We start from the raw sequence: 144,179 nt of genomic DNA, 5'->3' as shown, positions 1-144,179 counted from the left end.
TCAGTAGAAAGTAAAAGGAAATCAGTATTTTCTTTTTTGTTACCAGTCAGTGAAGCAGGTCTGCCTGACCCTGTTCCACACTGAACAAAGATTTTTTTCTGTGCAGCAGAAGAAAGTACCAGCTCCTGCTGCTAGATCAGATCAATTCCTTCATGCCTCAGGTAATTGCCTGTTTGGTAGGCAAAGAGGAAAATGTTATACCCTAGCAGCCTTCCTGCTCCAAGAACAGAGCCTGAAGTGTTGTCTCCGTTGTGCCTGTGGAGCTCAGGTCAGTCTGGCATGCAGGGTGCTGGATGCTGCACGATGCAGAACTCCTACACAGCAGAAGAGTCTTCACCAGAACCCTTAATTGCCATTACTCCCATATGCCCCAGCAATGTAAATACTGTATTTGATCCAGAGTTGCTCCCTTTTGCAGGCTCAGCACTCAGAAGCACACTGGGATGCCCCCAACTCTCAGGAAGTAACACTGGCATCCCCCATCTTGGGGGAAGTGATGCTCCTGGGGTCTCCCTGCCCTCGCACTGCAGCCAGGAGGGGCTCTCAGCCCTGCTCCCACCAGCTCTCCAAAGAGATAGGCCCAGCTCAGCACTTGGAGCTGCTGCACCACCTCCTCCCACATCTCGTCCTTCCCCTGTGCTAAGGGCTCCTGGCTCAAGGCGATACCCAGGGACACTGCCTGCAGCACCTTCCACCTCAGCCTGCCACACATCCTGAAAACAAGCCGCTGCCCGCTGCAGGACAGCCGAGCGCTGCCCTCCGGGTCGCTCCCAGCCGCAGATGTTGCTTGTCCAAAGGCAGCAGCTCGGCACTGCATCCCCTGCCCGATGCACTGCTCAAGAAGTGAAAGGTAAGGTCTGAAGGCAATGCTCACAAAGAACAGGATCCAGACTGGTTTCCTCCACACTGGCACACTGTGGAAGAGCCACGGCAGTTTTCTGTGTTATTTCCAACCTCATTTCTCTTCTTGTTTGGCAGCTAGGTCACAGCTTGCTGTTACGCTTCCAGTGTTGCTAACCTTTACTGAAAGCTTGAAGCTGTGAACACGACCGCACTGCTGTGTGGCTCCTACTGCTGGTAACGTGGACTATATTTTCCTGGAGATGAACACAGGACATGCAGATTTGAGAAAGCAAATAATTTAACAATTTTTTCTCCCTCAAATTTGTTTCTAAAGGAACTGAAGTTATTACATCCAAAGAAAGCTGTCTTCCTCGATATTACCACGAGAAAGAAAAAAAATCTTAATTTTAATTTAACATTGTTTAAAAATGCTAAGGTTTTTAGAGAGACAATACAAAATATAGTTCATTTAACTAAAAGCAGCAAGAAAGTGTCCAAGTGTTTATGTGAGTTACAGTCCCAACTTTACCTTTTTCACTTACCAGCAAACACATTCTCATTAGTTTTCAGTTGTTTTCTTTTGCTCTGTTGGTTCAGATTTTTTGTGCCTTTTTTTTTTTTTTTTTAAGTTTATACCCTATGGATAAAACACTCCCCAAATTCGAGATCAGTTATTGAGAATATAAGAAATAGTTTCCAAACATTTGCAAGGGGAACAAGCAACCTTTCACTCCTTATGGACTTAAGTAACAATCTTTAGTTTCCATTCAGTGTCTCTGTGAAAGCCAGTAAAGCTTTAAAGCATAAAAGTAGCTTCTCTGAGAAACCTAAGGCATTATATTACATCCAAGTAACACCACAGGCTTTGATTGCTGCTTAGGAATCATCACAATATGTAGCTATAAATTGTTTGACATAGTTGTTTACTCAGTAATTTCAGGTGCCAGCACTAGGTAAAGACAGATGTGTATGACTTAAACCATCTTAAAATATCACAGCTACTGGAAGCTGTTTACAATAGTGCTTTCATAAGAAAGATGCATGGTCTGGAGTTGGAGTACTTCTCAAGGAGGTCAGAAACAACATGGATTGTGCTGGATTAAGTCTCCTTCATATCTCCTTACTGTCTTACTACAGTGTTGTATCTGATCTGTCAGTTGGCTTTGATTAAATTTGTGGCTGGCTCTAGTTGATGCCAACTTCATGGAAATTTCCCAATTCCACCACATTGCTGAAATTACCCAGCTGGAAAAAACTTACCAAGAATATACTGGGAACATTAAAGAATCAGAACTTTAATGCTTCTCCTCCCTGCAAACGGTATGAAGCAAATCAACTGTGAACTAAACTAAGAGCAGAAATTGGCATGAATTATGCAAGCTATCTCAACTGAAGAATTTTTTCCCCCTCATCATAGCCCTGCTTTACCTAGCACAGGAAAATTCTTTCAGACAGCTGTTATTTTTTTTGGCTTCTTCCATACATCACCAGGAACACCTCCCACTGTTTTTTCAGGAGACTGCTAAAATAACATAAGTAATACAACGCAAGTATTCTATCATTAGTCATTGGGATGAAGATCATTCTGGCTTTGTCTGCTTCTCTCCTTGATTTCTTTTCGGTGCATGAGCACACTCCTTTGTTAGTTGTCTGTAAACACACTTGTCATTCTTCAATCTTTGTAGTACCTATGTGACAAGTTATTACACTCAAAGCCTCATTATGGGCAAAAGGGGTAACGCTTCATTTAGGAAGCCAAGAATTTATTGCTAGGCTAATTAAAATCTTAACAGCTTAACTAAAATACAATAAACTGTTATTACAGTGCAGTTACAATGATACTAACCTTCGGAGTCCTAATTATCTAAACAATACAATGCACAGCTCAGTAATACAGTCAAAGATTGCTATACAAAAGCATTGTCTGGTGTTATGCTCTCCCTTACCCTGCACCTCTGGCTCTCAAGTGTGACGGTAAGTCAGCCTAAAGAGTCAGCTGCTGGGGAAGGACTGGGGACCATGCTTGCAATGAGTTCTTAGCATCCCCCATCCTTTGCTAGAAGAAGCATTATGTTCATGAAGGGGTTTCTTCTTCTCCTCTACTGAGGAGTATGCTGTCAATGGTTTCTTCCTTCTTCCTCCAGGGCCCACCTTTGAATATTTTTAGACATTTTCTAGGACAATTTTACACTTAAATCTTTCTTCACTGATGTGCAACAATATTGCATCCAGATTTGCTATAGGTAAGAAACTCTCTCCCTAAGTTGGACAACTGTTCCTTTTCTCTTTGTTACCACTAAAACTGGTTTTGTCCAGCTCTGCAGTTCTTTAACTGAGTATGGCTGAGTTGTCAATAGCTGTAAGGCCTCCAGTATTAGCATCACCCTTTGTCCCTTCCATTATCACCCTGTGCCTCTACTCCTTTACACCACATCCTGTGACTTTTGGTGGCCTCTGCTGTCGTACCATGCCTACATTACCCCATGTTAAATTATGCCATGGCCATAAATGTTTTATTCTAATAACTACTTGTTATAATTGCCTGTGCAAAATTATGGTAATTCCATATGCTTATACAAAATTAAGCAAGAGCAAAACAAATTAGGCAATAGAGTCCTTGTCATTAAAAAAAAAAAAAAGTTGTTGCAGCTAAACACACAAAACTAAAGCTCTAGTCTGGTTAAGATAAAATCAAGCAAAGCCTAATAAGCATCAGTCCTTAATCACAAAGTGATTAAGCTTACAAAGTAAGCAGGTTACAGGGCTGTAATGACCAAGAGACTCAACTCTTCCCAAAGCTTCAGAACTCACACCTCAATGCCCTCAAGCTTTGTGCACAGTTGCAGCCACTGAAAAAGTACAGCGCGCTTCTGTGTTTTTTCCAGTCCCACAAGGCAAATTACATCCCTTCACAGGCAAAGCAAATGCTTGGGAGGTAATTAAAAGATGATTTAGGAAAAAAAACCACAACCACCCCAGATCCAGCTATAAACGGATGCGAGTGCACTAGGTTCTTTCATTAGCAACCTTTGCTCCAGAGAATCATTTGATTTGTTTTTGTTTCTACAAACATAGATCGAATTGAAAGTGATGGGAATTGTGAGTTGAGCAGCTGGAAATGGGGAAATCGTGCAACTCCTCAAAAGTAGGTGTTCTTGAAACACCAAGTCAGTCAGATGTATGCTATTCCTGGCTGTGCACCTATTACACTTGTTAGTCAGCCAATTAACACAGGGTGGGTTTTTTTTTTTCTGCTGATGTCTGGATTCAAGATCTTGAAAGTGTATCAATGTATTTATCATTTGCGCTAATTATGACAAGGTTTCATCTACATCAGTTTTATCACCTTGTTGCAGCCTCACTTTACACACATTTGCAGACAAATTTCAGTCAAAATTGTAATTGGTTCTGCTGAAATAAGCTAAGAAAAACTGAACTACAACTTTAGCAGAGCACTAAAGAGGCTATGCCACTTTTCAAGCATCGTCTCAATGTCCATCTCCAAGTAGGAGTGCGAAGGGAAGCTGCTGGTCCACTTTCCTCTCCTGAATACAATGCTTCATGGACAATATCTGAAGTCTGAAAAGTACTTGTGGATTTTTCTCTTTTTTTGCTTAGACTAACTGGCTTTCACAGAGACTAAATATAGTAGATCTTTATCTACTAGACTGTGAAAAAGTCAGTCAAGTCCTGACAGCATAAAACAAATGAAATAGGCTTTTTTTTTTTTCAAGTATAATGTAGTTTAGAGAAGCAGATGTTACCACCTTCTGGCAGAGAAGAAAAGCCACATTTTCAGGCAAAACAGCCTCTTAATACATTTTGAAGAGCCTGCACAGTGGAATATTTGGTGAAATCCAGAAAAGTCCATTTTGTGGAAGCAAGTAATTGCCTATAGCTGCTTTTTGAGACCTCCAAGGAAAGAAGAAAACCATTGAAGAACCTAATCTTCTATGCTCAGCAGGGTCTGCAGTGCTACATCCTCATTACGCCAAGCACCACACGGAGTGCAGCTTGTAGAAGACTGAAGATTGTAAGATCTTCTACTGTTACATGTATTCACAAAACCATACAGTTGCTCTGTTTTGAGCTAAACCTATTCACCTTAATCCAAATTCTACTTGAATTAAGTTGTCCTCATTCAAACTTCCATGTCAGACAGAACCCAACTCTGTTTTCACAGAACTGTTGAGGTGGGAAGGAGACCAGAGATCATCTAGTCCAACCCCTGGTCAAGCAGGGTCAGCTAGAGCAGGTTGCGAAGGACTGTGTCCAGTCAGGCTTTGAATATATCCAAGAACGGTGACTCCACAACCTCTCTGGGGCTACCTATGCCAGTGTTCAGTCACTCACACAGTGGAAAAGTGTTTTCTCATGGAATTGGATGGATTTTTCTGTTTCAGTTTGTGCCCACTGCCTGCCAATAGGCACCACTGAGACGAGTTTGGCTCTGTCTTCTTTACTCCCCTGATCAGATATTTATACACATTGATTAAACCCCCCAGAGCTTTCTCTTCTTTTGGCTGAAGAGTCAAATCCCTCTCAGCCTTTCCTTGTATGAAAAATGTTCCCATCTCTTAGTCATCTCTGTGGCCCTTTGCTGGACTCTGTCTAGTACGTCCATGTCTGTCTTCTGCTGGGAAGCCTCATCACTCCAGAGACAGCCTGGCCAGCACTGAGCAGAGGAGATCACCTCCCTCAGCCTGCTGGCAACACTCCTAATGCAGCCCAGGATGCTGCTGGCTGCCTTTGACAATGAGGGTGCATTGCTGGCTCACGGTCATCTTCCTCTCCACCAGGATGTCCAGCTCCTTGTCTACAAAACTGCTTTCCAGCATGATCTGTGATATGAACGCACAGGAAAGTGAGTCCTTGTTTCTGTGAGCACTTGCAGTGATCCTCTACGTCCAGAAGATGTGCAAATGTCACATCGTGGCAATGGCACAAGATAGGTGGATTAGCAAGTATGTTGTACTACAACTGACACTGATTGATTGTCCTTCAGATATTTTGTATAATTTACTTTCCTCCAAAGTATGGCAGGGAGCAGTTGGAAAGCTTTTAAACAGAACTAACTGGCTAAGCCTCCTTTACATCTGACATGCTATTCCCATAGTCTTCTGTATAAACTACTGTTTTCACTGAGCCTGAGAACACCTGCCTGACTGCATGCTTGCTTTATGTGCAATAACGTAACTTCTTGATCTAGAAGCAGATAACGTGTCTTGAAATTTCGAACAGCAATTGAAACCACCTTGAACTTTGACCTGGGAACCCTCAAGGGGCTGTATTTCATCTAAAACCTTCCCTGGCTGGTATGGCCTTATGCCTACACTATGCTAATTTCCCATGCTTCAGACTCAGATGCAACACCAGACTGACAACTTCCATGCTGACAAAGGACAAAAAGCAGGACTACTCACATCTAAACATACGCTCCCATCGTTTCTTCAACCTTAAGAGCCTTTGTGTACTTGACAGGTTAATTCTTTTTTTCATTTTTATACAAGTCTTTGCTGATTCACAGAGGTGGAACAGGAAAGTAATGAGGGAAACACACATGTTGCAACACTAGAGAAGAGATCTAAGTGTAAACAGCCCAGCTGGAAAAAGCAAACAACAGAAACCTTATAAAATAGTTTCATCTTAAGTTTCCAGTCGAGCTCTGTGGATCCTCCCACACACAGACAATATCCTCCAGGACTGCTTGCAGCCAAGCTGCAATCCACCACATGCCACGAGGTTATGACTCCACGCTTCACGACCCACGTGCACAAAACTCAACAGCAATCCTTTTTTCAGTATATCTGAGAGAAAAATCTGTGCTTTCTTTGCATACTGGTTGTGCTGAGCCAGAGGCAAGCAAGGTGGAGCATTTTAGAGTGGCTTCCTGCTAATGAGCTAACATTTCCAAAGTGGGCGCAGGCAGATGCAGCTATAAAAGTACTGTAATTCCAATTCATTGGCCCCTAGTGGAAATGAAGCAATGAATAAGACAGCTGCTTAACAGTGATCCAAGAAAGAAAATTATGATTAACATTTGTCTTATTGCCTTAGCATTTTCCTTTTTTCTTTATACAAGGTGACATGTATGCTGAATGTAACATTCAAAGAAAATATTTTAGTACTAATTTTTCTTCCTTCTACCTACAAAGCTAAACATCATCTGCATTAAAGAAATAAGTTTGTGACCTACTGAGACATGTGGCTATCCAACAAGCATGTTACTCTCCCTTCAGTGGAGCTCTCCTGTTGAAATAATTTTCCACCCACAAGTCCTTTGAACATTTAACTTCATATGACATCCAAAGTAATTCCTCCGTGGTGTAAAACAATTTGGTAAAAGTTGTCATCGTTTCTCATCTCTCTCATATAACCCAGTAATTTGAACAACATGCCATGAAATAGCTACAATAAACCATCTACCCACTTGGCATGTAACCAGTGGGCTGAGAAAGGAAACTTCCCATTGCTTTAGTGCCTAGAGCCCTGCTTCATCTGCTGTTTACAGTAAAATGTAGCATTTTTTCAGTACATCAGTCATTATCACCTGTACTGGGGCCACACTTTCTTCAGAGAATCTGCTCTGTCTTTCAGGAGCAGCAACCTCTGAGCACCACTCAGCTAATTGTACTCCATGATGGCCCCCAGAGCAACCACCTTCATGTAACTGAATCAGGCTCCTAGCAGCAGTCAGTGCACAGAGACACACTCTTTCCAGAGACTGGCTCAGTTCAGACTTCCTATTCATCTGGGATCCTCCCCAAATACTTCAGCTGCTATAGCTAAGGGAAGAAAAGCATGGAAATATCACTCTCAGCAGTAAAAATGGAGGCTCAAATTCAGGCAAGTCCCATTCTCTAAATTAAGCTTAGAAGGATGCAACTCTTTCTTCTTGAGCTAAAAGAATAATTTTTCTGTCAAACACTTATTTTGGCATATCTTCCTAAAGCAGAGGGGTTTCTTTGAACCCTCACTGAGACAAGCTGAACAAACCCTGGGCCCATGCTAGATAACCTGAGCTAAGACATACAGCAAAGTCTTTCCACAGCCATGTATTTCTCTTGCAGCCATAAAAACAGAAGTGTGAAGCTACTGTTTGGCGATATTTTTGCTTGCCAAGACAGTTTCAGATATAGACTCTTAAAAGAAACATCATCGTGTTACGCAAAGTTTTTAATACTTTCTCTGCTGCACTTCTCATGTGCTTCTTAAAGCTCTAAATTTATGTGGAAACTAACCTTCTGCATTACTTTATTGTCCTTTATAAAGCTGTTAGATACAGGCACCTCCTTCAAGAACTTGAAATGGAAGTATTTATATGGCTGTGTGCTTTGCAGAATTCATTACAGCTGCAGGGCACTCAGGTATACCTGATTCTTCCCCCCTCCCATTATAAACACTTAAACAACTATCAGCAGAGTCGTTTGCACAAGGAATCAAGGAGGCAACTTGGGAGCTGAAGGCATGACTCCAGAACAGAGCTGTAAACCACTAGACATCTATTGTAGATAAGGATCTAAAGAAGACTCCTAATGCCTCAAAACAACATGACAGAATAATCTGTAGAAGGTGCTAACTCAGATGAATCCAATAAAGAATACCTTATGATTTGAGCAGTTGTGATTTTTAAATTATTATTTTAAGAAGTGGTGTACAAAAAGCCCAGGAAAACACTCACACATTGAAGGCTGGTAAATCACCAAACAAATCAGAAGCAGATCTTCTCTTGAAAAGAAATAAGGATTCCTGCAAATTAGCTTTCTCTTCACTATTCATATACCACCTTGAATGTTGTCTCCATTGCAATGATGCTAAGGGTTGACAGACAATAACAACATCCAAAGAAAATGTGCAATTAACTTTAAGACCCATTTATTCACTCCGAGTTTCAAGAAAAAAGGTTCCATACAAAGCCCTTAGCTTTTCTGTAAAACATAAAATAACAGCACCAAAGGCATCATCTGGATCCACACAACCCCCTCACTTAAAGTATCAGTAGATAAAGCAAAGTGAATAGATAAAGAACTTTTGCATATATTGATTCCCCTAAGGTTTGATCAGGCTGGCAAATAATGGTTTTGTTGGAGGAAACTGTGTATTTCCCTGTTCCAGCCTCCTGCACCCCAAGTACGCCACTAATAACAGCTACAGTCCTTCCAGACCACCCCCCACTCCCCTTCCAGCAGCTCAGCTACTCCTCCTCTCTTTTTACATTTGTAGTTTGTTTCTTTGAGACTTCTTGCTTGAATTTTTGCAGCTGGCACTTCTTTCTTCCTCTATAGCTAGAGGCTATCAGGTGGTGTGTGACAGATCCATCAGCAGTCTCCATCACCTGACTGTGACCTACAACAGCCAAGACATCTGTACACCTGGGCTTTGTGAGAGCTGCTGTTCAGATGCAGTACCCCTTTTGAACATCTAAACCACGCCAAAGCCAAGGAGTCCTACAAATTGCTGATGGCTCGATAGCAGATACCATGATACATGGTCTGAGGTTGAAAAGTCTCAGGAAGGAGCCTTTGTGCCCCCTTCTGCTAATGGAAAAGTGAAATAGAAAAGGGGAAGACGACAACAGATTTTTAAGAATCCAATCTGACCTTGCACAGCAAAAATAAAACTTTGAGTGCAATAAGCACCCAGGCACTTGCATGCATAGCAGAGGAAAAAGCATGCTTGAACAAGAAGTTTCCAAGTTATTTGTCAGATCAATCACTGCAAGAGGCAACAACAGGGTTTTACCGACATTTTCATATTGCAAACAATTTTTATTATATTCCCCCATGTACTGCAACAGCTGTGCTAGCAATGCCCTTGGTAACAGACTTCAGATTCTCCCATTTCTTTCTATCTGCCTATTTACATTTGTTGTTCAGACGTCCTGATCTGACTATTGGCGTGACTCATTGATTGTCAGCAGCGTATTATTATAACTGATCAGCATCTTACAATTAGAGACAATGGCTTCTGAATAAAATTAGATGACTGGAATCCTTTTTGAGCCAGTCAGCAGTAGCCATTAGAGAAAAAGCTTCACCATTTCTAATTTTGTGTTATTGATCAAAAAATGCTAGTGATAAAACACTGCTGGAAAACTTCCTGGAGATTATGTCAATATACGTTGAGTATTAATACAATAATTTTAAAGAAGACAGATACAATGATTCATCCCTTTTAATATGTGCCTGGACTTTGGAATTACTTGTTGTGATTTCTGTATCATTATTTACACTCACTGAAAAGCTTACCTTTCTCCCAGAAAAATAATCCTAAATTTTAACAGGAAAATCCATCCCAGCCTGAGCAACAGTCCTCTGAATAGTTTCTTTTAGTGTACAGATCTGTTTGACTTTGCAACCATACAGGCCAACTACTAGTATGAGCTCCAAGATCTGCATTTTTTGGAAAGTCCCCCTACGCTGCAATTTATTTTTGCTATAGCTTCACAACAGAGATCAGTCAAAGCAATCTCTGGACTTTGCTGGCTCTGGTACATCTGCCCAACATAGCCTGTGAGAAGACTGGACTGAGACACTACATCAGTGGCAGGTGTGGCATTTGGGGAGAGGCAGCAGCCTCCAGCTTTGGGCATGCTCTGAATTCAGGTTAGCTAGGAGCTCTGCTTTCTGTTACAGGTAATGCGCTGCTTGTCGGCTGCTGAGTGGCATTTTGCCTCCAACAGGTAATCTTCCAGCTTTCAGTGTTGTTCACAGGCTTGCTTCACCTATAATTTGGCAAGGCAAATTGTTATACCTGGCACACCAAAAAGGTTGCTAACTCCAGGCAGAAGCTATTTTAAGATACTTTTATGCTAGTATAATTTTCCCTCATTTCCCTTTCTACCAGGGGATAACTTTCAGCTCAATAAAAAGAAAAATATATTGCCCTACTATCTTTCCAGAATAAGATTATTAAAATGGGAGTTAAACCAGTATCTTTACAAAGAAATCTTTGTTTGCAGGCCCAGCATACCAAGCAGTAACTTCAGAGTGCCAGTGGAGTTTAATTGATGGCATCACCTTTCCCATCAAGGCAGGAAACCTTCAAAAAAGCTGTAGGAAGTCTGAAATATCTCATCTTTCAACGGTTCACATTCGACAGTGTTGATTATTAATGCCCTCTTTTTAACTCCTACTCACGCAGCAGAATTTGCTGTTCACTACCTCACATGGCATTAATTTAATCTACAAGCATCCCTGGCACCCTCTAGTACCACAACAACCCAGGGCTATCTATGGTCTCCACATCAACGTGGGTTGTCAGTCTGCAGATCAGCTTCCCCAGGCCAGTGTGAACCCACATGAGTTTTAAATGCCTGCGATGATCAGTCACGCTCAAAGGACAGCACAGAAGCAACAAGAACACAGAGCCCGTTGCTTTTTTTTTTTTTTCCTCCCCCCCCCCCCTTCAAACTACATCATTTAAGCTCCTTTTTTACTCTGGTTTTTGATGGTACTACAGAACTCAGCAGCAGGGTGATGAAAAAAGGTACAGCTCAATCCCCGATGTACCTTGCTGCAAAACACAGGAGTCTGCCATGCTACTCATTAGATCATCAGGACATCTTCCCGAGGGTCTCACACTGCAGTGTCACTCCTGGGGGAGGCTGAACATCTTCCTGTTTTGCAAGACTCACTATCTACTAGACACTATAGAAAATTTGTCCCTCCTTCCCACGTGCTGATTCAGGGAAAGAAAACAGAATGGACATGGCTGACGTGCAGGGAAAATACATCATATCAGTATTCACAAATGGCAGATTCGGGAACAGGCACTTCGGCTGTTAAGATAATGTTTAAATGAACAAGGAAAAATACAGCCACAATGGCAGTTAATAGACCTATATCAACTCATAAACAAGCAGAAAACTAAAAAGTGGGTTCAGGCTTTAATCCAAAAGTTTTTGGGATGACCTCACAGTAATACAGCACTGGACAGCAGGATTCACAACAGCATCAATTTTATCCCGAGAGGCTTTCCTGTTACTCATCTATCATTAGTGTCAGCCAAATCCCAAGCCATGATTTCAAGTGTGACATCAGCATGACTTTTCATGTGTCGGGCCTGATCTTTCATAGATATTACTTCTTTAGCATTTCTAAGTAACCATCATAACCACTTTACGAGAATACTGACGCACTTGGATTTACCAGCGCCTCAGCCTTTTGCAGGATCTAACACTTGTACAGTTGTTTCCACACCATACTTTCCTCTTGCTTTATTAATCAATTCCAAAACTAACTAAGAAGCCAAAGGAAGTGGGAGGGAAGAAGACCATCTCTTCCGAAATATCCTCTTTCCAAGGAAGAGTAGGCTGCTTGGATATGGACAGTCTGAGCAGTGGCTCAGACTAAACAAAGATGACTTCCTTGTTGAATACATGACAGCACAGGATTTCAAATGAGCAAGTAAGTGCTGGAAGTGAATAAATAATTCAGTAGGAGAGATGGCAAGTGTGCCATTCAGCTAAGATTTATTTCATTATGAAAGAAAAAGGCTCCCTTAAGATTATGGGAGGACTTTCTGGTGGACAGGTTTTCTACTGGCCAATGATTTGTGCAAGGACTGCATTGGTTAACTTGTATTTCAGTGCCGTTGACAAGAAGCGGCTTTCCACATGCACAGAGGCATGTTCACATTTCTAAAATGCTGCACTGTTGCCATGAGCAGCACCCGAGGGGTCCACTGTGTCCTGTACAACAGCAATCACATACTGGGTTCCATTGAATTCGGACATCATTCTGCTAAGCTTCGGGAGAGATAATAACTGTTACAGTTTCAAGCCTAAACAAATCAAGTTAATATATTTGTTTCCTTGGTAGGAAAGAAGATCTTAAATCTAACTTATACAGGTAGCAGGCTTATGTTCAAAAGCAACTTCTGTGCAGCAGAGTACATCACCTAGTGACACTATTGTCCTCTAAATAGCTTTTCTGTAATTTCCAGTGAGCTTTTAACATCTTCATGGGGAATAAATCTCAGCCACCGACACATGCTTAGCTTTTCTGCCACTGACCCCCTGTGAGGAAATGAACCAAAACTTGTGAAAGGGTTCAGAATTGCCCATGGAAACTTCTCCTCATTTCATAGCCTTGTTTCCACCTGCCTGTGTACTGCACTGTCTCTTCTGATTGTACTTAGTACAAGGCATTGTGTTTCCTGGCCAGATTCTCACCTTGGGTACAGCAACACAAATCCAAACAAACTACTATATCTATGAAGTTTGTTTATTTCGAGAAGCAGCTTCACTTTCAGTCCTCTAAAGAATTGCCAAATTAAGGAGTATTTTCAACTTCTAGCAGAGACAATCAGATTAATTCCCAAAACTTTACCTAGATTAACACTGTAGACTTTTATTGCTCAAGTCCATACTCTTTCTTTCAGTGATTACTGGTCTCCCTAGAAGAAAGATTTTGAGGGCCAGTGATTCCAATGAAGTTAATTAGTTTGTGTCTTGTCTTTGTCGAGAAGCAGCAATTAAGTCTTTACATGTATCTTATTAAAATGATTTTACTAATAATATCTTTTAATTTTCAGGTGAATATATGGCATTAAGTTTCAGTGGTTAGAGCTTTCAGACTTGAACCTGCCTAATCCAGCCAAACAGGAGGCTATTGCCAAGAGGGTGGTCTGGCTGCCCCAATATGGCCATTCCTTCCTAAATACTCCCACTGTTTCTCATTGACTGGATTGAGCAGTCAGTTGGCTGCAGTGCAAATCTTTGATTCAGCCAAAAAATAACACCTCCCTAAACTAACCATGATTAGATTGGAGTTGACTCATCTGCCAGTTTCCTGACAGGGAGACAAGATGAACTGTTGGATTTGATGCACGGTGGAAGCAAGCAGCTGGGAGACTTGTACAGCCTCTTTCAAAATCAGCTGCTATCCAGTTGAGTTAAAACTGTGGTTTCATATTGTGCTAAGTCACCGAATAAGAGAGGAAAGGGAAGATGTTTCCATCTTGTTGTGGCAAGGCTTTGAGGCCTGGCAGTAGGATTGGTAAAACTATAACTTGATGAAGAAATTTGCTTGGTTTTCTGTTGCAACAGGGAAAGTGGTAGGGAGGAGGTAGAGCAGGAGGATGAAAGAATCTGTAACGAGTGGGTTAGCTACAGGGAGAGAGGAACCTGTTAGCTTTAATTTTGGTCTAAGCCTCTTACATGAAATAAAAACATTGGAGAATACAATTAAGTCCTGAGTATTCCCATGGAGTTGATCACAATTGCACTTGACATATGAGAAATTCTATATTAGAAAAAAAAAACATCCTTTTTTGAAATGAAAAAATAGCAACTTCTGTATCCCACAGTCAAGTGAGATGAGGGTATCTAGTCATAAATATGCAGAATTTGGAAACAGGATAGATGTATTAATGGGTGAACGTCAGAACTCAGAAACCCCCACTTCATCACAGAGAACAAAGGCCTCAGTGCTTCAGATTCAAGTTTATTCACACACCACCTGAGTATCTTTCTCCTCTCAATTGAAGAAGCTTTTCTGGCTTTTTATGAAAAGGTGTGAGCAGTCAATTATACTTGAATTAATGACGCTACTTGAGTATGAAAATTATGCCAAGAAACAAACGAATTCATCCGGTAACAGGGGGGGGGGGGAAAAATCTATACCTTAACATATTTATGTCTCCACCTGTTCCTGTGAAGAATTTTTTTTTGCTAATACAAACTATCCCAGGACTCTCTTCAGGTTTTCCTGCCTGCTGGTACAAAACTACTCTGTGCAGAGAACGATCTTTGAAGAACATACGTTATGCAAGGCCAGATCTAAAGCATACTGGAGGACTTTCAGTTCCTGTGAAAGATTTCTGTGAGATTACTAGCTGCCTGGACTGCTATGGTGTGCAGCGAGACAGTGATGAGCTCGCTTTAGCCTCTGGAAGTCACATCGTGCAAGACAACAGCAGCAACTGCTCCCTCCTCTTGTTACCATGTGGCACTGTGACTTTTGTGTTCAGCACTTTTATCGCTGTTATCTATAAAGAGTTCACCTAGGGCAGCTAATTCCTAGCCTTGAATCCAACAGAGCCATGCTGGCAGCACAAAGGCTGTATTAGCCTCTAGGTATGTGCTTTCCAACAGCACCTTAGCTAGAACTCTGATTTACTTATTTCACAGTCAACAGAAACACTCAACTCTACCAATTCAGTTTACCACAGTTGCAACTTTAGTTTCTTCATTTCCTTGGAACTATTCTTTTTCATTTCTATGCTAATTTGACTTTTCACTGTTCTTTAACCACAATCAGGAGCCTCCTGCAGACTTCTTGTCCTGTTATTTACTCATTTCCATTCAAATGTTGCCTGCGATCAAAATAGCCCCAAAGTGTTTCAGTGATTCCATTAGTTCCCAAGTATCATTCTTCTCAGTGTTGTACCAGAAATGGATATTCTAATATCTGAGCTCATTGCTACAGAAGATAAGGAACAGGAATCCTGTGTAAATGAACTCCTACTGGCACTGTTCCCTTTAGCACTACTGCAACAACTGGGGGAAAAAAAAAAAAAAAAAAGCAGACAACTACGAGAAAGAAGCATCTGCTGCTCTTTTTTTCAATGTCAAAGCAATTTCTCAGAAATAAGATGATCTCCAAAGTGGAAGGTCTGCTGCTCTGCAAATGCCAGCTCTCCTCATGTGCCCTCCTCTTCTCTACAAACCCACTAGGTTTTCAAGCACTGGTATGACAAACAGTCTTGAGAAAGCATCATTTGCCTCACCAGTTCAAAGCACTGGTTAATCCAGCCCAGTAACTTCACTGCAATGACAGCCAGGTCTTCCCACTTCAGTTACACATGCAGAAGCACAACAGGTTTGCCACCTGAAGCCAGTCAGTCTGCGTGCACTCACTCCATCCTGGGCTCACAGCTGCAGCCTAGCAGCGTCCACACATTGCAGACTTGCCCTCCCTGCTGAACATACTTACCCCAAATCAATAGTTTAATCAGAGCACCTGCTAGAGATGGTAGTCAGGAGCCAACCTCCTCCCTAAGATCCGAGTTCTGCCCACAGCACCCGTCTCTGCTCACAGCAACCACCACCCCCAGCACCCCCAGCTCGCCTTCCTGCACCCCTGCTCGCCCAGCCGAGCAGCCCCCCAGCTCGCAGAATGGAGACGGGAAACACAGCCAAGCCCCTCATTAGCACACTGTTTTCCTCCTCACAGCCATAAGAGAGCTGAGACAGGTCAGCACTGCTTGTAACAGCACACACAGCTGGGGACCAGACAGATCTCATTAGGCATTTACAAATCCGCCTTTAGAATTGAAAATGAAGCTCAAACACTGAAGCAGCTGCAGAAACGCATCTCTGACCAGTCTGGGTAAATTCTCAGTTTACCCAGCGCCTAGAAGAGCCTTACAAGCATCCTGCTCAACATGCCATGGCACTATGAATTTTTGCTTTCAGGCCTTCTGATGAGTTGAAATTTTTATTATTAGGTAATGGGTCTAGATGCTTGTTTTCCAGGTTCTTCCATGCTGCCAGTCCAGGCTCCACTGTAACCACAGATTGACATTTGTTACTGAGGTGAGGGGAATATAACCAGGCCTGGATAAGCACAAAATGTGCCACTTCAGATTTATATCCAGAAAGGACACATCCCTGCATCCTTCTCAAAAAGCCCAGGTCTTTGCTTCAAAGGCATTTCTGAACATCTGGTAAAGAAATACTCTCTGCCCTTTTCTGCACTGACGAGCTCACATGTTCTGAGCTGCACAGAGTACACTGAACAGGCATCCCAGCTCCCCTTCTGGCATACTAGCCCATACGCTGTTTGCGGCATCTCCCTTCTTCCTCTTCCCTCAGCCATCACAGAGTAAGGCTAGCTGCCTCCCATGCCTAACTGCTTTCCGTAATTAAAATTCCTTTTCAGATTGCAGGCAACTTGTTCTTTTACCTTTCTCCAGCCTTTTGAGATTGTTGATGTGTCCTTGGTATGAGACTGATCAGTGTCTTCATGCTAGCAAGACTTAAAATCCTTAGAATTCACACTTTATATCCAGTTTGCCAAACTAATTTTTAAATTTCATTTCTTTATACATTTTGTGAACTATTTATTTTTCAGCACTTCTAGTCAAGTAACACTTTTATTTAAACATGTTACATGCTGATCCTTAATAATGCTCTTCAGCAAGCAGCTTAGGACAGGAAGACAGGACTAAGGATTTTCCTAGCCAAAACTGAATAGGGTAAACAAGGAAAAAAACCCCAATAGTTACATAGAAATTTCATGGCAATCAGCAAGTTCCTTTCAGAAGAGAAGCATGTTTAGACCAATTATAAAATGGCAAACAACAACAAAAAAGTTTTTACATATCTTCAGTTGACAAGTTTGTGACCCAAGTATGTGCATGGTTTTGTGCATGAAAGTACCTTTTCTCCACCTTTCTATGCCCACTTATATACAAAAGAAGGCAGAAACTGGATGTGTCTGTTCACTCATAACTAGATGAGCATCCACATCCTTGGTTACGCATCCATCACTGCCTAAACTTTCATCTGTCATAGTTGATCAGCCAGCAGAACATTATATTGAAGGAAACACCGCTTCCCTGAAAATGGCTATTTAAATTTAATGGTAACTGTTTGCTATGCCAGGGGTATTATCACTATTGCAGTCAGATTTCTACAGTTAATTAGTTCATCTTCTGCCCTTGATGATGGCACTTCTCCATGGCAACACTGATTTGTAGAGTTTAGTTTCAGAAAGAGAAGCAGCCCACAAACCCTTAGATTTCAACATAGCTAGAAACACCAGCAGCAAGAGCGCTCAGGCTGCAAATCCTACGAGACAGTAGCTGTTTGTCTTGCTTCTGTTGTGCTTCAGCGATTGGCAAGTTTAACGTTGCCCAGTGCTTAGCTGGCCCTCTGCTATGAGGCTTGCAGCTCATTAGTCATGTTGACTCATTTCAGACATATTAGAAAATCAGCCAGAAGGAAGCATGGGCTTTTTAGCATTTCAGGTTCCACGCTCATCTAAAGAGGGCTGGGCTACTTGGGAGGTGCCATTTATTTCTTGCCACGTTACAGGAGGACTTGTTTTAAATTTTGCCCATTGCCTGGCTTGATCATGCCTCTGACACTACTTTGTAGTAATAGTAAGAAATACTATCTAGGCTTTAGACTGTTTTCTATGTTGAAAGATCCTAAGACAGTCTGTACCTGTGGTGAAGCACATTCAAGACATCTAATAATTTGCCCAGCAGTGAAATACTGGCATCTCTGAGTTGCAGAGTGATACATGCTTAGCAGCAGACATCAAGGCCACCACAAAGCATTAAACTGACATAGCAAAATTGGACAGAATTACCATGACTATACCTGGGCTGGAAAGGATTATCGATCTTGATAAAAGTTGTAAGTTACTAGTATTTCCTCATTCTTCTGTGAAACAGGGACCTATTGCTATTTTGTGTGAAGACACAAAACCTCAGGAGAATTAATAAAATGAGAATACGACTGTAGAGTCAAAAAAAGCAAACCCCAAATCTTCACATCCAAGGAACGTTTTCTACATCTGTGTGAGGGTGCTTCAGCATGGGGATTAATAATGGCTACTCTGTTCTAGTCTGGCTCTCAACATCCCCTACTGAAGCTTTTCTATTCTGAAAAATTAACCAGAGGGACAGAAACCTTGATTTCTGCCTACCATATAGTTTAAGAAGTGTTTTGGATTCTCTCCCATCTATCAAACACCTTGTTATTTGCGTAAGACAACACATGTGCACCAGTGGAAACTGTCCCATTTCAGAGAGGTTCTTGGCCTTATGGCTTCTCTCCTGTCCCTGGCAGGGGGGGCCACAGAACCCCTGTTACAGACCCTGGAAGCCCAGGTGTTAACTGGCTCTTCACTGGATATACCTCTAATGTGCAAAATGCTGGGGCTGGGGGCGGAGCTCATCTGGTCCCTCCGTGCACTGTTAACAGTAGAACTGTCTAAATGAGTTACAGTAAAACAACAGGGTTTCAGTTTCTGCCACATGCTGTTGAAGTAGTCTCATCCAAAGACATCATTGCTGTTACAACTACCAGCTTCCTCTCCCTGTTGTTGGTGAACACCAGCTATCTGTTTCAGATGCAAAAGTCATCAGGCTTTAAAAGCAGCACAAATCATTAACTAACCCCCACGTTGCAGGTCCCTTGAACAGGCAGCAGAAGAATGTCAGGTGGGAGCAAACAGGCAATTACAGTTCCAGCAAATCCTGACTTATTTAAGGTGCTCTGTTCAACTAGCAGTTTACCAGCCAGCGACACTAGCAGGGCCCAGAGAGTTCACGGTACTAATTGGTAGGATTTCAAGTGCCCTAGAAGTCTGCTCCACAGGACTTCCTGGCCACTCTGATGGAATTAATTTCATCCTAATGCCTCAACATTCATCTTATGTATTCTCCTCCTACAAAAATAGCATTTCCACTAATTAAAGCCAGGTTAATTACTCTGCCAGCCACTGGGAACACTTACAATGCCACCACATGTGGCAAAGGAACCACATGCAGCTAAGGAACCCCATGCTGTTTCCCATGTGTCTGGATGGGAAAAACCACCCCTCTTGAACATTTTAATAAGTAACACCTCTTAACTAAAACATGGATGCGCGAGACTCAATGGCATATTTGTTCTGTTATTTGAGAACCTAAATAACAAGTGTTCATGACAAAGCAGGACAGAGGAAGGGTCAGGAACTGTTTGTCTCTTAGGCAGTTACATCCAATTATATGGCATTACTGACAGAGAGCTCAACTTCAACCCGGCCCAGTGAAGGGCAAGGGACAAATAATACAGCTGTTGTGTGCTGATGCACTAAGAGGCAATAACCATGACACAAGAAAGGAAAAATTCAAACTGAAGACAATTCATTTTAAGAGTAAATAGTATGGATTTACCAAATATGTAAGCTGGAAATCAGGAGGTCCCTAGTCAGCAGAGCTATCAGGTGTTTAAATAGTCTTTCACAAAGCAACAGCTTTTCAGATGAAGCAATGCCAGTCTGTGAAAGTGAATATAAGAGCAACTGAATGCGACAGTGGGGAAGCTTACTTTCACAGCCTGACATACCCTTCTAGTCTTACATTTAAGTTCTTAAGCACTCCATATGTCCCAGCAGATTTCACCAAAACATTTTTCACATACCCACCTCCCCCAGCCACAAATGTCTTGGAGGTCAAGCATTTGTAAAAACAGGGAAATGTTTCACCTTCTAGGCTTTTGATCCACCCATCGACTAAATTGGGAAGATGAAAGCGTTTCAGCTCTCTGGGAAGCGTGGCCACTACTTAGGTTTGCTATAGATAAAATGTGGGACTACACAAAAAAATTTAGAGTTGCAGTTGGCACTTTGTAAGACTTGAGAGAGATACATAGTGTGAGATCGGTTTCACCTAAAGCAACAAGTAGCCTGTGTTCTCTCTGATTTCATTTATAGCTTGGGTATTTCAGCAGCCATGCTTTAATCCGTTGCTGTCAATTCAGACAGCATTTCTCCCCAGGTTCATAAATGTTATCTAAGTGAGTTTCCAACAGAAGTCTGCTTGGATATTAGGATGTTTAACTAGCAATATAAACCTAATCCTTGTCCCCCTTTCACTGATCATCACACCATTTACAAGTTTGTTTGCATTGTCAGGTTCAGGCAGTAGAGCCTGGGAACAGCAATCCTTCACTGCTAGCTTTACAGATGGGATGAAAGTGTTTACTTCAGACTGAGCCACTAACCAAAAATAACAAACAGCACTTTTGAACTTTTTTTTCCTTGCTGGTCAGGACAGAAGAAGATAGAATCTTGTGTTGTCAGAAACTGCCAAGTGGATCAACAGCTAAGAAAATGAAAAGCACAATTTAAAACTACACAGTTCTGAAGTGGACCATGCCTCCCCCTTGACTTAATTACTTCTGAAGCCAAATAATTTACTATTTGTTACCAAAACCCACCATGCTGCTTTTTGGGGTTGTTTTTAAGAAGTGGAACATGAGGATGCGTGTGTACATAGCACATTGCTTTTTTTTTTTTTTAAATCTAGACTTGGCAAAGAGGTATATCAGTCTTTATTCTGACAAATAGCGAGTTATGTCCTTTTATACTCATAACCTTTGACCTTCAACATGACTTCCTTCTCCATGACCCCTGAATCTGGGTGCTCCAGTGACTCAGAGCAAAACCCACCTGTGTGTTAATCTAAACCAGACTGCATTCAAGTTCTGCCAACAGGGAAGGATGCCTGCAGGACAGAGTTCACTGTGTCAGGTTGCTTTGCCTTTCAAGTATCTCCCCCTTCCAGATCTGAACATAACAATAATCGAGCAGATTCCAAGATAGCAGTGTGAAATTTGATTTTATTGTACAAGGAGTTTACCATGCCTACCAAGTTAGAGACAGCTTCCTGAAAACTGGGAAGAGTTCCATAAAAAGTCTTAGTTACATATTAATTACCCAAATTCTGGATTAAGGTAAAAGACCAGTTAGATTCATAAATAGATATATTTACTAGAAGTTACCATGTTATGAAGCTGCATGTTACAATAAGCCACACTATGTGATCACTTGCTAAAGTGATTCTGTCCTTATAAGAGCATTTATGAAGAAAAAGGCAATAAACTGTAACTGCATCATTGCTCCTTTTCCAATCCACAAATAAATAGATGATTTTTTTTAAAAAATGAAATATTTTAGCTGGAGCAGGACTCTGGAGGTGATTAAGTAGTATTAAAGGCACTATTAAGAGACTGAGCTTGTCTCAAGCTGCACCTACCATAACTGTCTGGTTTTCAGATAACCTTTGATTCATTACCATGGCAGCAGAGTGAACCATGCCCCTGCAGTGCAACAAGTAAACCACAAACCCACAGTATGACCTAACACACAAAGCAAATTTTCACTTAGTAAGAGTCAACATTTTTATCAAGGGCAACATTTAGTGATCACTGCTTCTCATAACAATATGCACAGTACACATATGTATTAAACCAAGTACATAGCAGGATTCAGTCCCTCAGTTACAGAAGCTTAACTTGATCTGTATGTTAAAAGACCCAGGAAATGAGAAAGCGGAGACTGTGTCGGCCTCTACAGAAAAGTATCTGGGGGCCCTGGTGAGTAACAGCTCAGGCATGGGTCATCAGCTTGCCCTTGCAGCAACAAAGGCCAACTGCCTACTGGGATGTATTACCAAGAGTGTAGGCAGCAGGTCAAGTGAAATTATTACTTCCCTCTGTCTGAACTCGTGAAGCCCCATGTGGAGTACTCTGTGTAATCTTGGCCCCCCAGCTGGCCTTACAAGACAGCATGTGCCAAGTTTCTTGCTGTGACTAGGGGTGAAAAAAAAAAAAATCCCAGACTTCCAAAATGAAGAAAGCATACAGTTGAAACTGAAGTAGGACATTTTTCAGAAAACTTGCCATCTGTAAAATCAGTCCATCAGTTCAGTCTCCAGAGGCTATTCTGGCACCATATATAACTGAGAAGAGCATCCTATCAGATTTTCGTGTGTTCACTAAGATGATTTTCATTCTTTTTTAAGCATTCAGGGCATTTTTAGTCACTGCAGGCAGCTGCAAAAGAAGTAGTCCTTTAATTACATTCACACCCCATATGGTTAGCTTCAAAAGCACAAGAGTAGATTCAGGACTGACAGTTCCTCTCAGTGTTTAGATGGGACTTGTGGGATGCACAATATGCATTCAGTACAGCACACGCAGGTGACATACTAACCAAACACACCTGCTATCCTATCAACTTTGTACAGAGACACTCGCTGGGCTGACTCACAGCTACTATACCTGTGACAGACTACACCACACGGATGAGCATGTTTCAATGCACAAAGATCTGTTGCAATACCATTTTAGGCTGCTGACGGTGTCCCATCCTGATGCAAAAGGCTTGTTTTCATTCCCTGGTTCACCCCTCCATCCTAAGATGCACTCACACAAAAATGGAGAGCAGCAGAACTATCATCAGATGTATGATTAAAGGGGGATCTATTCTCTGGCTAAACTACTACTTTATCAGAAAAAAAAAAATCATCACAGAAACAAATTCAGAAAAAATTCTGACTTAATAAGAAATGTCACAGCTAAATACATTTCTAAGACACAGCTATTACAGGCAAAAAAATGAGGATACTGAGGAAGAACACAAACTTGAAGCAGTACAGAAATAAAACCAAAGCTTATTACCCTTCCAGGACAATTTTTTCCCCTGTAATCTGATATGTGGAATTTGCACAAGACCCTGAGATGCTCCAATGTTTCCCTTCACAATAAAACTGTGCATCTTCAGATTTCACAAAGGCTAAAAAGAAGCCTAGGTTCTCTTGAAAAAATTTTATCAGCTCAAGTTAAAATTTCACCTGCATCTGTGCTTTTTCAAAGGTTTGCCATTTGGGAAACTAAAGGGTGTTTCACTTTGGTCTAAGCAACTTCAAGGTATATGCAGTGTTCTCTCAAATAGGAAAAAGTAAGGAAAAGCTATGCTCAAAGAGGCAAAATTCACTTGAAAGGGTGCAGCAGCATTGCATCATGATGACCATTTTACATTCCTCTATATAACTGACCACACAAATGGAAAACTCCTCCATAGTTATGACAGGCAGTCACAGACCTAATGATGGCAGCGATATTGACCACATACCTGGCAGTAAGCATCAGCTTTCTTCTCTAACTACCTGTACAGGCCTGCTGGGAAAGATAACATAACTTTGTCCTGATATTCATCATTTTAATTGAAGATAAATAAAGCATATTATAGGTAGTTATAGCAATTAGCCCCATGTGTTCACTTAACATTTTCTGAAAAAAAGCATTTCAATAACAGCAAAGCAATTCACAGTGGGAAACAAAAAGCTACTTTTTAATATTTTTGTATGAATAAAAGACTTAAGTTTGGGCACTAGGTAGGGGAAATCCAAACAGGATAGCAAACAGCTCACCTGTATTAATGTACCAACTACTCAGTGTTAAATACTTTTTACAATTACGTTGAATTCCCTCTTTATCCCTTCACCAGCTGACTTCAAACAGTGACAGTCTGGAATTCAAGGCCTACAAAAGAGCTGGCCTGTGAGATTGTATAAATATCAAGAACTTTTCATTTACAAAACAAGTGTGTGCCTAGGCTGATATTAAGAGTCCAACATGCATGAAGAAAATGAGAGGCCATATTATCCTGTTACTTTATTTATGGGAACATTCAGTACTGAAGACAGTCATTTGACACCTGTTAAAGGATTCAAGAACATCCCTAATGAAGACAGCCAGATCATATTTTAATTATTTCCTGATACTAATCAGGGTGAGATACAACCTCCTTAATAAAACTAAAGCTATCCAGATGAACAGCAGCTCTCAGCAATAACTATTCACATTGGCCTCCCTTGTTTAGAGCTCCAGTAAAGCACAGTGGGACTTCAGTGAGAGCTTTTAAAATGGGCTTTTGACACTTGTGTGGAAGCACATACCAGCTTCCTACTTGGTCAGTTCTGAGTATTTTTTTTTCTTTTCAGTTTGCACCAAATATTGCAGTACCTTCAGAAAATACCACATATCTAAGTCAACTGTCATTCCAAACACACTTGTTAAATGCACAGACATACAGAAAATGCAAAGTTCAGTAAAAAGGTTTCAGACTCAAAAGCATAAAGGGAAGGGGAGAGATTATTAAAAATACCTAAATAGAGGGTCTTGTTTAGGACTTGTTTGTTATGTCAATCAAGCATGAACAACAACATCTGATCTTTCAAAATAAAATTTCCATCTTCAAGAAAACAATGCTCAGTTATATTCAGAGCAACAGAAAGCTTATCTTTGTAAGAGGAAGGAGTAAATAAGTTTTGGGGAAAATGTTAAAAATACTTAGATTTCCTAAAGGGTTCCAAAATACCAGGTATAAAAGTCATCAAATATTTTGTGTTGCAGTGTGCTATTTTTGATGCAATTAAACTTGCAAGAAATGCAAAGATGGAGTTTGTGACAGGGAACAGATGGTTTCCTGACCTACATCAACAAACATGCACAAAAGGGGCAGAGAACCTTGTCATATGCAAATTGTGGGTAAGAAGCTTAGAGTAACTTTCACTTATTTCCCTGCATATTTAAAAAAAAAGTTCTATTACTGTGTGGTATCAATGAGTGCTATGAAATATTTCTATTTGCATTAGCAGAACCTAGAGCAACTTCAAGTTACATAATTTTTAAAAAGTGCCCTCCCACTTTTTGCTAAGTTGGACATACCTATACCTGGACACATAACGGTAAGTGCCCAGTTTCCCAGAGTCCTGTCTAAAATATCCAGAGACTAACACAGTGAGCTCCCATGTAAACTGCCTTAACTAAGTATAGCACTTAATGCAGTAATTTCAGATTCAAGTTTAACTTGTGTATCACCGCTGTGTTTGTTTTTCCTCTTTACTAGAAGTATTTTCAGGAAAGGGAAGACATGAATTGACTGTATTCAAATTAAGATGCTATCTGACTATTAACATTATGCTGTGAACTGTAACAGAACATCAACAGCAGAAAAAACACTAATAATAACTTTATGACTCCATGTGGTTTTATAAGGAAGCTCTTCCTTCTAATGCAAGCCAGGACTAATTCAGGTGGTATTTGTTTAATGGTGCTAGACTAGGTCCAAAGCAGCTCTGAACACTTTTAGGGCTTCCATTAGCCTACTAGTACATAATCATACTCTGGTCTACCACAATTTCTTTAAATCAACATCTCAGAAGTGCACCAAAATTGGTTACTTTAACTCTCAAACATTAGCATTTAAAAAAAATTTCCCCAAAGTATTGCTAAAGGTGTCAGGAGGGGGATGGGGTGAGGGAAGAGGGAAGGAGACAGCCAATGAAAAGTCCTGAATTAAGTTTGGTACCAGCTACAACTGCTGATGTCAAGACAACCTGAATAGCAGCAGCAGTCCTTCTGCTGCAGTGACTAGGCAGCCTAGCAGAGGGGGGACAGACAGTTGGGTGAGAGCTGAACGTCAAAGGCACAGTGAGCGTTTACAGCATTCACTCACCTCCATCTCTGCACCTCTCACTCCCACGGCTTTGTCTTTAGAAACAAAAGGCTGATAACTTTTTCAAAGAAAGGCTTGCAAAGTGCTGAATTGTCCTCAGAGAAGATTGTCTATATCCTTGCAAGAGAAAGACTTATCTGGAACCTGAAGCTTCCATCTCAAGAGGAGCCAATGTCACTGCCTGCTATGGTTATTCAGTTGTAGTTGTTTTCTACGAGTTGCACTTTGTATTCCAGGATCCTGACAGCAGCTTCTTCCCTGCCCTACTCCCCCAGTCTTTTTAAGAGTACTTATTGTTTTAATTCTAAATTACTAGGCTATTTTTCAATACAATAACCCAGCTACTTACTGTATAATCAACGCTTTTAGACACAAGTATCCACCAGGCATTTTATTTCACATAGACATCCATGGGGTCAATTACACTTGCTGTGCAAATCATGCACTCAAGTCCCATCAGTGACACTAGAAATTCAATTATTTTTCTTTCTAGATTAATCTTTTGATGGAGTAGGGGAGAGTTATGCAGCTATTTAATCTGTATACAGATCCAATCTTAAACAGATGGTTTCATAGTAACACATTTGAAAGTGACAATTTCTTACTTTGTCTCAAAACTGTGGCTTTTGGATAGCTGACTGTTGCAGGCTACAGTAGGTTAAGTACCATCAACATCCAAACTACCCAGATTCCTCCTGCTATTGAAACTGAGAAGCTTTCTAGACAGTTGTCGTTTTGGGCTTAAAATGGTTTCAGAAAACTGAAAAGTCAATCACTGCTTTGGCAGAGAACAGTATTTTGTTGTTGACTGGTAGCACTACTTTATTATGCTAGAGGCACAGAGCTTATTTCTACCATCAAGAGATCAAGATATTTTGTCATGAAATCCCACTACTGAACATGCTACCTCACTAGCTCTCCTGCCTCAAGAAGGCAATAGGCAAGTAGTCTAAATGACAGTGTCTTCTTACACAAGCAGAGGACTGTTTTCTCCAAGCTATTACAGTCCATTACATGTTTACCTTTTTTCTTGCTTACTCTATTATCATGTATCACCTGAAAGTAAGGCGATTTAACCGTTTGCAATGCTGTATCTTCTTCATTTTTCTAGCTACAAGGACGATAGATGATGTTGACAAGTTCCCTATTTTCCACTTGGAAAATTTCTCAAACACATATGTACACTCACACATAAACCATATCCCTCATGCTGTTATAGAACAGGAAAGAGGACAAAAAATTTATGCAACATAAACTCCACTGAAATTTCTACAGAGTCAAAAATGAGTTAACACTGTTCCAAGAAGCCAGAGCAGAAGGTTAAGAGACAAGTATCATACAACATAGAACCTATTATCCATTTTAGAAACTCATCAGATATTTTCTCCTTAATAAAGCCCTAACTAGATTTATTAGTGGGAAATATTTAACTAAGAAAACCTAGGGGAAAGTCTGTTGCCTCTCCCTGGAGAGATGGAAAAAAATGAGATAGATGACTGGGTAAAGAACCATCCTACAGATATAGAAGGAGTAGGAGTGTAGGGAAGGGATAGGAGACAGAAGAACTGCAGAATTAACAGAACATGGTTTTTGAACGTGTCTGACACCTTTTCAGTCTGAACTGCTTTAGTGAATAACCCTGAATGGAACTGAATGAAACACACTGTGAATCTATAAAGCTCCCTTTTAAAGAATAGAAATGAGGCAGATCCATGTTGCGAAGGACAGGTAAAACAACTTGCAGGTTCTGGTTTATGTAAAGGCTAGTCCATCCATTGTACAAAGTCAGAGGACACCAGGAGCTCTGCTGGCTGATCAGATGAGTAATGACACAATGAGAGATTCTGGAAGTCATCTTTCTGTCCAGATACAAGCCTTGATAATGGTCACGCCAACTCTGGAAAATTAGACTGCTCAACTTTGTTGTATGTAGATACATCTGTGCCATACAGCTTAAGGCATTGAGTCCAGCAGGAAGAATTACTGAATTCCAGGGCAGGGGGAAGTGTAAAGCAGATGGCTTGGCTTTTTAGTTAAGGCTAGTGGGACTTTTAGGACACAATTTTTTAGTAGCCAGTTTTAAAAGTGCTTGAAGAGCCAACACAAAGCACATCCAAACATGTGAGATCTATTGCCTTACCCAATATTTGTTGTTTTTTACTAATCCAGGGCTTCTAGCAATATTCCCAGCCACAGGAAACAGATCCAGCTGACAGTTAAGTGACATTAAATCAAGTCACAAACATTAGTAACAAAGCACTGTACCCAGAAATGGTGCGAGTCTTCCTTGGGAAACCTTAAGCCTTTTTTCCATTTGTTTAGCCTGCCTAGATGAATCAACCTACAAATGATGCTATCCAGTCAATTTGAATTTTAAAGCTACCTGGATCAATAGAAATGCATTTGCACATAGTGATTTCTCTTTTTCCTCTCAATTCATGTCAAAGAATAAAAGAACTTTGTTAGTTGTGGGATTAAACTCTGGCAGCTTCAGTTTTTATATTTAATAGGAACAGTCACATCAGTAGCTGAAGTCTGGTCTTGAAAGTCAATTTAGTCAAACAGAAGACAGAAGTTTAATTGCTCTATGTTTTTATCTACCATACTTGACAAGACATTCAGCTTTTGTCACAAAAAGTACCTAAAAGTAATTATTCCAAAATTACTCCAGCAATTCGGAAAAGTTATGTAGATCTGTGGTCTCCTCTTTTCTTATGAGCACAATATATTCTGGTGACAGGAGAGCGCACACTTCATCTTTTAATAGGCGTCCGTCTCTCCCCTGTCAGCAAACAACCAGTAGGACTGAAGCACCTTTTGTTGGTACACTGCTGCATTGCACATGACCTAATACTGCATATAGCCGTACATCAGCAAGAAAAACTTCACTTTCTGAACTTTGTTATGAGCTGAATGGTGTAAACAAACAAATACCAGCCCAAAATATTTTGCTGTCAACTAAGAAGCTGTTCAAGCACAGACTATCTGAAATCATATAGAAAACTGTAAGAAACATCTTAAATGTCAGGAAAATGGAAACTGCAGGCACACCATCCCTACAGACAGGACCTAATGCAGCAGGATCACTAAGAGCAAGATTTCAGAAATCCAAGATAGTAATAAAGAAATAAAATTGAACATTGGGAAAAGGACAAGTGGAAAAAAGAAGACAGTTGAATTTTTTATAGCATCTCTTTATCACTTAAAGATTGTGAGCCAAGTGTTTCAAATCAGATTATTATTTTCATATAGATGCAAAAGTGAAGTTACTTTCCAGCATATAGACCAAAGTCACATGGCACTGCATTGGAACCAGAGGCAAAAGTGGTAGACAAGGATTTAGTCAAAGACATCTAAATTATGAGGTTACATTAAGAGCAGAAAGAGTATCTGATATACTGTCACAGGCATAAAAACTCAGAAACCACTAAAGGTTTTACTAGAACAGGAACAAATTCAGATGCCATACAACAGCAAATATTTAAACTTCTTCCTCTGGCAGTCAGCATTTAAAAAAGTTATTTCCTATAAGTCTGTGTTAGACAACAGTTCTAATTTATCCCAGTGGAAGAATACATTTCATATTGGAATCTAAGTCTGTGGCTAAACTCAAAGTGACTTTTTAATATATTTAACATACTCTATACATTCTGTGTGTGGCCCTGGACAGTAAATTCAAATTAATCTCTCAGCTGGTGAACAAGCTGGAGTCTTTGTTCCCATCTTGGTCTCAAAACAGTGAGCTAAACTCCAATTGTAGTCTTCATTACTAGGCACAAAGGGTAGAAGAATCACAGCTTGACTTGTAGGCTCCAAAGGAGAATACTTTCTACTGGCAACTGAAGGATCTAGATTTAGATACAGCACAAAATCAATTCAAGTAAGATCACAAAAGATTAGGAAAAGCTGCACTGAAGTGTTGTCAGTGCAGAGTAAAATGCCTCACACATCACTACTTGAGTTTCATGTTATTTGAGTAATTATTACTAAGATTCACAATCTATTTTTCATGCATTTTCATTCAGTATCAATTTCGCTAAAGGTATTAGTGACCAAGAACAATACCAGACTGTTCAATAAAAAGCAGAAAAAAAAATCTTTACTTTCTGTTAGAAAGGAACTCAGAGTTTGAATCAGTATTTTGACAGAAAGGCTCCTTTACAAGTCAAGTTTTTGGTTAAGGATCAAACCATAGGCCTCTTACTTTTCAAAGCATCTGGTGATATTAAAAGCAGAGCTGAACAGCATAACCTAAAAGTTGCCTAAACTACAAAAGCCAGAGTTCTTAGAGAAAGTACTCTCCAATTAAGTCCTTTCTTAGCAAAGTCATTCCTGTGCAGCAATTTTTCCACTGCTCATGAATATTTTCAGATCACCTCAGTTGCACAGCAAGAAAAAAAAAAAAACCAAACAAGGTTGGTAGCTTTTAATGCCACTGAATTTTCTAACCCATTTACCTCCTTAGGGGAATAAATCAAAACCTTTATTATGTGTTATCCTGTTGAGATTCAGCCACTCTTCAGCTTTTGCTTTTTACCAATTGTCACCACCTTACCATAACTTTTACATAACTTCTTAGCACTTCACTAGAACATAACTATCTACCTACCATCACACAACTGGCCAGGTCATTTATGTCCTTCTGTACAAAGCAGGTGGTTCTAAGCTTCCCCATATTCAAAGGATCTATACCACCAGCTATATAAAACCAGGCAACAGCTTTGAAACTCCACTAAAAATGCAGGCTGCTTGATTAATCTCAAACTTAATGTTTTGATGACATTGTTGTGTAACTAGAAATGTCTTCAAAAACTGTGGACACACACCACAAGTGGATAAAATACCCCAGGCCATCTCTCACTAGGTGGTAGCTGAGCAGATAAGAACTATCAAGGCCATTTTGCTGCTTCTAGCTTTAGCTCTCCCAGTCAGTAATCTCTGAAGTGACCTAAATTGTCAAAACAAATTTATCTGCTCTGTTACTACAGCACTCACATGCAGAGACTTCAAACAGCACAGTGGTTCAGATACAAAAAAGAGTAACTTCAGGTTTGTAGCATCAAAGGAGTTACTATACTGTATTTTGAGCACTTACCTATAAAACAGTACAGCATTCTGCACCCAAATCTGTATCACTCAGAAGGAAAGGGCAGTTACACTGCCAGAAAGCAACTAAAGTCAAGAACTCTGAAGGTGAAAACTGTCTCTCCGCTCTTCCATGAATTATCACACCTTTTTACTGGGCTTTCCTCAAGCTGGATACCCAATGCAGTAGGCCTTTAATAATCTCCTGTTAAGTGTTTCCCTTTCAGTTAGTACATTTTCTTAGATTCCTATTGTATTACATCCACAAATATTTTGGACATACAAATAAATTCACATTTTCTATAATCAGACTAGCTTGTAGAATTTAAATATACTTGAGCAGAGTACAAGTATATTTATCAAAGCTAGAAATGTGAATTACTACTGTCCCCTCAATTCGTACATTCCTCAAGTGATTTTGAGTGTTCAGTTTACATACATGCTGGATTTTAACAAAGTATTACATGCCCCCTCTTAAATAAAACAAGTGTTGAAAGGACATTTAATTTCATTTCAGCATCCAACACCACCGATATTCAAAAGTGGTACTGTTAGGAAAAACCACATACTTTGCATATACAACCAGAGAGGAAGAAACGTATCACCAAGGAAGTGGACGTATTTTCCATACCTTAAGCAATCTTAAATCTAAAGAACAGGTGAAGAAATTATTTTGAATGTTTTTATTTAAACCAATATACAAATACAAACATTTGAAGATGTACAAAAATAAAAAAACATTTCTACATCTTAAAAAAGCAGATCAAGCTTACTTTTACATGCATACTCCTTTCTGTAGGAAATCCTAATCACCAGACATTTCTCTGTTCTCTTCAGAGCATTCTAAGCCAAATCCCCTCCCCCAAAATCCAGCCACATGCAAGACAAGTAAAACTTCAAAAAGCTAACACTAAACATCCCTGAACAGATTACAAAAATCCCATTTCTCACTGTCAATAACTACAATAACATATTTCCCTAATGACTTTAGGGCAAACTATGTGCTGATTAATAGTTTACAATTCAAGCTTTCTATAGTTTATTGATATATAACTTGAGGAATGTAGTTAGACTACATTTTTCTTAAGCTATTTTCAGAAATTCAAAAAAGCAATTACAGCTTTGTTGATAGCATTCTTCCTTCCTCCTTCCTTGCCCCAAAGTTTAAACTCTTCAAACAAAAATGTATCTGCAAATAAGAATTAAAAAAGTAGACAAGGCCTGAACCCAAAACAATTGGTTTTTTACATCATCTGCCAACATAATAGGAACTGAAATGATCACCTGATCAACATCGCATTGTACTAATGAATGTAGAGGAAGCATTATCACAATAACACCATTTTGAACCAATCTATAATGTATACCCAAATATTTTTTGCATGAAATTTTGCTCGGTGATATTAGTCAAATTATCTCAAGCAGTGTAGTTCATCTTGATGTTCTGTCATTCTGTATTTTTTATTTAACATTCGGCCAACAGTTTTCTTTTCATGTTCTGGTAATAGATGTGTTTTGGAGCTGAAGTGATATAAAGACAGTTGAAACAAGTCTTGTGGAAAGAGATAGGTGCTTAAACTGACATTACTGGAAAATACATTTTTGGGGCACACAAACCCTTCCTTAGATCTCAAATACAGGAGAAGGTTTTAAAGTTGAAAACAGTTGCTCAACTGACATGAACATGCTCAGTCTCTAACAGAAAAGCAAGTTGATAGTAGTTCAAAGAAAGCTCCACAGGAACAGGTTATATCCAACCTTTTTCTTTGCCATCGCTTCAGCTGTCAACTTCATCCACACCATATAACAAAACTGCTTAGCAAGAGAACAATTAATGTCTACTTGTACAGTGTCCATAACATGGGCACCTAAGCCATAATCTTCTATCTGCTACCTATAACAAATCAGAAATATTTATCTAACCCTATTGTGGAAAGAAATCTCATTAACTTTACCCATGGTGGAGATGAATGCAGGTTGAATACAGGTTTTATAACAGCATCCTGCCTGCGGCACACTTTACTAGCTTTCAATTCTACTGCTTCTACAACTACAACACTTCCCTCTGAAAAATCAAATCATCTGCAGAGAAAACACTAATATTGCAGAAGTAATGTTTAATTCTGTAAAAATAGCCAGTTCAGTATGACACAGACCTCCTCCTCAACATTTTGTCTTCAGGTCATCTAACTGAAAAACACTATTCTGTACTTGGGTGTATGGAATACACTGAAGTGGTTTAAGTTCCTCCAGCAAATTTTAGTCTTATTTCCTGATGTTTTAAAATATTTTAAGATTGTCCTGTGAGCTCATTTCAGCACTAATACATTATATAGAAATTTTTTTAGTCACTAAATATTTATTTTTTTACTCCAGAGGAAAAACTTATTTTTCTAAAATATCTTGAGCAGATTTTTCAGCCATTACACACTCAAAATTTCATGAGGAATACTGTTAGGACTGCTAATATCAGAACATTCTCCAGTTACTGCACACTACTGGTTAAGATTAAACGACAGTGCTGAAAACCACCTTAAGTCTACTGAAGCTTTGCTTTTCTTGCTAAGACGTAAGAACACATCATAGGCAGTATAATTGCAAAATGAGAAGAAACCAAAGAACATGAAATGTATTTATTACCAAGCAAGAACAAACACTGCAAGATTTAACATGGGAGTCATACTTGGAAAAATAGCTCAATAGCAACTTGTAGTAAGATGCAGCTACACATAAGACACTTTCAGGAAGTTTTGACTGCCTAGTCATCTACTTCCTGCAACTAAGTTTCCCAGTTGTGAAACTACAACCACCAAGTACATCAACTGACATCCAGGATCAATATAAAACAGAAAGTTTCCAGTGTAAGGAAATTGCTTCACTTTCAACAAGGGGGGGAAGACACACAACATAGGTTATGAAACAGCAAGTCAGTATCTGAGAGGTAGTCTCGTTGCTCATTTGACTGAGAGGTAGAGCTAGTTAAGAAATCAATAGCTAAAGCCAGTCAAAGTGATATTTATCCCAAGTTGTCTAAGATGAAAAAAATTACTATCAGCCCGAGACTGTTTATGTCACCAGGGATTCAACTGTCACGCTCATACCTACTTGCTCACTTTTACATAGGGAAGGTTACTGTAAAATATCCATTCAGTAAGAATGCTCGCAGAAATAATCAGGGAAACAGCTGACATGACCTTTGGCCATGTGTCGACCAATCCATCTAATTTATACATCTTATGACTATGAAGGTTAATAAAGCTAAACTCTTTTGGCAGGTTGCCATTACTACAAGAACAAATACATACCAAAGGCTAGAAAGAAAGCAAGTAGAGCCTTAAATTCCACAGGGTTTACCTATATAAAAATCTCCATGCAATTTCTTCCAACAGGGAAAAAAAACCAAAATATTTTAGAGATGAAAGCCAATAAGACATAGGGGTCATAGAGTCAATAGGTATTAAAACCCTCATATCTTCAAGTTAAGACATGTGGGTATAGAATCATACATAATGCTCCCTTGGATTGATGTAGACTCTTCCAGGTCCTGAGTTTTGCGGGTATCTGCTGCTCCAATTTTTGTAGTATGTTTGCTGATAAACAGGATACATATCCTGAAGACCTTCTTGTTCCTGTGGCTCTTCAGCCTCACAAGCAAGTTGCCTTCCATTCACAGATTTCTAAATACATACAATTAGTAATCAGTTTCATAGTTCATGTATAGACCTGCAATTCCTATTCTTGTTAAAGCTTTAAGCAAAATAAAAGGTGCATGATTTCCAAAACAGCCCTATGAATCAAGAAACATGAACTTAAGAATTCCCATCACTGACAGACGTATGACGGAAGTGGTAGAACCTACTCAGAGTTAAGCTCATACTTTTGTTTCAAAAGAGGTTAGATTTTAAGGCTGAAGAAATCTAGTAAGCAAAACACAAAATACAAAGTCTGTCAGCACTCCTGTGCTTTGCTATTTTAGTCAACTAGAACTTCAAAGTTCTAGTCTTTATGTATATAAATTAATCCGCAAAACTATCTAGGAAATACAGGATATTAAAATGAGATTGACTCTTTCCACTTCATGGATAGCAAACTCACACATTCAATGGCTACTGACTACAATGGACAAATGCTTTGCCCTTCATGAAGAACATCCTTATAAGCTTATTTTAAGGAACAAGATGAAACCAAGGAATTCAAGCCATACTATTTACCATGTGTTGCAAGTTTCCAGCATCTCTCTCTCTGTACTGGTTTTGCAAAGCAAAATGTTCTTTCTGAAAGAAGAAAAGTTACAGTGGTAACAAGTCAAAATTCAGCACTGCAGAATAGGTTTGGTTTATACAAAAATGCTAGCCGTCACAAAACACACTCTGCCATGAGCAATGCCTGAACTGACCACCATTTAGAATACTTCTTACAAGCTAATCTCTGGCAGAAAAAAGAAGATGCTCTTGTCAATTTAGGAAGTCTTATTTACACATATTTAATTTTGACTTTTTCATTTAATCATAAGCATGTTTGAGAAAGATTAAAGCCCTTTATTATAACATGACATTGATTTTAGATAAGCCACAGGTTTAAAACAACATAAAATCCAAAATCACTTTTACAGTATAAAGTTTGCACAAGCATATGGATAAATGCCGAGTCTGATATTGAACAAAAGTATTTAACTGAAAATGAATTTAATTGTACACTACCGAGAGCAAAGGGAGTGTTTCTGTTTCTTAATTTGATAAAATTAAACAAAGTACTTACTACTGAATATTCAAAAACATCTAATGAGACTACACAAAACAAAGGAAATGCTTTTCAGTAAAATTATGCTCACCATTTATAACTTGTCTACAGAAGTTTATTTTGCTGACTAATTTTCCAACTGACAGTCCACACCGCCTAGATATTTTACCACTAACTTTTACTAAACCTGTTTCTCAAATTATAACTCTCCAAAATATTCTTTCAGAAGTCTAGTAAGGCCCGACAGCTAGATGTAAATCAGGAATTATTAGCATTCTATTCACAGGACAAGAGGTAACAGGAAGCAAAATCCCCCCAAACATGCAATGCATGAACACACTACATCTCAAAGTCAACTACAGGTCTGCTCCTGCTGTTCAATATGGCTTGCCAATAAAAACATAGCCATATACAGTAGAAAGTTTTGCAATTTGAATAGGAGACCGTTGCTTGATTCCTTAAGCCCATTAGCCCTTTAGAACATTGTCTATGCTAGAATAGGAAAAAAGCCCCAATTTACCATCCTGTGAGGTCCTGATGCCTGATTCACTCTCCTGCTTAAAAAAATAGCCTTAGAAAGTCACTTTCTTTTGCAGTTATTCACCCTTTGTTGATTCTCAAAGAACAATCTCACCAGCAAGATCCACACAGTTTTACAGACTGCTTGAGTTTCAAAACTTAATAGCACCATATCACCGCTATGGTAACAAAAAGGCCTTAGAGCTGACAGTGATCTAGTGATCAAAGCATCTGAGGTCTCTCTCACTTAACTCTTCATCAGGTCTCCCAGAAACTCTGTAATAAAACCAGAGGTTCTCAGGTAGCAGTCGTTGTTCTCTGCCCTACCTATGCCTTTCCTATACATATCCTAACAAAACTGTTCCTGTACATACAGGGGCTCTGTGACAGCTTTGTGAGCTAATGAGTTGAGCCTGAATACACATCGTGAACACCAACATTCCCACCAGTGGGACTATGCTTTGGCCTGACAGAAGCACCCTCAATTTGAAAGAACAAATGCACTATCAATTACGAGTATAAAAAATGTACATAACACAGATATTACTCCTGTCCATTAGAGTAGGTATGGGTTAAAGAGTGAAGACATACACTTCTAGACAAAAATATATTAGAAAGTTTCTTTATCTTGTCACTTCTGAGACACTTGGTTAATATTAGTACTCCCGGTGTTTTAAGGAGGCCATAGCTGTGGCTTATTTAGTATATACTTAATGGCAACTAAACCAATATTCAAGTACACAAATGTTTCACAACCAGCTAGGCTGAAATCATCTAGCTTTAAGAAATAATACCAGATGGAAGTCTTGCTCATTGTACATGCCTGAAGAAAAATGAGCTACATGCAGCTTAACAATGTATGGTTAACATGCACATATACAGGAATTACTATTGGTATGTTCTATTGTTAAAAAAACAGCACTACTGGCATATAAATAAGCACACTTACTGTGCTCTTGGAAGTGAGCTAGAAGAATATGGCAGAAAGGAACTTCTGCCAGAATTGATCCAGGCGTTTTGTTGAAGTAGAATCACCCATACTTATGTCTTGCATGAGCAGTGTTTGGAGATACTATTCAAAAGTGGCTTGGACCACAAATAATTTTCCCAGGTAGTCTATTATCTTCTCTGTTCTTCTACTAGCAAGTTTTCCTAATACCCAACAGAAAAATCTTGGTCTTAGCTGAAGGAGAGGAAGTATCTTTCTGTTCTTAATAAGAGTCCTTCACTTAGTAGGAAGAACATAATTTTTCAGAATGGCCAATTGTTTCCTTCAGTCATTATTCATGTACCAATCATGATAAACACTGTTAAAGTGCCCTGCATACCTTCTGATATTTTCAGTGCTTAAAGTGGAAATTTGGTCCGACCTCAAAAGGCAGACTATTACTAAATTCAGCAGCTGCTGGAAGAATAGATGCTTGTCTAAGTAATTTACCACACTGATCCAAAAGGCATCTAGATTTTGCTCCCTACCAGTATCTTGTGACTTTTACTGCTTGACTTACGATCCACTAGCAACATTTCTCAACTAAGCAGTTTCCCCCACCAACCTAGAGCTTACTCTGTAAAGCTCAAGACCTCCAATCCATTCTCCCTCAGTCATCTTCTTTCTTATAGAATCAACCCTCTACCAACCTCTGGGATTGTTTTGGAAAAGATAGCTCAGCTCCTAGAAAATGAGCAATTCTCCTGCTTATGCTGTGTAAAGAAGGTAAGTAAAAGTAGTTTTCTTCACAGTAACATAAAATTAAGTATATCTGCATCAAGTATAGGGTGCCTTCAATTACTAGGTATCAGATTTATTCAGAAAACAGACAACTCTGCACCTTAATACTGCTTGTTTTAGCTTCAGTCTGTCATTAGCCAATTTCACAGCTTCACCATTGCTTTGCCATCAGCAACCTCAAGGTGACCAAGTAGACAAAAAGCTGAAATAACATTACAGTAACTGAAGACAACAGGCTCAGGCATAGCCAAAGGGAACAAACATGTACCTTGAGGTTATGCAGTCACTGGTATGAGATGTCAGAGTGATGACTTGAAAGGTGAAGCTTTATGAAGAAGCAGAACAGTCTTAACAGTTATAAGATTACATGACAAAATGGAAGACAAAGAGCAGATGAACATATGGTACCTGTAATTATCTCCAAAAAGAGAGGGCAGTTGCACTGCATTAATAGCAACAGCATGAAGAAAAATCATTGAACAAGGCTAACCATCACATCAAGAGCTCACTTCTGGAACGGAGTTCATATTAGAACAGAATACAAACAGCGTACAGTTTGTAATTAACCTACTCAGACTAAGAACAGTTGGATGTGATCTTTTCTTCACTAAAGTCAAATGGGTCATAATTTTCAACACCTGCCCACATAAAGTTGCTGAATATTTCCATACAATTAGTAGTTACAGCACTGGTCAACTTATATACACATCTTGAGCACGCAAAATAAGTTAGAATCTGGACAAAGCAAAAGAACCCAGCCTTGGAGCTGTCTCACTTATCTTCCCCTAAACAAACAACCAAAGCACAAAACAAGAGCAGAACACCGTATCCTCAAGAGGACAGGCAATACAAGAACCTCCCAAACAGACCAAACAGCTAAACTAAAACTCAATTAACTTATTTGTAAAACCATTAATTAGAACGTAACTTGTCATTTTGTGTATGTTTATATACTTACCTCTAATACGGTTATATCTAGGAGACAAAGTTCTACCCATTTCAGGAAGAAGTGCTTCCTTGCCCTTTTCCTGGACTCCATCTAATAAATACACTGCACATGTTACAGAGAGCACACCTGAATACCTATTTTCAAATCCCAAGGAACTCAGTTCTCTGTTAAGTTTTAAACTGTATCAAAAGTGGTAGAAGAGTATCTAAATGTTGCATTTTATTTTTCTTCTTAACTTTAGTTTTAAAAAAGAAAATCTGTACTGCAACTATACATTTGCATCTCTGTAAAGAAAGGTATTTTTTTCCAGGGAAGATTTAGTACAACTAAACACACTTCCTCATGAGTAGAAAACCTTCCTAAAATTGAGTCAGCTTACTGTCAGAGGTGCCAGTTTTGATCCAATCACTTTCTGTTTAAACCTTTTCGGGAAGTAACACTTCACTAAAAAAGTGTAAACTCAGTATTTTTACAGTTATACTAGTGACTAATGACACTATGGGGAGAAAATGGAAGAACAACTATAACTAGCTGTCCATTCTAGACTTTCATACAAGTGAGACATTACAAACTAGGAATTTTTTCCCCTTCCTGTTCAGTAGCAAAAAAGTTTAAGTAATAATTTAAAGTCTCATTCAAGACAAATGCAAATAATATTTTCTTGAACATTAGAAACAACATCTGAAAACCCCTACTGGTTAAGTCTTCAATGTAAACAGAGGTCTGAGTGTATTGCACTAATACTGTAGTAGATGTGGTATATTTATCATATTATCAAGAGCCAATACATTAAATCATTTCAGAAATAACACTTTGATCCCTGTTTGCTTTGAGTCTAATAAGGTGTTTCTTACCTTGTCCAGTTAAAAAGCTGACATTTAACATACTCATATGTTTTATCCCTATGGATTTCCCATGTAACAAAAAATTCCTATTCACACTGAGTGGAAACATACCCTCAGAGTCCCACCACAGAATAAATCAACACATGTGTGGTGATCAATCATTTGCCAAGTTCCACCAGTGAGCTCACTTAATCCCTTCATAACCTCAAGCAACTTTCAGACCTATGGAACCATACTAGTGACACATCAATATTCCATTTCAGACATACTAGCGTAAATTTTGGGTAATAATTCTGTTTCTAAAAATCAGTTTAACTATAAACGATATTCTACATGAGCAGTAGTTTACTTATAAAAAGTTGTAACACCATAATTTTTAGATTAGACAGAACTATATTGATTATAATATCAGTTACTTCACACAGAAGCTTTGAAACCTCCCTTTTCAAAAACTTTGTCACCATTATGGTGGAGTAACTTTGTTAGTGAAATGGGCTATTTCCAAACATGCAGTTAATCACCAAATGCCTGAGTTAAAGAATGGCCAATTTTAATCACACCAAGCAATAATACTACCTGAGAATTAAGATTTAGGATACAGCTTACACTATGGTATCATCACTCAATTCTAATTAAGTTCTTCTCGCTATGCCACACTTAGCTGACAGTACGGGGAACAACAGGCTAAAGCAATAGCTTTTACACATTTGCATATTTGGGTCTGGTTTGTGATTCCTACTTTTCCCAACAGCCTCACAGGAGTAGCAGTACAGTAGCTAATTTGCTGGTCTTGCAGCAGAACCGCCACCATCCCCACCCCCAACAAGTATTCATAGAGGTAGATAACATTTGCAGTGGTCATACACTCATGTTTGTACCTTCAAAAACATTTTCATAAAGAACTCAATCTCACTAATCTTTCACTCCTTTCTCCTCCTCCCCTTAACTTTTTACATTTCCACATTTGTTTAGTTCAAGTTCTGAAGCAATTCTGAGTTTAACTTTTAACATGACCTGTACATGCATTGCAAATGAGTTAAAAAATCTTATGTCTTCTACTTTTTCCACTCCTCCAGCACTTATTTTCCATTGTCTTCACAGGCTTATTTGTTGTTCTCCCCCACCCTTAGCCATATTGCTTTTGCTTCTCAAGTCCTAGAATGAAGTCTGCAGACCAAATCTGAGAATATGTGATTTACCACTTACCATAATGAGACACTATTCTTTCATACCCGAGTTAAGAGTGTGAATTCACCACACAAGAAGGCGAAACACACGTGGGGAACAAGAACCCCCACATCATCACCAACAGCTAATGGTCCATGAGCAAAAAAAAAAAAAAAAAAAAATCTGCCTGCTCAAGATTTTTTACCAACAACAGATTTAGACATGATTTAGATGAACACTGCACACCAGAGAAGGAAGTCCCAGTGGGCTCATTTACTCAGTTAAAACCAGAGACAAGGGAACTCATCTCTCACATGGCATGAAAACACAACACCTTTACTAGAGAAAGAAGTTGTATGTTTTACTGCCATGGAACAAGTGACAGAACCAAAATCATTAGGTTCTGTCAAAGAAATTGGTGCTGAGCTACAGTGCTTCTATGCAGGAGGGCACGGTATATTATGGGGTTTTGTGCTTTGATACTTACAATAGTTTTCATTGTCTTACCTTTACATTTTGCAGTTTCATAAAAGCGTTGAGTTTTACTCTAAACATGCTCCTCCTCAAACAGGTTTTTGAAAGCCTAAACCAATTATCTCACCAACATCTTCATCTTACATTTTCTCATCATTTCCAATTTCAAAATCCCATTACAAAAGCGTCCACTAATAAACAACTTGTGCCTCATTGTAGTCCCTTTCTGGTTAATGTGTGGTTTTTTTTTTTTCTACTGTAAGATCCTTTATCAAAATAGATGAGTTTATCTGTGCACATTTTGTGCTTCCTTCCATTCAATCTTGTTTGCCTAAACAACTTTTCAGTCCAATGCAAATTATAACAATAATGCTTCTCTTTTCATCAAGGAAGAGACATTCCTACCTGTATTAAGACCATTAGGTAAAAACTAGAAGACTGCAAGAGCGCCATAATCTATAAATGAATCAATATTATGCTAGGTTCAAAAGTAATGTGGGTTATCTTTTCAAATTTGATCCAGAAATATCATCATTCAGTAAATGGTTTTACATGCTTTTAACTGTGCTAATACAATCTCACTATCTTCTTTCCTGTTTTGAACAGGAATACAAATATTATCATTACACAGCTTTAGCATCTGACAGGGTTGCCTGGCTAAGTATTTGAGGTATTCTTACAAGTCTTAAGTCAGTCTTCTCACAGACAGAATTACCTGTGGGGCTATATTTCCCTTCTCTACTTTTATTTCCGTTGCTACAAAAAAAAGCCATATTAATTTCTGAACATTTCAAAAACTGAACATTTATGTATTGCATCATACAGAACAGCATTTTTTCCTCTTTCCTTCAGAAACACTTGTGAAGCTAGACTTCATTGTTGATCTCAGTCACGTTTCTAGGCAAGTAAATAAGTTTTGCTTCTTTATGATATATTCTTTGCAATATAGTGAAACTCTAATAATTCAAAGGACTGTCTGCATTAGCGCCCCCTCTCCCACTTCTTTCATATATGCAACAGAGAAATTCCTCTAAGCTACTGGAATTCTTCTGTTGCTCAACTTCCTCTTGATGCACCCCAAAACTCAGTTGTCAAGCAGAGATCCCTCTCTTGCTAAGGACATAACCTTCAGGCTCTTTCACACTACATGCAAAAAAAGAGTTCTGAGTAACAGAATCATATTTCTGTGACAACAATTATTAAAAAGCCACCCAGACAAAAGCAGTAGCTTTGTTGCTAAAAAAATTTAAAGACGAACCTACAGTCTTCATAGTAAATAAAGCTATTTATACAGCCATTTTTCCTTCATTCCACCTAATATTCCCATGTTTTGGACTCTTGCCTCACATTTTTAGGGCCATAAGTGAACCATTTCTTCTCAATTCTCAAGTGAATGAATACATAAATTGGTATCTGCAAATACCATCACAGAGAAACTATTCTGAGTTCTCAATTATATGGTATACTTACATACATGTAGCTTATTATTTACATTACCATGTAAATGCTAATGGATACTTAAAGCTTCCACATCTGAAGGAGAAAAGACATTGGCTACCCAGTATTATCAAATATCTCCAACATCCCCCTTCATTTTAATACCAACATCCATATACTCAGAGATGGATAAAATCTAGTTAAATACTGACTGCTGGGATACAAAAAGGAGAATTTAAGCTCATACAGTTGCATTTGGAATACTTAACAAGATCCCAAAAAAGCTACAGTGCACGATTTGAACAATAACCAGAAAGATGATTGAAAAATTTGCACATTACGTATAACAACTTCCCAGAATCAGCTTAAATTGTATCAATTCACTTTCAACCCTCAGTTATTGTGAGTATGCAGAAGACACCATTTAAGTTTATTCTCCTTTAACTTTACTTTACACCTTCGTGTAGTCTACCATTTCTGCTCAGATTGAATTTGATCACCTACTGCTGTTGACAATGCAGTGACACTTCACCTGCAGTTCTTGTCAGCGTAACCAGCTGCTTACACCTGAACTATCTAGAGAGGCTCACCAGCATGCTTCTCATTTATGACTAGACAATGCAGTTCAAACAGCATTTGGAACATAAATTATGTGGCTAGTACAGACTTTTAGTTAAACGGGACAATACACAGTGACAGGCTGCTAACTTGCTTTTATCTCTTTACAGATGTTCAAGTATTGGCTTATTACGCCAAAACAGTACAACCAATCACTTCTTGGCTAAAGCTGGTATTCTGACACTTCTATTAGATAAAGCAGAAGCCCTTGTCTCAAGCATAACAAAAACTACATGTTGATTATAGGTAGTATCAGCTAGGAACAGTCAGTCTCCAGATCCAGTTCTTTTCAGTTCTGGAGTTCCACAGAAGAGAAAAGGAACAGGTACACTAACAATGTTATGCCAACATCCCTTTTTTAAAAAAAATAAAGCATAGTTAACATCTAGCCTGAAAAAGAATGAGATCTCTCTCCTCCCTTCCCAAATCAACTTAAAACTGTATTTATCCAGCTCGAGGGAAACAAGTATTTGATTCAGTCTGTTTAGGGTCTTTATTTACAAAATAAATTTAGATGAAACATTTTATTATATGTTCAGCAAAGTCTACAGTCAGCTTCAGCTTTTCTTAGTTCTTAAGCATTCACTAACAGAAGCCACAGTAAGCAATATCAAGAAAGAATTCAAAGACAGCAGAGTTCCACAGAGGAAAACAGTACGGCATACACTTTATGAGTAGCCCTATAAAGAATAAATAATTGTATTCCCTTTTGTTGTCATTTTGCCATCTAGCAGCACTAAGATGCACGAATAACACAGTAGTACGCATCTGATTCTATAAGCAAGATAATCTTTTACCATAATACTTAAAGCATAGGAATGTATTAACAAAAGTGTGATTCATCAATATCGCATTTGTTGAGCACTGTAGTAACAGAAGAGTTATTGCATAGTTAGCCCAAGATGCCCAAGCTGGGCACAGAAAAGCATTGTCTCTTTTGTATCATTTTATGTGCTATACCACCTCCAAAATCACAGGACAAAAGCCTATTATGCTTGTTGCCAACCAAATGTTTTATCCCTTCATGTTATAATCATCAGGCTGCTACTAAAGTAGCAGGGATCTCAGAAAAGTTTCTTGCTTCATTCAGCAACAGTATTAGCAAGTATTACTCAATATAATATTTCTAATACACAATTGTGTTTTAATGCATTACTTTCTTGAGAAAGAAAACTTTTATCACCAACTCATATTTGGTGAGCTTTAGTAACCAGCAATCACATTAAGAAAATCGATAAGAATTTTTCCAGTATTACTAAGAACTCCATCAAAATCCATCTTGAAGGTGAAGATTTTTTTCCTAGGGCATCCCTCTATCCAAAAAAAGGCTTCTATTGATCCTTAAACCTGCAAAGGTGCTGGAACACCAGTATTTGTTATAAACAAATGATTGTCTGAATTACCTGTCTTATAATTCAGCACATCAGCAGTTAGAATCTCATTATTTCTACAAAGTATTTAAGATGGAACAAAAATCCCATTAAGAACAATTACAATCAAATTCTCACTAATACTGATAGGTGATTAAAGTTTTCTTCAGTGTAAGCAGATATTTAAAAATCTGACTGATTTAATATATACCAAAAAATCAAAATCACAGTTTAGGGGCTATAGTTTTCATGAACAAACTAGTTTATATGGTGTAATAATCAATGCTGTTAACTGAAGCCATCTCCCACGACTAAGTTCCTTCTGTGTTGCTCCATGCAAAACAAAATTTCTGAATTCACCTGGAGTTTCATAAACACTCTGATCAGTACAAAGCCATACTGTAGCTAAGAAGGGCAGCCCTATCCTTCCTTGCTCCTCATTTCAACTGTCTCATTTGCCAGAATTAGTTTTCCAGTGTATCTCTGTGATCCTGTTGTATCAGACCACACCCACAAACGCTAAATGCTGAGAACTTTATTGCCTACTGCTGTCTTGTTTGGAGAGCATTACTTTAGATCACATGAAGCTACCCCTGAAAGCATGCTAAAAATTCAAGTACTTGTCACAGAATTAGTACAGAGTCTTTTGTTGTTGATAAATTCAAGAAAAACAATAAAATTAGAAGTTACATAATTACAAGCATTAAAAAGCGATTTAGTGATCTTCACTGGGAATCAAAACCATACTTTGGTAGATTAGCCATGGCAAAGCCCAAATTCAAATATAACCCCACCACCCAAATCTTAACAGCTTAAAAGAACAGTAGTTGTTACTAGCAAGGAAGATGCTGCTGCTGAAGTCAAAAGTTCACCACGTATAATTGTCTCCTCATATGAAGATTGTTTTAAAGCTATGTATGTTTTCTTAATCACCACAGAATTTCAAGTATAGCTTTTTCTACTTCAAGAGCAGCAGAGTCTGTCAAACACTATTAGAGATACAAAAAGGATCTATCTACCAGTTTCCTGACCTTTGAGGTCTTTATGACCTTAAGTTAAATGACTAACATCAAGGATGTAAAATTCAGATATCGTATGTAGGGAAAACCCTTGGTTGTGAGCCAACAACTGGAAGACTCCACGTATTACCAGGAAAGCAAAATCAGACTAAATTAACATAATAAAAGAAAGCTGACACTTTTCCTACCTCAATTTAAGATGTATATAATCACTTACCTGAAGCATAGCTTCTTTCTGTGGTACAGAAGATGCTCTCTCCTCACACGGGGATGGTTTGTGAGTGGGTGGAAGGTCAATGCTGTAGTAAAGAAAGAATGAAATATGACACGTCGTGTTTGTGAAGTCTATCTGAATGGTCAGCTATTATTTATTTTAGCTATCAAGTCATCCAACACTCAATACTGAGGACAAACACACCTTTCAGTCAGCAAGCACACATCCACCACTGGCAATAATTCAGCGCCCCACTTTTGTACAAAAGCACCTCCTATAATTTGTTTTTTATCCTATAAGGTGTTAAGTAGACTGAACTTCCCCATGCACACTCTAGCTAAGTAACAGTAGGGACTACTGGTATCTATCAGCATTTCTAGTTTATGAGATACAGCTTGAGCGACATTTACTACTACAGCCTTTCTTTGACAAGCCTTTGGGAAAGCCCTACGATCAATTACTACATGCAAGATTTCTCTGTTGTAACTTTCTCAGTTAAAGTAAATAGTTATAAAAAAATCAAATGTTTAAGACTATTCATATAAATATGCATCAGCTACAGAACTTAAGAGAAACTAAGAATGTTTCTAAGCATGTTAGAAATTAATTGTAGGAAAACACTTGTCTTGCTAGCTCAAAAGACTCAAATGCTGAAACTTATTTTATGCTAAACACTAAGTTGTTTTATATTACTCCTCATTAAGTACATACAGACATGACAGACATTTTCACTTCTCCTTCAGTTTAAGCGTTAACTGTATACAGCATGTGTGAAGACTTTTATTTATAAATTTTCAAAGCCATCATCACTTTTTATGCATATTCCAAACAGGGTCTAGACATCATCCACTTTGACAAGATCTTCTCAGACTTTTTTGTTTGCTTGTTTTTGTTTGACCATATTGGCTGCTTAAAAAAAGTAAATGGCATGTCTGTGCAGGGACTTCAAACAACGAACATTCCAGAAAGGACATTAAGTCATGTCATTTCTATGCACACATGGCCATGGCTGCTTGCTTCACTTTGCCTACCTATCACGATAAAGCTTAGCAGTCCTTCACTTCTGCAAAGCTCGATCAATATACTCTCATGTTAGACCTGTAGTTATGATAAACTAGTAGTCTATGGCATCAGTGAAGGTAGACATCTCCCCTGCCCTCTAACTGACGAGCAGTCTCCTTTCAAGGAAACTTCTGAAGAGAATTATACTACCTCTGAAGTAATTCTTAGCTTCCTCATTTCTTTTTCAGAAATGCAAGTGATTTTATATTTGTCTACTCTGAAAATACAGCCCTAAAATTATGACAGCTGAACAGCTGCTAAGAAAACTCAAGACATTTAAATTCCTTTATAGAACACTTTCTGCATATTGTTTTGAACTAAAAAAAAAAAATCCAACATATACTCACACTTTGTCAAGATAAGACGGCCTTTTTTTCCTCGGGGTCAGCAGCACCGTCACAAAGATGGTAATGATAAAAAGAGCAAGGACTGCTCCAATCACAGCCCCTGCTACAGCAACAGAAGATGTCTGCTTAAATGGCACATCTGCAATGTGATAGCACAGATTACACCTTTAAGAAGTTCACATACTTTCAATACTCCAATAAGCTATTTCAGCATTGCTCTGAGACATGTTTCTTCCTTCCATGGCCAAACAGAATGCCTTGCCCTGCACTAGCATTCTTGCAGTATTGGCTCCAGTCACCCAACTGAAAAACTGGTTGAATTAAGAGAGCTCATGAATCATCAATACGATTTCAAAAAATTTCATTGACTACTTTTAGTAATACTAGCTGCATGCTTTTATTTCCGATTTCAAGGCAATTTGAAGTTACAGAACACATGCTTTGCACTTACATGGGTAAATGAGGTGTTGACTCAAAAAGATAGACAGCTATGGCTTTATTGGCAATCTTTCCTTAAAGCCACTGAATTTTGCAGAAATTTTTTTCTTTTGACCTCAGTATTGTCAAATCTAATGTTTAACAGCTCATGCTGAATTAACAAACTTGTCAGTCTTCAAAGGTCACCCATTTCACTATGCTAAGAATTCAATAAGTTTTAAATCTGAAAACTCTGAAACCTGTTAGGATACTTTAATTCAGTGTCATCAATCTCAGATTCAAAATTTGCACCAACAGGCTTAACAAGAAGTTGCAAAATCTGAATAATTCACATTAGCTTCTCTAAAACTTCTGCCTGTAAAATACAGGTAGCACACAGAAATAATGCTCTGATCTACACTGATTACTGGATCACAACGGTAACAGCAAAATTAACTGTTAATGAAAATTAACACAGCTCTATGTAACATATTTCTAATGTAGTTTTCTTCAGCTATTTTCCTTCAGAAATAATATGCTGTGTTTCTCCAAAGACCACATGACCATCCTCTATTTAACCTCTTACCAGAGGAAATTTTAGGAGCCTCTTCAGCTATATATTCTATTCACAGGTCAAAACCCAAAACCTATGCAATATATTTTATCAATTACTCATAAATCTAATACTGTTTTGCCTGTATGCTGGAAAGTTGGACAAAATAATTTTTTTTTCTCATCCCTTATTTTGAAAAAGCCAACCAAAACAAACCACCTTACTGCCAATCTGATACAGGGATTCCTGTCTTCTCGATACATATGAAAGACCTGAGAGCAATACTCCCTCGGATCACTCGTGCAGGTATGTTTAAGTACCTTGACCAAAACTCAGATAAGCATTTTTTGTGACTTCCTTAAAGTTAATGGATAAAGTCATAGATTAACAACTTGCAGGAAGCTAATTCACTCCAGAAGATAAACATAACATACCACCTTCAGTGATCACTGTTCTGCTTTACAAAACAGGTTTCTTGATATAAGCTCCACTTAATCTGTTAGATACCAGTCTATATATGCAAGAACCATCAGCAGAACCTGTGAATTATGAACGGGCACATGAATCAGTGGAAGACTGCCTTCACCACTGCATTTTAATTGGCTTAATTTTAGTTTACACTGGGTGTCCTCTTGTTTAAGTGAGAACGCTGCAGGTAACTAATATATGCCGTTAGCTCCAGAATTCATGAGGACACTTTGGTCTTGTGATTACACCGGAAGAGTTTCTTGACTGCTTCATACTGTGCCAGCCTTCTTTTCCAATAAATCCTGCTGTTGAAACATCATAAAGTAGTATGCTTTCACTAAGTTCAGCCACTGAATCCCCTTTCGGGTGAGATGACGATAGCCACCCATTTACCTCTGAACACCAGGAAAAACAGCGGTATCCCAGCAAGTTGTGTAACAACACACACAAACTGAACTGTAGCACAATTACCACAGGACTCAATTTGCTTTTTTGAATTGCTTTGGCAAAAAAGTAGGCACAAAAATTCTATCAGTCTAACCCGAGCAACAATCAGAAACCCAGACTAACATTCCATGCTGAACAAGCCAGAGCGCACCAAAGATGTGTGGTGCCAGCTACACAGCATTTTAACCACCAGTTGGTCAGAAACAGATGGGAATTGATTCACTCCAAGAAATATTGTTAAAACAGAGCTACAGCAACTGAAAACAAAAAAAAAAAAAAGAATTCTTTTTAAAAGGAATGTGAATCCTAGATAGTGTATCATCTGCGCTTAGAGTGAAACTGTTTGGACAGCAGCTATCCCTATTTATCATTCTCAAGGTTCATACTTCTAAAAATAGTTTCTGAAGACACTCGTTTTACAAGCTTAGGGTCTCCAAGAGGAAATGCTAAAAAGCCCATCTTAAACAGCTTAAAAACTTTAGCTCCTTCTACCCAGCCCCTGGTTTTATTATGCTTTTTCATCTCCAATTTAAGAACATATCTGTCAGACATTTTTGAACACTATCTATGTTCCAGAATGTAACAAAAAGTTTATTCACACAACAACCATTTGTACTTACAATCAATTCTTTTTACAGCAGACATAATGTACAAAACATTGCAACACGCGTAGTCCTATCCCTATTATCAACTTCAAAACATTTCAACTTCTTAACCCATAGGAATTAAATATATATATATTTTTAAAAATCAAAACAAAAAATCCACAGAGACAAAAGCAAGATATCCCATGTGGAGAACAGGTTTATGGTTATGTTTATTTCCAAGTAACACCATCTTTTAAAGATGACATATAAAGTATTTTTTATTTGAAGAGAGGTATGATCTCTTTATTCCAGAAATAACTTGGATCAGAACCTTCTAGTAGAAACTGAACTCCTTTCCTTGTGTTTGCACTCAAACTACAGATACACACAATATCATCTGCTATTGTTCTTGAGACTTTGGTCAATCATATACGAGTACTCCATTATTCCAAACATGAACTTAAGTTATTTAGGGAAGCTTTTCCATTTGAATTTCAAATAAAGCTGTTGTCTTAATCCTTTTTAAAGACATGCAGTCATATGCAATCACAGTGTATTGTCTACAACGCTCAATACAACTATTTTTGTGAAGCTCTAAATGCTGTAAGCTACCAAAGATCATGAGGATAGAAAAGAAGTTCCAGCATAAATGCTCATGAAGCAGCTGTAATTAATGCAGTCTATTTAATTTCAAAGGTAGCAGAGACTTTTTTCCCCGTTTCAGGTTTCAAATATTAATAGCCTTATCAGCTTCATTTTCTCAAGCCAAACACTTAAAAATGGCACTTCAAAGGACCTACTACTCTGAGTTTATCATTGTTCTGTAATTCATCTAAAACTTACTTCATTCCTCCCTACATAATCAGCAGAATTAGTCTGGTGAACCTGCTCAAGACAAAGTAGAACTACTTCAGATGTCAAACGAGATGTCCTACATACAATTTTGAAGAACATGTTGTTAAATCAGTATCAATTATTTGCAAGGAAAACAAATCCACTGCGGTACAGAGACTGCACAATTTATCTTAACTCCTGTTTCACATTCTGTAGTTGCACCATCGGAAAGTGTGTTCTCACTATATGAAGTAGCAATGCAAGTGTACACTTCCCTACTAATAATCTGAAATTCTAGTTACCCTCTTCAAGGCTAGCACTGTAACTTATTCATAAGCAGCGTAAAACCGCTGTTTTAACTTCTGGCCATAAAAATTCTAGCAAATGCTTTGACACCTCTTAGCATGCTTAATATTTATTGGCACCTGGGAAAAATAAGCAAATTTGTATTGGCCTCCAGCTTCAAAATCTATTAAAGTTTTCCTCTTACTTGTGCCCAATTCTCCAGCTTCCAAATTCAATGGTAAGATTCCCACAAAACCTCAGAAACAGGTCTCTAAAATTGTATCCTGTGTACTTGCAAAGAGTCTTATAATCATTAATGAGATTTCACATCCTGCCAACTACAGGCCTAACAAAGTATCTTACTGTATTATACAGACACTAGCATAAGCTTTAGAAATCAATGGTTATAAAAAAATAATTTTTTCATCTTATTCAAAGACAAGCCTTTGACCTGTTTACACAGTTACTCCTCCAAATTTTGTTCATAACTTAGCTTCAGTGCAATGACTTCTTTTAAGTATGTAGTTACAAGAAGGCTCATTAAAATGCTAAGAGGTATTAATTTTTGTGCAGAAAAACCTAAAGCTTTGATTCTGCTGTAACTGATTTTAATTGGTAAAGTATTTGCTATACAGAAGCAGTAAGTTTACCATGGATGGTATCTAGATTGGAGTAATTCACTTAATCTGCAAAGTAAAAGCCCCAAAAGATTATATTTGATCATTGCCTTCGGTAAACTTCTTTTTAAATTAGAGAGCCAAGACAGCCACTTTTTATTCTTCAAAAATTTTGAATGGCAACTTTAATTTAGCCTTTTTTGCCTCTGACAGAGACCAATAAGCACTCTGCATTAAAACTCAAATCTTAAACAGTAGTACAGCATTGGGGAAAAAAAGCAGCTCAAATATATTTTCCCTAGTTCAATATTTCCATTGTGTCAAGTCACAATATAAAAACCTTCAAAAAAAAATCAGTTTCAAAAAGTTTATTCCTCCTCTTGTGTAAGTATAAACAATCTGAAAGTGATCAGCCAATGAAATGAACTGTAGGTACACATTTAGTTTTCAGTGGATATTACACATACCACTCCCTCCGAGATATTACCGAGCCATCTATGTGAGAAACAAAGTCTTCTTCATTGTCATCGTAACATTCACCACCCATATACTTCATTCCCAATGTTCCACCTTCATAGTAATCCATTGGTCTTTCGTAACGTTCCTGGTACCTGTTAATATTGTCTATATTGTTCCACTCTGGTTTTTCAGCATCTTCTAAGTAATCTTTAGATATTAAGATGTCCATTGGATGCTTTATTTCTTTTTTTAAACTGTCAGGGTAAGAATCCACATCATCTGACTGAAGAACATCTATTTGAGACTCTTTTTGCATGTCTGATGGTGGAATGTAGTTCTTAGCAAAGTAGTCACCACGGAACGTCCGTCTTCTCCTATAGCAGATAATTCCAACCAGAACACTGACAAGTATGAGGAAGAGAGCCCCACCCACCGCACTACAGATGACGGTACCCCAAGTGTCTTCCTGCATTGCTGGCAAGGTTGATGTTGGGAAATCTATTATTCTAGGTTCTGTTGCTAAACCTGTGATGCCATCAGTCGAAGGATGCCAGGGAACCGTGGGCAGTCGAGTGGTAGTAGTAGGAGGATCTAATGGAAAGAGCAAAGAAGTAGACAAGACACAGAAAAGGCACAGAATGTCAATGCAAGCTAAATCAGTTAAAGGTTTATAAGAAAGCAAAGTTGATGGGTATGTTCTACAGGAATAGTTTTTCATTCTCAAGTTCATGACGCTACTTACAGGCTTTGAACTAGTTTCATTACGTGTGGCTTTAAGCCATGCTGTAGCTGGATAGGAAGCATGGGGAGAAAAAAATAATCTTTAAGCAGACATCTTGCTCTCTGCAAAGCTAGGAGATGGAACTTTCTGCTCGAGTGTTCACTGTTCATAGTCCATTTTTTATCTCACCCATGGAAGAACACTATTAGGAAAAACCCAAGTAGTCCTCCATCTTTCCAGCCAGCAGTTAGGAATACTGGATCAAATTAATTGGTTATGTCACAGCTTAAATTATTCCACATTAAATCCCCACTTCAGAAATTGTTCAGGGCACCAAGTGTAAGAATGAAAAACCATGAGCACATGAACTACTGATTTTTAAGCTATTCTCTCCAAAAACATTTGTTGCATTAATACAATTTACTTGGGTTCACCTTGAGATTAGTGAAAGTATAGTTAAAAATGGCATGTATTAATCTCAAAATAACACTTAAGTTGAGCAAGGAGCTTTCAGGTTTTTAAAATTAAAAGAACTGGAACATTTGAAGTAAAAATTATTTCTATGCATTTCTCCTAAAAACAATTTGATCACTTATGCACAAAAAATTTTCCATATTCATTCTTCAATATAAAATATCAACTGATTTCATGTCAGGTTATGCAAGCAAACAAGAAATTGCTAGATACCAAGCTTCTCCAGCACTCAGCTTTTTCCTTTGTTCCTTAGGTCATACTGGAGATGTATGCATCTGTACTGATGTCAAGGTTGCAAGTGATGACACTGAGAAAGCCTCCTGAGATTATCCCAGTCAACTGCAACGTTACAAGGCAACTCCAGTATCTATTTCTGTACCACACTGAATAAAAACTGGATTTTGCCTCACCCAATGCAAGGTAATTTTAAAAATCAGTAAAGCAACAGACACTAAACATGTTATTATAGATTGAATCTTTTAGAGAGAATATTAGAAAGTAGGTCATTACGTCATAGTATTTAGTTAAACACCCATAAGCAAGATTCATGTAACTACTACTACCGTATTAGAGGCACCCTAAATTTACCACCACAAAAAGTAAAATAGATAGAACTGGAGATTTGTCAAGCTTCCAGTTATTTGACAAATTGTAACTTTAAAGATTTATAAAAATTATTTTTAATCTTACTATTCAGAGACAGCCATACAATTCTCTCATACTAGACAGAATTGCCACATTTGTCATGACCACTACAAATCATACTTAAGACTGCACCTCACTGCTGAACGCAACATTTTAAGCTTGACATAGTGAAGTTTCACACAGATTTTCAAAGCATATAGTTATAGTACTTGACCATGTAAAAGTGGTGATTTGTTAGGGAGCTATACATAAATGAAATTAATTTGACAGAAGATAGGAAACTGAACAAGGAAGATGCACTACTAAAATGAACATGAGGAATTCAGATTATGATTTTTAGTAAAAACTGATTTAAAAGTGAGTTTAATTTAACAAAGATGTAGAGATTACAGAATCCAAGTTTACCAGGGTTCCCATGTACCACAAATCCATAGGTCAAGAAGTTAAACTCAAAACCCTCTTCCTTGAAAAGGTATTTGATTTAGACACAAGATTTGTTAGCTTAAATCACAATTTCAGACAGTACCAGCAATATCTTCTTCCAGGCTATATATAGTTGGTTTTTTTTTAAAACTGGCTTTGTAATTGTTCATCTATTTCCCTCTGATACTGATGTCTAAGTCCCATCCGCCACATCCACAATATAAAATATGTATTCACACATATGTAGTATTTGCATCCTGGCAAGTATAACCATCACAGATGTGAAAAACAGTGGCAATCACACTCTATTATTAATATATTAAAATACCAGTGTTTTACAAAAAGTTTTTCCTTCAAAACCTGTTTCATCCACCAGTTGTCAGGTTGTCCAGCTACATTATCTACAAGCACTAGTTATTAATCTTAGTCATTGCAAACGTAGTACCAATTCAGTGTTTGTATGTATTTCTACAATACATAAGCATGAATACTCCTACTATCTATTTGTGTCAGTACCTTTTATTGAAGAATGAGAAAATTAAAATCACCCTCCTTTTCTATAAGACCAATTATAACTAAGAACATGGGAAGTTAACATCTGATACAACCCAAACCTTTCTAAAGGTAAAACTAGACTTATTTATTTCATGCACCAAGCAAATTTCCCAAATAGAAAACAATATTAAGACCAGGAATGCCAGAGTTCCCTACCCCCACTCCATAACATTTTGGTTGTAAATCACATCTCAAATGTTATCTCCAAATTAAGAAAAAGCCACTCCTGTCTCAACTATAGTCTTTCATACCAACAAGCTGTTTAATTATAACATTTCATGTCATCACCTGTACCTGTTTGAGTTCTTAATGCTTTCCACATGCAAAAAGCAGATCATTTCGATATTGTTTCAAATGGCACTTTATTCAAAAGCATCCATTTCCTAGTGATTTTCTTTAACATTTTGCTTATGACCCAACATTTAACAGCTGTCACCTTTCACTGATGTAGCCTTGTGTTGTTGCACAAACCATAACAATATATTGAAGCATCCACGTTGGCTAGGAAACTGAAAGTGGCAGAAGTTATGAAAAATTTTGGTTTTAGGGTAAATGCATCTCAATTTCCCTTTTTTATCTCTTACTATGTTCTGTGACCTGTTCAAATCCTTATTACATATACACTGTAGTAATGATGAGGACAAGTGAAGACTCCCACAACATGTCTTCTACTATTACATAGCTAACACCTTTATTAAAATAAGTTAGGAGCCCTAACTGAAGAAACCAATTTTCTGGTATGAAAGAGAAAACCCATCAGCTCCCTCCATACATAAAGAGAAGCCAAGTTTTCCTAGTTTGTTTCAAAAGATTTGGTACTTTTCTACTAAGTAATACTTGCTCTTTACTTCAGTTGAAACTCAATACCTTCACAAAGCACCACGACCCTCGTACAGTATGCTTAGTTTTCCCTCTATTACTTATTTTCCAGATGTTTCCCAGGAAAGTCATTACCAACTTTCAATAATTCAGTCTGGTATTTTTACTTCTCCCTTAAATGACTCTTCTTGATGCAGTTTTCCCAGCTCTTGAAATACAAACAATTTATCTTGGGCAGATGAGTTTCTACTGTTAGGTTTAGTAGAGATATCTGACTACCCAATACGTCTCATGTCCCCAAACACTACATTTCCCCATCTCACAATTTCCCTGCAGCGTATCCTCATTCAAATGTCCAGGACCCCACTTTGCTTCTGTCATAATTCAAAGCCAACAAGAAGCCAACTGTCAGAAAAAAAATAGGCAAAGAATTGCACGAATCATCCTTAGAACCAGACCATCAGCTTCAAAATGTTAGATTAAGTCCTGTCTTGGTATCAACAAGCACACATTGCAAAAATTCAACCAGAGAACACAATATTTTTAATCTACAAGACAATTTGGATTTAGCCCACTAAGAAGTATCTCAGGGGTAAGGACACCAGCTCCATAATAAGGAAGAAGACAATTCAATACTGGGACACATCTCCTTTGGATAAAACTTGTCATTTAAGTGTTATAGAAACTAAGTTTTGAAAGGGAAGGTGCCTTGGCTAGTTGTTGTATATTAAGAGAGACAAAGTCTATCATGGTTTTTGAAACTAGACAAAGTCTCATTCTCCCTATTTAGAAAACAAAGCACAAACCTCATGACTCAAGATTCACACTGACTTCCACATCCCTTTCTTTGCGTTCTGCAAGACAAGGACCTGCTATAAATTATAATCCAAAAGCGAGTTGTCTTGGCACAAATTACGTCTCTGCAGTTCTCATTTTACCAAGTGGAAAGTGTCTGCCTGTGTGTTATGTGTATGTTTGCACAGAGGCATATTTACCTCTGCTTCTTAAACTGTTATTGCTAAATTTCTCCTAGATGGTAAGTACCTAAAAATTAAAGTATTTGATAACTGTGTAGCTGAGCATTATAAAAACAGCCCTTTCTTTCAAGTGCCTGAAAGCTTACCTTGCAACTTCCATATAACAACACAGAAAGTAGCCTTTCCATCAAAGAAAGCTTTCTGAACGTCTGAGACTAAATTATTCTGAAATTTATCACTGCTTCCCCAACCATTCCCACTCTAAAGTCAAGTAGTGGGTAATGACACTGTGTAACCCTTTGACCAAAGTGTCTTGTGTACACAGGTTGTACATGAGAGTTAAACACCATCTTTAGGATTATCTTCCGTTTGTTCCCCCTCATTTTGGCAGCATGGTAGATATGAAGATTGGTATTCGCCTAAAGCAATCAACAATTTCTTTCAGAGTCACTCATCCATTTTCAAAGTTCAGTGTACTTTTGCAGTTTCTAGCCAGGGTTTCCATGCACCAAGTACAACATTTTTGCATTTCTTTGGGACACAAGAGCAAAACAATTATCATTAACATAACCTCAAGCTTGCAAGCAACACTCAGGAACAACATCGAAAGGTCAAAGCCTGCTATACCAGACAGCATGCAAATTAGCAGTTAGGATATCCTGGGACACCCTTTTCTATACAGCAGAAAAAAACAGTATGATGAGAGAACACAGAGCCAAGAAAATAAGGTTCAATTCCTTGTGTAAAAAAGCTGAGTAAATTTCTATTAAAAGATCAAATTTTTTTACATATCAAGCTGACAACTTGTTTTGGAAAACCTGTTGCTGTAGGACTAAGTCAGGAACTTCAATAATACTTGGTTGCCTCTGAACTCCATGAGGAGCATGATTTACTTTTGCCAGACAACTATAAAAACCAAGTTTAACTTTACATCACTGAACAGGTAACAAATAGTGACAGTATCTGTGCCTTAAAACCAATATTAAAAGAAGTCACCAGCATTTCCCTACCCATATAAAGATGTATTACCTGCTGTAACTAAAACCTGATGAATCTATCATTTAGTCCCTTGTCAACTACTTCAAGACTTCTTGGACTTCAAGAGTGTTAACATGAAGGTAAGGAGCACAACAGAATGTATTAAAAGTACATAACAATGCATATTATGACTAAAACCATTTTTTGCTCAGCTTACATTTCAATCTTACAACACATTTCAACTTAATAGTTATTTTTCCTAGCAGTTAAAAGCTTTACAACTACCAGCATCACAACTGTTCAGAAACTAACTTCATAAATCCTCTTTGACAGCTTCATAATTATAATTTGAAAGATGGTACAATCATACAGCTTTGTCTGCTAGCTTCAAAGTTTCACTTTATGCTTTTGCCAAGTTTTATACAGTGGAAAATAGCCAAGACAGAAAAATCAGCTAATTAAATTAATGCTCTATAGTACAGCAGTGCCATGTTCACTATCACTAAGTACCTGCTCAGTTAAGTCAAATATTAAGATGGTAATCAGTTTGACTTAAAGTTTATTACTTCAGTGTTATTTTCTTTACTCCTGACATCAGCTTCTATGTTCCCTCTATAGAGTATTTTGACTCTTTCATAGTCACTTACCCACCCTGAATCATTTTAAGGTCATTTCAGTTATCTAAAGATCCAGCCACACTGAAGAGTTATTCTTAGAGTTACAATAAAATGTGCTTAATATTAATTTCTGAAAACAGTACAGGTGCTATACTTCATGATTGCCTCACCTCTCATTTTAATCATCTCCTAAATCCTAAAAGTTAATACACAGTGCTTGTAATCAGTTTGCTTTATCTTCACTATTTTCTTAGATTTCAATCATGCTACATAATCCAGGATTAACATGAAGTTTTTAAAAACTGAAATTAGTCAGTTATTTGTTTTCATTGGTGCAAATAACTGGTAGAACCATGACCCTGTATGATCTCTAGCTAGCTGAGGTTCAGTTTTGGCACTCTCTAAAACCAGCTAAGTTTTGCTATTTGCAATATTACTGCAGCAAAACAAAGTTGCTGAACAAAGCTGAACAGCAGCACACATATAAACAGTGTCTATCAGTCCACACCAAAGAAACTACTGCAGCTTTAACTAGTTTACTGCAGATAGTTATGCTGCATTTTCTATACGCTCAGACATAAGTCATCCCCACAGCACATTTATGTCTATTCTGCTTTTTCAGAAACTTGATTCATTTTAGAAAACATCATATATGATTCCTTAGTTAGTCCTTTTAGTCTGTTACTCACAAACATAATTTGAATGATAGCCTTATGTTTTCATGCATGACAGTCATCATAAAAAGCATGAGTTCTACTTACAGCAGATCATATTCATAGAACTGACAACTTGAAAAGTGACGAACTTGAAAAAAACTCCCACCTCCTTACAGTTAATAATAGGGCTAAGAATAGAGCTATAAGCTGTACTGTTATTTTCTGAGTATGTTTGAATGTTACATTCCAAGAGAGTGTTTCATCCCATTTAATGATAATATTCTAATTTCTTTGACTTGATGATTCTTACAGTGTGACTGTCTTTGTAATTGTTTTGAGACTGTTACACAGCCATGTGTTTTTTTTCTCCAGAAAGGAAACATTAGAACCAAGCATCTGGAAGTAGCTTCTCACAGAAGTGACTTTCATATTAATTTGCAGCACTTAGTCTTAGAATAGCTAGAATTTGATGTAATTTGTTAAAGAATAAGTCCACTGTCTGAAACTATTTAGAACTTTCCAGTTAACTAGCTCATTAACTAGACAGTTAATTATAACTCACTAGTTTTCTACAATTGCCTGCAGTGTAATGTCAGCCTGAAACACCATCCTTTGTTCTACAGATGCAGATAACTATCAAGTATGAATTCTGAAGGATGTGGCTTCAAACATCCTGTACCTCCAGTTTTAGCCTCAAGTTTTCATTCCCATCTCAATCCTTAAACATTCCTATTTCGTTTTAAGTTCTTACAAAAAAGTAATCTATATTAGTATCCTGTAACTGGCCAACATTCACTCTGACAACCCATACAGTAGAATAACACATGTCAAGGACTTACTGAAGAGCAGCAACACCATACAACAGAATGTTTTAGTTTTCATGTCTATTTTCCTTAAAAAATGGTAACATATTAGCACTTAATGATCAAGCTAAGCATTAGCTAATTTTGCTAATCCATTATGGAAATCTGGAGAGCTTTTCCACACTTGTACAGCACTATTCACATATACTCTAAGTCATGCTGTTCCTTCACAAAGAAGGTGTCATACTGAAACTTTAATTACATTGTGTTAATAGATACAAGGATGTTTTTCCAACAGCCGTGGTGCTAAACAGACACTCAAATTTGCTATATAATACTAAGGTCAGCAATAGTTCTGTATGAGATACTTTATGATTACTGGGTATCTGCATTCCAAGAAAAGGAGACAGTAACTGGAGTACAACGCACACATCCAGAACATAACCTTAACTTGCTTAAAGCAGAGTGTCTTTGGCTTTTTTTAATGTAGTTGTTCCTGTCCCACTAAGATGCGTTTTCAATTCATTGCAGACAAGGTACTGTGTATTGCATTGTCAAACACAGATTAACGCTGAGAATAAAAAGTTCACCCACCAGGAGAAAGTAACAATCTCAGAAACACTATGGGAACTACTTCAACCTTAAGAATTTCCACTGTATGTTGCTATTAGTAAAGAGTCAGGTTAATCCCAAGTTTTACTGTAGCTCTCAAATTCATACTTTCAATGGGTTTTCACACAGTTAAAAGGTGGAATATTTTAGGCATCAACTGGCTCTTCAGTTTGCTATTTCAACTATTGACAAGAAAAACTGAGTTAACATAGTCTTGGCTGAGAAGTAAGACTTACCTAATATGTAGATAGTCTTCTGATCACTTCTCTGACCAAGGGAATTAGTCACCTTACAGATGTAAGTCCCAGTGTAGTTGTAAGTCAATGGGCTGCTGAACTGCAGAGTATTGTTGACAGATAGCAATCCTTCAGGCCATTGTCCATCCAATCTAAAACAAAAGTTTTATTTCAGCTATGAATTTTTATGACTGAAGTCTAAATATAACTAGTTGCAACAATCTAGAGTGAAGTTTTCACAGTGCTCTGACACTGTCAGTGGACTTTTATTGGATATTCTTAGTGTCCACCTGGAAAGTTAGTCTGTAATTTCTGTGCCAAGTCCTTTAAATAGCAAATCTGCTGGCACTGGCAAGCTGCATACAAATGAACACTACTACAACTAAGAAAACACTATCTCAAAAGATCTTGGATGAACGATCCAACTAAAGCTCTAAAAACTAGCAGTCAAATTAAGCAGCACTTACACTGCTGTCAGAATTATCTGCTCGTTCTTTCACATTCAGTTGAGCTATCACAGTAGGGATTTGTGTTAGTACACACTTATTTACAGGAGATTTTGATTAGGATTTTTGAGCAAGAGTTCAGGCAGTTTATTCCCTCTCAACCTGCCTTTTCTCCCCTCCCACCCATGTCTTTTCCATCTAAATTACAGAATTTGGTGCTTGGTGACACATTTGGGGAAACAACTGGTAAAAAGAAGTTGTTTCTAGTCCACTGGATTTTCTAAATCTATCATTTCCCTGTAGCATTCTGCATGTGATTACAGTAACAGCGGTTCACAACAGAGAAAGGAGGCAGACCAAAGGCACTGGAACTATTTAAACAGAGCTGCTAACTGCCCATTAAACACCTGTGTAATTTCATGCCCTTGTATCTTATTTTGTTTTTATTTAAGTATCTATTAACAGCTAAGCAAGACTAAGTCAATATTAAAATGTGTGATCACCAGGTCTCAGTATCTTGGAACCATTTAGCAAGTATGATTTTAGGTAGTATCGAACCAAAAAAGCCACCCGTGACACTTGAAAATAGGTACTCAAATGGAAAAAACCCACAGTTAACAGTAAACGTGATCTCCAACAAATGTAGATTGAAAAACATTCCCATTGCTCTGCTGACAGTGATTATTGCCCAGAATTGCTTCAGCCACATAAAGGTGATAAGTCATTAGGCATGTACTTGGTAATTCATAGTACTAGAAGTATTTATTTCAAAAAACATTATAAAGTAGTCAATTGATATGAAAGCTCTATTCTAATAAAGTTCTCATACATGCAACATTTAAAAGTATTATTGACCATGGAAAAGTTACTATCCTAACAAATACAGTATCACCTTTGCTACCAAGGGATAAAGATTTTTTGGTTTGGTAGTTCTAGAAGCTATTATAATTTGAAACCAGTAAGATAGCACAAAATTTCAATAGAGCTAGTTTCCACTTCCTTAAATACTTGAGCTATTGTTCTTTGGCATAGATTCCTCTGCTGCCCTTGGAGTTCCTCATTCACCAGTATTAGAGCTTCTTGGATGGGTTTCATTGTTGCTCAAAAAGGTACACACAAGTTTTATTATAGAAAATTAATTTTTACTTGTAAAAAATTGGTTCTCTTTTCACCTCAGGAAGTTTAAAAGTAACCTGTGAATCTTGAAGAACTTCACATATATTTCAACATGTATATTTCTTATGGTATTGGAAATAGAGGTTGTAAAAACTAATCAATGCATACATCTCAAATACAAACCAAACTGAGAACCTGGTTCACCTGAAGAAACAAGCAGTACTGCTACTGAGATCTTGGCAAGCTTTTTTAAACGTAAGAATTTTTATGAGTTGAAATCTCATATCACACTGATTTTGAGCTAAGCACGGGATAGGGATGGTAGCACGTAGGTTGTTTAGTCGAGAATGGCATGGCTACAGTAGAGTTAGCTGCAATACTGACTTAACATTTGAATGTCTGCTTTTAGGATTGAGTCAGTTATAGCAACGTTTTGTTTTCCCGTGAAACTGCCATCAAGCAATTCCAAACTTATCAATACAACATTTTCAAACCACATTATGTCAATTGTTCCTACATGCTAAATTATATCTACCATTGAGAAGGCAGGGAAATGGATTACAGCTTCAAATCAGTAAGTAAGTACTCCTGTGATTTTACAAATAGAAAGACTATAACATAGCTGCATATAAATTTACACTGTCCTTAGGAAAGTTATTTCCCTTGTTTCTACAGACAACAAATCAATTAATAATAGCTGGCTTAATTTTTTTTTGCTTCATAGGAAAGATTTTGATCTATGCTTGCTTTTGTCCTCCTCTGTCTCTCGCTGAGAAAACAGCTGCAAAAGCAAAGCAGTAAGTTTCAGAATAGGGCCCACCCAATCCATATATTCATGAAATGTGACTATTAATGTAATTTACTTATTTTTTCTACTAGACATACATTCAAGACCTAGCTTCCATCACTATGCAAAACACTGCATCGAACTGTCTTGGCAACTTCTTGAGCACTTCTGAAAAACATGACAAATTGTCTAATTCAGTAAGCAGTATTTGCCATCTCAACTGTAATTTCCAGATTTTAAAAATGCAGACACAGAAAAGTCTGTTTAAGTGTTTACAACCTACTTTAAAGTAAAAGCAGAACTAATGAAGTAGTTGGAGCCCTAATGGATTTATTGGGCTTTATTCTATATACTGCAATATACACAGTTTAGTCTACTTTATTAAGTAACTATAAAGATTTTAACCTGAGAGTAATGACAAACTGTTCAGCCTCATAAATTTACAAGCTATCCACTCACTCATATATTCACAGATACACACATCTTATATCCTCCTTTTAAAAGGCTGGATACTACCATTACAACCCAAGTCCTATGCTTCTTGTTTTCAGAACAGGTGTTTACAAGTAAACTAAGATTATACCACTTCAATGATGTGGCAAGTCCCTTTTTATAAATATTTACCTGGTCCACATAAATTCCATAGGTAATGGATTTGCATCAGCATTACATCTGAGCTGAACATTCTCTCTTCCAATGAACCAGTTTCCATCATAGCCAGTTACTGAAACTTCTGGAGCATCTGACAAAAGAAGATTTTAACCTATCAATCACAGTATTTTCTTTAGAACATAAGATGTCTGTAATGCTGAGCTCACTAGAGCCAAAGGTATTTTTTTTAAATTTAAAAAACAACATTTACACGGAGAACACCAAGACAGTTCCAAGCTACAGCATAATACGCAACAATGAATTAGATCAGGAACAGTTTTAATCAGTGCAACTCTCCCACTGTGTGTTTTCAGCAAACACACAGCACTTTGGGGAAGTGATAGGATTTCAGAAGAAAACAATCAGTTTAATGGTTTTTCAAGTGAGGAATGGTAATTTTTAGAGCTACTTTTCAATATCAACATACAGTAAAAGATCAGAAACAGTGTTTTGAGAAGCCAGATAATTAGGAAATCATCAAGAAGTTCACAGATGCCAGTTGAAAAGGTTAACAGCTATCTAGTGGCATCATGATGCAGAATTATGTTGTTATGGCTCTAAAAAGCAAGGAGGTCACTTCATATAAGCCAGAGACACCTAGCTGAAATATTCAGAACCGAGAGAACAGAACAACTAGTATGATTCGGTATTAGCTCCTACAGCAGAGATGGAAAAGTAGTAGCAAGTGTAAGGGAAGACTGAAGGAAGACTAGAGAACACAGACATGAAGTCTCTGCTTCTCATTTGCTGCTGTGTTGCTTACTATGCAATTTTGTTAGAAGTTCTGAAACATGCCTTAGCACTAATTGCAGATAAACCCAAGTTTAAGACCAACTTGCCCCTTCATTTCACTTTAAATACAGAACTTCATTCTCTTATTCACTATTTGACATTAATGGGAAATAAATCAATACTAATCACTATTTTATACCCAAATAAGTGATTCTTTACCAAACAGAACAGAAAAAAACCCTCAAGAAATTTTAGTCAAACCAAAACAGCAAAGTTCACTTTTTCCAGCCACTACATTTCTTCTAACTGAACTGACAGACTTCTATGATTTAGGATCTTTAAAGTAGCACACAGCTGAGACAGGATACCAAAGGAAGAACTTGAAAACAGCTTGTTTTGGTCACATATGCATTGTTTAACAAAAAAATGGATCATATGCCTAAAGTTTATTTGTCTTAGCTGGTTTTAAGCACTGCAAGACATCTCACTTCATATTTACGTGTTTTAAAGCCACAAATTTGTTATACAAGCCCGATACAGGTTTGAATTACATGAGCAACCTGAAGCTGAATAATATATACATTTGTTATGCTTTTGTTTCCTTATGCAAATTAGAGTGGAAAAAGCTTAGTGAGTAATTTGAAAATAACTGATTCCCGTAAGACCTACTTTCAACCAGTCATCTCAAACATGAATCTTCATTAGAATTCTTTTCTAATACAGCTGAAATTGTAAGGTACCATGAACCATTCACAGATCAACTGAGTTTGTTATTTTGTCTATAATCTTTTCAATGTTAAATATGAATAATAATGTTTACCCATAACAATATCCAAAACAAACAGTAGAAACATAATGGTATTCTAGCTTTGTGACTAGGGGTGGGTTTTTTATTATTTTAATACAGAGACACTAGGTTTCTACTCCTGCCCAACCTATCTTTTATCACGTTTTTCTATAAAGTTTTAATTTCTCTTTTTCCTGAAGCAGTAAGTGCTCATCTCCTTCCTGTGGAAGGCACACAGCAATAAAAAGGGTGGTTTTAAGATATATACCAAGCAGTAACTACTTTACAGAATACTTACACTGTATATCCAACACATAAGGGAATCTCATCTCCTTTTCCAAAGCAGGATGCCGCACAATACAAGTTATAAGTCTTCCTCTTGCAAATCGTGTAGGGACAATCATATACTGACTTACAACTGTTACCGTTTCATTTGGAAACACATTGGAGCTGGATTCCATTTCACCAAGACCTCCTTCCCAGTCAATCTCCGCAGCAGGTTTCCCAGTGGCTGCTATACAAGTGGCTGCTATTGTCCTATTTGCACCATCTATTAGAGGGTTTGGTCCTTTCATTAAGGTCACAACAGGTTCAACTAGGGAGAGAAAAAAAAGGAAATTTAAGCAAGAAAGACTTCATGTATTTGGAACCATTGCTACATAAATGAGTTAGACAAGATCTAATCCATTTGCAAAAGCCCATACTAACCAGATATCCTAGAAATAAGATCATGCCATATCTCACAGATGGTATCTCTACAAAGCTTTGGCCTGCTGATACTGTTCATCTTTGTCCACTCAAAGTTTAATGTTGCTCATTCACTAAATTGAATTCATTGACAGGGAATTCCAACATGGTTAGGTTCAAAACTCCAACTACAGTGCTCCAGTTGCGGTATCTGACAACAGAGAGCCTCAAATATTGGGTTGAATCTGTACTGTGATTTTTAAGAAAAGCTTAAGATTCTGCTGCACTTGAAAGCATTATACTTTAAGTATTAATCTATACCACCAGTTTGTGTCATTTCAAAGCTACTTAATTCTATGTTTTAACACCAAGTGTTAAAGAGTTTAAGCTTCTGCTGATCAATACAAATTGATTCCATGCTGGGACAGATAACGTCTAAAAAAGTATTTTTATATATACACTTAATCTATAAAATCTAATATGTACAAATACAGATAATTTTAATATAAAATCTTTGTATGCTTTTGATATAAAAAGTAGTTTTATATGTAGGTAAAATTATGTCTATATATATTCTTATAAATGAATCCCTATAGAAGTAAAAAATTTGAACTCAATACTATGTCTGAGATGCAAGAAATCCACATGTGGAAGGATCTCACCTCCTTGTAAACCCACTGCTCACCCCAAAATTTTAGAGGCCTGGAGAACACACTTCCTTCTAAAGGAAAGTTGAGTTCCTGATGTACAAGTCTGCTTGAGGGCCAGAGACTGGGAAGCTTTTAAAAAAATGTCCCTCTTATTTAAGAAATCTGTGTCAGCCCTCTACAAGCCATCCACCAGTTGCAGCCTAAATCAGAAATACTACCTAGTGCTTCAGATACAAAGGTTTTGCTTTCTAGGATGGCCTATTTGTATTGATGATACGTGTTTTCCAGTAGCATACCAGCCTATTCCATAATCCTTGCCTTTTGACCTAACGAGGCTATCCAAGTCCTCTGAAGTGAAGTCATCACTACACACCACAATGCTTCAGAGTCCAACTCAGTGGACCAGACCTCACTAATCACAAAGCAGACAGCTCTTGGAACTTCTGTGCCTCTCAGTATCCTGTAAGTTTAGTTCATAGAATTTCTTTTCAAGAACTTGAAGGTGACCCACAAATCTTGAAATGAGATAGAGCAGAGTTCACAGTATCTGGCCAGATACTCCTCCAACTACCTATACTTTCAAGAGACACACACACTGGGTAACAAATATTTTCAGCTTGAGTGAATTCAGTGTCAGAATCAGTTTTTGTTCAGTCTAGCACTGCTCACATCTGAAGAAGGTGGTTTATTACTTACTCAATTACACTAAAAGGAAAGGTAACTACTAAATGGATAATCTTATAAAAATATGTATTTTCTATTCTATGGTTAGAAATACTTAAAGAATTACACATTACCAAATCAAAAGTTGGTTGTCTGGGCAGATACTGAGAGTGGATTATTTTCTACTTTGTTTCTCTGAATGCCTACCCTCTGTGATTTGTTAGTAACCCTACTGTAAATAAACCAATAGCAGGGGTTTTCCGGCAAGTCCTAACTTGTCTCTTCTAGAGCTGAAGTACCTCTAACACATTTTCTTTCGTTTTTTTTTTTCCTTGCTCTCCAACACTATCAACAATTAAAGCTTTCTACTATAAGCTGGAATATTTAAACTGATGTACATATGAAGCGTTCTATAATCTGAAAAAAAAAAAGCCTTTAAAACCTAGTAAAGAGAACTTGACATTACATAGCTTTATTTGACCCACAACTCAGTTTCCCTGATTTAATATAAACAATACCCCCTTGTTTCCCACAAATCACTAGTAGTAACCTTTTCAGTAGCTTCTGCAGTATTACTGAAATGCCAAAGTCATCACCCAAATTTACAATTGGTATCTCACAAGCATAAAGATACTAATTTCTGCTGTATTCCTCCCCTCCCCCCCCCCCCCCCCAATCTTCATTACAGTGAAATCAATTAAATTAGCAGTCATCACTACCTTTTCATGCCATAACCTATAGACCCAAATCATTTCGGCTGGAAAAGATTTCATGTATTCTATTCCTTTGAATTTTCTTCAGAACAGCAAAAAAACAGTACCCAACACCAGAATGTTTCCTCCACCCCTTTGTGAGGGGATATGTAAGTCAGGAAGAAGTCTTGACTAAGGCAGTAATGGTCTCCAGACCCAAAGCAGAGTACTCAGTATGCTGCTTCACTTATCCTGCTTTTACAAAAACATGCCTTCAAGTGGTAGTAGCCAGAGAACAGAATATAGATTAATTTTAAAAGTAGAGTTTCTCCTCAATTATAATTATTATGAAAAAAGCATACTTTGCTTACTCAAGTGATATCTGAAATTTGTGAGATTAAGAATTACACAGCTGAAACCGGCCAGTTTTACACATGTCAAAGACACAAAGCTCAACTACTCAAAACTATTCACTTCATAAAATACTTATTCCCAGTCCAATGTATTTTGGTGCATTAGTTTTTTTTATACTTCACAAATGGTTAGGCTTGTAGTGTCACATCTTCCCATAAATCATGATTCTTGGACTACACATCAACTACAAGATAATTAAATAGCCACATAATAAAAAGTGGAAAGCAATTGCTGTTATGATACTTATTTCTACAGTCTATCCTTCAGGATTACCTTGTCCCAGCAACTGAAGCTAAACCAGCAGAAACCCAGCTGCTCATTCTACAGCCCTTCTAGCTGTTTCAGTCATGAATTAAAATCAGTATCTTCTGAATGAAGTCCTAATTACAAGGGGCCATTGGCATCGGACCTCTCACAATGGGAAACAGTTTTACAGTTTTCAACTTGGAAAAAAGATTACCCAAAGCGTGGAGTTTGGAGGGGGTTTTTTATGCGTTTTTTGCCGTCTTTTTTCTGAAAAAGTGTAACTTCTATATACACAGACTCTTGTAGCACCCCTCTTTTGCCCCAGGACCATCCTGTGTGCTATGTGAATCATACTGAAGTATGCCCTACGGACTTTCTTTGCTCACAGTTTTGGTGGTGGGGGACACAAAGGAGGCTGGGAGAGCATTAGAGAAGCTGCTTCACTCATTCATTAGAATCATTATCCTCCATTCAGATCAAATGAAGGAGATGGTGTGGACAACGCTTAATTTGGGAACGGAAGGCACGGATCCCACAAAGATCCAAAAGCATAAGGGACCTGCTCCCACAATGTAAGAATTTAAAGGCAGTGGCCATTTCCCCCACCCACTCTAAATAATCAGAGTAGATACACTGACTGAATCAGAGGTTATGAAAAGGTCAGTGAACCATCTCATTCATATATCTTCACAGGAGAAGAGTCACACAGATCCAAAGCAATATCACAGCATGAACTACATTCAAGTTAAAAGAAATGGTGGTTGAATTACAGAAGCTAGATGAAGAGCTGTTTAGGAAGTCTCAACTGACTAGCATGTCTGTGCTAGCCCTTTTACTGGTTCATGACCATTATTTAATTTAACCCTACTTACTCTAGCCTCATCTTACACTCACATGGACATAGATTTCTCATTGCTAAAGTCCTTACACTTCAGCTCCAGGGCCTCTAACAAAAGGAGGACAGAGACCTGTTGGATTCTATGATTCTTTGTAGAAAAACAACTTAATAAAACATCCAGAAAAAAGAGCCTTAAATCCTATTGCATTGTTTCCAGGCCTCAAAGTTTCTTCTTGCTTTTAAGTACTTCATAAGCCTTTTTCAGCTGCTTCTGTTAGTTTAAAAACTAGTTTCCTTCTGCCACTGTGCACAGGAGGTCTGGATGAAATTGGCATGATGACAACACAAACAGCATTACTTCCACTTGCCATTAAATTCACTAATTCCTTGGCAACAGCATGAACACTGGGAATTGTCTGCCCCTTCATCATAACTGACATTTACTTGAGTAACTTCTTCCCAAACCAGTATTTCTACTTTTTATTTTTCTCCCCTCAAAGCCAGCAGCCTGATATTTCTGTGTAACTTACCCTGTCCATTAAATAATCATGGATTATTGACTTTGGGTTGGGGCTTTTTTTGGTTGGTTTGTTTGTTGTTTGGGTTTTTTTTTCCTTGAGACCTGTCAGTTCACTTGTTTGTTAACTACTTGATACTTTTTCTTGGCCCAAATACATACATCTCATCAACTAGCACTTTTCAAACACCATTACTTTATCAGAACAGTCTTAGAGGATCCATTTCCTATCCTGTCTGACATGCATCTTCCTTTAACTCCTTATTGTAAGAATTTCTACATTAGTGTGCCTGGGATCTATTCATGGTGACAGAATTACACCTTTGACATTCTCATCTGTACAGCTCATCCTTACACTTGTAGCATTAGTAAGAGCTAGCCTGAAGAACAAGGTCTACTTTATCAAGATCCATGCTGAAAAATCTAGCTTAGCAAGACAGTGGAGTCAAATTGAACCAAGTATTTAAAAAAGTCATGTAGAGTGCTCAAGCTAGTAACAAAAATTATGTTATCTCTACAAGCTACCCTGTCACATACCACATCTTCTGTCTTCAAATGCCATTTTGGCCGTTTTAGTGAGCAACTTAAACAGCTTGACAAAATTCTTAGCAATGTTTTGCCCTAGTTTAACAAGGTAAGTTTGAAGAACTGAAGTTTGAGACAAGATAGACACATGTCTTTGATCCAAAGAGCATTTTCATATTTTCACTGTTTTAACCTCTTCTTTTACAGTGCATTTCCTTAAGACAACATGAAGCACGAAGCAAAGCAAATCGGGAGTGAGCAAAGTCACTAGAAGTGGTAAGTCTGTGAGCTTAAGTAGCATAAGAGAGGTTCTAAATATGGTCTTAATTGATCAGTGTACTGTGGCAAAATACAGGACATTTTATCCTGTAATTCCTCCATTTGTTTTAAGTGTCTCCGCCTCAGAGTGTACAAAAATCTACTACATGATTAAGTATGCCCACTACACACAGGAAGGAAACTAATTATTTACTAAACAGGAACAGACTGAGACTAGAAAAAAGGCAATGCTGCCTGGATTGGAATAGTTTCAGCACTAAGGAGATGAACTTCTCACTTGAGGGAGAGTTTTTTAGAACAGTGAGAGAATGTATTCAGAATAAAGCTAATCTTAAGTTACATCAGATTTTAAATTTTGATTGGAGCTATTCTATGCCTTAAGACTCTACTAAACTTGGAACTGCTGAGCTCAGGCCAGTAAAGCTCAAAAGTTATTTAGTTACATGCATATTCTGAAAACTATTACTTTCCTGGTATTTTTACTGTTTAAGGATAGATGTCAGTGTAGCAAAAAAGTTTTCAGAAGGACAGAAAATGTGCTGCTGAGGCCACAGGAAATAGGTAAGTCCAACAGAGGGTTGGCTACCCAGCTGTACTTGCAAGCCAAGTAGTGCTATATGGGATGGAAATGCATTTTTGCTAGTAGTTGTGTCTTGCATTTCAGAGGTTGCTACCAAGTCACTGAGAGGCTTACAACTATCAGCAACCTTCTACATCAACTATGAAAAAAAAATATGATCAGGATCACTCTATGCCTGACAAATACTACTGTATCTGTCCCAGCTACAATTTTTGATAATGTCTATCTTACCAAGCAAGTCACAGTCCTACATTTTCAAATATAGAATAATAAACACGGAGGCCATATGTTTGCTTTCCAAGTTCTTCCTCAGGTTCTCCACAGACCCAGAAATTTGAAAGGCACAATGGACACAACTACAAATGTGAAAAAAATAATCTTAGAAATAGGAACTGACTAGATATGAGGAAAAGCAGTAAGAACCTCCCAATTTATGTTGATAAAGCACAATAGCTGAAACCTGAAGTCAAAAAACTGCTAAAATAGCCAGACATAGCCACTTGTTGTACAGACAGAAGACAGATGAAGAGAGCCATAAGGTTACATGATTTGTGTATCACATAGAACCTTTTTGGTCAAGTTCTTTGTTTCAAATTGGATTAAGTCACTTGCTTTCGTGTGTTTATTTTGCCCCACCTTGTGGTGAAAACCCGTTTATGTACTGTGCTACAGCCATCTGATTCATCTCAGTGTTCTACTACTGTGGAAAGCAGAGATCAAAGACCAAGAAGATCTGAAAAAGCCCATTGTTTAAAAAATATAGTCACTGAGGACCACCTCAGCTGTAGAAAATATAACTTGACTACTTGCAGTATATACAGAGGTAACTTACTCTAAGAAGGTATAATACTATCAAGAGAGGGCAAGTCAAGACGTTTTCAAGTTTCAGAATAGTCTTTTTACCTCATACTGCATTATCACGTAAGTCTACCTGTGCTTCAGTACTAGTCCTTTATGAAGTGAACCCTCAACAAGACAAAATTAGTTTGTGAAAAACTGAGATCATAAGGTTGACATTATGACTATCCACAACCAGTCAAAGGCTTAGTGTCTTTCTTCCCACAACTCCCAGTAGTAGTCTAGGCAGTTTTGCTTTACATTTATACTGTGCAAAGGACAGTTTACAGCACCAAGCCCCAATCAGCTGCATTAACTCATCATATTAGCAACATATTTATGAGGGAATTTAGCCAAGGTGGTAGCTAAAGCTGTTTGGCAGCTTCTCAGCACACACAGAGGTCCCTAGTATCAATACTGCCAGGTCCAAGTTTAAAGCACTGTTCAATGTTTAGATTAGTACAATGCCTAAACAGGAACTGCTTATTTATTTTTAATAACAGGATAATTGAAGAGCAAGTTCTAAAGAAGCAAGACCCCAAAGAAGTCTCCTCAATGATGTTAGTAAGAATACCAAATCACCTGTTACAAAAGACTGGCAAATACATTTTTGGTATTGTTGTTGGGTTAAAAGGTAAAATACAACATGCGAGTAAGTTTGCAGAATTTTACTAACAAGTTTGTGCTATTAATTTCACTGCCTTTCATGAAGAAATTGACTTACCTAGTACTGTTACAGTTGTTGATGACTGTGTATTTCCAAGTGGGAATGTAACTGCCTTGCAAATATATTCTCCTGCATCAGAAAAGCTTACGTTTTTTAAGATGATTGTTGCATCAGTAAGTGAGTAGTTTTTAAATGACACTCTTCCTTGGTATTCTCCTTGAACAGATATTCCATATTCGGGATGATGAACAGCAATAGTCTGTGAACTTTTACCATGTATCTTCTCCCAAGAAACTTGTGCTATTGTTTCATTTACATCAATTATGCATTTCAGTGCAACCTTCTTCCCCCAAACTGCTGTCACATGTGGATCAACAATTGGTCCAGCTAAGGCACCTAAAAACAAAGCAATTGTTAGTTGGCACACAAGAAGGTTATATCTCTAAATCTTCACATTAAGCTTTCTTCAGAAATTACCTTGCCTTTTTCAAAGGAATTCCTACTTTCTTCTGAATAACTGTATTCTAGCTGATTCACAGCAGCATGGAAACACTACAAAAGGATGCTTTAAGTAGAAACATTAAAGCTAGGTGTTGATCTACCATTCTTCAGAGAATTCTACCACCAATACACAGCTTTCTATAAAAATGACCTGAAAGTTGTATCAGTAGTTAAACTCCCAAAAGACGGATATACTAGATATGAGCACTGCATGTATTCAGATTTACTGAAAAAATAGTAATCAGACATGGCACTTTAGCAGTCTGATTACTGATCCAGAGCATCAGGTAAAAATTTAAGTTAAATTACTGCACTTTTTTCCTACTTTTGAAAGACTGCTAATAAATACCATTTAACGAGAAATGCACAAGCGAAACTTCTACCACTTACCATACCAGTAACTACTTAAAAAGCAAAGAAACAATTAAAAAACCCAAAAGGCTCCAAACCCCCACAAATTATTCCATCTTAACAGTGACAGTCAACCTACAAATTTAATTTTAGCTTCAGTATCCTAGTTTCCAATAAAGATATGTACCATAATACATATGCAATCTTTCTGCTACACTGCAGTGCGGTGTCTTCACACTGGATCTTCCCTCTGTATTAATACAGTAAATGTGCAAGAGTAGGTATAGTCAAGTGTTTGTTGAAGATTCAATGTATTTCCATTTAAAACCCCAAATACTTCCCACAGTAGCATTTTGAGCTCAGCATTTTACACCACCTCCTTTCAAGAAAGGAAATCTACCAGGACAAAGCAGTTCATTAAGCCACAGGTTCGCATTTTTTTCTGCCAAACAGATGCTCCAGCTACTTAAATTCTTCCTTCTCTTAGAGTGAACTAACTTGATGAAAAAGAATCAGTCTTAATCCATACTGTATTTCTTTTTATTGTGCTTAAGTTTTAACAGATACATTTCAACTGCTCTGATTTTGCCTTCAGTTATCAAATCAGTACTCAACCTGTTACCAAGAAAGTTTACACATGGAACAAGATACAAATCTAAATTTTCACAAGCATGAAGAGGTCATTCAACTTGAGACATTAACTGCCTTTTCAGTCAACAAATTCCCACAAGAAAAACCATGTGTCCATGAAAAAAATTCTCTATATGCCTTTATGTACGAGTTCATTGCTTTTCATTTCCCATCAATTGATTTTTCAGTGTTCCAACCATAACTAAATCAATGAAGTCACCTAAACAAGCAATTTAAAGATTCAGCTACGGATTTCTTCAGTATAGAACTACTGACTAGTGCTAACAGTACAAAAACATTAAGTTGCACAAATAAATCAAACCAAGCCAGAACTTTATACCAAGATTGTTGATGTGCCAGTCACTAAGAGGGGCTGGTGAGGGGAAAAAAAAGCCAGAAAACCCAAAAAACTAAGTTTCATACAAGGAATATCTACCATGACTAATCCACAAGTCATGAAAGGCATGCCTAGTCTCCTCATGCCTCTTGAACTAATACACACTATTGGGACAGATGTTGAAAAGAGGCCAACTATTTGAACACTAACTGAAATGTACAGAATTCTGCCCAAATTTTGTCTCCACTTGCCACTGCTATATCTAAGCATAAGGTGGAACATTTCTTAAAAATTATGCAACTATTGCTATCTACCGTTTACATATAATTAAGGCTCACAAGTTACACTTCTGCAATGTACTTCAGAATGTACAGAATATATTTATTCTGTAATGTCATTTAAAGAAAACCACTTTTTCTCAGAAATCAGCAATTTGCAATACTTAAATCTACTGAATCTTAACCTGTACTGAACCTTAACATAATGCTCAGCTGTGTGTAACTCCAACAAACTTAGTACAGAAAAGCTCTACAAGTAAACTTACACAAAAGCTGCTTGGATTTCTGTGAAGGTAACAAACTGCATTAGAAAGTCATCCTAGTAAGTAAAAGACACAAGCTGTTTTGTTTCAATTTTTTATTTTTGACAACTCTTCCAATAAGAGGCTTTAACTAAAGATGACCAGACTACATTTTAAAACTCAGTCAAAACTCAGTAACAGTTATCCCTTTTCTGAAGATGTGAGAAGACATTTTTTCCACCAAGGAATACTTCTAACAGCTCATTTGTTCCATGAGAACATAGTGTTCTCAAATGAATTACATGAATATTTTCAGAGTCTGACTTTTTTTATTGCTGCTACTTTTAAGATTTACAGACAGAACTGAGCAGGCCTCATATATATTTATACATTTACACATGCAGCCATAGAACATTACTTGCAGCTATGGAACACTGCTCAGTTACATCTTGTTCATTCCCCTTCTCCAGTAAATGAAATGGAACCAATAGATCATTATACCAAATTTTACATGTTTATCTCATCTTCTGACATGTTCAGAGTCCACAGACAAAAAAACTAATCTATGCTGATCATTTAACTTGAACTATAGTTTTTCTATAAGAGTATATATACTCCAAAGTGTTTGAAGTTTTTAAAATAGTTTAAAGCTCAAGTGAGAACAACCACATCTTTAATTTGCAATAGTGTCTCTGGTTTTAGTCTTCAGCCAGTTATTATTTAGCTAACTTCTCCAGGTTGCTGAGCAATCAAGCTAACAGTTCAAACTAGCCAGCTAATTACTGTGCTGCTATTAAGCACTCTCCAAGACTCAGGACTCCAAGATAGGTATTTCCTTTGACATAGGGACTTCCACTTGAAAACCAGTATTTTGCTCAAAGATTGTACTTGAATAATGAATAGCAGCTACATGTCTACTCCAAAATAAAGCTTTAGAGGCATACAATGCACAAGATTCTAAACAGCAAAACACTTCAAGGCAACATTATTCATCTCCTTAACTGATCCAAGGTACTGATGCATGGGACACATTTACTGTTGTAATAAAGTCTAGCTCTCCTCTTGAAATCTAATACTGAAACGTGACCTCCTCGGCTCACACTTTCACAACATTGAAGGCCTTGACTATCACAATTCTCAACATCGCTTAAGGAAACAAGTTGTATACACTTACTAATCAAGATTTTAACTTCAAGACAAAAGCAGTACCATGAAGTCTTCTTACATTTTTCCTTAGATTTGACAGGTTTTGTGGATCTTTTTTCCCCTTTTCTTTTTGCTCACTTGGAAGACAGTAAAAAGAGCTTGTGTCTTCCCTCTCATTTCCTAATCATGTGTGCTGACAGGTCATCTGTTCCAGCATGTCTTTGAAACATGGAATGAGGTTCTCACGTAAGCTGCTTAAAGACACCGTTAGATGACTTTTACTGGTGGGTTACAATAATTACTTGAGTACTGTATTGTGATATGGCACTCAATGCCATTCATTTCAAAGCTTTAAAACCATACTGAACTTAATCACTCAACCTGTACAAATGTTTTAGAACTTGTCTGTACCAGTCACCCGGACTTCCTCCTTTAATGACACAGTTCATACCACTGCTCACATTGCACAGGCAACAGACAGAGGATTTACTTTGTTTTGATCAGCAAGAGATAGTCCAGTACTGTTTCATATGAAGCCTGGTATTAATTGCTATCTCCAGTACCTTCAGATGTTTCAATTTTAGCTAAGTCCCTATGTACGAACTGATTTTTTGATCACACAGTGATCCAATCCATGCTGGTAATACTTCACAGCCAAGTCTACCACAAAACCACCTTATGTCTGAAGCTAACAGAAGTTAAGCAGATGGATGCTCCTCCTAGCTGACCTACTTGACACACCTATTTTCAGGCCTATCTGCAAACAGGCTATTAAGACTGTCAACCTATTTCACCAATAATACTGTTAGTTGCATGCATATACTAACAGTCCACATCTCAGTTTCTCAAACTGCAAGAGTTCCTCTCTATTCCTAATTTTAACAACTGACAGGACTCGTAATAAAGCAGTCATTAACTATTCACGGCTCCACACTTACCTATTAATACCATGAGACTGTTCTACCTCAACAATCTTAAAATAATTTCAAAACTATCTCATTTGAGAATTCAGGGAGATAAAGCATAAGCTTCTTGTTCTAACATTTTTGGTAAAACACCTTCCAGAGAAACATGTTTTTGGCCCTGAGTTCTGACACACCCTGCCCCCTCCCCAAAATGAGCTGCAGTATCTCTTAATTTTCCCACCCTTCCTTCACATCACCAAACACACCAGATCTCAACATTCAGTACTGCAAATGTATCTCAGTCCAAACTGTACAAGCTCATGTTTTATTTCAAATAAACACTGAATTTCCTTTTTTTTTTTTTCAAACGGAATTTTTACCAGCTTTATGTTGCATTCACTAGCCCTCCAGTTTTAGACCATTGCAAGAATCTTATTCAAAACAGCAAGGCACTGACCATTCTCACTTAACTTGTCAAAAAGCTGTTTGGAGACAAACAAAAAAACCCTAAAACTCACTTCTAGCATTAAAAGCCACAGTACTAGCAACTACCAAATACTGACCATGGTAACAGAAGCTGTTCACTAGTAATTCTTAAGCAAGCCTCACTCACTAACTGAAAAAAGAGATACTGAGGAACTATAGGGTCCTGAACATACAACAGCTTTTGTCATACAAAAAAAGTACTCATGCTATGAAATGAGAAAGTATTCTCCACACTTCCAGGCTTATTATTTGTTTTAACAAACAACAGATTTAGAGATTTGTCTATATGGTCCAGTCACACACAAGTCTATTTACAAAAGCAATCAATTTTGTTACCTGCTATAGAACCATGCCCTGCTTAATAGCACACCACTGCTAAGAGAGAGAGACCACAATGACACTTCCTAGCCACTTACGTTGCACTAGCTGTCAACCATTTCCACAAGACAATAAAGCCAAACTGCAAAAGAGCAGAAAAAAGTGAAGTTTTCCTCTACATCAGCAAGTTATTCAGCTCATGAATATATCTGGCCTTAGCACACACTAACACTGGGAACTATGAAGAGTTCCAATCAAGAGTGGAGCAGAACAACAGGAACATCCCATTTTGGTGACAGCAAGTTGCTGTGTCAGCAGAACTCTCATGAAATACTCCTAAGGTCAGGCTAAGCATTATTGTTGGGTCAGTTTAATTTTAGCCAATATCAGAAAGCTTAGATTCATTCTTCCAGTCTGCCTTCTCCTGCATCAGCACTCATCAGGTACCTAAGAGACCCCAGTGTACAAAAACTCGTTTTCTTCCCGATTTAGCCGTCTGAACTGGCTCATTCTCTGCTCAGTCAATCACAAGTAGCAATGCAAGAGAAGCAACAGGAACACAGCTGCACATTCTAGTGGCATTTTCAGATTTTTTTTTAGCTAGAGAACCAAATCACTTAAGGACACTGCAGAAAACAAGTCTGAAACCTCAACTTGAGGCTTTATAAAAATATATGCTTAAATTACTGGGAAGTAAGTCTGTGTGTTTCTTCTGAGTACCAGAGCATGATCAAATTACTGTGTCAAAAAAAGATCAGAACCAAGGAATGGAAGAGATTCAGGATTAAGTAGTACAAAATGCTCCAACACTAGCTTTCAATTAGAATTGTTAAGCAAGCACTTAGGGAAAAAAACCTGCACTTACATCAAAGAGACAGTATTATAAACTAGCGTTCTTGCCTAAGAATCTGCTTTATCACAGTCCTCACCTGGAGTGCTAGTTTGTCAATGAAGTTTTTTGGGGGGAAGTGGGCTGGGAGTACAAACAGGGCATGAGGTTGGGTTCTATAAGCATTACATTTACTGGACTCAGCTCAAGTTCCCTCTTCTGCAGGGCACTTGTCTTTTTTAAAAAAAGCAAACCAGGGGTATAATATTTCCATCTTTGAAGAGCAAATCTTAAAACCTTGTTCAGGGTTGATCACAACAGTGTAACAGGCATACAAAAGCCTACCAGAAGGCAAAAAATTTTGGTTAAACAAAGTGTAGCAACTGAATAGTCTGAAGCCAAGACTACTGAGATCCTCTTAGTTGGCAAATTCAGAGAAACGCATTCTCAGGCTGCTTTTTCATTTTATTAATGTTCAAGGGACCATCTTTTGAATCCAGAGGTCAACTTTACCTGACACAAAAAGGAAACTAGGAACATTATAATAATTGTTTAAATATTGACATATTCCTAGATTTCTCCCATTGCACTGATATATCACTACTGTGGCTCATATACATTCATCACTTGGAAATGCATCTATTAACTTCTGAATATTAAATTTTTATACCTGCAAGTGGACCAAAACTAGGTTCCAGTCTTAACTTTATCTAACACGTAAGCAGCTCTCCCCTAGGTGACTATAGCCTACATGCTCAGAAAGGCTAGAGTGAGGAGAACATCATTTCTAGTTGAAAACCATAGGAGAAGTTCCACAAAAGCAGAATTTTTCAAGCAACCTAGAAGTTGAAGATACTGGCCACAAGAACTGATTGAGTTTGAGAATACTTGAAAAGATGAGTCTCAATTTCAGTACTCTCTCAAAAGCTAACTGTTGCTGAAGCAGGGGTTTTACTCAAAACATCAAGCTCAAGAAAGAAATTCTCAATAAAGTGGTAGGTATATGATGTTCTGCAGAATTTTTAAGTACTTTGAACCCCCACCTGTTGCTCCAAAGGGTAGAGCTGACAACATTTAACACCATTCCACCAGGAGGCTCATGTTACTGAACTGTTGCATTCCCCACAGCTGGTGGAAGGGACAATCAATTATCTTTCCCCAGCTGCTGAATCAACAAGTATATTTTTAGATACATATAAATACCAAGGAATACTGATATTTGTGGGGAAGACTATAGCTACCATTCACAAGATAGTATCCAGATCCCACGGAGAGAAGATGCATACTGCCTGTTAAAAGGCCATATAATGCAGTACTGGACAAAATACTCTCATCCTAATACAACTGGGTCAAGATGATAAAGTATGCAAAGCTCTATAGCACCACAATAAACACTTATTATTGACAAGATTGAAGTTATCACAGAAAACAAGGAGACAGATTAGAAAGAGGTATTTTACTCCAGCACGACACAAAGTCAAAGAAAGTAGTTAAATGTAGCTGATCATTAAAATAGCTTAAGCCCAACTCAGAATCGTGAGTTGGAGCTTCAAAAAAAAGCTCCGCACCTCTGCACTTGAAGTGAGGCATGGCTGGAACCCACTATTCTTATTTCACAATGCCATTTTCTTCACATGTTAACTGGTGCTTCTGTTCTAGTTTCACCACCTCCACATAGGGCAGAGACTGTGTCCCTGCATACTCTGCTTCCTACCATGCTGCACAGACCTTCAAGCAGCAGGAAACCAAATACAATCTAAGACGCTAGAGGAAAGTCAAAAAAAGGTTAGGCTCATGATTCCAATTGAGTTGAAGGACACTTAGAAAGACAATTTTCCAAGGTTAAAGCTTCAAATCTAACTACTCATCAAGAAGGTTTACAAAGTCCTGTGAATTTTAAAATGTCATCTGGAATTTCAGTTTAAACTGTATTAGCACTATTTTACACTCTGTTAACATTACAAGCTTCTATGTATGTTAATGCACAACAAATTAATATATTCATGTTTATCCTGATACTAAGCACTCAGTTACAAAACATATTGAACTAGTAAGCGAGGCAAGCTTTAACGCAGCTGGAAGTTCTACAATGAACATTCCAAACTCTGTTTAACAAGACAAACCTCCCAATCCCACTCTATTTAAAAGGAAGCAAATGAGACAACAAGGTACTCTTTTTCCAAGAAATGGGTCAAGCTCAGAAGCAGGACTGGAGGAAAATATCTCATCCTTAGTTCTACTCCCTCAGAAAACTATTACTAGGAGTAAACAAGTAGTTCAGAAGTTATCCATACAAATATACATCACTTCCTCTCTCCCTAAACATCACAAAATGCTTCACATACCCATTTAAATAAATTTAAATTACCAAGTAGCAGAGCAATAGATATAAATACACTAAAAGAACAGCAAAAGACATCGAAAAAAGCAATTATTCATGTAACTCAAACCTTTGATTGGAAAGTTTGTTGAAGAGTTCAGATCATCTTCAAAATCTTCTGAAACACAGAAGATGAGTCAATGATTCTGACAACCTGACCTTGAGAAAAAGGTTAAATTCCTCGTATGCGGTATCTGTTTAAACACATAACCAAAATATCTAACAAATATAGTGGGAGGTCAAAAGGAGCATTGTGCTTCCGTTCTGCATCTTGGTAGGGCTGCCAACTAACTGTATTAGATACAAAAAAATAAGTCGAGTTATACATAAGTCTTTCCCAGTGGGCCTGAAAAAAGCTTCAAGTTCCAGTGGGTTCAAATTAGAAAATAGTCAGCAGGAACAAGTATAAATAACTGACACAGGATTTGAAGTAACTGGTTAGAGAGCAAAAACTGTTCTGAAGGTTACAACAAGTATATGGTAATTATATTTCAAGAATTCAAAGTGCCACTCTAGAATATGCTAATATAGACATAAACTCCGTGCTCTAGCCAACATCAGTAACGCTCCATCTGGAGTTGTTCAGCTTGAACATCACAGTTTAGATATTAGCCACCCAGAGAATCTGAAAGCAAAGCATGCTCAAAGGCCTAAAAAACATGACCTATAAGGAAAGACTGGAAGAACCAATCATTGTTCTCAAAGAAAGCAACCCAGTAAAGGTCCTGAAGCACTTACACTGCAAAAAGAGAATGTCTGAACTGCTGAGTATGCCTGCAGAGGTTAGGAAGGAGATAAACTGAAGCAACAAAAATACCTCACCACAAAGACTAGCAACAACAAAACCCACTGAAATCAAGAAAATTTTGGATGCTACAGAAAGCAAATTCCTCAAACGAACATCGTGGCCAAAACAGGAAACACTTAGAAATGTCTGATGTTTAGTTACAAAAAGAAACCCACACTCAAACTAACCCAAGCTGATCCTGCACTACAGTAGAGACATGATCTCTTGTTCAATGATTTTGTCATCTTAATTACTATAAGATTATTAACAGACATTTTTAGTAAGTAATTTTAAGTAGTAATCTGGTCTTCCTTCAAATTCTTCTTAACTGATATTACACACATGCTGATGGACTCAATTACAAGCTCTCCTTTCATAAGCATATTTGCAACAATCCATTCTATACACTTAGACCACCTGATCTCTTACGACCATTTGGTTCACCCAGACCTCACTACTGAGAAGATTACAGACTACATGGCTTTTAGAAGTCCTCTCATTCCCAGTTCTCTTACTAGCAACCTGCCAATTCACACCTTTTCCACCTGTGTTTCAAGACTGTCCTCACTTGCTTTGCAAATCAAAGAATTAACACAGCTATACATGTAGGAATTACCAAATCAAGCAAGATGACTAACTCACAGGACATCTAGGATGGCCAATTCATTTCACTTTTAACACTGTTAGGACCACTTAATTATAAAACTGAAAGTTCTGTGTTCAAGAGCACCAGTGCTTTTAGCTAGCACATAGTTACTTACTAAGACAGAGCACTCAATTACTTTTTTTCCATCCTCAGGTCTTTGGGGTTTAACTTGAATGTTATAATCAACCTGTTCAATTAGCTGTTTTCTCACTAAATGTTTTTCATCATTTATATCCTTTCCAATTACTCCCTGTCAGTTTTTCCTCTTCAGAGGGACAGCCAGGTAATCAGTCTTCTCTATTACTTCTGGTATTCTGATCCACAAGCAGATATTTAGCTTTTGTTATGTATTTTTTAAAAGCTGTTAACTCTTCAAAGCTGTATATTCGAATCCACAAAATCTCTACTAGCATCTACTAGTTCGTCCTCAACTGAGTTACCGTGACATACTCAAATCAGTCCTTAGAGACTAGCTTTCTTGTTCTTAGCCATGAGACTTGGAGAAGTAACAGACAGCCTTCAGCTTTGAGAAGTAACTCATTATGAGAATATTGATTAATAAGCTATGTTATAACCTGATGTTCATACATAAATTAAGTGTTGCCTGCTTAAAATTTATCTTAAAAGCTCAATTTTTTCATTTATTTGCAGGGCTGCGAGTTGAAGGTGGCAACAGAAATTCTATTCAGGAGATACAGAGTAACGCCTAATCACTTAAGTTTTAGTCAGCTAGTGCTTCAGCTTTTCTACCTTCTGTAAATCAAGTACACAGGGCTTCATTTGCCTTTAAGCCAGCCCTACCACCTACCACCAGCTGCCTTTCATGATAAGGAGACAGTTGCATGCATCACAAAAATCATCATTTTCCGGACACCAGTTAATTCTTCAAAGGTTTCAGCTCTAGTATGCTCATCAGAGCTAAGTCTAGAAGTTCCAAAACTGGCATTACTACACTGAAAGTTTAAAGCAGATGTCAACATAATAACTCAAGACAGAGGACATGCTTCAAAACAGTATGCTACCTAGTATGTGCAGCTGCCTTTGTGCAAGACCTCTGGCAAGGACAATCTTTCCTCTTAAGAGTGTAAAATTGAGAAGGCAACACAGCTTCCAGTCCACAGTCCAAACTTCAGAGATAAGCACAAGATATTCAAGCTACTGTAAGACACCATTATTCTACCACATTCAGAACTGTATGAGATGCTCAGTTGTGCCAGTGAAGGCCAGTCCAGGGGAGGCAAGGCTTACTGTAGGATTCTCCTTCAGGTGAGAGCAGCACTTAAGTCAATGACACACCTGACCTGAGCAGGACTGCCTATACAATTGACTGTATAGACCAAAAGATGCCATCAAAAGATTGTCTACAAAAATAAATGTGTAACCTGAACACTTTATATAAGTTATTGTAGACTGGGGCAGGGAGGACAGGGCAGGCGGTGGGGTGGAGAGGGAAGGGAAGCGTGTGTTAATCACTGGTACCACCTCTAGCTTCACCTTTCAATAACTTAAAGGCATCAAAAAAGGGAAGACACTTTGATCAAGATGTCAGTTCTATACGGAGATTGCTTCCTTGCACTCCACATACTTCCTCATCACCTGGAAATGTAACAGCATAGCTTGTCAAAAAAATCTGTGCTCTCACCAAGGAAAAACTTCCCAAGAGTAGTCACATGGAGAAATACAGGCAATAACATGCAGGGGAAAGGATGGTTTGTCAAGACCAACATCTACTCCTAATACTTTCAGCTGTCCCAAACCCGGGCTGACCTGTCAGCTTAACCCTCAGTTTTTAAGTGCCAAACCACCTCCTGTTGACTTCACAATCTTTCTGCATCCACAGCATCCTCTGGCAAGCAGTGCCAGCAATCTTGGCGGCAGTTCTAAAAACACTTTCTTTACTTGCAACTCACCTCCTTTTAGCTTCATCTGATGAGCACCTACTTTGTGCACTGTAAGACTTAATGTGTACACACATTGTTGACATCACTTACAATTTCACACATCCCACCATATTACTCCCTCTCCTTCCCTTGTCCCAAGAAACTACCTCTTTTCTCAACTGTATCTTATCTGACTTCACTCAGAAGCCCCCTTTCATATCGCCGATCCCTGCTGCCCTCCTCTGAACATACTTCAATCCTAAGGTTTTTTGTTTTGCGGTTTTTTTGTTTGTTTGCTTTTATTTGTATTTGAAGAATCACCAATCTATTCACTCACTAGAACAGCATGTTCTGTTCTCTTACTCCAACACTTGATTTGCCCCCCCCCAAAGACTTACACAGAAAATCATCAGTTCACAGAACTGACCATCACATACTCAAAGCCTTGTTTCCAAGTATTATATATTATACAAATATATAATATTTATATATATAAAGTTTACTCCTCCCCTCCACAAAGGAGGCCTCCTGGACATCAGTGAACATTTATCTACACTTCAGCTTGTTTTGTTATTCACTCAGTTTTATAAGGTCCTCCACAACTCTGTAATTCATCATTATTCCAATTTGCTACCAGCAACAAGTAATTATATATAATTAGGGCACCTCACACTCCAAGAAATCCAATATACAAGATCCTTCTATCCTCCAGAACCACCCAGAACTACAGTTTCCATCGGATGAATACTCTCCAGAAAAAGGTCCTAGCAAGACTGCAGTGACTGCTAACTGAAGGTTTCGTCAAACAAATCTCCTCCGTGCTTTCTTCTAGACTACAACCCTCTCTGTTCTATTTGGAAAAGCTATTTAATGTTATTTAATGCTATCACAATACCCAATAGCTTTTTTTTTTTTTGAGATGAGGAAGAAAATTGGAGGTGGAGGATCAGGCACTCAGTATCACAGAAGTCTGAAGAGTCATTGCCCATCACTTGTGCTTCACTTCAAAAATCTGGGAGTTACCAGTGACACAGCAGCATAGCCTCTTCCACTTAGCCATAAACTTGCAAAAAACGTGGGTTGGTATTCCAGGAGTTGCACAGTAAGTCCAACAAACAACTTCCCTTCTAAGTTATATGGCTGTTTCAGCACTACCATATGATAAACTCGCCATTACACAGACTAACAGAAATACAACAAAGCAACTACAGTTGGAATTCGAAAATGCAATACAAAGCAATCAGTGTAGGATTTTTTCGTTGCTGTTTGTTGCCCTTCTGCTATGCAGTGATACATACACTGCCATACTAATCATAAGGGTAACCACAATGTGTATCTTGCTAGATTACCTAGAAGGCTCATGTCTACCCCAGGGTATAAATTATTAGCAGCATGAGATTCTTCAAGTAATCATTCTGATTTCATCTGTCAGACCCAGGCATTTGGAATGCTCAAGTCCCAGGAATCACTGTTTGTCAGCACCAGCTTGTAGAGAAAAGGCATTCACAGAAAGCCTGTGATGTCTCCAAAGTGTTCAACAGGTCATCTCTGACACAAGTATAAACTGTATTCATAATTCCCAAGCAAGACACCTACCGATTACCACATATATAAGTGAAGTCCTAGGTACACATTTCTTCACAACGCATTTCTCATTGGCAAAGGCAAGCAAGCTCTAATGTTGATTTAGAGAATAATGATTTAATGTAGGTGAAAGGCAAAGGACTCCTAGAGGCCACCTAATCCTACTTAATGTAGGTCCAGTTGTATCAGACTGCTTAGAGATTCATCCAGTCAGGTTTTGAGTATCACCACAGAATGAGATTCCTCAACCATTTCGGGTGCCTGCTCCAGTCTCTGATCTCCCTCAGACAAGTATTTTTTTCCTTACATGGACTTGGAATTTCCCTCACGCTAGCTTGTTCCTATTTCCTCTTGTGCTGCACCTCTGAAGAAAACATGGCTCCATCTTCTTGACACACTCCCACCAGGCAGCAATAACATCTCTTTCCCCTCAGCCTTCCCTTCTCCAGGCTGATCAAGCCCAGCCTTTGCAGTCTCTCCTCACACATCCTGTGCTCCAGCTCCCAACCAACATGGTGGCCCACCACTGAACTCACTCCAGCACCTCAGTGACTATCTGGTACTGGAGAACCCCAAGCCAGCCACAGTGCTCCAGTGTCAAATAGAGGTGAAGGAACCCTTTCCTCAACCTGCTGTTATGCTTAAAGCCCAGGATGAGGCAAGTCTTTCTTCACTGCAAGGGCAAATGGCTGATACATGCTCCATTTGTTGTTCACCAGGACCCCAGGACCCCGCATCTTGTGCCTGCCAAGCTGCCTTCCAGCCTGCTGGACCAAAGCTTGTGCTGTTGCGTGAGGATATTCCATTGTAGGATAGTCCAGCTGTAGGACTTCACACTTGCCACTGCTGAACACCATGAGGTTCCAGCCAGCCTGTTTCTCCAGCATGCTGAGGTCCCTTGAAGTAGCAGTCCTGCTCACTAGTGTATCTAGTGTATCAGTTTGGTATCATCCACAAACTTACTAAGAACACTATATCCTGCCTCCAAAGACATACAATGGTATTTGCCTCACTATCAATTGACAACTAGCCATCAGCTGGACTCTGTACAACTGAATTTCACCCTTCAAGCCATTCCCAACCACCTTTTTTGTTCTTCACATGTCCAGAGAAGGCTTAGAGGAAGATTTGCTCTATTATCTTTCCAGATACCGAGGCAAGCCTGACCAGGCTGTAGTTCAACAATCTTAATGGTCTTCTCCAACCTGGATTCTCCTTTCTTGAATATGGGTGTGATGTCTGCCTTTTTCCACTCATTGGGAACAACCCTCAGTCACTATGATTTTTCAGTGGTGACAGAACATGGTGTCAGCCAACACACACACCCCCCAGCCCCCCACCCCCTGCTCAGAACCATCTTTTTTGGCCCATGGACCTGAATATGTCCAATGGCTTAAGTAGTCTCAAACTATATTTTTCTCTACTATGGGTAATGCTACGTCCCACAGACTCTGCAAACAGACTCAAGTAACTGAGAAGCCAGTGGGCAGACCTTACTAAAGACAACCACAAGATATTGTACATCTCAGCACTTCCCATGTCCTTCCTCACTAGGCTCCCTGCCCCACTGAGCAGCAGGCACATATTGTCTTCAGTTTTTCTTTTGCTGACTGTAGTTACAGCAGCCTTCCTGTCACCATTAACATCCCTTACTTGTTCCAGCTGCAGCTGGACTTGAGCTTTCCCAGCATCATCCTTATGCTCTCAGATACTATGTTCCTCCTACTTCAACCTTCTGCAGACTTCCTTTGTACATTTGAAGCTTGCTGAGGAATTCCCCGTTCTTCCATGCTGACCTTCTGTCAGATCTGTTGGACTTCCTGCATGTTGCAGGGGACATTTATTATAGTTTGAAGAGGTTTCTCTTGCAGATCAGCCCGTTGTCCCCAGCCCATCTGCTCACTACAGCAGTTTCCCTGTGAAAACATTACAAGCAGATCCTCAAATAAAGTGAAACCTTTTCTTCTAGAGTTGGGATTATGATTCTACTATCAGTCCTGATCACTTACTTTCTCAGTATTTCAAACTCAAAGCTACTTCAGCCAACAGTGCCATTGATTGTTATATCATCAACCAGTTGTTCTTTGTTTATGCAGAACAGATCAGCTAGAGAATCTTCCCTAGTCAGCCCATGATCACCTGCATCAACAAATTGTCTTTAACAAACCCCAGGTATCTCCTGGATGGTTTGTGTCCAGCTCTATTGCTCTTTCGGCTGATGACAATGATCATCATAGCCTGCAATCATGAGGCTTCTTCCAGGTGCCTAAAGAAGGCTTCATCTACCTTTTGATCACGCCAGGAGTAGCAGACAATTAGCGTCAACTGTTTTGGTCTGTCCTCTTAACACTATCCATAAGCTTTTAACTGGCTTGTCACCTGCTCAAGGGCAAAGGTCTCTGCATTCTGTCTACTCCTCTGTAGAGCGCTGCACTTCTCACCTTTCTAGTTTGCCATTCCTGAAAGGCATGAATCCAGATAATTACACTATTCCAATTATGCAAGCTATCCCACCACATTACCAGAATCCCAGTGAGGTCCTAAGTCTGCAGTTGTGCACAGTCCTCAGACACTTATTACTCTTCAGATGAGAGAAAAATCTGAGGACATCCCTACATACCTAAAGGCCTTCCCACAAGTCAGCAACAATATTGGAAAAGAATCTCCCATCTTATTTTTGTCAGACAGACCCTGACTCTGGCTCAGCAGTTCTTGTTCCTCAGCTCAGTGGTCAGAGAAGTTGGAAGTCCTACCTTCACAGCAGACAGATGCATTCACTCCTAGATGAGTCTTTCTCCCTCACTGGTATAGACACCCAGCTTGTGGGCTCTCGACTATCACCCTCCTTCTCTTTCCAACAATACTAGGTCCTTCACACAGGAGACTAATTAAGATGCACAGAACTAGGTGCCAACATATGATGAAACCGCTAAGCAATATTTACGTCCTCTGTCTGCCAATTAAAAGTGCTAAGACTACCATTTTAGGTACTCCCCCAGCAGTACAAATACCAGCTAGTAGCCAATAATTTAATAAGCTTACTTACTGTCACATCTCTCAGTTGACACCTTTTTAAAAGACAATCAAGGTACTATTATGCTGACAGACCTAGCAGATACTGGCAAATGCATGACCTATGGAATTAACAAACCAGAATTTGACTCTGCACATTACCAAAAGCAACAGCTGACTGAGGCATCTTCACAAGCAAGTCTCTGCCATTCGTTCAAGTAGAATATTACTTAAAGGTTCAGAAAGAAAAATTGTTTTTCTTTCTCAGTTCCATTTGAATCAGCAAAAGTTTCAATGCCTAGCAAAGTTATAACTACACTGCAACTAAGGGAATCCTACAGCAGATACCTTCAATCCAATAACACTGGGTATTTGGGCTGGGCTGCAACTGCTGAAGTATTAGTGATCATGAATTAATACCTGGTCCTTCAGGCATTTCCCAGTATTTACACCAGCCAGCACAAGCAAGTTGCAGTGGTCAGCCAAGAATCTACATACTAACTGCAAGACTGCACAGCATACTTCTTGGAACAGACAGTTCAGCTGGCTATAACAAGCAATAAACATCTATATCAAGAATTAGTATATTTTCATGCCTTATTTATAGGTATGTGCAGTACTACAGGAGTACTTATTTTGTTATACAGCAACTTCATTTTCCATACCTACGTACTTTCTGTTCTTCCCGTGCTACACTGCACTTCTTCATACATTATTAACAATAGCTTAAGTTTGCCTTAATCTATAGACTCCAAGAAACAACCATCAATTTGGTCATCTTTAAGTTCCCTGGAAGTAAGCCATGTTTTACCTACTTGAAGGGGTAGGAGGGAGAAGGATTTCTGAACCGTTCAGTCAGTAACGGCAAATCAAGTCAAACTGTGCACAGTCAAGTACACAGACTGCTTTCCTTAGACAAGAAGTTCAGTCGTTTAAACACAAATAGTTCATTGAAAAAACAACACAAAACCCAAACAACATTTAACATATACTATCAGAAATGCTGGCTGGTATTATCAAGCCAAAATGATGGTCATTTAAAGGTGGGGCATACTAAAAACCAGTGTCTATTAAACACTTAACCAAGAATTAAGTTTTAAGTACAAATAACAATTCCTAATTTAGAGTAACTTAAAAAAAACAAACTACATCAGGCATTTCAGTCATTTTGGGGGGAACAAGACCAATAGGAAAATACTGTTATATTAACATGTTTAGTTATCTTTACTGGGATATTACTTTTACATAGGAAGATTAAAGCAAAAATTAAACTTGAGCTGAAACAGACAGCACTCCATCTTTAAATGGAGAAAGGAAGATGGTACACAGACTGCCCACTGCATTTGGTGTTGTGAGCGTACACAGTTCTTACAGAAAGTTCAAGGACAAGCTAGCAAAAAGCTTCTGAATTTCTTAAAATAAGCATCTGAGTATGAGGATTTGGGGGGTTTGTGTGTGTTAGGTTTTGTGAAATCCATTTCAAGGACAGACCTAAAATTCTGCTAAGCAGACAGCAACAGTTGGAAGCATACAGCATTCCCTGCCCCCACAACTGTACCTCCTACACTGAAATTAGAAAACCATTAAAAACTGGTCAGGAACTCTGACATGTGGTATGGCCTAGATAAAGGAACAAGACCTTCAGTGCCCTCGAAAGCCCCTATTCCCTTAAGCACACCACTCTTCCACTTTTTATATGATGTCTTCCCACCTACCACCTACTGTAGGAAGAACTGAGGTCTGGGGGAGGAGAAGGGAGGTTGTACTTTGCACTACATAAAATTGCAAAGTCTCAAGTTCAAGAAGACAGCTAAACATTAACTTCACATTTTCAATTACTTGTAAAGTTGGACTGTTACGTGCCAGTATTTAACAACTGCAGATATATTATGAAATATAAAATGAACACATTTTGTCAGGAGCAGCAAATCACAAAAATGCGATGCCTAAATCTCAGCTGTCCATGAGAAGCTCCGGTGAGTTCCCAGTTACATTACAGAGTTATGCGGATGCCTGCTGTCCCCTCCATTGCTGACGCTGCTGGCTTTTTTTTCTTCTAGCTCTTCAGGCCACCCTCCACCGCAAGCTATGCGAGGAAGTTAACCCCTTTTTGTCCAGGATCTGTATCAGGACAGAAAGTCTAGGTAACCAACAGCCGATCATATTAATGCTTTATAATAGCTGCTTGATTTACTGCCAGACTACATTTTCAGGATCTGTCACATTGCCATTCAGCTCTGTGCTGTAAGGGACTGGTCTTACTGGCTACTTATTCAAGTAACAGAAAACATGCAGGCCAGTCTTTCTTTAAGAAACTCTCAAAAAATTACTACTTTCATTAGGAGTTAACAACAGGATCCATTAAAGTAAGCTTTTAGCAGTCAAATTGCTTTATAGGAAAAACTTGTTTCAGACTTTACTTGGACATTTTAATCTTAATGGAAAATGACTTCTAACTGCTACTTTTCTTCCAGGGCTAGACTATAGCACACTAGCTCCTGTCTAACCATGAACAAAAATGAGGCTCATTTAGACTGAAAGGGACTTCTGGAGGTTATCCAATCCGATCACCAACTGAAAGCAGGGCCAACTTTGAAGTCAGATCAAGTTGCTCAGGGTCATAGCATAGTCAGGTTCAGAATATTTTCAGGGACAGAGATTCCACAACCTGTTTCAGTGCTTCATTCTCTGTGTGGGAAAACATATTGCTAACACATTATTAGAATTTCCCTTGTAGTTTGTGTCTGTTGCCTCTTATCCTTTCCCTGTGCATATCTAAGGAGAGTCCATCTTAATTTTCTCTCCCATCTCCTATTGAACAGTCATAGCCAGCAATTAGTATCCCCCACCTCAAACTTTTCTCCAAGCTGAACAAACTCATTTCTCAGGCTGTCTTCATACATATCACATGCTGCTGACTCCCTACCTCAGTATACTGCCTTACACAGACACCTCAGCATGTGCCTTGTACTTGGGAGCACAAACTCGGGCACAGTACTCCAGGTGCCATCTCACAAGCTCCAAATAGTACCGAAAAATGGCTTCCTTCAACTGGCTGACCATGCCCTGTATGCTCTTCAGTTTTTACACCACAAAGGCACATACTGGCCCACAAGGACCCCATGCTCTTTCCTGTAAAGCTGCTTTTCACCAGTTAGCACCATATTTATGCTGCTGCATGGGGTCATTCTGCCTCAAAGACTTGGCATTTGCTTTTGTTGAACTTCATGAGGTTTCTGCCAGCTATTTCTCCAGCCCGCAGACATCTGGGTCAATTAATCCTAGTCTCCAGCATATCAACTGCCCCTCACAACCTGGTAGTATCCACAAACTTGCTGAAAGTGCATTACCAACCTGGAAGAGGGGTTGGAATGCAGACAAACTGTCCCTGCACTGATCTTTAAAGGCATGCCACCAGTAACAAGCCCCCAGGTGGACTTTGTACAGCTGATCAGAACCTTCTGAGTCCAGCAGTACACACAATTTTTCACCCATTTAATAATCCACTTACCTAAACCATATCTCATCAATTTGGCTACAAGAACATTTCAGGAAACCCTGTTAAAAGCCTCTCATGGTTAGTAACACTCACTGTTCTACCTCTGTCCAGTCCTGTTCTATGTACTTACAGCAATCAATTCAGGACCTCTTTTCAGAGCAGTCTCAAATTACGGAGACACCACAGTTGTTCTTCACTTCAGTTTTCACCTTATTCGCAACCACGTCAATGTATTACACCCAAGCCATGCCTTTTGACTCTTGGAAGACACAGCTGTAGAGTGACTCTCAAGATACATCACCAGGGAACTTTCACTAACAGTTCCATCAAGTTCCATAGTCCTCACCTCTTTCTGTAAGGCAGAACACTCCCAGCAGAATCTTAAAAAAGATCTCACGTGAAGCTTACATAAAACTATTTCTCAAAAGATTACACTGTTTTGTCAGAAGGTAACAAATTATTAAATGTTCATGTGGAAACGCTGATGCATCAACTGTGCTCATTGATCTGGTTAGTCAAAAGCCTTACTACTGTACGGCCATTGAACTTAACAGTTGTCTTCAGGAATCACAGAATGGTTTGGGTTGGAAGGGACCTTAAAGATCATCTAGTTCCAATCCCCTTCCACACAAGCTACGTATAGAAGCTTGGACTACATCTGATATACTCAGAACTTAGTATACTTCTTCCTATATAGGATATGCTGGATAAATGGATATATTGCACTTACTAGTTAACAGAGGTAGACTATTTTATGCTACACCTCAGCTACCACTAACACATTAAAACTTTCAGCAGGATGCATTTAAATGTCCTAAGAAGTGATTAACAGTATGGTCATAACCATCAAATTCTCATGGTTGATTTCTTTAGATCTATAGTACCTCTTTAAATGTTAAAGTAACTTAATGAAGTCATAACAACATTATACTTCTGTTTCAATAAAGTTTACCTTTTGAAGTTAGAAGTGTAATGTGTTTGAAGCACAGAAGTAGCATTACTGGTGAAGGGTCAAACAGTGGGTTTTTATAATGCAAATAACTATCAATCTTTACAAATATGTTCAAAAATTGAATTAAGCTTAACAGCTCTTGATCTTTGCTTCTCTGACCTCTAGTAATAATCTTTAGCAGAGTTAACCAAGTATGTTTTGTTGTGGCAAGGGCCACAGGTGACATAGGAAAAACTAAAGAAGGAATTTTGGGGAAAAAAATTACCCCATTAATACAAGTCAAAAGTTCTGCACCCTCAGTTACTCTTATTTTGAAGAAGTTCCTTACATTTGATGTAATTTAACTTGTGCTTGACTAAACTATCTTTCTACCAGATTATGTACACTGAAAATAAATTATGTAAAAGCTAGTTACCCAACTTTAACAATCTCCACTTTTTCACATTCTATCTCCATCATCCTTTCATCCAATGGGCTGTTAACTGCACTTGTCCCAGCAATAACTAGCTTTCAGTTTAACCATATGCAGCATGGGTGATATTTCAAGTAAAAAAAGAAGCAACAGAAGTGGGAAAAGAATGCCCGTGCAAAACATGACTAAGGGAAATTTAAATCAAACACTAATCTGTAATCTTCTAACTCAAGAGTTAGTGAAAGTAACAGATCCAAAAGTAATAAATCTGTCAAGCTAACTCAGTTTGTTTCTTCTGCTCATGCGCACAAACATCAACTATAGAGACCTGAATGACTAGACCTTACCGTTTAGGGAGTACGGGGTTTTTGGCAGGAGATTGCCATTTCAGAGACTTCAAATTCTGTATGTACCACTGCTTCATGGTGATAGCACTAGCACCTTCTAAGTATATAAGGTAACAGTCACTTAAGGAAAACATTCTGTTCAAACTAACCCCAGGAAGATACTAAGGATGAGTTTTAAAGCTATATCAGCCTTGACTAACAGAAAAGGAGAATACAATGATCCCCTGTAGACATACAAAGGTATCTTAAATACCAGATAATGAAAATCTGATGGACGCGGGGTGTGAATCAGCAAGAGCCATCTACTGTTGCAGGTAATCCTAGTATACCAGTTGATCCAGCTACACTTGACTAGCCTTCATGTTGAAAATGCAAAACCACGCTATTTTAAGGTATTATAAAATTAAAATTGCGTTTACTTCCGTACATTATTAAAAAAATGAAAAGAAGCAAAAGTATTGAACAGAAGAACGCGCAGTAGTGATAAAAGAGGATAGTCTGGAAGCTTGTTACTTTTCACTGTTTGAACTAACAGTGACCTTGACAATACACTGATGTAAAATCTTTACCTAACTCAGCTCCCCACACTTCGGAAAACAGAGGTAAAAGGATAGAGATTGAAGATTCAAGATTTTGAAAGGTTTTTTTTATTCTTGCTACTGATTTTATTCTATTGGTAACTCAAGGACATAAGAAACAATTTTTGAGTTCACATTTGAAACAGTCCCAAGTCTAGAAGTTAATCACCCGAAAAGAATTATGAGAAAAATAACTCTTTAAGAATTCATCTATTGGATTATAAAAAAAAAAGGTTTGTCTGGTGTTTTTACTATGACTTGGAAATTGTGCTACACATTGAGGCTCTTCACTACGAGCCTGTGTACTAAGCAACGGATGGCCTATCTTTTCCAGAACGAAGGTAAATATTGGCCACGAGCTCCCGAAAGTCTTACCTCATACCCACACCTCACTTTAATCCACTATTTTACACCCTCACTGTCTTTTCACATCCAGCGGAGTAAGACAACCTCTCACTCAACAGCTTTTTCATCTTTCCTCACTTTGTAGATGGAAATACAATAATCATTACCCCTGACATTTTCTTTACTGTACATTTCATTGTTTAATTGCTTTTCCTCTATTTCCTTGTATTCTATCCACATTCAGCTATTCTCATCTTTCCTTTCTTAGCTGTTTTGGGGTTTTCTTCCCATACTTACATGACATGCTTTTCCAGGCAATCCATCTGCTTTCTAACCAGGAACAGAGAATAGTGTTAATGACCTCTAACAAGAAAGCTTGATCAACATATCTCATGCCTAGTGAAATAAATCATCATCTTTTCCATCCTCTCAATAGAAACACATTACTGCATTTCAAATACCTATGATCTCTGAGGATCTGAATGCAACTGTCCTTCAAGTACTTCAGAAAAATCTTGGTTTAGATAGGCTAACGCTATCAAAAAATCCCATACAAAACCCCACATAGAACAGTTTGGGTTAGAAGGTACCTTTAAAGAACATACACATCTCCTCCTCTTCTGACAAAAACAACAAAACCCAGCAACAGATGGCATACCAAAGTAATTAAGTAACTGCACCTATAGCTATTCTTCACTAAGAAAAATCAGCCATTCAGTTAGTATCCAATCATCAGGTCACTAGGAAAATTCCTCAAAGGAACTTCTGCATTATTATCTATATACCAGTCATCAGGATAAAAAACCCCATTCAAATAATCCTGGTTCAATACAAGGCATTCATTCGAAGTTGGAAACAAGAAGCACAAATACAAACACAAACAGTGCCAGAGCAAAGTAATCTGTCATCAGACAGCTCATCTTTAAGAGGCAATGTACCAGGACTCCAGAGCAAGCAGACATCAGCAGTCTCAGTGCTCTCACTTCTCTGCAGAGTTATCCCAACAGTCTGCAGCCATATAGTCTGACAAAGAACTCTCTTTGGAGAAAGCTGCTTTCATCCACAGGACAGCACGTCAAGCTACCACCACAGCAACAATCTGGTGTAACACAGGATGAAAAGTAAGACTCCAAGTTTATTGCTCTTCAACAGGTAACTAAATCAACACTAAAAAGGACAACATTTTTTAACATCACTGCAAGTAGTTGGCACTTAACAAGATTACCTTCTACCAGTCTGTATGCCACTTTTGGTAATTCTCTTACCCTACTTCCACTCACTAATTGATAATAATTTCTGAAAATTGAGATTTAGACTTTTGATTCTAAAGTTTCTAACTTTTTTTCTTTAAGCTCCACAAATGCTACTCATTAGCCCCACACACTGCTTAATGAAGTAATACACCCCCCATTACTTTTCCCTTCTTACAGCAGATGCATTTATACCTGTGATTTTGCATACCTTAAAAGCTCTACCACCAGCACCTGAAGGGTAATCAGCTGGAACAGATGCTCTGTAAAACGCAGGTATTTTTGCTTCTCCTGCTACAGAATAATGCTTTGTTCCCCCAATTTCATTCTGGGAGCAACACTACATGAAGGGGATGGGAAAAAACATCCTAGATTTGACATTTCTAAACAGGATACTTGACTCTATAATGTTACAAGAAATAAATCCTGCTAGAGCCTTCTTTCATTCAATATCAGTCTTCATATTCCATGACATAAAATTAAGTTAAGGAGGCAAGGGAGAAACACATTGTTTAAATCAAGAAAACGTCTACACGTTCTACCTGTATATAGCACAAGTCAGCTGTACAACCATCACAATTCTTTTATAATACTAAAAACGTTCAGATCTTAACTCAAACATTATGCTTCACTTCCATGTTCATGCAAGGGAGTTCTTGCACACAAGAAGCCAAAATGTTGGTTGGCATCCTCATTTTTCATTCATCCTAAAATATGATTACTGCTTTCACCCTGTCCATGCAAGTTTTGTAACCACTTCTTTCAGAGCAACTGCAGCTTGCACTATTTCCATGCAGTGCTACAGATAAATTGAAACTATCTTGTCTAATATTTAAATAGCAGTCAAGAATTATAAGCCTATGCAGTATATTTCATTAAAAGGTTAGCATCTACATTTTGTTATTTTGTATTTATTTTACATGAGCACCACAGTTTTCACAGTGATCTTGAACATGACAGATCTACCACAACGAAAGAGAGCAAAGAACTGCTTCAAAACAGTCCACCTCTTATTATATTGAGTTATCCTGAAGTATGGGCATGACAGACTTCTGTCTTCATTTTTTAATGCTAATTATTAAATAATCCAGGTTTAACTCTTCCTCTATCTGAAGTTACTCTTATTTCGACCAGTGCAGTTGCTCTGTTTCTTCATACAGCAGTTTCACACACTGCCCTACCTACTACACAGCTCACCAACATTTCACGCTCTCCAACTTTTCAAATACTTTCTATATAACCTTCCTATTCCACTTACTATTGTCATATTGACTCACCTAATGCCTTTTTAAAAGTGCATTTCCCTTCATATCATTTCCAAAAAATAAATGCATATTCAGACATGAATTTCTAAACCATTATCACTGCCTTTTACATACGATGAGGAAAAAATACATTCTGTTGTCTTTTTGAAGACTACCACGTGTTCCCATTTGCAAGCTAGTAACCTGGTTTGCTTGACCTCACATTTTTTTCATGACTCAACCTGAAAACCATAAAAAAAAGTTGCCAGTCAAATAAAGTGTTCTGGTCAATACTTACTTGGGAATTTCCTTTTTTTTATTTATTTGCAACTCCATTTTTGTATATGGTATACTGCGTACTTGTATTAGTCACATCTTTATAATCCAACCCTTCTAGCTCCACTACAGTCTGGAGATCTGTATTCCAGGCTGCTTTAGCAAAAAAAATTCACTGGGAATTAAAAAACATATGCCCCACAAACACTTGTTTTTCTAGCCTTACTGAGAAGCTTAGCATAATGAACAATTCAAATTGAAAAAAATTTCCTCAACAAAGCCCCTGAAAAATCCACCTTGTACATTCTTGCTATTTGCCTCACTTTACGATTTTACTTTATTTTTAACTCACGCTTACTTTAAAAAAAAATCTTATCACTGTGTAGAAGCTGATGTGGCACTAAATTATGAGGAATTCATTATTTAGTAATGCACGGATCCTTATATACAGCATATCTGAAAAATATTTACCACAATGTATACTAAGGAATATGTTTCTTATAGATGATGGAAGGTTATTATGTTTCTTATGGATGCTATACATTTCCCCTTGTTCAAAGCTGCACTAAGCTTGACCATGTAAGTTCAGTACATACTTCATTGCATCACACATTGTTTGACTGACAAGTGGAAGAATTACTTGTACATGGAAGCTGAACCTCATAGGTCTCATTTTCCTAAAAAGAGCAGTATTTACTATAGGTCTATTTTTATTCAAAAAAACCCCAAAGTTGCTGTTATTTCAGATTCCATACATTTTCTCTCTCCCTTCTCCCTTTAGTTCTTCGGTTTGAGTGCTGGGGTCTTTTTGGTAATATTTCTCTGAAGAATTATAGATCAAATACATCATCATTTCTAGCAGTCAGCCAAAATAATTGCATAAAAATTGATTTGATTTTATAGTGAAGTTATTCTACTAGAGAGTTTGGGGTTCTTTTGTGGTGTTGTTTTTAATTCTTCCTTTCACTAGCATTATCAGAATTGACTGACCAGTAGGAAAAATAGTGACCAAAAGTAGTCAGCAGTTTTGGGTTCCATCAACATCTAATCATGCTCAAAATGTATTTATAAGCACTCTTAAAAAGACAGTCATTATTTTTCCTTCCCACTCACCTAGACAGTTACAGAGATAATTAAAACAATTGTAGGAAATCTCAGGAGCAAAAAATAAGTAATCTAAAAACTAAGATACTGATGAAAAACCATCTTTCCCTGCTGCTTCCCTCACAGTCCAGAAGTCACTAGTTTGTGATTGTACTTCAAAATTTCGCACTTGAAAAAGAACATTATTTCAACACAACATTTTCCCTTTTGGCAGACGTTCTAAAGTGTTATCAGTCAAGTTCACATATGGCAAAAGGAATCTGGGAAGACTGACATCTGAATTACACTCATCAAGGATAAAAGAGTAAGCCACCGCATGACACAGCACACGGATGCTCTTAATTTCCTTGTTACTATTATCTTCACATTTACATGTAAAAATAGCTCGGCAAGGTTATGTCAAGCTACAACTTCACCTTTTAATCACAAAAGAGCAGAAACCACCCTCAACAAAGGGAGGGGAAAGAACAGCTGGTGCAAGGAGTTTGCCAACACTATGAAAACTAAGTCCTCAAACCTTAAGGTTTTGAAATGTGGCGCCTTCTTAATACTTAAAATTGATTTAGACTAATAAAAACAAATACTGCCTAGTAAGTGTTTGTTATCAACTAAAAGCTCCATAGTTTTATGCGTGGGAAATTAAACTGTTGGATCTGTTTTAAGGAGGAAGAAAAAAAGGACTTTTCATACTTTTTAAAACATTCAGCCAAGTAGCTCTAGAGAATATACAAGAGGGCAATAGATCTTGTTATCAGTTATTTCAACAGCAACTTAGTTTAGATCTATTAAAAAAATAGGAAAACCGTCAATTTAGAGACAATGCTGCAGCCAGGACACTCTATGCAACACAGAAAAATTTCTGCAAAAGCACTTCAACTTTCAGACCGGTCCACTAACATCCAGTTCATCTTCTCTAAAGAAGCATCCCAGTAATCTCCAGCTAATGCGAGTCACCTAGTCTCGCGAAACTCTTGTGCTGTAGCAAGTACTGCAGTTGCTATTCAGCTAGACTAGGACCAAAGCTGTCCTCTCAAAAGAATTTATGTGAGCACGTGAGCTCTTACTAAATTGGAACAGTAACAGGTTCACCACCAGAAGGAGGAGTGACAGTGAACTACTCTTCCTCCTCCGAAATAAGCCCTCCGTACATGAAGACCCACCCTTCTCCCCGTCGTATCCTTTATTTGGGAACAGATAGAACTTACACAATTTAACAGAGCTCTCTTTCAGCAAACGCGTGTGTTTAAGTTTAAATTAGTATTAATCATCTTTTCTGAAAGCTACATCATTGCCAGAGGGGGGAGACTATTACATGCAAGAGCACAATCTTAGAGAAGCAGTGCCTCGACTCCCTCCCTGAAAAAGCATTTCTCGGATACTATACAACTGGCTTTATGGTGGCACGGCTTGCAAGTTCCTGGGTATTTTTATCACATGAACCTCCAGAGATTACCTCCTCTAACTTGTTCCTCCTTCCTTCAAGAGGAAAAGGACACAGCGTATCCTATAATAAAACTGCCTTGCCAACTACTCATTACTGCATTGGGAATACAATACAAAATCAGGATGATGGTTTTCGACGTGCTCTTGCCCAAGTCCACTTTTTCCCCCTCATCTTCCACTGCTGTAAAAAATGCCACTACGTTGCATACAATACGGAAAACAAATAATAAAATCCTGTTCTGACTTAGTTGCCGACTTCTACGTCGCTTGCTTGTTTTCCACTGCCAAAAGCACGGGGTGCTGGTGGTGGTGGGGGGGGGGGGGGCTGCTGGTATTTTCCTACGAGCGGTCACGTCAAGCCCCCGGGGGGGCCCACACCGCAGTGCTCCCCCGGAGCGGCTGCTCAAGAGGAACCGGGTGATATAGCGCACACAAATCCGTTCTCGAAGGCAGCGATAAGCCATGTAAAACCATAAACCTGCAGCAACCAGCACCGATTTCACCCTAATTAAGGGGGCACAACGATGCAAGACAACAGCGCCAGAGGCAAAGCGCGTACGACCCCCCCACCCCGCGACCCCCTCCCGAAGCGCAGCCGGAGAGCATCGAGACCGAGACCCACCCTTCTGCCTCCCCCCCCCCCCCCGGCTACGGGCGGCCCGGGGCGGGCAGCAGCCGCCAATTTCCGCAAACAAGAGAAAGCCCGCCGTTCAGATCGGGAATCACGGCGCATAACCTGCCGCCCGCAGGGGGAAGCCCCAGCGCCGCCACCGACGGACAAACTTCCCCGGTTCCCCGCCCCGGGCTGCGGTCAACTCCCCCCCCCTCCCTCCCCTCCGCGCTGCTCCCCGGCCGGGCGGCGCGGAGCCGAGGAAACTTGGCGGCGGCGCTCGGCGGGGCGGCGGCTCCGGCCCCCGGACACGGACCCTCACGCTCGCAATGGCCCCGCCGCCGCCTCCCGGCGGCCGCTCCCGCCGGCGCTACCGGGGGGCTCTCGGAGAAAAGCGCCCGGGGGTCCCCGCAGTGCGCTGAGGGCTCCGGCGCCCCCAGCTCCGGGGCGGGGGGGGGGGGGGGGGGATGGGGGAGGAGACTACTGCGACCTCGTCCCCGACCCACCCGCCTTCCCCGCCCGCAGGCGGCCGGCGAGCAGCCGCCGCCCCCCGCCCCGCCGGGCGCGCACACAAAGTTTCCCCCAACTCGGCCGCGTCCCCCGGCGCTACTGGGGCTCGGGTTTCCCTCCTCCTCCGCCCGACCCCTCACCCTGCCCCGGCCGCCAACGGGAAAAAGTTTCACTTACTGCAGCAGAAGCAAGAGAAAACCAGCCCCAGCAGCCCCAGCCCCGGCCCGGGAGGCACCGCCGAGCGGAGCCGCCGCCGCCACTGCTGCTGCTGCTGCCGCCTCCGCCACCACCACCACCACGACCGGGGGGAGGCACCGCCGCCGGCCGCTGGAAAAAGTTCCCGGCGGGCGGGAGGAGCCGGCGAAAGGGGGAAGCCGGCGGCAGCCTCCGCAGCAGCTCCGGCCCCTGCCATGCTCCGGGCTCGGCTCCCAGTCGCCGCCGCCGCTACGACGCCCGCCCGCTGCCGCTGCCCGACCAACCGCCGCCTCCCCGCGCCCGGTGCGTGTGTCACTGAGCGGGGAGGCGCCGCGCGCCGCTCCCCGCCCTCCTCCGAGCGGGCCGCACCACCCCGCCGCGGGGAGGGGGGGACGGGGAGGCGTGTGCCGCGCGCCTCCGCCGCGACCCCCACCCCTCCGCCACTCGCCCCGGGGCAAGTCGCCTCGCCCGCCCGCCCGCCCCGCTCCTCTCCCGGCCGCTGTGTGGACTGGCAGGCGTGTGGGGGGGGTGTGACGGGGCGGTGGGATGGGGGGGTTTCCCCTTGGCAACGCGGACGGGGGGGAGCCGGCGGGAGGGGGGTGGCTCACGCGCCGTCCCCCCCGGGGGCTGTTGGTACGGCCCGGCCCGCCCCGCCTCCTCTCCCCGCCCGCCCCGCCCCCGCCCCGAGCATGGTCGGGGGCGCCGCGCGCTCCGGCCTGACTCACCGACCGCCCCCGCCGCTGCCCCGGCCCGGCCCGGCCGCCTCGCCCCGGCGGCGGAGGGAGGTGCCGCCACGCGTCCTGCCGGCCCCGCTGGGGGAGCGAGGGGCCGGGCCGGGCCGGGCGGCTGCCCCGCGGCCTGGGGCCGGCCGGTCAGCGGCGCGTGCCTCGGCCGGGGTCCCGCGGGGCACTGGCCGCAGCCCGCTGCGCCGGGCGCGGTCACGGGCGTTCCCGCTCGCCCGGCCGCCGGAGAGGGGAAGCGGGGGGGGGTCGGTCAGGGTTATCCCGGAGGCGCGGGGGGCCGGCCGGCGCGGCTCCCGCCTCGACGGGACGGGCCGTTTCCTCCTGCCCGAGGCCGCCCGCCGGCTCCCGCGCTCGGCCGGCCGGCCGGCCCTTGGCACCGGGCGCTCGGCTTTGCCCCCCTGGTTTTACCTACAGTCAACTTTCCCGCCGCTGGCCCCTCATCGCCTGCGCTGCCATCGGCAAACCCCCGGCGAGGGGCAGGCGCTTCCTGCCCGGCCGCCCCCGGGGTGCCGGCCGGGGGCACCCGTTCCCCCAGCACCGCCCAACGCGGCCTCGGCAGCCGAAGGGCAGCGTCGAGGGCGCGGGAAGGAGGAGAGGCAGAGCCCGTCCTCGGGAGGGAGATGGCTGCGCCCGACGGGCAGGCTGAGGGCTCCGGAACCCTCGGGGAGCCGTGTGAGCCCTGCGCAGAGATCGCCGAGGAACATCAGATACGGCCCTCGCGGAGGGGCCTGCCGGGGCAGCGGGAGGGGTTCTGCCACGCCAACGCCTGCAGCGATCCTTGGCTGTGGCACGGAGCGGAGCTCTGCTCGGGGTGAGGCTGCCGTCGGGGAGGGCAGAGCTGCCCCGGAGGGAGCCGGGTGGTGTGAGGCGCCAAGGCGCGGTGGCCGCTCTTGAGGGGAGGAGGGGACTCCTGCCTTTGCCCAGGGTCGCAGGAGCCCAGCTAACGGCTGTCTCGGAATTCGAGCAGGCTGTAACCAGGTCACCAAATCGGAGGTGACTTTTCTAGGAAGCGGTTTCCTGGCCGCTTCTCAGCGCTGATCTGAACGTCGGTGTTGTGGGCACAATGTCAGTGGATGTATCCCCAAATCCGAGTTTCAGTATCAAAACAGAAGCTCAAAAGAATTGGGTTGAGAGTCTTGGTTCTTTACAACCTTTTCAGATGCACTGTCCTTGTAAAACTTCGAGGAAAATAGCGAATGGCTCTTTATACCATACCCGCTGCTGAGACAACTACTGGGAGCAGGTTCCATATAAGCCCCGCATTTTCCACAGTGTAATATTTGATAATTTCCTTCAATGGTGGGCACAAACAGCAGTTTCTCTCAAAGCTACGCATGGCTAAGTTTATCAGATGCTCACAATGGTATGTTCATCTGGTCTTCAGCTAAACTGAACGTTTGCCAATTAACTGGCCTCATTAATTTGTAACTATGAAACAAAGCAGAATTCAGACGGAGAGTTACTAGAAGCAAACTGCTAATCGTGATGGACGTTCGGCGTTCATCAACATTTTGCTATGCAAACCAACAGAAGACTCTCAAAGTTTTGTGAAATCGATGTAACTCCATAAATCTCAGCTAGTACAAAACTGTTCTCATGCCAATTTCCTCTGCGATTGGGACTCAGGGTTGCTCAGGTAGTTGGTACACAGGATCTGGTCCAAAAGTGCATAAACAGATTTGTACGACAGTTTCTTTAAAAGAAAGAAGAGGTTTTCCCCCTCTGCTGATGCTTTTGAAGCCTGGTCCAATACTCTGTTGTTAGACTCTGCCATTTTGATTCCGCGGAAACCAATATATTCTACCACGCCAATAAACCTGGATAAATATAATACTGAATTAATCATTAGAGCCCAATTTTATTTATGCTAAGAGCCTTTTTACATGAGAAAATTAATGCGCATAATTGTAGGAGAATCATTTATAGTGGTATGGCTTTGCTGATGTAACATTCCAGGTAGATGTTTTAATTGGTTGTAATTATTCCATTTCCTTGTATAGATGACTCCTATACAGATAAATCCCTTTTTGCAGTTAACAGTCGAAGCAAATTACATCTCATAATTACATTTACACCAAGTTTAAGGCACTCTTAGGATGGGCAGGAAATATAATGGGGCCATAGTGTAATTGAGAGTGCAACCCTTAAAATCCTATTTGTGACAACTATAATCAAATTGTCATCTGCTATAATATTTTCATTTCTTCTCATTCCAAAACAACAAAAGGCATTAAATCTGTTTAAAATAAAATGTTTTGAAGTTCTAGGACCAAAATATGTACATCGATTCATGCAGGCTAAGGAAGCAAATGCAGTTTGTCATATTTAAACAGAACTGTGCCCAGTCTGTAGGTAACATCTTCCAGTGCCAGATTCAGCACGGTTGTAATCAGGCATCCTGGGGACTTTGTGATACAAGAGGAAATTTGACTTCATGATATCAAGGCTAAATTTGGCTCCCCAATGCTCCGAACACTCCTGAAGGCATGATGCTCTAAACAATTAATCTTGCATAATATTGAATAAATGCATATAGGACACACTGGCTCAATTCTTGTAAACCCGTTGTTACTGGCATATTTTTTCCATAAAAAGATGGTTTTCCACTGTTGGCAGCAGTCCTGTTCAAAAGCATTTTTGAGCTGTAGAAATATAAAAGACTGTCCTTTTTTTCCCAGTCCATATTTCCCTCTCTGTCTGGGCATTGTCCATCCACTTGCCCTTCCTCCCCCGGCCCCTGGAAAAAAAAGCCCTTAGCCTTAATTTAGAGCAGAGTGTTTGGCAAGCATTTACTTCTCCGTTCTTAACCCTTTTGGTCATTTGAAAACAAAGTCCCGAAGCAGTGTGAAATTAACTTATACGCATAACATTTGAAGTGACGGCACAAATTCCCGCTGGTATGAAGGGCTATTCACTTCAGTGGGAATCGGCAAATAGATTTGTGGCAGAACAATGTGCTTTTCTGAAAACTCTCGCTGCCATTCCAATGGATGGCACGGGGCCTCCCTGGTGATGCTTGCGTACCACCACCCGTTATGACCCTTTAAAATAAACCACACCAAACCAACCCCAAACAAAACCTGCCTTTTTTTTCCACGCGCTTCCAGCTGGATGAGATATTTAGCCATTATTGCACAGAGTTTCTGCAATTTGCTAACAGGTGGTTGTGTTTCTGCATTGTTCCTCCAGCTGAAGTCAGAATAGCTGTGTCTCTGGATGTGCCTCAGCGAAATCGCAGCCAGAGTTGCTATTTTCTGTGCGGTATGGAGAAAGGTGCCTGTCCAATTCCTTGACTAGAAAGCCATGGAAAAGCATCTCTGTAGGCTCTGCAGCAGGCATGATTGACAGCGGTTCCAGCAAGACCAAAGAACGTGGGCTGCATATTTATGTGCATGTGTCTCCTGACCCAGCGGTCGACTCGGTGCTCTGATTGTCCACAAATGTGTTAGGGAAGGGCTCAGACAACATCCCACAATCCACAGAGTTTGGCTTATCGCTGGTAAATTATGTTTTTAATAGTGTTGGATACACTTAGGAATTCTGGGGGGAAGGATGCTCTGTAAACACTGACTGCTATTAAGAAATGACTATGATTAAGAATTTATTGTAAAGTTGAATTATTCTCATGGTTCTCAGCTCTGCATACAGTATAATGCAAAATGATCTTGGGTTGTCATCTCATGGAAAAATCATAATATTTTGATTCAGATCATAAGCAAGCTTAGCCAAGAATAACATACATACAGTCGCATGGTATATGATATTTTTAAAATCCATTTGCCCAGTACTTTGCTTATTAAAGATGACATACGTAAGTCTTGTTTTAATCAAAGGCTATCCCTTTAAGGAGAAATCTGAGTGACTGACTCCCTCTTCATTGCAAAGCACAATTAAAAAACTGGTTCTCTTGCACACAGAGTGGCCCTGCTCTCACACGTGTTTGTGCAAGAATTTTTATGTCTCAGAAAAGCCCCAAAGCTCAAGCTTTTTCACAAAAGAGTAATGCAGTTACTGACAACAATCAGCCTCCAATTGTATGTTTAATACCCATGGTTAGGAGTACGTATCACCAAGTCTACAGTGCAACTGAGATTCGTGTTGTCTCAGCCAAGAGGTTTAAGACTCCCAGCCAACTAAGTAAATTCCTCATACATTTCTGACAGATGAAAAATAATAGGTGAGGAAACGGTACGGTTTCCAGTTAGATGTCTCTGGTTGCCGCTTACCTCATTGAGAAAGAGAACAGAAAACTCAAGGATTCCTCTCGGAAGACTGTTTGCAAGACAATGCTCCCTCTGTTTTCTTTCAGCTTGGCTTCCCTTTAGTCTCTTGCTCTCCTTCTGTATGCCTGTTTTCTTGCCTTTCCCTCTTCCCCTTTGACTATTTATGTATACTTATATTGAACTGTGATATTTTATACTAATAAATCAAATCACCCTTGATTTGTATGTGTCTGTATGGACAAATGCACAGTGTGCTTATTTTGTTCTCTAACTGCCACATTTCTTTCTAGGCACAAGCATTAGATACTTGATGAGCAGAAGGAGAACACAGGAAGGCAAGAGAGAGAAAAGTGAAGGGAATGGGTGGAAAAAAGAGGAAAAAGAGAGAATGAACTAGCAGAGGCTGTTACCATGATATTGCAGAAGCAGGAGTGTACTGGTACAGTTAGAAAGAGAGGAAGAAACCCAAAGGACCATACCCTGATTTATAGCTGGGGAGTAGCTGGTGTAGCAGAGGAAGGATGCAAAATCTCACTTTTTGTGTCACCCCCCCTGAGGCTGCTCCCTAGCCAAGACTATTAGCCAGAAGCCAAGGGTGTTGCCAGTCTGCTTGGGTGCCAATTGGAGATCCCTATACTGCAGTTCCACTTCCCTGCCCCTGGCAGTGGTCTCTCCAGTGGCCAAAAAGACACGCCCCCAGACACACCTCCACGGTTTGGCTGGTTTCCCTGTACAAGAGAGAGCCACTGACCTGCCGCTTCATCCAGCCCCTGCGTGGTATAGTGGTGGAGGAGGGATAATTACCAAAGATAGTCCTGGTTCAGCTCTGTAAGAGGATTCTTGCTATCCTGGTAGATGTTTCTCTCATGACTAAAGAAAACCAAAATGAATCTGCTTCTCTGCAAGGTCAGAAAGAAGAAAGATGACTTCTGGAAAAATAAATTTATATCCCAATGAGGTCACAATTTTATAGTGCATACCTACATTTCATGATATTTTCATTGCCCCGATTCACTGACATGATCCCAGCCCCAGCAGGAGGTTAGTTCCTGATTCAAGGAAAAGAGAGTTTTAACATTCATTTTAATGGGAACCTTTATTCATTTTTAGTATCAGCACTGTTACACCAGCTTCACTTAATTATGGAAGAAGAAGCAGGTTTAGAATTCCCTGGAGGAAGTTGCTGTTTTTTCTTCTCAGACTTACTCTCTTCATCTTCTCAACTGCTCCTCCCTTAGCCCTTTCATTTTTCTTGAGAGTGCTTATTCTTACCCTTAGAAATGAGCACATCTTGGCAGGATTTTAAGATTTTAACAGGTGTAATCTTACTGCTTTGCTTTTCTTCTTCTCCACCATCTTTTCTTCTGTGGACTGATTGTTAAATGCAGCAGGCTTTCCACAGTATGATGAGTGGAGTACACGAACCCAAAGGTTGTGCCTGCCTATGTGCTAGGGATACAGCTTGGATATGTAATATATGAAAGATGCATCAAGGTAAAGTCACAAGGTAACTGCAGTAACACAGTATTCCTACTGCTTACATCCATGTTTTGTACTGGAAACCATATTAACTTCTGCAAATTCAAAAACCAATATAAGGTTGAAACATCCCATTGGTTCACTAAGTAAAAGTCACCTTATGATACCTGTAGGTTTCTGCTGTATGAAGCCTGTGTACATTGCAGTTTCTATGATGCCATTTTTGATTATTTCTAAAAATTATTATCAGCCTGAAACTAAATGAAAGTTTCTGTCTCTGAATGATTTTTGTGCACATTTTAAATCACTTACAGATCAAGTAGTTTAAAACTTTGAGTGGCAAAGAGGAATGCGTATTAATTTTAGACAACTATTTTTACACTTTTACATGTGTAATTGAATTCAGAATTTGCCCTTCTACTTTCAACCTGAAAAGAGTAGCCCAGAATGCACCTACATGCTTTTGATCCTTTGAAAAAAAAAAAAAAAAGTAAACTGAAGGAACCTTATTAAACTTTAAAAACAAGTATCTGTGCACAAAGAGTGTTTCATTTCTGTACAGCTTTTTAATAGATGCTGTTAGAAGCATACAGAAAATACCTAAAGCTCTGCTTTAACCTGAGCATTCATTGGTCCGTCCCAAGGTGTGTCTATACACAAAGAGAAATGCACTGGTGCACATGGAAGGCGTTACTGAGGTTGAAGTCTTCATCTACGTAAATATCTTGCACCACTTCAACCATTCCCATATACAGGAGAAAGCTGCATTTATAAAGAAATATATAACCTTATTCCTGTAAGGGTACATTTTTGATAATAAGTACACTTAAATTACAATTAGGTAACTCTTTTACTTAGAAATCACCTCATGATCAAAATTGTTATATAACAAGAAAAAAATCTGTGTAGATTAAGGGCACATGAATAGTGGATTTTTCATCTTTGGTTGTCCAGCCAAAATATGGGGAAAATGTAATTTCAGTTGTGCCGAACAAAATGTTCCTTAATTTTTTGGCTTTTATATACATTTCTGACCCCTTCAAATTAGGTCTCAACAAAAGCATCATTTGAATGTGAAGTATCAATGTTCCATTTTGGAAATATTTACTGTTCCGTTGTTTCGGTCCTCCAGAATGATACATACTGCCATTTGCTGGAAACTGTCCCAAATTCACAAATGTTTTCAGATTCTGCAAAAATGAGGTTTGGAGTAATATTATTTCAGGGGTGAGGGTAAGGAAGGAGGGGAGCAAGGGTACACCTACACCTTATTTAAGAGTTCACAAACCCTGTGATTTATTTCCCCCTTAATTTATAGTAATCCACTCAAACAAGATTAAGTAATCCAAAACAGGCCACCCTGCAACAGAAATACAAAAGTCCTCTTTTTAGTTTGCACAAAAGTAATCATTTTTAAGGGAATATTTTACATGAGGTGTGCAATACTGAAACACCTGATGTTTTTCTAGTGTCATCCTTTAGCAGACACAATCAGGGAAGAATACAGACCTAACTGGTAAAACATAGACCCAATGAAAAGAAAGAAAACTTGCTCTAAGTTGCATGTACATGTAAATACCTTGAGAAACAAAGGCTGTAAAACATATTTCTCCTGCCCACAAACTCACACCTGCTAATGCCTCTTAAAATTAGTTGCATCCTCAATACTATCCTTCAACAGCAAGTTCCAAGGCCTAATTATATATTTAATTAGCTATTTTTTGTCATCTCATCTACATCCAAGTACATTCAACAGCATGTCATCTGGGATCAATTCTTCAACAGAGATTTTATTATAGTTTCTATATAATGTTACTTTGGTATATCCACCCTGTTCCCACCCCTGAGCATATGGTGTCTCTTTTTTTAATACATCTGAATTAGAGAAAAGTACCAGCATTAAATATGAATCTCTTGGCTTTTGACGGTTGCCAATCCTGGAGCTGTTTGCAAATGTTTTTGATATCAATTTCACTTCTGTACCACAAGTGCTTTGTTAACATCTGCCCTGCAGCAGATGATCATTTTTATTTACTGATTTATTCATGTATCTATATTTTGGTGTAAAAACACAGTCGTAACTCTTGGGCTTTAATCTGTAGAAGGAATAGGCAGAAAGAAACGCAGTCAGTCACGCTTTGCACTTGAAAGGAACAACGCCATTATTTCTTTGTTTTCTGTGGTAATCCTAGGTATAATAGGTAGAATGGCAAAAATAAATTGAGGTTTTTGTTGCAATTCCCCCTCCCTCAGCCAAAGAGCCATGCTTTCTCTCACGTACATCGTCTATCAAATGTTGTTTAAGGATCTTTTTGCACCAGCTGCTATCCTGTTTCACTTTTTGCTTCAGCTAAGCTCTCTAAACAATTTGATGAGCATGAAGAACGATGCCAACCTGACAAATCCTGTTTTTCGGATTTTTCTCCTGGAGTTACCCGGTTGTGAAGCACCACAACAGTGGCTGTATTCCCTTTTGGGGCAGTCAGAGCCATCAGCCCCATTATCTCATGGTTCTGCAAGGCTAGAAGCAAGATTGTGGAACTGCATGATTTTTCTGTTAGTCTCTCCATTTTGTTACCTGTTTATAGTTATATGAACACAGAAATTTGTCAATAATTACAATTTGGTTATGTAACTGAATTCACATGGTTCAGAAAGGGCACCATCCAGTTCATGAGCTGCATTTTCAGAGAAGACTCCACGTTCCCATTATAGACTTCTGCTGTTAGTCTTGAGTGGGCTGTATATTTAGCTTAATCGTTTCAAGATGAAATGGCCATTTTATGTTAGTTTTAGAGCTTCTTTAATTTTATCAGTTATGTTCTTCCTCTCTTTTCAAACACTTGAATGAAACTCACAATAAGTAAAATAAGAAATGCAGAGAAGTAACAGACAGTCCCAATCATCCTTAACCCCTGCCACCCCAACTCTGACTCTTGAGCATTTCAAAACCTGATGGTTTTCCATGAATAATGGTGCAATGATTTAGAAGTGTTTTACTAGCCCAGGGTTTAAATAAACTGCATAAATATTTGTGGTTATATGAGTAGCATAGTGATTCTAACTGATCTTGTTTCGGAGAGGTGGGTGTTAAAGAATAAATGCCAGCATAAAAATTAGCCCCCCAAAATACATAGGATTTCAAGGAGAAAGCAAGTGCATTTTCACCAGGACACAAAATATTCACACTTCGGTAGCACAAAATGCATAACCAATTGTAATCAAATTTTCCATGGATCCTTGGCTGAGACTGATCTAGCATACTCAGCCCAAACCCTGACAGCCATTTTTAGCTGCATCGTTTATTGGTTGTATCACTTCAGTTTCCCATGAGAAGCCTTCATCAAGGTCGTAAGCTCTCGGAAAGTCAGATGAATAAAAAAGTTTCTCCCAAATCAGAATGACTTGTATTCTTATTGATAGTAGTCTTATTAGTAATCTTAGAAATGAGGAAGGAAGCCAATTTACATGAGACACTAATAAACAATTTCACTTGTAAGGATATGAACCCTGGGTAAGAACTGGGGTGTTGGCATTCTGGCAGGTCACATGCAAAGAAAAGCTGATTTTGGTGCTATCTCTGCCTGTTTCGTTGATAAACAGAAGACATTGCACCCTCTCTCATATGTGTGGAAAACAGTGTAAATTATGTACTGTGCAACTCTTTTCCAGGATGAAAAATGCTATAGTCCTTAATTTCAGTATATTATGAGCAGAGATTTATGCCATTAAATATTTATCTGTTCTTGTCCCTGACCAGTAATACATAAGTAAGTCTTTTAAGAGTTAAGGGCACAGAGGTAGAAGACAGACAGTGATTTATGGTTTTCTAGTTATATGTTACTAGAGGAACTAGAGGAACTAATTTCTTGTTTTCTAAGCAAAATAAAATTATGGTTGCAATCCAGTCATCATTCTATGTGTAGCATTTATCTACCTGCATACAGATAGATTTATCTTAATAGGTATATTAGATTCAGCTTGTCTTATGGGCCCTGATCCTGCAAAGACTTATGCATATGCTTTATTTTATATGGCTGGTGTGACCTAAACAATGTCACTGACACATGTAGACTTCAGTCTGTGTGTTAACCTCAGAAATATAGAAGCCCTGATCTGACTTGATTACAGTGAGTTGGGAAAGTTCACCAAAACTAATTTTTTAAAGTCAGAAAATGTAGGTGAATTTAAATCAGACTTTCTCACAAGAGAGCATACACCATTTTCAGAAGAGTTGGAATTTGTGATGCAAGTGAGAATATCTAAAACTAAAAGTTAGATGAAACATGTAAAACTCCATTTACTGGGTTATGTTTACTACATTAGACATCTTCAGCAGACAGAGAAGACGGCAGGAGCACTGATAAAGGAAGAAGTCACTAAAGTACTGATGTGGGGATATGCTGTTGGAGACCCAAATGCAGAATCAGGCAAGAGGAACCTCAGCCTGGGAGATAAAGGGCTGTTTTACATGAGGTGCTAAAAGGCTTTCTTTTAGATATAGCTATAGACCACTCACAACTGTTAAGTGTAGACAGCTTGGAAAATGCCTACTGGATTACTTTCATGAAACAGAAATACTGTTTCTTATTTAGCTGTTATGACGGTGTCTATTGTTCCTGGTCCATTTTACAGTGAATATTTTTACATCCTTTATTGTTATAACAGCAGGGATAGATAATTTTTTTTCAATTAAGTTGCTGAAAGTATGGTTCTAAAGTGACCGAAATTGTTCACGCCAATGAGTGTAATTTGGCAAATAATTACGACTGAAAAAAACCCGGAAGCATTATAAAAAAGACCTGAAATGTTTCATTTCAGAAACACCAACTGCTTATTTTGACATTTTTTTAATGAATCATTTTGTCTTTTTTTTTTTCAGACAACATTTTTCATTGGCGAGTGGCCTATATTTTTTAAAGACAAAATAATTATAGGTACATAATCTGAGAACAAACTGCAACATTTCAATGAAAAATACACAGGAAAAAGTCCGTTTTAATTTCAGTGCACCAAAAGATTTTTTTCCTTTTATTTTTTATTGCAATTATTTAACTAAAAGAATCATTATTTGCTCTGTTGTATTAGTAATGGCTGTAGGTGTCAATAACTCAGTGTATATGTCTCAATTTAGATCCAGTTACATTTTGGAAGGAAAAAAAACCCTAACTGAAAATGCAATTAATAGGTTTTCAATGTTCACAGGTAACACAATGAAGTAAAGGTGGCTACACCATGTGTGAATGCATAACTAGCCTATCTAACTCCTAAGGACTGAAGTATATTAGAGCAAGAAATGACCCAGGGCTCTGAAGAGATCTGGCTTAATTCACCATGTCCTTTGTAAGATGTACAGGGTCTGATGAGGCAGCTTTGCAGGAAAAAACTGTCATGGTAAGGACCTCATCAGGAGACCACAGTTCATTGAAAGACTGGCTTAAGGCCATCCTCTCTAGACAGATACAAGGGAAGGCGTGGGCTTGCTTTATTTCCTCAGGTCGTGGAGATCTGCTGAAGAAGCAGAATGGGACAGCTACGGGAGCAGAAAGCTTGTTGCACTCAGAAGTGGATATCTGGAAGACATGTTTGAAAGACACCAGAGCCCCACTTCAGAGCTTTGGCATGTAAGTGCAACACGCATATCTCATAAACTGGGCAAAGAATTAAGACGCGTGGCACATTTCCAGGGTGTACAAGTGTTAACTATTAAAGAAGCTGTGCTGATGCAAAAGAAAAAAAAAAAGATTTGGATTGTGTTCTTTCACTTATTTTTTTCTGAACTGATGTAAAGCTAATCCAGTGAAACCCCACCAAGCATCTGTTGGCTCCTGGTTGCAGCACAGAAATCCTCAGTACAAAATTCTCACCATGAAATGATGGGGTTCAGGCCTTTATCCAGAAGAACTCTGTTCCACCAGTCAGTTAAGAGCCACCACACTGCAAAGTTTAAACCTTTTCTCCTATATTACAGCAAAAATATAATGATTTTGTAACTGCTTATGAAAGCATCTCTGCAAGTTGAAATGGCTCTATATCCTCTTGGGCTATCACTAGTGAATTAAAGTTTGCGTGTGCCAACTTTTTCACATTTGTGTAAAAGGAAAACAGAGGAGAAGACTGAGGGGATTAGTCTTAATACCTTAGAGCTAAATAAATATTTACTAAGTTTGATTCTGCCATCATTTCATGGCCAATGCTAAGCACAAGGTGACTGCAGGACTGCTGAAAATATACAAACAACATTAATCTGCTGGTCTTTTCCCCATCCTGAAATGTATCATAGAATTCACTTCCATAGCATGCTTTGATTTTATATGTATCCCTTCCCAGGTGAAATAGCCATTTTTTGTCACTTGTGACACTTTCATTTCTCTTATGTGTTTCTAAAATATAATGCTCAGTTTCCCCATTTAGATATGCCTTTATGCAAAACTACGGCAGAGATTTACTGCTGCAGCAGCTACTTTTTAACTCCATCAGGCAGCCAGCTATTTTCTACAAAATCCTTCCTGTTATAGGATTCCAGAATATCCACAGATCACTCCAAACAAGAATGTGAACATTCAAAATCAACCCTTCTGCTAGCAGGAAGAACTTTTTGTTGTTCGCCATATAAAATCCAGCTGGTAGTTAATCAGATTCATTCAGAGTAGATAACTAATGATACTAAAATACCCATATGTGCCAATGTGTAACTTTCCGATATTTTATATGGGTAAAATTCACTGGACTAATTAAAAAAAATGTAGAACAATGATTTTTGCACTGTTCACCTCCATGTCCACCTATAATTCACAGAATTTGCAGCTGTAGTTGAGGATGACAAATTCATGTGCTGTAAAGTGTAGCACATTCTACTACTAGCTTCAGACTTTTGCAAATGAAAGAGGTTCATGATGCTTTCCTTCTTCTGGCTCCAGACTGTTTGCAAAGTCAGCTGAAGGACTTAGTCATAATCCTTGGGGTAATTAATGGATGGAGCCCCAGCAACACAACAGATCCAGTTTCAGCCTTTGGATGGCTGAGACAGCTTCTTCCTCCTGGGGTGAAGAAGAGCACAGAGCTATAGAAACTGCAGTTGCTCACGCATGGACTGCACCCTACGGCATATCCATCTGCAGCTAGGAAACCTTGGAAAGGTGCTTGGCAATGCAGACACAGCTTATCGCTAGTCTCTGGAAGGTTATGACAACTTCCTTTGGAAGTATATTATATAGCTTCATGGAAGTCATGTAGCAGGTGATAACTTCCTAGAAAGTTTAGTAATTTAACAAGGAGTGCCCCCCCAGTGTACCCTTCCAGTAAAGAAATGTCACAACAGGGTAAGAAAAAACCCAGCTAATGCCACTAAATTGTGACATGGATTGTACATAAAAACTCCAAGGCTCAGGATGACACCATGGACAACTAGAGGAAGTGTCTTGTACAGGGTGTTCTTGGACGTAAAAAGCATAGGGGGATTAATCTGATGAAATGTAAATTTGTTATCACCAGTCTAGATTTCCTTCATAGACAGCAGAGAGGAAAAGGCAATTTTGTAGTGCAGAAGGTGGACAACTAAAATAGGGTAGAATGAACATACCCTTAAAAGTGTCTGCTTCTCACTTTGAACAATTAGAAAACCTGAGCTCAGGTGTAACCTGGCTCAGGTGTAGGCATTTGCATTACAGGCATATAAATTAGGGAAAGGGAAGTCCAGGCCTTATGAATATAATTGGGCCTAAGACTCGTAATATTTGTAAGTCATTTACATATGAAGTTTACATCTGTTTCTAACGAACTAAGTATTCTCTTGAGCAGACTTTAGGTGGCTGGAGACGAGCTTAGTGCCCTCTGCATAGGTGTGAAAAGGAAATTGAGACGTGAGCATACTTTAATTGAAAACTAGCACAATAGCTTACAAGGCAAAGAGAAGAGATACTGCACACTCTTTGACTAACTGTGTTACAACCCTCTTTGGTCACTTCTAGGTACACGCATAGTTGACTGTGCTGTAATGCCAGTGGTAGGCACCATGCGTGTAACCAGCCCAGACTCAGAATAGCTGCAGAAGGGAAAGTACAGGATTTCATTCCATTGGGTTCACAGAGCTGAATCTTTGAGCAACTCCATAGTGGAGCACCAACTCCACTAATTGCCAGAAGTGACTCCTGTTTTCTCAGATGCACAAGCAATGCAGTAGCTCTACCTTTTGAAAACTCTAAATTTTCTTACTGATTTCCACTTAACTGAAGTTAAATTCCTGTCAACTTGTTTTTCTTATTTTGCTGTCCAACTAGAGCATAAACACCGTAAGCATCCAGGGAAGTTTTTGAGAACAACAATTTCATGGACTACACTAACAGCCTGGTGTTGAAACCTTGGAGGCTGTAATAACCATCTGTCTTCTTACCATGCTAAGGGTTTCTCTGACATAACTATGTATATGCAGCTTTTGTATATGCATCTTTTAAAATGACACGCTTTCAGGAGTGTCAGGCTCTAAAGGACACACAGGCTTGTTTGAGTGTTGGTATAATGGTGTGGGTTGTTACTATTCTATCCATGTGTATGAGGACATAAGCATATATGTGCATGTGAGTTAATGTCTAAAATCACCCTTTCCTGAGATTTGCCCTTAAGTGGTTATAAAAATGGTGCTACAAACCCATTTTCCACTCTAAGACTTCTCCCTTCAGAGGCATCCATCTCAAATGTGAAATCTGGATGGTGTTTCCCCTGTTTTCTGGCACCCCACTAGGGAAGTAATTTGCAAAACATACCCTACATTTTTAATCCACATGACAAACCCTTTAGTTCCACTGGAGGATGAAGCTCATGAGATCAACATTTTTGGAGACCTATGCACATTGACATACAATCACAGTATTTTTTATTGACCTCCTACTGATTTCTTTTTCAGCTTAGTTCCATACACAAAAACTTCTGGCGTGACACCGAGTTGTAGTTCCTGAACCTGGACCATGAAAATTCGTCAGGTTATTATGAAAATTTCATATCCATAACAAACAGTAGTGATTCATTACCAGCTGACTTCACCGACTGTTTTATCATCTTCTCTGGATTTGCTGAAAGGGAACATTTTCTCTGTTTTTCCTCAATTAAGATTTATATTGAGATGAACAACAGAATGTCTTGATATTTTGATAGAGTGCAATCATTTTCTGTTGAAGAAGAACTGACTACCAAAGAAAATAACAGGAAGCAAGATAATAATTAAAAAACTTACCAAATTGCCATCAAACATGGTGGTGTTTCACAGGTGTCTAGGTCCTCAGCAGTTTTCTTCAGAGAAAGTTGAGATCAACTTAGAAGAGTTGAGACTACACTTTTGGAAAGGGTGGTGACATGGTTGAGATCTTTTAAAAGAGGTAGTGAAAATTAGAAATCCAATGGAAAATTTGAGAAGACAATGGAAACATTCTTTCTAAAAGAGTATTTGACCAGAATATTGAGATTTATGCTTGTAATTAATTTGTTAGGTACTTTTAACACAATTGGTGACCAGAAGCTTAAGTTCTTTGGGCAAGTATGTCTGGAGAGCATGGCAACTTGAGCAGAGAAGATTTCCTGTTGCCATGATTAAGAATTAATTAAATATTGGTCAGAAAGACATCTTAACTAAATTTCTTCTAGCTACTTAAGTATGCTCTAAAAATTTTTATCCCATCACTACTTATCATCACTGCTTACTCTGGAACCTAAAAGGTAGAACTAGGGAAAAAAAAAAAAAAAAAAGAGACAACACTGATCTTTAAATAGATACCATGTTTCCCCCCAAATTCATGCTAAATCAGTATAGTGACAAGGTACATTAAAATCATTCTGTTATGTTCATCACCCCAGATGTTTATTTTTGTTATTGCAATTTAGGTCCTTACTTCTCATGCATAGCAACTAAAGTCTTTATTATCTAAGTGATATTCATTGAAAAAAAAGGCATTTTTAAAATGGTTTCTTGCTGTTCAAAGTACTGACTGTATAGTATTGCAAAGTTCCACATGGCGATGGTAAGTGAAAATAAGAAAGTGTTTTAATCACAAATATTATGGTGAATACCTGTGTCAAAACTGTGAGTCTAATTTATGTTCCTCATGATGATGTAGTATGTGGTCAAACTACAAAACGATCAGTTTGGAAGTGAAATTCAGTGTCTAGTACAGCTTAATGTCCATATGTATGAGAGAAAGAAGTGCAGTCCAGGAATTCAGTTTACTTTCCTTTGGCACTCCCTGTACTAAAAAGCCAGACCTAAAAAGCCATTACAGGCATTAGTGTTTCTGTGTTACAGTTAGTCTTGATATTTATCATACCTCTGAAACCACATCGATATAATTTTGAAGCCACATCAGTAATAAACATAATCTCTATCTTGGATATTTTAAATTCTATCCAGACTGTAATTTACATTGCCATCACCATCAATTGCATTGCAGTTCTGTCCAGGCCTTCAGAATAAGTGCAGGAAATATAAGTGCACACTCAAGCACTCTACAGAGAAACACTTTATTATCTCACTATTCACTGAGACCCAAGAGATGTACAAAGCAGCTTATACAGTGTGCAGCAGCAATAATATTTGCAATATTTCCTGCAGCGTGGAAGCATGGGAGTTCATGGCAGGTCACCTTACCCAGCGGTGCTGGCAAAGAGGAGGGGGTGCCTGACACCCAAGGGCCAGAACAGAGCCAAAGCTTAAGACTCCATTCTGTGAAACTTTCCTAGGAGCCATAAAATTGGGGACCAAGCAGAGCAGGGAGATCTAGGACCTCAGCCATACAATGGACCATATTTTTGAAGCACTCCTACAACTTAATATAGTCACTGAAAGGACAGTATCTCCCCCACACACTACAGATTATCATTTGAATGATGTTTGTGGCAGAACAGGTGCCTACAGAAAGTAAACATTTTAGGTAAATTCTTTGTTAGATGAAAATCACTCCTGTTCACCATTCAGTTTAATGTGACTGGATTTTCTGATGGAGCTTCCATTTTCCCCTTTCTGTGGGAATTCTGGGGTTGGGGATCACAAAGTGACCCAGTATAAGAAAAAGTATAAATAAAAGAGCATAAGAAAAAATGAATTATGTTTAAACTTTTCTGTGCTAGAAGTCAGGCAGAGGGAGGCTGCACATGATGCACATATGCACATACATTTATTTATGTAGATAATGTTGACGTAATTTGAGAATTTTCTTTCACCTAGTAACACTTGTATATAATTCTCACATTTGTATATAATTCTCACATTCTCAGTATCCATGTCATTGTAATACCATGCTAATTCTTACTTGTTCTCTGTATTATGAGTCACTTCATTAAATCTTACTGCAAAACAAGACTAACCCATGTTTGTGTTCCCATGACTGAAACAGCCTTGGAATATGAATGCAAGCTTCTCATTGTCTTTGCTTGTTTTTGTCTTCTCAAACTCCTAGTAAGGGAGATTTTTATAAACTGCTCAGCATTTCCTCTGTGTCTGTACAACATTGTACCAATATTACTCAAGAATTACAGACAACTTTAGTGAATGCATATGTACAGACCACTAGGAATTTCTGATCTTCGTCTTCTGTTGCAATTTGAGCCTGTACAAGTTTGTCTGACATGTGAACTGTGCAAAATCTTTTCTGAGCTTTTTTTAAGCTCTGGTTTTGTCCACGGGAATGCATGGCATTTTATTACTTCAAATGTGAAGATGTTTGTTATAACAAGGATAGAAAAGCAGAAACTAAAAGCTTGGTGAAAGAATGTTAGTTAAGACAACTAGCTAGCTAGGACTCTGATCTCCTTGACTTACACCAGTCCTGAGTATAAACCATAAAATAAGAACAAAGTTTATTCATAAACACAAAGACTAAAAAAATAAAGTGTCTTTTCAGATACACATTAAGGTCTGCTGTGTTTTACTGACACCATTTGTTTATTCCAACAAACTTCATCTTTTTACCTGAAGTGACTTAATAAATTGCTGAATATGATAAATTCAAAGCTGGACAAATGCAGATGTCTTTAGAAGGTGAGGTATATAGCTTTAACTGATTTCTTCTTGTATGACTGTGTTGCTGATGGTTAAGGTGAGATAAGAATCACTTCCAACAGGTTTGAGTTTTCAGTGAATGTATGAATCCCATCATATGGTGTTGGCAATAAGTGAAAACAAGAAGCTGATGTCATGATCTGGGAAATCGCACGTAACACTGTACGCAGATTGGTGTACTGCACAGAAGGCGATGGCTGCAGGAAGAAGGAATGGAGTTATTCCCCAAGAACTGTATCAGGAATCTTTTAATCCAGACAAATGACATGCTTCTTGCTGAAGTGTGTTCCCCTAAAGAATTATTCTTGCTTTTGAGTTCAGCAATTTATTTTAATGCTCTATTAGTTAACCATGGAGTAAAGTATCACTAATCTTCTGGGAAAGCTATTGGACATTCTGATGAACGTTCATGTAAAAAGACAAAGCTGTCTGCAAACCTATTGTTAGGACTTAGTAAATAAACATTTTAAGTTGCTTTGATAAAAGACAGTCATATAATTTGGCAATAGAGAATGTTATTTCTCTACATCTGTATTACTCAGACCACTTTAATATTAAAACAAGGTATCTGATTCTGTAAGCTGCAGATCATTTCCACCAGGGAACCAAGTATCGTATGTTCCTGTGTCAGGTGGTCAGTATTGAGGGTGTTTAAGAGTTTGCAGAATCCACATCCAAGGGAAAAGGTTCATATTATTTTCCCACTCACTACATGTTTCCTTTCATGTTAGAAGGTGGCTGTCCCACAGAACATTTACTGGAATATCTACAGATGAGTTACAGCATTGCTGATAGGTTTTGGTGAACACTGCTGTTGTACAGTAGAAATCCTGTAAAGCTAGGATAAAAGCTTTGAAGATAAGAAAGATTACCATGGAAATGTCATTATTTTGAGAGGAAGAAGTAAATGCACAATCATAAAAGCCTTTAACAATTGTTTTACATGCATGCATATAGAAAGAGATAGTGCCGGAATCGATGGGTGCTCTCCTTTTTTGAGATTTTAGGTACTGAGTCAGGGGTTTAGGTACGGATTCAGTCATGTCAGTTTAGATTCTCATTCAGTGTAGAACGGTGTGGTTTTGCTGGAATAAGTGATACTACATTGAAAATATATAGAAAATGCCTTCTGCCCTACCTTCTCCTCCTCTCCCTTCGCTTCTCCTTCTCCCTCTCCCTCTCCCTCTCCCTCTCCCTCTCCCTCTCCCTCTCCCTCTCCCTCTCCCTCTCCCTCTCCCTCTCCTCCTCCCTTCAGACCATTTTCTGGATGGCTCTTTTTAGACATGTACTCATTATGAAATATGAGTACCAAGAGTAATAGACTTTATAAGATACTGTAATTCTCAGATATGAAGAAGCTAACTTCATCCTAATAAATTGTATTTCCAGTAGAAAAATGATTAGACTGAATGTGAGTTTTCTTTCAGCCTTGCTGAGAATTGAAAGATTCAATATGTTTTTAATTAAAGCAGCCTAATGGAAGTCCACATCATGCTCTCAATTCTTTCTTTTCTCAAAGTAGAGGAAAAAACAGGTATGTTAGAACTGTGACCTGCTGGATTATGAGAACTGAGCAAAACAGTGGTTTGAGGGGTGTCTCCTGATTGAGCTGAAGATGCCACTGTAAGGACCCATGCAAGAGACACCCCCATTGCCACTGGGCAGTGCCCAATTGTCCTGTTTGGAAGATTTGATTCTCTTTGTGAGCCCAACCCTACGCTAAGAATGAGTACATAATTTTCCCTTGTAACAAGCATGCTGTCCAATGCTCTGTCTGTGCATTAGTCAGGGTCTGAATAAAGAAGAAAAGAGCTGATCTCCTGAAGTCTTCTGGCTAGTGAGGACTACTGAATCTGAAATAAGCGTAACTTCCAGCCACACAGAAAGCAAAATGCATGCTCTTGAGTCAGAGCTCCTCTGCTGCTTCCCCGCCAGCTCGGCTGTTTGTTTCCCTTTTCCATGCCCTCCCACTGCTGTGTGCCATTTCCAGAGGTGGTGGAGTTTCAATAAACCCATCCTGCAGGTCCTCAAAGCCACCTGCTGATGTGACTTTGGAATGAACTGTAAGAGACCTGATTTGGTTAGGCAGCTTGTAAATCTAGGACTTTGACCACTAAACAGCTTCCCCAACTTCTTAGTCCCTTTGATCTTTGCAGGCTTGGGATTCCTTTATTTAAGGAGCTAGGCTGTCCAGAAACATATGTCTGTTTGTAACGAGATCCGTTTTCAGTTTTCAGACTGAAAACACAAACATGGTATTTAATGCAACACAAGGCAGAATTGTTTTTTATTTAAAGGAAAAAAAAAAAGAAAAAGAAGAGAAGCCTAGACAGTGAATGCAAAAGTGGTCAGAGGGAATAGGCTCTCTTAAACAACTTCCATCTTTTGGCAGTCAACACGCACAGGCCAGAGCTCCAGCACCTGTGGTTCGTGTTGCCTCTCTCAGGAGCCTTGCCACTGTGATTGCCTGCATTCGTAAAGAAACACGGTGTGTGATTTTTCACATCTGAGGGCAGAGTAGGCCCCCCTGTAGACGGTGATTATAGGCTATGCATAACTGCATTTGTCAAGTACTTGATGCCATTGTGAAGTGCTTTAAACTTCTATTCCAGGGTCTTACTTTCCTTTCAAAGCAATCTCTAAAACATAAGAATATCAAATAGCCAAAATCAATAACAGGAATTGTTCTCTCCAGAAACTGCACCTTCACAGAAATTAGCTCAGTTTGGCCTCTTTTTTTGTGAGGACCATAATACTGAGGTATATTACAGTGCTGACAAGGTGGCTGAAATTGAGAAGATTAATACGGTAGCAACTAGGTGGAATCCTAAGAAATACCAAGCATCTAAATGTCTCAATTTCTCCCTCTAGAACAGCAAATATTTGTAACCCATGCGGGGTGTCCCAGTGTATTGTGTCGCTACTCGGGAGATGAGTCAAGGGAAAGCTAGGAGGTTTGCTTTCTACTCTGATGGAAACTACAGGCGTGCTAGCATTGAAGACAGAGGAGTTTTGGCACTTTTATTTTAGGAGGAAGTAGAGCAATCATGAAGAACTATGTACCTAAGTCACAGGAGGGAATCAAAGGGGACGCCAGAAAGACATGAAGTCAAAGAGGTAGTGTTTCCCCTCCACCAGCTTTAGGCACTGACACCATCTGTACTAGGAGCATAATAAAGCAATTCCAGAAATCATTTAAATATAAAAGGAAACAAGGAATAAAATAAAAACAGAGTTAAAAACAAATCAGCTCGAGGAAACATCACAGAGGACCTGATTTCCAGTCACGTGAGTATTCCACTCCTTAACAGCATAAGAGGTTCTCAGAGTAAACGGGGGTTCAGTGTGAACAGTGCGCATATCACAGCTCACGTGTGTTATCTGAGAGCTGGTCTTATGGTCTTCTCTGGCCAATTTAATAAATAGTGAAGTGCAGAATGCTTGGCATAAAAAGTAGCACCATCTGTTCTCAAAGCATGGATCCTTGTCTCAGGGAAGGGGGCTGCTGTTGTTTTTCATGAGAAGGTAGTTAGTGGCCTCACTGGAGGTGAGGCCAACCTGGAGTTCTCAGACTGTCAAGTACAGTAACAGTTTTATTATTCTCCACTCCGTTCCTTGTCTGATAAGCCCTAGAAGTTATTTACAGTTCAAATTGCTCCAAGGTCACTGGCTATTACAGTAAGAGAAGACATTGTGAGGCAATGCAGATTGCACAGTTTAGCAGCAAGTTGCTCCAAGTAGATAGAAATTTCTCCAGGTTACTGTCCTGTGTGGGCCAAATTCATTAAAACGAAGGCTGGACCAAAACTGCTATGGGGCAAAGGGTCATGAGCTGAGTTCAGTAGTGGTATAAATAAAGCAGTTGGCTTTCTTGGAGGGAATCTACACTTATTCCATCTGAAAAAGAAATCTTTTCCTGCCACTGCTCAAGTACTTATCCCTGTGTGGGTACCAGTGTAATCATGTTATGTACAAGCAGTCCTTGACTGCATGCACTTCCAACTGGTTCCTCATTTGCCTGTTTGATCTCTGTTAATTCTTCCTCTAACATCTCTTCTGACAGTTTATGCTGTGGAAAAGACAGAGAGAAACTTTGGCTCACAAAGATCATGTGAGCCTCAGAGACCTGTACGTGTCCCCTTAGTCACATGAGTGGGTACAAGCCTGTCTATAAGGGCCATTGCAGATTTCCTCCTCTCCTCTCATTCACACCGGGTCTGACTCCAGCCCTTTCTATTCTTTACCTTACCAGGGTCATGGTCCTGGAACATACTTAATCTGTACCACTGGTATAATATAGGACACTTAATTTTTAGCTCTGTTTCCTATGGAAGCAGGATAATATAATCCCACTGCATTTTTCTTTTTTTTTTCCTCGAGTAGATTTGAACTAGTCAGCCAAATTCAGTAATCTTTGATAGAGAGATAGTCTTAAAAGATCATTCAATTCCTACAAACGTAAAGGGAATAAGTGGTCATAGAGATGAACAAGATCCTTTTTGTGCCTTTTTTATGGAAAATGTTACCATTTAAGCTCCTATCTTATTATGAACATGAGAATGCACATATCAGAGGGTGTGACAAATGTCTGTCCATGGCAGAAATTTCACCTTGAGCTCAGAATGAAAAAGCCAAAGACAGTCAACCATGAGACAACACTTCACAGAAAACGAGGCTTCATCAGTCTGGTGCTTGTAGAACCTCCCGTGTGATAGACTTCTCACTGGGGACCCTCTTCTGTCACAGTGAATTTCATCTGATTTACCCATCTTAGGGATAAAGAACCATGAATAAATAGAAAGATTGTGAGACAGTCAGCCCTATGTAAATGCTGGTAACAACACAATAATACTAACTACTGCTGAAATTTATCAGTTCTTCAGTGTTTTTTTAAACTAGTAGCCAAGTTAACATGGCTCAGTGCTGCAGCCAGTGTTTACACAGCATGAGTGGGACTTGTTTTGCAACCTAGAGTATCAGAGGTGCTGTGTGTAGTATTTTTTAGAGTGTTCAAAATGTACCAACTACTGTGATACCAATTGTATTAGAAGATTATCAAGAGCCTTCTATCCTGAAGTTTTTAACAAATTAATTAAAAGATCTGAACCCTCATGAGTCCAAAAATTCTTTATTGTTTAATACCATAATCTTCTTGTTATAAATAAGGGGTCTAGTCATATAAAATAATCCAAAGCCTTTTGCAATGCATAATCCAGTGAAAAGACTCTGGTTTTGCTTCAAAGTTGGCTAAACTATTTGTAAGAGGTAGGGACAATAGCAGGATTTTAAAGTGGTCAGCTGTTTGAAAGATCCTCTGATACAAATTTGTGAAGGAGAGAAATAGTTCACTGTCTAGGGAGGACTTTCTGAAAAAAAGGTGTTCATATTTGTACAGTTAACAAGAAGTATCTCTGGAATGAGGGTTTTATAGGCTGCATGTCAGGAACTGCAACTTCATGTCAAATTTGCACCTCCATTTACATAAGTTTAAACACAGATAAAATCCCAAATCATCATAAGAGCAGCAGCTGAGGATGACGCACAGATAAGCTAAGGAAGGATGGACAACTGTCATTAATATTAATTTATCTGCGTTGTCAAATCACCACTTTTAAATTAGAGTGGAAAGTCAAATGGAGATGCTTAATTGGGCAAATAAGTTCACTGCTTCCTTATGCTGCTGAAAGGAAATTCAAAGGATTTCCAGACATTAATCTTTTAATTAATCCAAAGGAAATCCTTGGATGATGAGAAACAGTTACAAAGTGAACCTCAGGGATTGCCTTGTGTAAACTGCAGGAGTAATCCAGGGATTCGAACATGGATGTCACGTCCTGGCTAACCGTCTATTCAACTGGTACTTAAATTCATCCTGCAGCTAGTTACACTGAAGGATATTCAGCGTGGTTTTTAATGCACTTGTGAAGACAATGTCTCTATCAAAAGCCTCTATCAGATATTTAAGGGACAATTATAACTGCTCTTCAGACTTTGTTCTCTTTTTCTGGTGCTTTTCACTTTTGCCAGCCCCTTTCATGAAGAGATGTTTAAATGCTGGTATATAAAAACAATATGCTAATCTGGACCTTTAAAGGATTGTAGAAGATGTGCCCAGACACAGCAGCACCAGTGTAATCCATAGTATGAAGGCTGCCAACTTTTCACTGGTCAAATACATCATGCTCAGTAAGGCATTTCTGCAGCTGGTTTCATAACACCCATGAGGTCTTTTATAGTGTTGCTAGAACCCTGTAAGTAAGGTATCATCTCATAATTTGCCAGAGAATAACAATGCATACAATGCTCCTCGTCTACCAAGGACCAAATTATTTTTTTTCTGCTTTGGTCCCTCAGCATACCTATAGCTGACTTTAACTGGCTGAATGTTCTTCGATGATTTTCAGACTGATATATATGAAAAAGTGTTGAACTGGACACTGCTTTCAGATAAATCTTAGAAATACATACTAAAAAAGCTTTTTTTTTTTTTTTTTTTTTTCAGATGAGGGTTTGTGCCAAAGATGTGAAAAAGTCATGAGTCAACAAGGAGCGATAATCTAATTCTTCACACAAATAGATGCATCCTAGGTTTTTAGCAAGCCAGAGTTTAATGGGGTAGAATAAATTACTGACAGTTGTATCAGAAGAACTAAATTATACTTCCTTTGTTCTGATTGTTGGTTTTTTTTTTTAATATTTTAACTTAATTTGTCAATGATTCAATATTGTAAATGACTTTTGCCTTCTGATTAGAAGGGAAGCCTGCAGGAAATTTTATTCTCTAGAGAGCAGTGCAAATAAAATGAAATTCAGGAAACAAAATAACCATTTAATTTACTCCCTGAGCTGTTTGTGCCTTGCCTATGTATAGACAAACAAAAGAATATTCAAGGGAATATATTAAAAAGAAGCAATGTAAGCAATCGTAGGGTTTGTCATGCATTGTGTTCCCACAGACACAAACTTCAAATAGGTGAAAACTTTACAGATCCCTCTGCTTCACTCCTCTCCCTTCTCCTGCCCCCCAACACGTCTGCCTATGCTAGACACCACACAGAGCAAGGACGGTGAATAAGTCGTTTATTCTGACCATCTCTCAGGGGAGAAAGTGCATTGCATTTTATGGGCGAGTTTCTCTCTTTCCTGCTGACACACCTCAACAGGCTTTCCATGAGGAGAGGGAAATGAGAGCTGTGTGAGATGCAGGCTGAGCTGCGGATGGAGCCCAGTACTGGGCAATACTGGTCCAAGGCTTGCCTTCTTCACCCAGCATTGCTCAGGGACCTGCATTGCCCCCACTGGCCTGAAACTCGCTGGTGGGGTTGGACTGCAGCATGGTAGTGACTAATTTTTCTCACAGGTGGATGTGTCCTAGGTTTTTAAAAAGCCAAAGTTTTAAGTTGACTTAGTGAGGAGTGAGAGAAAACCCAGCTGTAAAAAGGGACTGTGAACAATCAGAGTTTTGTTGCACACTCATGTACCGATACAGTGGTGTAATACACACATGAAATAACTGTCCAAATCAACCCAGCTAGTTCAACAAGAAACAAAAAGTTGTTGCACTGTGTTTCCCTCCAAAGATTTGCTCTAAACTTAAGGCACCCACCCAGACTCAGCAGTAGATTTTGCAGCCAGACTTTTCATACTTGGCTGACTATGGCTGGGCTCCTAAATCCATATTTTGGCAGCTAGATGGGAACTGACAGAGCACCAATAAACCTCACTGAAGTCATCACCTTTGAAAACCAGGCCTCCTTCATTTCTGGGCTGAAAATGGACTTAGAAGCCTTCATTTAAGCACCTAAGATTGAAAATATTGTCTAAAGGTTTTACATTAACCATAGATTAAATAGAACTGTCAGCCAGCAATGAAATAAATGAAAATCATTCCCCGCCCTGGTCAGTGTTGCTTTTTCTCACTTAAAAAAGATCTGATTCATTGTTTTGCATGTGCCCCCTCAGCAGTTCATGGGTTTTCAGAACCCAGGCTTGTTTTCCTCCTGCACCTTTCACCGCTGCGTTGAAGCTGTGCCGTCAAGGGATCAGCCAGGGCTTATGCAGGCAAGTAGAATACAGCAAATTTTTTTTAATCCTCCTGCCTTGTCATCAGTGTAGCAGTTTTTTCAGATCCTCAATTGTCTGCATTCCTGTGGAAGGCACACCACAATCAGAAACCACTTTCTTTCGTTACTTCAGTCCAAACAAACTCAGCCTAGCTGTTCATTTTCTCTCTCTTCAACCAATATTAACTTTAACGTACATTGCTGTCTCCTCAAATCTTTGTTTCACTTATCATTTCCTTTGTGTTATATCCCAGAAATGTGAACTTCTAATCTACATCTTGCTTTAATTCTATTACACTTACTTCTTAACACATGTGATCCTAATTCAGTGCCCTTATTTTTGGAACTTTCTAACTTTCCCATGCAACGATGTCATTCATCATTTTTATTTTATTCTTTCTATCCTATTTTCCCTCTTAAGAAGAAAACACAAACAAACAAACAAAAAAAGACTACATTTTCAATCAAGAAAAGCCAGTCATTTATTTTCTAGTAGGTCTTTATGTGTAGTGGTCAACAGAAAAATGCCTGTTGTAAGTGATGGAAGCATAATACAGCATTCATGCAAATGAAGTGGAATGTTTGCCTTGCAGTTGTCTAATTTTAATCTTTTCAGTCTGGGAGGAGAAACAAAAAGCTGTATGTGAAAATGAGAATAAAAAGCACCTTTTCCTTTAAAGTCTTGTACTTGAATGAGTGTTAAATGCCAGTTCCTGCCTCCTGAAAGCAAGCTTCTAGCAGGCAGTCAGCCATTTCAGAGAGGTGCACACTTTGTAGCAGCAGCAGCAGCAGCAGCAGCGTAACCAGGAAAGTTCCCTGCAGCTCAAAACAGAACAACAAAACCTCTATCTGTATAGGTTTATGTTAAAGTGATGTTATTGAGAACAGCCTGTGCCACCTTTAGCTTGCAGGGCAACGTGCCTTTGCCACTGACTGCATAAAACAATACAAAGAATGAAGCAGCAATAACAGACTGGGAAAAAAAAAAAAAAAGATCCAGCAAAGCATGGAAAAGTGACTGACTGGAATTATCAGAAGTGCCCAAGGACTCTTTTGGCAGAGAAACACACATTGAGTGTGGTGACACATGAAAGAACTGGCTAAAGATTAAGGCAGTACCCATCTTCTCTATTTTCTCTTGGGATTTGCAGGGAGCAAACATCATTCCTGTGGCAGAAATACTTATCCTAGGGGTGGCAATAAATTAGGCCTCCAGTGCAGCGACTGCTACAGGACACCCTCAAGGCTAAGATCAGCTGCAAAGCAGTCTCTCTGTGAACATTTCCCTTGCTGCTAGTGAGTAATTACCCCTGTCCCCCGGAGCCCCCCAGCCCGCTGTCACAGCACCCAGTGATGCCCCGGCAGGAGGCTGGTGCTGCAGGAGCTGCAGGGCCAGCTTGGCACAGGCGCTCCAGCAGCGGGGGAGATGGGGCAAGTAGCCTCTTGGAAACAGCTGCCTGGGAAATGATCTCCAAAGTGAGCGGCACGATGAAACAGAACCACGCTTCCCCTCTCACATTTATTTTTTCCAGTCCTGCAGATTCATCAGCTTCACGTTGGAAAGGCTCTTGGTACTCACTGGAGGTGGTACTGTGCTGATGTGTCTCCATGCCAGATATGCTGAGAGAATTCCTACTGTGAAAAAAATGAGCTAAGGAGAGGACAAAGGAGCACACATATGTATTCCTAATAAAAATATAAACCCAACAAGTCTGTGGGCTGATATGTTTGAATCATATTGATTTGACAAGTTCCTGCTGGCAATAAGAACAAAAGAGAAATCAGTGAAGTGGCATGTGCATATGCTTACAAACCATTTTTTAACCATGTCAGATGGCCTCGGGCTTCTCTTCTAAGGATGATTATTTCTTTAGCCCAAAATGTGTCCAAAATATTTGGCAGAGGGGATCAACTTAATAGCTTCACAACTTGCAACTGTGCTTACTATCAAATTATTCAGCAATTTCAGTCAAGGACAGGATACCCTCAGACTTCTTGCTTGGTGATTCACTTGGCCTATGAAGACTTATGGCTCCTTCCCTTGGACAGGGCTATTTCTAGGACTCATTTAGGTGTTTTCACTCATGCCTGTTTTGCCCTGCTGAACTGAAACTTGTTAACAGAATTTAGAGTCTTGATCCGAAGCTCAGCTATTTAGATCATAACACTAAACCATTTACCTGACTCATGCAGTACAATTATTTCACTTTACAACTGCTAAAGACTAAATTTTGAAAAATGCTGTGATTTCGTGATCAGTTTAAACGGCCATATATAAGTCCCATGGCTGATAGAAGCAGTCCCACTTCGCTCCCAACCCTGGTGATATTTCTGGCACAGGGAGTCAGCACGCATAGGTCTGCTGTGCTGGGGTAAGGAGTCCGAGTGTGAAGCCTATTCAGGAAATAGCCTTGGGTTCAATGATGCAGAGACCTACTTTTTGACTTCACAAAATTTCAGGCGTGAAAGCAGACATGGGGGTGGACAAGATGAAACCTTCTCTCAGATTTGGATTCAGTTTAGAACTGATACAGAACCTCATTTTTAACTCCAGACTTGGATCTCCATGCAAGTAAGGTATATACTCCTTCGTATATTTATCTCCATGCATCCTTTTGAAAGATTTGTTTACATTTACCACTGATGTAATTGATGTTCAAAATCCTTTGTGATGACATACATCATCACTGACACAGCCCAACATAATTTCCCATACTTGGGTTCAAAGCTCGAGTATAAATGCCCTACTCAACCTCAGAAGTGAGACGTACAGTCACACAAAATTTAGAAAATCATGTCATGGATAGTTTTGTTAATTTTCATCTAAGCATCTCAAGAAAGCCATCAGCTGTAAGCATATAAATACTTCACAAGCCTAAGAAAGGAAAAGTGAGGAGTGCCATATTTTCTGATGTCTTTGCAAAGGCTTCACCAGTGGATCCACACGAGGTTACATCAATACCACTGGTTTAACAGACACTGAACATTTTGAAGGTGTTTGGCCTTTGTCAGGTTGGATTTTAGATCTCTCTTGAGCTTTGTATGAAAGAACTAGCAAGCTCAACAACTTGCACAGCAACTGTTAAACAGATAAGTGTTATTTACTGTGATAAACAAGCTTTCTATAGGGATGTATACACTTACTAGAGCTCATGGAACAGGATGTGCCTTGGCATGCCAAAAGCAAGTCACTGGAAATGACAAGTAGGCATTAATTACTTTTGTTAGCAGACCGAGCACATCAATACACTTTACAACATGAACAACAGAAAAATGAGAATACATTACACTTCCACCCTGCTTCTAGATTGTTTTTCTGTTGCAAGGCCAGTGGGCACATCTTAAGTTAGCAGGATGTCGCCAGTGAGGGTAGATTCACTCCTGATGTTAGCAGCTCTGAGGCTATTCTGATGCACTAGGGTTGAGAGCAGCATCTGGATAGGGCAGGTCACAACATTAAGTTTAAACCTTCTTCAAGCAGGTGGAGACTATTTTCCCCTTCCTGTTGCCTTTAGCACTTTGTAAGTGATGTGAAGGGGTTCTCTGCTCAGTTTTTCAACCTCTTGTCCCCATTCTAGTAAGTGCAGCTCATTTTTACTGTTGGCAATATTACTATTCATCACATTGGAAGATGCTGAATAGTAAATTAAAAGATATATGTGTAGGCAACATGCAACTACTTGGAGTGCACAGTCCATAAATGTTTCTCGACTGGCCCTACAGATAATCCTACTTCAGACAGCTGGAAACAACTGACCTGAAAACAGGACCTTATCTGACAGTGGTTGCTAAATGGTGAGTCAGTTAGTGGATGGTGTTACATCAAAGTGGATTAGGGAGGAAGAAATCTAAAGTTTTCCGATAGGAATGGAGATGAGAGACAACAATAAAAATGGAATAGACCAAGCGAGAATGGATATCAACCTCAGAAACACTGAGCAACAGGCTGGCCAGGCACACTGTGTAAGAATTAGCAGTCTGGCTGGTGTTACAGCCAGGAGGTGTAGAAACCCAAGGGGATTAAGATAAGATAAAGTAGTTAAGATAAGACCTTGTAATATTTGCTGTTTCTCTGAAAGAAAACAAGTACGTGCTGTTGCTTTGCAGCTAATAAGGGTTATAAGCTCTACATGTATCCCTGATAAAACACCACCTTAGAAAATGAAGTCCACCCATGCGGCTGGGTTCCTGACATTACTTTATTGTCGGGTAAAGGACACTTCCAAAAGCACGCTGCTTTCTAATGCCAAATTAAGGTCTTAATTCAATACTGACTCAAGGAAATGTGACACCTGCTGAAGTAAAAAGACTATATAACGTGCATTCATAAAGATCTCCCATCCAAGCTCAAATCATGCCCTAGGCTGCCAGACTTTGAGATCACAGCCCATCTCACTATGGGGCACAGACAAAGCTATTGCAAAGCTTAATGCTGCTGCACACAGCGAATGAATCACACCTTCTGGTCATTTGAGTGGCTGAATGAGGTTTGTTACATCAAGATAGGATCTCATTCTTCTGAACAAAGCAAAACGTTTAATGAAAAACTGACGTCTTCTTAATATAAATGAGTAAGCACAGTAATTTTCACTTATATAACTCCTTTCATCTCCTCCAGAGCTCAGAGCTTCTTAACAGTGAAAGGTGATTTTTTTTCTTCACTTACATTTTAAAGGAAATATTGAAGCACTTGTAAATAACTTGCACAGAGTTGAGTCAGAACTCAGGTCAGTCTCCTGCTGTCATTGTGCGCTGCTGCAATCTCCTCACTACCAATTTAATAGTTTATTGTTTGCTTTTTGTTGTTTGCCTACAGAGGATAAGTTTACAGCAGTTGCGGAATAATTTGTTACTTCATTATATAGATTTATCCTGCAAGCTTTGGAATGTAAAATAATTTCTGTGCCATCCTGTACAGTGAATTCATAAATACTTAGGGCCAGCTTCATCAGAACTAGTAGAGGATGAACAAAGAACATAGTAGAACATATTTTTCTTTTGGCATCAGCACTGGCTTACATAGCACTCACTTTGTTCTCTTGTATAATTTTTTCATGGCACTCCACTTCAAAATCTGGTTCACTGCACAGTTGTGGATACACAATGGGGAGAGTGGGATGTAGGGAGGGAGTGGCAATGAGCAGTGAGAACTGCCCTGGCCAGCTTTGCTAAGTGAAAAAAAATCCATGAATATATCACTGAATTTGCTGTGTCCTGGACATACTGAATATAAAATAAGTATGGGTTTTAAATGCTGAACCCGGGTATCTCAAAGGTTTAATAAAAGCATACACAGTCTTTATCTTTAGTTCACTAGTTCAAATCACAAGTGAAAGATCCAAAGTCCGTTTTTAGTGGAAGAGTGCTAATAGCACTGATTTTCTTTTCTCAGTGCTCTTACTGGGGATGTAACAGCAGAGGGAATGCGTTAACCGCTCTGCCCCAGAGGCGGGTCAGGGCTGAGCATGTTGGCAGGTCTGTGTGGAGGATGCTGTTGCTTGCTTTGTCCCTGTTGAATAACTAGGAAATTAATCCCTTGGGTAGTGAATGTGACACCTTCCAACACCACAGATTCACACAGGCAGATGGAGGAAAAGAATGCAAAGTGTCTATAGATTCGTGCTGCGTAAATCAAAAGCCACTCAGAAGTAGTTTATATTGGACAAGCATAAAACTGATGCAACCCAGAGTCATGCCAGCTCCTATCTGATCGATCAGAATATTCAGTTGCAATTTATTGCAAATGTCCAGCTTTTAATTGGTCTGTAAAGTTTTATGAAACTGAATCCTAACATAAACATTAACAGCATGTAAAAATTTCAACTTACACACTAACAACAGCTTAATAGTAATTCTGACAGAACATATTTCATAAGAACCTGTTTACCACTGATATTCTTCATGAACTTATATTAGAAATAAAGGCTATTAAATTGCAGTCAACCCATGAAATTATTACTACAAGCATTCATTATTTTATAAAGCAGCCTATTGACGTTCCTTAGCCTGCAGAAAGAATTATGAACTCTTGTTACACTAGTACACCGTAGCTTAGTTTTAGATTATAAATTCATCACTGTGTTCATCAACTCTCACCAGTGTTTCATTGCTTATGTGTAAAATGTGTACACATTTACCAGTCTTGATAGAATCACAACTAGATAGAAATGATTAAGTTAAAATGCCAGGGCTTGGCATTCGTTCATGTGCAAAAACAAAGCTGTAGTTCTGCTGAAGATGAATTACAGGACTGCCTAAAACAAGGCATACTTTTTTTCACTGTGTTAACAAATAAAGTGAAACTTAGTGCATGAATAACTGTACCATGCCGGTAAGTCAATCTATAGTCGTATGAGTTTTATCCATGGGTCAGCATTACTGCTCGTGAGCTCAGCTACCCCAAAGAGCTGACTACTGAAGCCTTATCTACAGATGCTCTTGTAGCTCTGCTGACAGACCCTCTCATGTAGACCCAGATCAGGCTAGTAAGAAACTCTTACTGTTGGCCAAATTTCTTTGGCAACTCCCTGAATTATATAAACACCTTTTCTTTTGGAGCAACTGCCCACAGTAATGGTTTTGCTGGCATGACATCTACAAGAAGATGTCTGGTTTCCACATGGACTTTAGGTTATCAGCAGAACTTTCTGAATGTAGACTTAGCCTGACCTAAAGCATTGTAGGAGATGTGTATGTAGGATATGAACCAAGTCACAGAATGGATTCAATTCACTCATGTTGTCTTTGTCATATTTTTAGTTTTTTCTAGTCAATGGAGTTTCCATTCTTTCCCTTGGCTGTCTATTTCACAACTTCACTTGACTGAAGGACCAGGAAGTCATTCCCTTTTTTTCAGCTTAATTTTTATTTTCTATAATTTGAAGCTTTTCTTTCCATCCTTCAGCAGTTCTCCTGGAAGTTTCAACCTGTGCATACTTGAAGGGCTCTCAAGAAGGTGAGTTAGGCTTTCCAAAGTTCTCACAGTCACCAGTAAATAAAGTGGCTCTAAATATTCATAAGTGGTAAGACAAAAAATGTCCAAAAGATTGTAACATTTCACACTGGCTCTGGGGTTCAGCTCAAAGAGATCTGAAGAAGGAAGCAAACAGTAATGGAGGTTCTGCCAACATGGACATTTTCTTTCCACGTTCCCCCAGGAAAAGAACTCTTCTTAGAGCTTGTGAGTAAATCTTTATCTCCTTTAGAGAAAAGTGTCATGCTCTGTCATTGCACCTCATCACTGAGTGGCAGGAGACGATGCTGACCACTGTGTTAGGCATTTTCCTGTTCTACAAGTTGTTTGGTTATACTTTTCATTAAACAAAATTTCAAATGAAGTCTACTTAGAAGAGTTGGTTTTATTGAGTAATTGCGGGAGAGCTGAGCATGCACACGACCAGTGTGATCAAGCAATGCCCGTTTATTACAACTAAGAAAGCCCTTTTATAATGTCCTCCCGCACACGTGAATAACCTGCAGTACAAGTCCTCAAGATTGGACAGTTAACTTAGCCTGCGCTTTAAACCTTCTTATGATTGGATAAAAAGTGCCCCATCAGCCTTGCCAGGCTTCCTGCCTTGTGTTACTTCCTCTTCCGTTCCAACCCCTTCTGGGGGGTGTTTGTCTCCTTGAGTTTCTCCCCCCTCATTCAGGGCCACATCCTTATCTCATTCTTGCTGAGAGGCTGAGGCTCTTATCAGTCTTGTTGTCACGCAGGATTGCTCACATGGCCATTCTCTTGCAGAAAGCCCTCTAGAATCCTAACAAGTAATTTCTGCCACACTCTTGCTGCAGATGGATCATTGGTGATGTACAGTAGTAAACTACTTTTCTCATCTTGAGTTTTGTGAGATAGCATATATGCTCATGCAGATGATAAAAGACAACACATTATTCCAAGAGTCCTGGAGACTTTTCTGATGTAAACTGATAAATCAGTCCTGATAAGAGCAAACAGAGCTCCAGTCCAAACGGAGATATTCAATTACATGAGATTTTCACTTGTCAATGCATTCTGACAGACCCATTTAATATGTCAATATATTTTCAAAATGGAATTGGACATTGCTGACAGCATAAATGGCATTAAACTTTTTTTTTTTTTTTTTTTCTGATCTGTGTTGCTTACATGGTCTATGTAAGTCTTGTGAATTTGGGGAGCTCTGCTTCTGCTATTTTGGGAAGGATATCTGTATAACATTTGCTTTTCATGTTGTTAGTCTGGGACATTAAAACATGGTTGCTAATCTGCTTGGGAGATTACTACATAATGTCTATTCAGACAAGGCACATGATATGATCTTTGCGTAGATGAAAACTTGCAGCCAGTTCAAGGTGGAGTTGAATAATATTCCTCCTCATTCAGACTAATTTAAGAGAAATCTGAAAAAAAGGGGTCTGTAAGCTCTTGTTGCTCAGACTTGACCCCTACACAGTGCAAGAAAAAGAGTGTGGATTTCTACAGTGTGACAGGAAAACAGACCAGCAGCACTGACAGTGGTGGCTGCCAAAGTTAGCCACGCTGAAGCCTGTTGTTGTCAGTGATCCTCAATTCCAACTCTAGCCTGTGGCAAGACACCAAGTTGGCCAAAGCTTTGATAGGGATCTCCCTCATCCTTCTTCTCCTAGCACCATGGAAGAGCCAGGACAGCTTGTGAACTCAGTCAAGAGCGTGAATGAGAAAACTAGATGTTATTTAAAAAACAGAGAAACCTCAAAGTGTGTAGTCGAGACAATATGGAAACAAGAGGCATTCTGTGCCCATCACATTACTGAGGAATGGGTCCACCCACGCAGGCTTCCTCTTCATCTGGTTACATTTGGGTAGCTTCCAGGGCTGCAGCACTGCACCCCGGGAAAAGCCTCACACTCCATCATCTCCTGCCGCACATGCTGTGGCTGTTCCCAGAATCACAGAATCATCTAGATTGGGAAAGACATTAACGATCATCCAGTCCAACCATTAACCTCACACTGACCATTCTCAACTCCACCATATCCCTCAGTGCTGGGTCAGCCCTACTCTTAAACCCCTCCAGGGATGGGGACTCCACCACCTCCCTGGGCAGCCCATTCCAACACCCAGCAACCCATTCTGTAAAGAAATGCTTCCTGATATCCAGTCTAAACCTTCCCTGGCCCAACTTGAGGCCATTCCCTCTTGTCCTATCACTTGTTACTTGGTCAAAGAGGCTCATCCTCAGCTCTCTGTGGCCTCCTTTCAGGTAGCTGTAGAGGGTGATGAGGTCTCCCCTCAGCCTCCTCTTCTCCAGACTAAACACCCCCAGTTCCCTCAGCCGCTCCCCGTACGACCTGTGCTCCAGACCCTGCACCAGCTTCGTTGTCCTTCTCTGGACACGCTCGAGTAATTCAATGTCCTTTTTGTAGTGAGGGGCCCCAGAGCAGTTGCTCAGCCTCTTGGCCCAAAGCCTTGGTCTCCTTTCCCACTTTGCCCACCACTGCCAGCACTGTAGAGCTCCTCCTTCCCAGGGACTGCCTTGTACCCCCAAGGGACATTACTCCTCACAAATGGGTAATTTTGGATGAAAAATGGTGTAAACATAAAGGAAAACTGATCACTCTTTGTCATATAAAACTGTTTGGATGTGTTGAATAATTTCACTTTAGAGTCAAGGTTTTCCACAGACACAACGTTTTGATACACAACTGTGTCTCTAAATAAGTGTGCAAGTACTCGTGAGTATTTCCACACAGAACTATACACACAGATTCAACCTTCTTCTGCTCATAATCTGGACAGCCAGGCATGAGCCCCCTTCTAGTCTCTCCACTGGTTTGAGCTAAACCCTGCTGGAAAGCACTTTACGACTGGGGTCAGTAGTGCAACGTGGACTTGACGCATCTCACTACGCAGGAAAGCAGACTTGGATGTGCTTTGCATGAGGCCAGGGGAAGGTCTTTTCTGCCAGCAAAATACAACATTGTTATTCTTCCCGGTATTAAAAAGGGAGCCAGAAGACTTTTCTTGCTTACGAATAATGTCCCACATATGAGGTCAATTTTTAGATGCTAAGGATTTGTCCATTATTCTAGATTTGCTTTTAAACTACCCCTTCATGTATTTTTCCAAGAGTTATAATTTTTGTTTGAACGAGGTTTCCTCCTCCCATTCTGAATTATTTTCTGATGGAAGAGTCATCTTTCAATTTCTTAATTTTTGTATTTTTTCCTTCTGTCCTGTCAATGAATGTAGTGTGTGCACAAGTCGAAAGGATCTATGTTTCTCTCCTATGAAAGGATATATTGCCTATTATACATGTGCTCAGGTGACTTTCTCCTCTAGTTGCACATGTTTAAGTCCAGCAAAATTAAAGGCATTGCACATCTGACAGGTATTTTACTAGTGAATATTCAATATACTAGCTTTTGAAAGGTAACTGTGTATGACCCTTTCTTCCACAGCTGAAGATTACTGGCATAGTCCTACTGGCTTACTATGTGAAACACAGAATCCCATGTTGGTTTTGATGTACAATTTTCCCACCTGTAACTGGGGATAAAGAAGCTTATCTTCCCCTGGAAATCACTTCGAGCTATTTGTACCAAAATTACATCATTAAGATGTTGGATTATAAAAATTTTAACTAAATTTCTACTTTCTTTATAACAAATGCCTTTATAATGTATTTCAGTTACAGTTCAAGTCACCATTTCTTTTTTACAAGCAAACAGAAAATTCAGGATATCAGAACTGTGAGGTACTTGCTTGTATATCATTAAGACCCCTGGAGTTTGTGGCCAGTGTGGCTAGCTAACAGTGTGGGGAGCGGTGACAAGCATAGGCTGCCATGGCCGGGTGGGCCGCCTGCCATCCCCACAGGCACCCCATGCTGGGACGCTCCCTGAGGTGCTGCAGCACAGTGCCCTGCATGGGGTGCCCAGCCAGGCTGAGCACACGTGAATGACTGACACATCTGAGGCAGCTGATGGAGACAGCAGACATGAAATCACTGCTTTCCCTAGAAAAACAGAAAAGCTAAACCATGAATGAGTGGCAGAGAGTTTAGTGATGCTATATGTGCAGAATTATTTTTAATTACTGCACTAATCAGGAATGCAACTCAGTTTTGCAACTTCACTCATCAGTTACACAGTCATGTAATATAAACTGGAGGTGAATTAGTTGGCTCCATAGTTGGCTTCCAAGATGTAAATATTTTGAAATTTTGTGATGAGAACCTATGTTTGTTTGGAAGGTATGTGCTAGTTTGGGAAATACATCCTTCAAACAGACAGTAATGTTACCAGAATCAGAAACACATGTAGATTTTTGCCCCAAGTTAAGCATGCATTTGCATGTGTGTGTGTGTTTATATTTCAAAGATATAATTGAGTTCCTTCTAATACATTTAAAACATTTTCTTATGCTCTGTAAATTTTCCTATAATAACAACAAAGCTTCTTGTGAGATAGCCGTTTGTTCAAATATAGCAGTTAACAAAAAAAAAAAAAAAAAGGCATTGTCCTCCACTGGAATGAGGAAGCAAAAGCATACGTGCATTCATTCTGAAAATATTGTCTCATTAGAATCTGCTGACATTTGATTACAAAGTGAATCCCAGGATGTGCTCTGGGAAGCTGTACCCGTATTACTAAAAATCAGACACAACCCCCCCACCTTTTCAGTGAGGACTGGTGGAAAAAGCTTGTTTGGATATATCAGGGCAGAAATACACTGATGACTTCTTGTTCTTTTCCTTAAAATTAATAAAAAGAACTTGTATCTTTGTTTCCTCTTGTCTAGAAGTTTCAAAGCCTAAGTGTTGAAACTAAGGCTGTGGGTGAAGAGATTTGAGATAAGATTATTTTATTTCTGGCAAGGTTTGTGTTTGTTTTTTTTTTTTCTTTTTTTCCTAGAGATTAAGATTTAAGACTGCTTATTTATTTTTCTTATCATTCTTCCTCCAGAAAAATGAGATGCATTAGATTTGGCAATCTGTCCACCAAAATCTTAATTTTTCACCCTTGTAAGTTTTAAAAAGCTAGACCATGTTGGCAGGCCTCTCTAATGAAAAGATTTTGATTCATTTTCCTCTCATAGCAAATGTTTTTCTTTCATTTTATCTTTTTCTGGGGTGACATGCAAGCCAAAGATTCTTATCCATATACCAGCACTGTGGTGCAAAGAATGAAGTGGAAATATTTGTATTAGAAAAAGAAGAAATAGTTTCACTGTTGATTTTTATTGGTGCACATAAGCAAATGTTAATAAAATATAAAACCACATGGTTGTGCATTTGGGATCAGGTACTTAATGTGAGCCTGATGTGTAGACTCATCTAATGCTCCACAGAACTCTGGTGAGATAACAGAGAGAACATGGCAGCTCCAGTCCTATCAGCTTCCTAAAGTCTTAAAGCAGTTCCTCACGAACAAACTTACAGCTTGAGTTCATCTGACAACTCTCACACGTGCTGACATTGGCTGTACAAATACTTTGCTAGTAATACAACTTCATTTGGCTAAAGGAAAAATGATGCCCATTTTCACTGTAAAATGCAACTTTATAATAGTATTTCAACTTTATAATAATACTTCAACAGCTGGCAGCATATCCCACCACCCCATTAAAAGGCTAGAGAGGTACCAAGCCAGACCTACACCTGTGGAGGTGAGCGGATAACAACAAAATGTGGGTTTCCAAGAGAAACAAGAAGAAAAAGAAAAAAGAAGGCAGGCATGTATTTTGCATTTTTTTTTTTCTGGCTTTGACAGGGAATTATCTATTGCCATGTAATTGCTAGGAGCTTTAAAAGTAGTGATATAATACCTCAAATACTTTATCATGAAATGACTGGAAATAAATATTGCAATGCTGTTCTTGATAAAATGCTAGTTTTATTGAAACGTTGACTACCTTACTTGGTGTAATGGATGACATTTAACTGAACACTAGAGATTTTGACTTGAAACTCCCTGGCTTTCTTAGGCCTCCTGCAAGTAAAACATACTATAGATTTACAATAATATATAAATGTTCAATAATATATATTGTTTCCTTGATTATTGATGAGAAGTGTGAACTATGAGAAGACTTGCAAATTTCCAGTTTAACAAATCCTAGAGAAAATAAGTTCTTAGTAATATATTCCATTCCAACCTTCTGGTAACACGAATTCTTTAAAATTCCCTAATCTGTACCACAATGTTCCACAACGCCACATATTACACATATGACTTTTACAAACCCAGGTATTTTCCAGTCCTTGATTATCTTGGTAACTCCGGAATAACATCTTAAATGGAAAAGAGTGATTTTGTCCAAAGCATGATCATTAAATATTTTCAAGCTCTCACTAATGTGTGATATGAGACCTAATGATGAATAAACTCCAAAGGAGATAAAATCAAGAGGTAAAGTGGTCAGACACATACTGGGCATTAGGTTATGCCAGTCTGCACTGCTCACTTGGAAGACTGTTGAAGCCATGGCCATGTAAGTGGATGCATCCCTTTGATTCACCCATGGGATAACAGATGACAGCACTGCAGATAAACTAACAGAAGTTGACAAAAAGCATCAGCAGAGAGAAGGTGACCACAGCCCACCAAACCCTTTCTGCAGCGGGCGGAGGAAGCAGGCAGCCGATTCAACGTGAATGATAGAGCAAGCTTCGATTTTATTGAAAGAAATCACACCTTATATAAGCACTCTACAATACACTACTCGCAAATCTATTGGATACATTTAAAAGGTTACATTATAACATATCAGCCATTGGATATATCTAAAGGGTCACATTATAATATCCCAACCCCTTGTGGTATTTCAGGTATGCATAAACACCTTTCTTCCTTTGAACCTGTTTTTCTCCCAGGGCTGTTTTTCAATCACCCCCAAGGCCATAATGGGCCTCAGTTTATCTCTTTGCTCTCATAACAGTCCTTGTTAGCATCACTGAGCCTTGAATCTCCTTCCTTGTTAGCATAACTGTACCCTGGGTTTTTTCCTCTGTTTACCTCAGGTGGCTGTGAGCAGCTCCTGCAGGGAGCTATGGCCTTGTTCTACGAGCCATTCTCCAACACCTTTCCGAAACAACATGGGTAATCAGGTGGTTTCCAACCTGCTGTGGTCTTAAGCAAGATGTCAGAAGGACAAAACAACATTTTATGTCTATTTAAGAAGGACAAGGAGCCCTGGTAAACTTGTTTTGATGGTTAAAGAGAGGCTGGTTGTCAGTGGCTGAAAGAGCTTGCTAGATGATTAGTTTACTAATCTATTTCTGCTGAGCTGTAACATGACACAAACTGCAGAATGAACACACTTTATAACAATCTTGGAGCCCACTGCAAAAGAAATTTCACTCTAGTAAACAGCCCTTCCTAAAAATCTCCTTAAACTCCCCATTTCTTCTTTTGAAGCAGGTGAGAAACTTGTTTCTCAATGGTGAGAGATGAACTATCATTACTTGCATTCCTTTCACAAGATGTGATGTGCCGTAAGCATAGCTATCAACTGGCCTAGTGATATTTGCTGCAAAGATAATTACATTGATGTGGATGTTTTTAATGGTCACTTTCAGCTCACCTTTTTGATCTGGAGCATACATAATGTTGATAACTAAGTTTGATTAAAGCGTGGTTAGCAGGAACATCTGAATATTAGTCAAGAGTAGTAAAGACAAAGGCAAGCTGAATGGAAAAACAAAACCGAACCTGTAGGATTGTTCATAGTGCCACCATTTCCATGAAGGGAAAAAGCCTTAATGAAAGACAGGGACCTTTGCCTGCTTATTTAAGGAAACTTGAACTTCAACATATAAGTTTACATCCCTAAAGATAAATAGTTATATCATCAAGAGAATTATGAAATAATTTCATTTTATCATTTTCACTTTATAATTTCATTTATTGGATGTAAGGGAAGGACGTGTTATAGAGTAAAACAGTTAAGATTACACTTTGATTACACTCAGTCAGCACTGGAAATATGAAGAGGACTCCTGTGGTCTCACTGGTGCTGACTGAATTACTATGACTGACTTACACAGTTTTACCACATTCAGTTTTTTCTTACTCTTTTTATGGGCAGAAGTTTTGTTCCCATAAAGTAAAACTGGATATTAATTTTCCTTGCAGTTGATCAAGATAAAATGTATACTTAACCTGTTTGGCCTCTCGCTGTTGAGTTGCCAAGACAGATTTATTAGAGACCTGGCTTCGTCAGAGCCAAATGGAGGTCAGCTTTGTAATGTCTATGAAGAAGAAAATATAAGCTCATACCACTATAAGCTACAGGTCATATTGCGTTTCTCTATATGCATACTGGGAGTATGATCAGTAAGCAACACAAATGAACTTTCATTATCAAGCTTGTAATATGCCTTAATAATCTCCCTAAAATTCTTTCTCATGTATTATATCAATAGTCAGGCATCATTCATACAAATATGGCTGTTTGCATTTAAAAAAGAAACAACTTGCACAGGCCTACGATAGACTGTGAAAAAAAAAAAAATCCCTTTTCAGGTTTATCATATAAGATATATGTAAATATTTTTAAATGCAGTTGACCATTGACATGATTCTGAAATTCAAGGTCAACTTTCAAAGCACAGCTTAGCTCAAGGTTAGTTTATGAATATCTACACTAATATAACATCATAAAACTATTTTGGGATAGTTTATCAGTGACCTGGAGAAGCTCTCATTATTCTCTACCAAAAGCTTAATAATCTTTCAACTATGAAGTTTAAGAATTTAATTGCTTTTTTTATTCTAAGTTTATACTCACTCTGAAAAAAACTTCAGTTGGGTTAATGTGTGTAATTATACCTTCTTGAAGAAA

The 144,179-nt window shown here is 39.2% G+C and overlaps 1 protein-coding gene across 3 annotated transcripts; it reads right to left on the bottom strand.

Annotated features, from left to right (window-relative positions):
• Nucleotides 1-31,647: 31,647 nt before the first annotated feature.
• On the bottom strand, nucleotides 31,648-102,105 carry NECTIN3 (nectin cell adhesion molecule 3). Of its 3 annotated transcripts, XM_074898900.1 has the most exons (9): nucleotides 101,803-102,105; nucleotides 72,801-73,139; nucleotides 65,447-65,743; nucleotides 63,603-63,720; nucleotides 60,630-60,781; nucleotides 47,447-47,585; nucleotides 46,041-46,122; nucleotides 35,168-35,230; nucleotides 31,648-34,633 (listed from the first exon to the last, which is right to left on the bottom strand). In XM_074898900.1, exons 1-9 carry the CDS (start codon nucleotides 102,035-102,037, stop codon nucleotides 34,457-34,459), a joined length of 1,602 nt encoding a protein of 533 aa, XP_074755001.1. In that variant the 5' UTR covers nucleotides 102,038-102,105; the 3' UTR covers nucleotides 31,648-34,456. The 3 variants fall into 3 exon arrangements, with proteins under 3 accessions (XP_074755001.1, XP_074755011.1, XP_074754992.1); XM_074898910.1 differs by lacking the exons at nucleotides 31,648-34,633; nucleotides 35,168-35,230 and adding an exon at nucleotides 45,357-45,397; XM_074898891.1 differs by lacking the exons at nucleotides 31,648-34,633; nucleotides 35,168-35,230; nucleotides 46,041-46,122; nucleotides 47,447-47,585 and adding an exon at nucleotides 50,130-52,704.
• Between the last annotated feature and the right edge of the window lie 42,074 nt (nucleotides 102,106-144,179).

Source organism: Athene noctua, chromosome 1 (assembly GCF_965140245.1).
Source record: "Athene noctua chromosome 1, bAthNoc1.hap1.1, whole genome shotgun sequence".
NCBI classification, from domain to species: Eukaryota; Metazoa; Chordata; class Aves; order Strigiformes; family Strigidae; genus Athene; species Athene noctua.
Note: the sequence above shows the minus strand (reverse complement) of the source record. Positions and strands in the feature narration are given on the sequence as shown.

What these genes read in the sequence shown, in the direction of transcription:
- NECTIN3 (XM_074898891.1), bottom strand. Translation starts at nt 102,037, where the DNA reads ATGGCAGGGGCCGGAGCTGCTGCGGAGGCTGCCGCCGGCTTCCCCCTT. An exon ending in AACAACTGTAACAGTACTAG is followed by an intron (nt 65,744 to 72,800) that starts GTAAGTCAATTT and finishes TTCTCTCCCTAG; the next exon opens with TTGAACCTGTTGTGACCTTA. An exon ending in TTATGTGTTGGATATACAGT is followed by an intron (nt 63,721 to 65,446) that starts GTAAGTATTCTG and finishes TTCTTTTGTCAG; the next exon opens with ATGCTCCAGAAGTTTCAGTA.